Source organism: Pongo abelii, chromosome X (genome assembly GCF_028885655.2).
Source record: "Pongo abelii isolate AG06213 chromosome X, NHGRI_mPonAbe1-v2.0_pri, whole genome shotgun sequence".
In the NCBI taxonomy this organism is placed as follows: Eukaryota; Metazoa; Chordata; class Mammalia; order Primates; family Hominidae; genus Pongo; species Pongo abelii.
In genome coordinates this window covers 77546923-77652289 of record NC_072008.2, presented here as the reverse complement: position 1 = coordinate 77652289, position 105367 = coordinate 77546923, and the positions used below count along the sequence as shown (strand labels likewise).

Genomic DNA, 105367 nt, shown 5'->3' with positions numbered 1-105367 from the left:
TTCTTTAAGCCCTATATCTGGGCCAAACCAAACTTCCATGAAGGACAGTTTTGGCCAATGGAAATGCCGGTTTTATTCTAGACCAATGTGAATTTTACAGTGGGGGAAACTGAGGCCAATCAGGACAGGAAGAATCAAACAGGAGAAATGAGTTAGACTCAGACCCTATTTTTGAAGGACCCGTGAAATATGAGGAAGCATCACTACCTTTTATTTATTCTGTGCTCACCGCACTAAGCACATACAGCCTCACGGCAACTTTGCAAGCTAAGCATTATTATTGCCATTTTGCCTATGAGGAAACACACTCAAAGAATGAAAGTGACTTGCAGAAGTGGTTTGGGGGAAATTTTAAGCCAAAGATCAGCGAACACTCCCTTGTCTTTATCAGGCCCTAAATCAGCGAATAATTCGATTTTTTAATAAAGCATTGAATAAAAGGTTCAAAGCTCAAAGCAACAAACATCAGTCGGAGGGTTTTTCCAGAATAGTCCCTTTATTTCTTACTCAAGGTAACAATATGTAGTAATCGATCAGATCTTTCTTACCTGCACTGGTTTCCCAGTCCTCTGCTGATATTCTAAACAAATGAAGACCTGGAGACCCTCATCAGGCAGAAAGAAAGCTTAATTGGACATGCCTGGATATGGGCCCTTTTCCATGCTATTATCTCCCTTCTTTCTTCCCTCCCAGTACTTTACCCAAGACAATTGATTCGGATGACATCCAATTACAACTTGTCCTTTCTTTTTTGAGACCCCGAGAAGTCAGGATTCTTATATTCTTGATCTGATGGCAGAGAAACAAACGTGCAAAGTCACTCAGACTCGGAGCAAGACTAGACTGAAGTCCATCTCACACCTTCCTTCCTTCCCTGATTTGTTACTCGAACAAATGATCCCAAAGCCCCTCCTTTCCTAGTGATGGATGAACAAGTCCACATATTTCTGGAGGAATGAAGCGGTAGTACCTGGAAGAGGACTAAGATCCTGCTATGAAATCGTGTCCTAGGCACACCACAGTCCCACAGTTGACTTGGGTAAAAGAGGAGGCATATTTTGGTTAAAGGATGTGGCATGAGAAGAGGGAGGAAAAACAGAAATAAAGTGATGGGCATTGGGGGAAGGAGTGAGGCCCTTTTCCCTGTCCCCTTTTATTTTCCTGATGCCCCCCTCCCCCCATACACACACACACTTTTTCTAAAGTCTAATAATGGTGTATTTTTGGCATCTTAGGACATCTTTGTGAATGTTAAATATCAAACCTTTTTCGTGTACTTCCCTTAGCTGTGTACTACCCCTGTTCATAGATTTAAAACATTGCTGTGTAGAGCACTGTGAGTTATGTCTTGACTCGTGTATGTCACATAACAGCATTGGTTAGATCTGACCATACCCATCACATCAGAGCTTCTGTAGAGTGGATCAATTTCAACCATTAGTGTGCAGGTACAGGTTTAGCAACTGGCTCTCAGGGGAAAGGAAGGTTGGGGGAAATGCCCTGGGTTGTTGCATTTGCTGAATGCAAGATGTCAAAGTGATGTCAGTGAACGCAGAGTTGGGAAGAGATGTATTTTTACCATTCGGATACCATAAATGTAAATAACCACAAGAACACAGATAACAGTACAACGTAGAAAAATAATTAGGGATTGATATTTTTTAGCATGTATTATGTTTGTTTTCAATATAATTGATGTGATTGTTAGCTTATATAATGTAGTTTTTAATAATGGCTGTATTTAACAACTGGCTCACAAAATTCTTGAAAATCTTATGGTTGGCTCTTATGTTCTGGTAAGAGCCAGCTCCAGCACTCCGCCACTTTCAACCCTTGCCCAGAAAGACGGCTTTTCCAAAGTAGGTTCCACTAACACTGCAGGGCCATAAAGGGCTGCTACTGCTGGTTTCTGACCAAGGACAGCCTAAAATGTATGGGAAAGTATTATTTTTAAATTAAAAAATGGAAAGACCTGGGACAAATATTGAGCGGAAAAAACAGTCAAAACCATTTATGTGGGAATGTGCATTCTTGCTTGGAGGGGGCCAAAGTCGGGTAGAGGTGAGTGGTAGGGATCTCAGAATTAGCAAAACCCATCCATACAGGGTTATATCCAACAGATTTCTCTTTTCTTTTTTGTCAACAGATTTCTTAAAGGCTAAAGAAATGGGGGCAACCGGTGTTACCTGGCCGTTGGACCTGTATCTCTCTTTAGAGAGACTGACGTTCATTACACTCCCGCCTCCTGCTTAGATAAATGCTGCATAAGCTGTTAATACGTAAACTTCTCCACCTTGCCTTTTTTAAAAACTTAAAAACATATCCTTGAGGCTACCTGATCGCCAAGCTGAGAACAGTGTTATTTCAGTGAATGGATGTACTGACCACACTATTATGCATCTCGTGAAGCATTTAAAGTCACACATATAAGAAAAATTTCTATAAATGCCACTTGTTCCCCACGTTGAGAACTGTGTTATTTCAGTGAGTAGATGTGTTAGCTACAATGTAATGCATGTACTGAACTGGTTAAAGACACATGAATAAACAAAGTCACTAAAAGTGAAAAAAGAGAAATCCTTGAGGCCGGCGTGGTGGCTCACGCCGGTAATCCCAACATTTTGGGAGGCCGAGGCAGGCGGATCACTTGAGGTCAGGAGTTTGAGACCAGTCTGGCCAACATGGTAAAACCCCGTCTCTACTAAAAAATACAAAAATTAGTCAGGCGTGGTAGTGGGCGCCTGTAATCCCAGCTACTCAGGAGGCTGAGGCAGGAGAATTGTCTGAACCCGGGAGGCAGAGGCCGCAGTGAACTAAGATCGTGTCACTGCTCTCCAGCCTGGGCGACAGAGTGAGACTCCACCTCAGAAAAAAAAAAAAAGATATCCTTGAGATCACTCCACAGTCCTCCCTGGAGACATCCCTCACTCCTCACAACAGCTAGAGGGTACTCCATTGTGTGGACCTACCATAGTGTGGTCGACTGGTCTTCTATTGATGGACACTCTGGTTGTTTCTATTCTTGCTTTTATTTTATTTTATTTTTTCTTTTAGTAGAAACGGGGTTTCACCATGTTAGCCAGGCTGGTCTCGAACTCCTGACCTCAGGTGATCCACCTGCCTCGGCCTCCCAAAGTGCTGGGATTACAGGCGTGAGCCACCACACGTGGCTCTCGCTATTCTTTTAAATATGGCTGCAATGGATAGGCTCCTGACATAATCTTTAGCAATTTTTGTATCACTACATCTTTGGGATTGATCCCTAGATGTACCATTGCTGCTTAAAAGGTGAAAACACAAGGTATCTTGCTCATTACTGTCAAATACCTCTTCAAGAAGGATGGACCATTTGCCTTTTCCCCATCAATATCGGAGAGAGAAAGTTTTCCCAGCATCTCACCAGTAGTATTGCCAGATTTTTGAATTTGCCCATCTGATAGGAGATAAATGATATATTAGTGCATATGTTAACTTGCATTTCCCTTCACACATGCAAGGCTGCACATCTTTTCCATACGGTTAAGATAAATTCCTGTTTTCTTTATTCTTATGTACTTTTAGTTTATAGTTTTGGCCCAGTTAGTATAGGGGCCTTGGTATTTTCTCCTTTCCAAGAAAAATTCTTTATGTCTTAGGGATATATTAGGACATTTACCTTTTCTTCTGATATAAGTCGTAAATCATTTTTCCTGTTTGTCATGAATCTTTTTACCTCATTGATAGTGTTTGTTTCATTGTTTGCCATGCAAAAGCACTTTATGTTTCCTTAATAAACTTTATCAATATTTTGCCTTATATCTTTTGGGCTTTTAGTCATAGCTAGGAAAGATTTCCCACTCTAAATATAGAGAAGATTGTCTCCTGTCACACTGTAAACTTTGGTCCACTTGAAATGTAACCTCGTGTATGGTGTGAGGAAGAGATCCAGTTTTTCCAGCACCACTTGTTAAAAAGTTCCCCCATGGGAGTGATATCAGCATGACAGCAGTCAAGAAAGCTACAGGCCCTCCTTCCCTGATAGAGACATTAACTTAACAACATTAGATAAACCTAAATACCTCTGTGAGAATTGTAGAGATCACTGGACAAGCTACAGCACATTGGCCCTTGTAAAACCAAGAAGGGATTCCAGCGACAGGGGTAGGAAAATTCCCAGCACTCAGCATCCCCCTTGTGCCCCTCCCTCTACATGGTGTAGTGTGGAACACTAGGAAAAAAAAAATCACGAATTCTGAGCCCCTCCCTTGGGATAAAAACAAGAGAGTGGACCATGCATACAACGTTCTGGCTTGTTTGGGGGCTGTTTGAGGGACTGGTTTCTGTCTTGCCTGACTTGGAAGGCTGAAGCAACCCGAGATAGAGTCTGGAAGCTCCTGAAAACGAAAGTGCACAGCAGGTAAGAGCTGCAGTTATGTAGGTAGATGCCAGGGGCAACAAGACATTACAAAAGGTTTGAGAGGTCCTAGAACCTCCAGCCAATTGGTGAAGGTCTTCCTATGCACCAAGCTGGTATGCAAAGACTGGGAGAGGTGATTGTTTCTTCAAATGCCCAAATCCCAACAAAAGATTTCAAGACCTACAAATCAACGGGGGAAGATGGCCCAGTCACTGGAGCAAAACAACACTCCAGGAGCCAGCCCTAAAGAAATGTAGACCTAAGAGCTGCCTGACAAAGAATTTAAAGTAATTGTCATAAAGATGTTCAATGAGCTAAAACAGAGCACAGAGAGACAACTAAATGAAATCGGGAAAATGAAGCATGAACGAAATGAGAATATTGACAAAGAAATTAACACTATAACAAAGAACCATGCAGATTCTAGAGATGAAAAAATAATACAATAATTTAACTGCAAAATTCACTGGCGGTGTTCAATAGGCTACTTGATAAGGCAGAAGAATTATCAAGCTTGGAGGCAGGTCATTTAAAATCATCATGTCAGAGGAGCAAAAGAGTAAAAGAATGAAGAAAAGTGAAGATAGACTAGGGGACTTATGGGACACCATCAAGTGAACTAGTATATGCATTATGGTAATCTCAGTAGGAGAAGACAGAAAGAGAGAGAGCTGATTTGAAGAAGTAATGGCTGAAAACTTCCTAAATCTGTGGGAAAAAAAATTGACACAAAGATCCAAGAAGCTCAAAAAATCCCACCAAGGTTAAATCCAAAGAGAACCACACATTGTACTCAAACTGCCTAAAGACAAAGACAAAGAGAGAATCTCAACAGCAGCAAGAGACATTTGGTCACATACAAGGCTACTTTCATAATATTATAAATGGATTTCTGAGAAGAAACTTTGCAGACCAGAAGCAAGTAGGATGATATATTCAAAGTGTTGACATTAAAAAAAATAAGAAGAAAGAAAGAAAGAAGGAAGGAAGGAAAAAAAGGAAGGAAGGAAGAAAGGAAGGAAGGAAGGAAAAAGAACGAAAGAAAGAAAGAAAGAAAGAAAGAAAAGGAAAAAAGAAAACTGCCGACCCAGCTGTGCTGATGCACAACATTGGATTCTCCTTAAGCTCTGTAAGTTGTGGCAGGCTTCATCAGTGCAATGTTCACAGGGTAATTCTTAAACTTTATAGAGGGTGGCAGGTATATCAGTTTATTTCTGATGTAAAAACATTCATGTTTCTGACTTTGAATTGAGAGCTTTTAGAGGAAGCATAATGGCTAGTGTTGTCACTATCAAAAATCTAAAAAGAAAAACTGAGATCTTTTTAATCTTGGTTACAGCACTCATGGAATGAACCTTACTCCTCCACATGGGTGTCTTTGTTTGGTGGTGTTTTTTTTGTTTTTTGTTTTTCTTTCTTTCTTTCTTTCTTTCTTTTTTTTTTTTTTTTTTTTTTGCGCTTCTGAGGCTGGATATATATGTCTAGCTGAAGATTTGATGTGGTTCCTCCTTAAGCTGTGTGTCCTGTTAACAATAGGTACTGTACCGGGCTCCATGTGTCATTGGGGGTAGGACCTATATTTTTAATACTGTTCCTAACATTTCATTTTCTAGTGAGAAATCTTTGATTTCATTTTATTTTTTGTAATTCTAGACACTAGATTGTAGTTTAGCCATAACCGACGTTTTTAAAAAAGGGATATATTTTCTTGCACAGTTGTTCAAAAAAGAGACAAGTTTCAGTCCTCAGTGCTGTCTTTTGTTTTACAGGTACAAGTTTTCTAGCTCAGACAACTACCAAAAACCGTAGACTATTCACAAGGTATTAACTCACAGACCCGCTGGGGGCAGGGGCTGTTTTCTAAGTTGTAGGCAGAGGGGGATTGGGATGGTACAGTATGCACAAACAGGTACTGAGCTGACAGACTGGAATTTTCTGTACTAAAATGTCACTTTGTATCAAAAGTTAAACAGACTTTAGTACAAAAAATAAAGGTCGATTTCTGTAAAGAAAAAAAAAGAAAGAAAACTGTCAATCCGGAACACCGATTCTGGCAAAACAGTTCTTTAAAAGTGAAGGAGAAATTATGACATTCCCAGATAAACCAAAGCTAAGGGAGTCATTACCGCTAGACATGCTCTGTAGGAGATGCTAAAGGGAGTCCTTCAAGTTAAAAGGAAAGGGCCATAGACGGCAACATAAAGCCTTACGAAAATACGAATCTCTCCAGCCGAGGTAAATACATAGAAACATATAGTAACCTATAACATTGAAATTTTGGTGCAAGGAATTTAAATGACAAAAAAAAAACATAAACCATAGCTATAAATCTATCTGAATGGGTATAAAATATACAAAGATGTAATCTGTGACTCAGCAACATAAATGGGGGTAGGGTGGGTATGGAGCTGTAAAGTGGTAGAGTTTTTCTATGCCATTTAAGTTCATTGTTATTAGTTTAAAATGGAATCCTATGAATTTAATGTGTTTCATGTAATTGCTGTGGTAATGGCAAAGAACGTATCTATAGAGTATACACAAAAGAAAATGAGAAGAGATTCAAAGCGTGTCACTAGAAAAGTATCAATGAACCAAAGTAAGGCAGTAGGCGAGGAAAGGAGGGACAAAAATAAGCTACAGAGGGTGGAGCAAGATGGCAGAATAGAATCCTACACTGTTCACCGTCCCCCCAACCCCCAACAATTCCCGCAGGAGCACCAGATTTTAACAACTATCTGCACACAGAAAAGCACAATCACAAGGGCCAAAAATCAGGTGAGCAATCACAATGCCTGCTTTTAACTTTATACAGCTGAAAGAGGCATTGAAGAGAGTTAGAGAGACAGTCATGATTCGCGGATGCCACCCCTCCCAGCAGAGGCCATCTTCTTCTCCTTCACTTTTAAATGACTGTTTTGCCAGAAACGTGTTCTGGGTGGGAGAGCCTGTACACTAGAGGGAAGGAGAGCCAGAGGCTGGGGGACTTCACATTGAACTCAGTGCTACCCTGTCATAGCGGAGAGCAAAGCCTTGCTGGGCTGCGCCAGTGCTGGCGCATGGAGGGAGCATTTGGACCAGCCCTAGCCAGAGGGGAATTGCCCATCCCAGCGGTCAGAACTTGAGTTTCTGGTGGTCATCTCAGCGGTCAGAACTTGAGTTTTGGTGGCAAGCCTTGCCACCGCAGGACAAAGTGCTCTGGGGTCCTAGGTAAACTTGAAAGGCAGTCTAGGACACAAGGACTGCACTTCCTAGGCAACTCCTACTGCTGAGCTGGGCTCAGAGACAGAGGACTAAGGTAGAGACATAAGCCGGGGTGGCTAAGGGAGTGCTTGCCGCACCCCTCCCCAACCCCAGGCAGCACAGCTGGCAGCAATGTGAAAGTGACTTCTTCCTTCTGCTTAAGGAGAGGAAAGCAAAGAGTAAAGAGGAATCTGTCTTGCATCTTGGATACCAGCACAGCCACAGTAGGATAGGGCACTGGGCAGAGTTGTGAGGCCTCCATTCCAGGCCCTAGCTCGCAGACGTTTCTAGACACAGCCTGGGCCAAAAGGGAACACACTGCCTTGAAGGGAAGGAACCAGTCTTGGCAGGATCTATCACCTGCTGACTAAAGAGCCCTTGGAAATTGTCTCTGTTTGCACATGACATGATTGTATATTTAGAAAACCCCATCGTCTCAGCCCCAAATCTCCTTAAGCTGATAAGCAACTTCAGGAAAGTCGCAGGATACAAAATCGAAGTGCAAAAATCACAAGCATTCCTATACATCAACAACAGACAAACAGAGAGCCAAATCATGAGTGAACTCCCATTCACAATTGCTACTAAGAGAATAAAATACCTAGGAATACAACTTACAAGGGATATGAAGGACCTCTTCAAGGAGAACTACAAACCACTGCTCAAGGAAATAAGAGAGGACACAAACACATGGAAGAACATTCCATGCTCATGGATAGGAAGAATCAGTATCGCGGAAACGGCCATACTGCCCAAAGTAATTTATAGATTCAATGCTATCCCCACTGGCTTTCTTCACAGAATTGGAAAAAACTACTTTAAAGTTCATATGGAACCAAAAAAGAGCCTGCATTGCCAAGACAATCCTAAGCCAAAGGAACAAAGCTGGAGGCATCACGCTACCTGACTTCAAACTATACTACAAGGCTACAGTAACCAAAACAGCATGGTACTGGTACCAAAACAGAGATATAGACCAATGGAACAGAACAGAGGCCTCCAAAATAACTCCACACATCTACAACCATCTCATCTTTGACAAACCTGACACAAACAAGCAATGGGGAAAGGATTCCCTATTTAATAAATGGTGTTGGGAAAACTGGCTAGCCATATGCAGAAAACTGAAACTTCCTTACACCTTATACAAAAATTAATTCAAGATGGATTAAAGGCTTAAACGTAACACCTAAAATCATAAAAATCCTAGAAGAAAACCTAGGCAGTACCATTCAGGACATAGGCATGGGCAAAGACTTCATGTCTAAAACACCAAAAGCAATGGCAACAAAAGCCAAAATTGACAATTGGGATCTAATTAAATGAAAGAGCTTCTGCACAGCAAAATAAACTATCATCAGAGTTAACAGGCAACCTACAGAATGGGAGAAAATTTTTGCAATCTATCCATCTGACAAAGGGCTAATATCCAGGATCTACAAAGAACTTAAACAAATTTACAAGAAAAAAACAAACTTGCCCATGAAAAAGTGGGCAAAGGATATGAACAGACACTTCTCAAAAGAAGACATTTATGCAGCCAACAACCTATGAAAACATGCTCATCATCACTGGTCATTAGAGAAATGCAAATCAAAACCACAATGAGATACTATCTCACGCCGGTTAGAATGGCAATCATTAAAAAGTGAGGAAACAACAGATGCTGGAGAGGATGTGGAGAAATAGGAACGCTTTTACACTGTTGGTGGGAATGTAAATTAGTTCAACCATTGTGTGGAGGACAGTGTGGCGATTCCTCAAGGATCTAGAACTAGAAATACCATTTGACCCAGCAATACCATTACTGGGTATATACCCAAAGGGTTATAAATCATGCTGCTATAAAGACACATGCTGACGTATGTTTATTGTGGCACTATTCACAATAGCAAAGACTTGGAACCAACCCAAATGTCCATCAATGAATAGACTGGATAAAGAAAATGTGGCACATATACACCATGGAATACTATGCAGCCATAAGAAAAGGATGAGCTGATGTCCTTTGCAGGGACATGGATGAAGCTGGAAACCATCATTCTCAGCAAACTATCACAGGAACAGAAAACCAAACACCACATGTTCTCACTCAGAAGTGGGAGTTGAACAATGAAAACCTACGGACACAGGGAGGGGAACATCACACACCAGGGCCTGTCGGGGGGTGGGGGGCTACAGGATGGATAGCATTAGGAGAAATACCTAATGTAGGTGACAGGTTGATGGGTGCAGCAAACCACCATGGCACGTGTATACCTATGTAACAAAACTGCACGTTCTGCACATGTACCCCAGAACTTAAAGTATAATTTAAAAAAAAATGAAAAAAGCCCTTGGGCCCTGAATAACCAGCAGCAATGCCGGGTACTATGCCACGGGCCTTGGGCTCTGAGATATGCTGACTTCAGGTGTGACCCAGCACATTCCCGGCTGTGGTGGCTATGGTGAAAGACTCCTTCTGTTTGAGAAAAGCAGAGGGAAAAATAAATGTGACTTGGTCTTGCTGTCTTAGGTACCAGCTCAGCCACAGTGGGGTAGCGCACCACCAAGTTTGGGGAACTTCGGGTCCCCAAGTCCAGGCCTAGGCTCTTGGACAGCATTTCTGGACCTGCCCTGGGCCAGAGGGGAGCCCACTGCCCTAAAGGGTGAGTCCCTGTCCTGGCAGCATTCACCACAAGCTGATTAAAGTGCCCTTGGGCTTTAAGTGAGCATCGATGGTGGCCTGGCAGAACCGAACCCCCTCCACCCCGCACGTCCATGGGCTGGTGATGGTTGTGGCCACAGCGAGAGGCTTCTCTTCCTGCGGAAAGGGGAGGGAAGAGCAGAAAGTATTTTGTCTTGTGGTTTTGGTACCAGCTTAGCCTCAGTAGAATAGGACATTAGGCAAATTACTAAGGTTTTTGCCTCCAATCTCTGGTTCCCAGACAGTGTCTCTGGACCTGCCCAGAGCCTGGGGGAACTCACTGCCCTGAAAGTAAGGACAGAAACCTGGCTTGCTTCAACACTTGCTGATCGTAGAGCCCTAGGTCCTACAGTGGACATAGGTGTTAGCCAGGTAGTGGTTACAGTGGGCCTTGGGTGAGACCCAGTGCTGTGCAGGCTTCATGTCTGACACAGGGCAGTCCCAGCACGTTCTCCAGGTGTTGGAATAAGTGGAAAAGGCAACACATTGTCTGGCGGATTCTCTACCTCTCTGTGATCCTGGCCTGTCAGGGCCCTTAATAAAAGCAGGAAGCAGTGTGTAGATGAAGCTGCACCTGCTGACTCAGTTTCCTGAGTGAGCAAATTTCATCACTAAGCTAACCAAACCTGCGTGCCTCCTCCCAGTAGCAATGATTGGATGATGCCAACTTCTTCCATCACAGGTCTATAATCTGTGGTTGTCACCTTTTTTGTCATATTAGCAGTTTTTGGTGACCATTGACCAGATCTGTGAAACTCATTAGAAGTCATATATTTCTCAGAAGGCACATCTCTAGGGGTTGGTGGAGACTTTCTAAGAAATACGTGGACATGGATGAAAGTGGGGGAGGTTCCAAGATGGCCCAATAGGAACAGCTGCAGTCTACAGCTCCCAGCACGAGCGACGCAGAAGATGGGTGATTTCTGCATTTCCAACTGAGCTACCGGGTTCATCTCACCGGGGCTTTTCGGACAGTGGGTGCAGCCCACGAAGCAGGGCAGGGCATCGCCTCACCCGGGAAGCGCAAGGGGTCAGGGAAGTCCCTTTCCTAGCCAAGGGATGCCGTGACAGATGGTACATGGAAATCGGGACACTCCCACCCTAATATTGTGCTTTTCCAATGATCTTAGCAAATGGAATACCAGGAGATTATATCCTGTGCCTGGCTCAGAGGGTCCCACACCCACAGAGCCTCGCTCACTGCTAGCACAGAAGTTTGAGATCAAACTGCAAGGTAGCAGCGAGGCTGGAGGAGGTGCGTCTGCCATTGCTGAGGCTTGAGTAGGTAAACAAAGTGGCCAGGAAGCTCAAACTGGGTGGAGCCCACCGCAGCTCAAGGAGGCCTGCCTGCTTCTCTAGACTCCACCTCTGGGGGCAGGGCATAGCTGAACAAAAGGCAGCAGGAACTTCTGCAGACTTAAACTTCCCTGTCTGACAGCTTTGAAGAAAGTAGTGGTTCTCCCAGCATGGAGTTTGAGATCTGAGAACAGACAGACTGCCTCCTCAAGTTGGTCCCTGTCCCCTGAGTAGCCTAACTGGGAGACACCTCCCAGTAGGGGCCGACTGACACCTCATACAGCCGGGTGCCCCTCTGAGACGAAGTTTCCAGAGGAAGGATCAGGCAGTAACATTTGCTGTTCTGCAATATTTGCCGTTCTGCAACCTGCGCTGGTGATACCCAGGCAAACAGGGTCTGGAGTGGACCTCCAGCAAACTCGAACAGACCTGCAGCTGAGGGTCCTCACTGTTAGAAGGAAAACTAACAAACAGAAAGGACAACCACACTAAAACCCCATCTGTACGTCACCATCATCAAAGACCAAAGGTAATAAAACCACAAAGATGGGGAGAAACCAGAGCAGAAAAGCTGAAAATTCTAAAAATCAGAGCTTTACCCACTGTCCGAAAAGCCCCGGTGAGATGAACCCGGTAGCTCAGTTGGAAATGCAGAAATCACCCATCTTCTGCGTCGCTCGTGCTGGGAGCTGTAGACTGCAGCTGTTCCTATTGGGCCATCTTGGAACCTCCCCCACTTTCATCCATGTCCACGTATTTCTTAGAAAGTCTCCACCAACCCCTAGAGATGTGCCTTCTGAGAAATATATGACTTCTAATGAGTTTCACAGATCTGGTCAATGGTCACCAAAAACTGCTAATATGACAAAAAAGGTGACAACCACAGATTATAGACCTGTGATGGAAGAAGTTGGCATCATCCAATCATTGCTACTGGGAGGAGGCACGCAGGTTTGGTTAGCTTAGTGATGAAATTTGCTCACTCAGGAAACTGAGTCAGCAGGTGCAGCTTCATCTACACACTGCTTCCTGCTTTTATTAAGGGCCCTGACAGGCCAGGATCACAGAGAGGTAGAGAATCCGCCAGACAATGTGTTGCCTTTTCCACTTATTCCAACACCTGGAGAACGTGCTGGGACTGCCCTGTGTCAGACATGAAGCCTGCACAGCACTGGGTCTCACCCAAGGCCCACTGTAACCACTACCTGGCTAACACCTATGTCCACTGTAGGACCTAGGGCTCTACGATCAGCAAGTGTTGAAGCAAGCCAGGTTTCTGTCCTTACTTTCAGGGCAGTGAGTTCCCCCAGGCTCTGGGCAGGTCCAGAGACACTGTCTGGGAACCAGAGATTGGAGGCAAAAACCTTAGTAATTTGCCTAATGTCCTATTCTACTGAGGCTAAGCTGGTACCAAAACCACAAGACAAAATACTTTCTGCTCTTCCCTCCCCTTTCCGCAGGAAGAGAAGCCTCTCGCTGTGGCCACAACCATCACCAGCCCATGGACGTGCGGGGTGGAGGGGGTTCGGTTCTGCCAGGCCACCATCGATGCTCACTTAAAGCCCAAGGGCACTTTAATCAGCTTGTGGTGAATGCTGCCAGGACAGGGACTCACCCTTTAGGGCAGTGGGCTCCCCTCTGGCCCAGGGCAGGTCCAGAAATGCTGTCCAAGAGCCTAGGCCTGGACTTGGGGACCCGAAGTTCCCCAAACTTGGTGGTGCGCTACCCCACTGTGGCTGAGCTGGTACCTAAGACAGCAAGACCAAGTCACATTTATTTTTCCCTCTGCTTTTCTCAAACAGAAGGAGTCTTTCACCATAGCCACCACAGCCGGGAATGTGCTGGGTCACACCTGAAGTCAGCATATCTCAGAGCCCAAGGCCCGTGGCATAGTACCCGGCATTGCTGCTGGTTATTCAGGGCCCAAGGGCTTTTTTCATTTTTTTTTAAATTATACTTTAAGTTCTGGGGTACATGTGCAGAACGTGCAGTTTTGTTACATAGGTATACACGTGCCATGGTGGTTTGCTGCACCCATCAACCTGTCACCTACATTAGGTATTTCTCCTAATGCTATCCATCCTGTAGCCCCCCACCCCCCGACAGGCCCTGGTGTGTGATGTTCCCCTCCCTGTGTCCGTAGGTTTTCATTGTTCAACTCCCACTTCTGAGTGAGAACATGTGGTGTTTGGTTTTCTGTTCCTGTGATAGTTTGCTGAGAATGATGGTTTCCAGCTTCATCCATGTCCCTGCAAAGGACATCAGCTCATCCTTTTCTTATGGCTGCATAGTATTCCATGGTGTATATGTGCCACATTTTCTTTATCCAGTCTATTCATTGATGGACATTTGGGTTGGTTCCAAGTCTTTGCTATTGTGAATAGTGCCACAATAAACATACGTCAGCATGTGTCTTTATAGCAGCATGATTTATAACCCTTTGGGTATATACCCAGTAATGGTATTGCTGGGTCAAATGGTATTTCTAGTTCTAGATCCTTGAGGAATCGCCACACTGTCCTCCACACAATGGTTGAACTAATTTACATTCCCACCAACAGTGTAAAAGCGTTCCTATTTCTCCACATCCTCTCCAGCATCTGTTGTTTCCTCACTTTTTAATGATTGCCATTCTAACCGGCGTGAGATAGTATCTCATTGTGGTTTTGATTTGCATTTCTCTAATGACCAGTGATGATGAGCATGTTTTCATAGGTTGTTGGCTGCATAAATGTCTTCTTTTGAGAAGTGTCTGTTCATATCCTTTGCCCACTTTTTCATGGGCAAGTTTGTTTTTTTCTTGTAAATTTGTTTAAGTTCTTTGTAGATCCTGGATATTAGCCCTTTGTCAGATGGATAGATTGCAAAAATTTTCTCCCATTCTGTAGGTTGCCTGTTAACTCTGATGATAGTTTATTTTGCTGTGCAGAAGCTCTTTCATTTAATTAGATCCCAATTGTCAATTTTGGCTTTTGTTGCCATTGCTTTTGGTGTTTTAGACATGAAGTCTTTGCCCATGCCTATGTCCTGAATGGTACTGCCTAGGTTTTCTTCTAGGATTTTTATGATTTTAGGTGTTACGTTTAAGCCTTTAATCCATCTTGAATTAATTTTTGTATAAGGTGTAAGGAAGTTTCAGTTTTCTGCATATGGCTAGCCAGTTTTCCCAACACCATTTATTAAATAGGGAATCCTTTCCCCATTGCTTGTTTGTGTCAGGTTTGTCAAAGATGAGATGGTTGTAGATGTGTGGAGTTATTTTGGAGGCCTCTGTTCTGTTCCATTGGTCTATATCTCTGTTTTGGTACCAGTACCATGCTGTTTTGGTTACTGTAGCCTTGTAGTATAGTTTGAAGTCAGGTAGCGTGATGCCTCCAGCTTTGTTCCTTTGGCTTAGGATTGTCTTGGCAATGCAGGCTCTTTTTTGGTTCCATATGAACTTTAAAGTAGTTTTTTCCAATTCTGTGAAGAAAGCCAGTGGGGATAGCATTGAATCTATAAATTACTTTGGGCAGTATGGCCGTTTCCGCGATACTGATTCTTCCTATCCATGAGCATGGAATGTTCTTCCATGTGTTTGTGTCCTCTCTTATTTCCTTGAGCAGTGGTTTGTAGTTCTCCTTGAAGAGGTCCTTCATATCCCTTGTAAGTTGTATTCCTAGGTATTTTATTCTCTTAGTAGCAATTGTGAATGGGAGTTCACTCATGATTTGGCTCTCTGTTTGTCTGTTGTTGATGTATAGGAATGCTTGTGATTTTTGCACTTCGATTTTGTATCCTGCGACTTTCCTGAAGTTGCTTATCAGCTTAAGGAGATTTGGGGCTGAGACGATGGGGTTTTCTAAATATACAATCATGTCATGTGCAAACAGAGACAATTTCCAAGGGCTCTTTAGTCAGCAGGTGATAGATCCTGCCAAGACTGGTTCCTTCCCTTCAAGGCAGTGTGTTCCCTTTTGGCCCAGGCTGTGTCTAGAAACGTCTGCGAGCTAGGGCCTGGAATGGAGGCCTCACAACTCTGCCCAGTGCCCTATCCTACTGTGGCTGTGCTGGTATCCAAGATGCAAGACAGATTCCTCTTTACTCTTTGCTTTCCTCTCCTTAAGCAGAAGGAAGAAGTCACTTTCACATTGCTGCCAGCTGTGCTGCCTGGGGTTGGGGAGGGGTGCGGCAAGCACTCCCTTAGCCACCCCGGCTTATGTCTCTACCTTAGTCCTCTGTCTCTGAGCCCAGCTCAGCAGTAGGAGTTGCCTAGGAAGTGCAGTCCTTGTGTCCTAGACTGCCTTTCAAGTTTACCTAGGACCCCAGAGCACTTTGTCCTGCGGTGGCAAGGCTTGCCACCAAAACTCAAGTTCTGACCGCTGAGATGACCACCAGAAACTCAAGTTCTGACCGCTGGGATGGGCAATTCCCCTCTGGCTAGGGCTGGTCCAAATGCTCCCTCCATGCGCCAGCACTGGCGCAGCCCAGCAAGGCTTTGCTCTCCGCTATGACAGGGTAGCACTGAGTTCAATGTGAAGTCCCCCAGCCTCTGGCTCTCCTTCCCTCTAGTGTACAGGCTCTCCCACCCAGAACACGTTTCTGGCAAAACAGTCATTTAAAAGTGAAGGAGAAGAAGATGGCCTCTGCTGGGAGGGGTGGCATCCGCGAATCATGACTGTCTCTCTAACTCTCTTCAATGCCTCTTTCAGCTGTATAAAGTTAAAAGCAGGCATTGTGATTGCTCACCTGATTTTTGGCCCTTGTGATTGTGCTTTTCTGTGTGCAGATAGTTGTTAAAATCTGGTGCTCCTGCGGGAATTGTTGGGGGTTGGGGGGACGGTGAACAGTGTAGGATTCTATTCTGCCATCTTGCTCCACCCTCTGTAGCTTATTTTTGTCCCTCCTTTCCTCGCCTACTGCCTTACTTTGGTTCATTGATACTTTTCTAGTGACACGCTTTGAATCTCTTCTCATTTTCTTTTGTGTATACTCTATAGATACGTTCTTTGCCATTACCACAGCAATTACATGAAACACATTAAATTCATAGGATTCCATTTTAAACTAATAACAATGAACTTAAATGGCATAGAAAAACTCTACCACTTTACAGCTCCATACCCACCCTACCCCCATTTATGTTGCTGAGTCACAGATTACATCTTTGTATATTTTATACCCATTCAGATAGATTTATAGCTATGGTTTATGTTTTTTTTTTGTCATTTAAATTCCTTGCACCAAAATTTCAATGTTATAGGTTACTATATGTTTCTATGTATTTACCTCGGCTGGAGAGATTCGTATTTTCGTAAGGCTTTATGTTGCCGTCTATGGCCCTTTCCTTTTAACTTGAAGGACTCCCTTTAGCATCTCCTACAGAGCATGTCTAGCGGTAATGACTCCCTTAGCTTTGGTTTATCTGGGAATGTCATAATTTCTCCTTCACTTTTAAAGAACTGTTTTGCCAGAATCGGTGTTCCGGATTGACAGTTTTCTTTCTTTTTTTTTCTTTACAGAAATCGACCTTTATTTTTTGTACTAAAGTCTGTTTAACTTTTGATACAAAGTGACATTTTAGTACAGAAAATTCCAGTCTGTCAGCTCAGTACCTGTTTGTGCATACTGTACCATCCCAATCCCCCTCTGCCTACAACTTAGAAAACAGCCCCTGCCCCCAGCGGGTCTGTGAGTTAATACCTTGCGAATAGTCTACGGTTTTTGGTAGTTGTCTGAGCTAGAAAACTTGTACCTGTAAAACAAAAGACAGCACTGAGGACTGAAACTTGTCTCTTTTTTGAACAACTGTGCAAGAAAATATATCCCTTTTTTAAAAACGTCGGTTATGGCTAAACTACAATCTAGTGTCTAGAATTACAAAAAATAAAATGAAATCAAAGATTTCTCACTAGAAAATGAAATGTTAGGAACAGTATTAAAAATATAGGTCCTACCCCCAATGACACATGGAGCCCGGTACAGTACCTATTGTTAACAGGACACACAGCTTAAGGAGGAACCACATCAAATCTTCAGCTAGACATATATATCCAGCCTCAGAAGCGCAAAAAAAAAAAAAAAAAAAAGAAAGAAAGAAAGAAAGAAAGAAAAACAAAAAACAAAAAAAACACCACCAAACAAAGACACCCATGTGGAGGAGTAAGGTTCATTCCATGAGTGCTGTAACCAAGATTAAAAAGATCTCAGTTTTTCTTTTTAGATTTTTGATAGTGACAACACTAGCCATTATGCTTCCTCTAAAAGCTCTCAATTCAAAGTCAGAAACATGAATGTTTTTACATCAGAAATAAACTGATATACCTGCCACCCTCTATAAAGTTTAAGAATTACCCTGTGAACATTGCACTGATGAAGCCTGCCACAACTTACAGAGCTTAAGGAGAATCCAATGTTGTGCATCAGCACAGCTGGGTCGGCAGTTTTCTTTTTTCCTTTTCTTTCTTTCTTTCTTTCTTTCTTTCGTTCTTTTTCCTTCCTTCCTTCCTTTCTTCCTTCCTTCCTTTTTTTCCTTCCTTCCTTCTTTCTTTCTTTCTTCTTATTTTTTTTAATGTCAACACTTTGAATATATCATCCTACTTGCTTCTGGTCTGCAAAGTTTCTTCTCAGAAATCCATTTATAATATTATGAAAGTAGCCTTGTATGTGACCAAATGTCTCTTGCTGCTGTTGAGATTCTCTCTTTGTCTTTGTCTTTAGGCAGTTTGAGTACAATGTGTGGTTCTCTTTGGATTTAACCTTGGTGGGATTTTTTGAGCTTCTTGGATCTTTGTGTCAATTTTTTTTCCCACAGATTTAGGAAGTTTTCAGCCATTACTTCTTCAAATCAGCTCTCTCTCTTTCTGTCTTCTCCTACTGAGATTACCATAATGCATATACTAGTTCACTTGATGGTGTCCCATAAGTCCCCTAGTCTATCTTCACTTTTCTTCATTCTTTTACTCTTTTGCTCCTCTGACATGATGATTTTAAATGACCTGCCTCCAAGCTTGATAATTCTTCTGCCTTATCAAGTAGCCTATTGAACACCGCCAGTGAATTTTGCAGTTAAATTATTGTATTATTTTTTCATCTCTAGAATCTGCATGGTTCTTTGTTATAGTGTTAATTTCTTTGTCAATATTCTCATTTCGTTCATGCTTCATTTTCCCGATTTCATTTAGTTGTCTCTCTGTGCTCTGTTTTAGCTCATTGAACATCTTTATGACAATTACTTTAAATTCTTTGTCAGGCAGCTCTTAGGTCTACATTTCTTTAGGGCTGGCTCCTGGAGTGTTGTTTTGCTCCAGTGACTGGGCCATCTTCCCCCGTTGATTTGTAGGTCTTGAAATCTTTTGTTGGGATTTGGGCATTTGAAGAAACAATCACCTCTCCCAGTCTTTGCATACCAGCTTGGTGCATAGGAAGACCTTCACCAATTGGCTGGAGGTTCTAGGACCTCTCAAACCTTTTGTAATGTCTTGTTGCCCCTGGCATCTACCTACATAACTGCAGCTCTTACCTGCTGTGCACTTTCGTTTTCAGGAGCTTCCAGACTCTATCTCGGGTTGCTTCAGCCTTCCAAGTCAGGCAAGACAGAAACCAGTCCCTCAAACAGCCCCCAAACAAGCCAGAACGTTGTATGCATGGTCCACTCTCTTGTTTTTATCCCAAGGGAGGGGCTCAGAATTCGTGATTTTTTTTTTCCTAGTGTTCCACACTACACCATGTAGAGGGAGGGGCACAAGGGGGATGCTGAGTGCTGGGAATTTTCCTACCCCTGTCGCTGGAATCCCTTCTTGGTTTTACAAGGGCCAATGTGCTGTAGCTTGTCCAGTGATCTCTACAATTCTCACAGAGGTATTTAGGTTTATCTAATGTTGTTAAGTTAATGTCTCTATCAGGGAAGGAGGGCCTGTAGCTTTCTTGACTGCTGTCATGCTGATATCACTCCCATGGGGGAACTTTTTAACAAGTGGTGCTGGAAAAACTGGATCTCTTCCTCACACCATACACGAGGTTACATTTCAAGTGGACCAAAGTTTACAGTGTGACAGGAGACAATCTTCTCTATATTTAGAGTGGGAAATCTTTCCTAGCTATGACTAAAAGCCCAAAAGATATAAGGCAAAATATTGATAAAGTTTATTAAGGAAACATAAAGTGCTTTTGCATGGCAAACAATGAAACAAACACTATCAATGAGGTAAAAAGATTCATGACAAACAGGAAAAATGATTTACGACTTATATCAGAAGAAAAGGTAAATGTCCTAATATATCCCTAAGACATAAAGAATTTTTCTTGGAAAGGAGAAAATACCAAGGCCCCTATACTAACTGGGCCAAAACTATAAACTAAAAGTACATAAGAATAAAGAAAACAGGAATTTATCTTAACCGTATGGAAAAGATGTGCAGCCTTGCATGTGTGAAGGGAAATGCAAGTTAACATATGCACTAATATATCATTTATCTCCTATCAGATGGGCAAATTCAAAAATCTGGCAATACTACTGGTGAGATGCTGGGAAAACTTTCTCTCTCCGATATTGATGGGGAAAAGGCAAATGGTCCATCCTTCTTGAAGAGGTATTTGACAGTAATGAGCAAGATACCTTGTGTTTTCACCTTTTAAGCAGCAATGGTACATCTAGGGATCAATCCCAAAGATGTAGTGATACAAAAATTGCTAAAGATTATGTCAGGAGCCTATCCATTGCAGCCATATTTAAAAGAATAGCGAGAGCCACGTGTGGTGGCTCACGCCTGTAATCCCAGCACTTTGGGAGGCCGAGGCAGGTGGATCACCTGAGGTCAGGAGTTCGAGACCAGCCTGGCTAACATGGTGAAACCCCGTTTCTACTAAAAGAAAAAATAAAATAAAATAAAAGCAAGAATAGAAACAACCAGAGTGTCCATCAATAGAAGACCAGTCGACCACACTATGGTAGGTCCACACAATGGAGTACCCTCTAGCTGTTGTGAGGAGTGAGGGATGTCTCCAGGGAGGACTGTGGAGTGATCTCAAGGATATCTTTTTTTTTTTTTCTGAGGTGGAGTCTCACTCTGTCGCCCAGGCTGGAGAGCAGTGACACGATCTTAGTTCACTGCGGCCTCTGCCTCCCGGGTTCAGACAATTCTCCTGCCTCAGCCTCCTGAGTAGCTGGGATTACAGGCGCCCACTACCACGCCTGACTAATTTTTGTATTTTTTAGTAGAGACGGGGTTTTACCATGTTGGCCAGACTGGTCTCAAACTCCTGACCTCAAGTGATCCGCCTGCCTCGGCCTCCCAAAATGTTGGGATTACCGGCGTGAGCCACCACGCCGGCCTCAAGGATTTCTCTTTTTTCACTTTTAGTGACTTTGTTTATTCATGTGTCTTTAACCAGTTCAGTACATGCATTACATTGTAGCTAACACATCTACTCACTGAAATAACACAGTTCTCAACGTGGGGAACAAGTGGCATTTATAGAAATTTTTCTTATATGTGTGACTTTAAATGCTTCACGAGATGCATAATAGTGTGGTCAGTACATCCATTCACTGAAATAACACTGTTCTCAGCTTGGCGATCAGGTAGCCTCAAGGATATGTTTTTAAGTTTTTAAAAAAGGCAAGGTGGAGAAGTTTACGTATTAACAGCTTATGCAGCATTTATCTAAGCAGGAGGCGGGAGTGTAATGAACGTCAGTCTCTCTAAAGAGAGATACAGGTCCAACGGCCAGGTAACACCGGTTGCCCCCATTTCTTTAGCCTTTAAGAAATCTGTTGACAAAAAAGAAAAGAGAAATCTGTTGGATATAACCCTGTATGGATGGGTTTTGCTAATTCTGAGATCCCTACCACTCACCTCTACCCGACTTTGGCCCCCTCCAAGCAAGAATGCACATTCCCACATAAATGGTTTTGACTGTTTTTTCCGCTCAATATTTGTCCCAGGTCTTTCCATTTTTTAATTTAAAAATAATACTTTCCCATACATTTTAGGCTGTCCTTGGTCAGAAACCAGCAGTAGCAGCCCTTTATGGCCCTGCAGTGTTAGTGGAACCTACTTTGGAAAAGCCGTCTTTCTGGGCAAGGGTTGAAAGTGGCGGAGTGCTGGAGCTGGCTCTTACCAGAACATAAGAGCCAACCATAAGATTTTCAAGAATTTTGTGAGCCAGTTGTTAAATACAGCCATTATTAAAAACTACATTATATAAGCTAACAATCACATCAATTATATTGAAAACAAACATAATACATGCTAAAAAATATCAATCCCTAATTATTTTTCTACGTTGTACTGTTATCTGTGTTCTTGTGGTTATTTACATTTATGGTATCCGAATGGTAAAAATACATCTCTTCCCAACTCTGCGTTCACTGACATCACTTTGACATCTTGCATTCAGCAAATGCAACAACCCAGGGCATTTCCCCCAACCTTCCTTTCCCCTGAGAGCCAGTTGCTAAACCTGTACCTGCACACTAATGGTTGAAATTGATCCACTCTACAGAAGCTCTGATGTGATGGGTATGGTCAGATCTAACCAATGCTGTTATGTGACATACACGAGTCAAGACATAACTCACAGTGCTCTACACAGCAATGTTTTAAATCTATGAACAGGGGTAGTACACAGCTAAGGGAAGTACACGAAAAAGGTTTGATATTTAACATTCACAAAGATGTCCTAAGATGCCAAAAATACACCATTATTAGACTTTAGAAAAAGTGTGTGTGTGTATGGGGGGAGGGGGGCATCAGGAAAATAAAAGGGGACAGGGAAAAGGGCCTCACTCCTTCCCCCAATGCCCATCACTTTATTTCTGTTTTTCCTCCCTCTTCTCATGCCACATCCTTTAACCAAAATATGCCTCCTCTTTTACCCAAGTCAACTGTGGGACTGTGGTGTGCCTAGGACACGATTTCATAGCAGGATCTTAGTCCTCTTCCAGGTACTACCGCTTCATTCCTCCAGAAATATGTGGACTTGTTCATCCATCACTAGGAAAGGAGGGGCTTTGGGATCATTTGTTCGAGTAACAAATCAGGGAAGGAAGGAAGGTGTGAGATGGACTTCAGTCTAGTCTTGCTCCGAGTCTGAGTGACTTTGCACGTTTGTTTCTCTGCCATCAGATCAAGAATATAAGAATCCTGACTTCTCGGGGTCTCAAAAAAGAAAGGACAAGTTGTAATTGGATGTCATCCGAATCAATTGTCTTGGGTAAAGTACTGGGAGGGAAGAAAGAAGGGAGATAATAGCATGGAAAAGGGCCCATATCCAGGCATGTCCAATTAAGCTTTCTTTCTGCCTGATGAGGGTCTCCAGGTCTTCATTTGTTTAGAATATCAGCAGAGGACTGGGAAACCAGTGCAGGTAAGAAAGATCTGATCGATTACTACATATTGTTACCTTGAGTAAGAAATAAAGGGACTATTCTGGAAAAACCCTCCGACTGATGTTTGTTGCTTTGAGCTTTGAACCTTTTATTCAATGCTTTATTAAAAAATCGAATTATTCGCTGATTTAGGGCCTGATAAAGACAAGGGAGTGTTCGCTGATCTTTGGCTTAAAATTTCCCCCAAACCACTTCTGCAAGTCACTTTCATTCTTTGAGTGTGTTTCCTCATAGGCAAAATGGCAATAATAATGCTTAGCTTGCAAAGTTGCCGTGAGGCTGTATGTGCTTAGTGCGGTGAGCACAGAATAAATAAAAGGTAGTGATGCTTCCTCATATTTCACGGGTCCTTCAAAAATAGGGTCTGAGTCTAACTCATTTCTCCTGTTTGATTCTTCCTGTCCTGATTGGCCTCAGTTTCCCCCACTGTAAAATTCACATTGGTCTAGAATAAAACCGGCATTTCCATTGGCCAAAACTGTCCTTCATGGAAGTTTGGTTTGGCCCAGATATAGGGCTTAAAGAAGAAACCCGAGCCAACGTTTACAAGTTGAGTGATTTTATATAGAAATCTAGAATTCCATCTTCTCTTGAAAAAACAGTCAGTTTGGCCACCATGAGTCGCTATCCCTGCATGGCAACAATTGCCTGGAGCCAAGCAGCCGCTGCCCACTTACGCAGAGCATACACTGTCAGTTTGGCCAGAGCCCATCGGGCCTGCTCTACTCATTTACATGATCTGCTTGATCCTACAGGCATTGCCACTTATGGCCCTCTGGGCAACTGGAAACAGTCTATGCCAGGCAGAGGGTAGGTACTTAATTGCTCAATGAATAAACACCCTACTCTTTTTCCTCTACCATTTTCTTATCTAGCCATGTTAGGAAATCCCAGTTATTGGATAAGGTGATTCTCACTTTGAAACATGAATTGAACAAATCGGTTAGAGTCGCGATAGTCTGGGTTATACTGTGGTAACAAACGACCCGTATATCACAGTGCCTTATAACAACAACGGTTTATTATTTGCTCACGTACATAAACCTAGACACAAAGTGAAAACATCTTCATGTTTCCACATGCATGGGTATACACATGAGTGCACAGGTATGTCAGCAATCACAAGACGAATAAAAACTCTGGCATATGAACTCACACAGAACCCCACTGAGAGACTGATCAACTTAGATTGCACAATCCTGTCTTTATGAGACAGAAAAAGGCCCCAGCATCCAAAAGAGTAAGGGATAGAGGTACAAGAATATCCACCCTCAGCCAAGGAATTGCCCCATATAATAAAAAGCTTATAAAACACCTGAAGGCTTTAAAAAAAGATGTTAAGCGTTTTGGACGTTAACCATTTTGCACATTCAGAAACTGGATACCAAATAGGCAGTGCTCTATTGAGGCCTCCTCCTCTGGGTTCCTAGCTCAAGAGGGAGATGCATCCCAGATGTCCAATAGGCAGCGAGATGGAGCTGGCTGGCCTGGGGCGGAGAGAGGGGCTGGGAGGCTGGAATCCTTTATCTCCAGCAGGAGCTGTGGACAGAAAGGAAGGGGCCAGAGCCAGGTCACATCCACATCCCCTTCCAGATCTACTCTTTTTGTGCGTCCCGCCCAACCAAAGATTTGTCACCTGGACTGTTGCATAGACCTCTTCCTCTCTGATTTCCCCAGCTCCCATCTTGCCTCCCCCAGTCCTTCCATCAAAGCCACCACAACTCTTTTTGTCAAGCTCAGGGTCTCTGAAATTGTTCTCCCTAGCTCAGAAAACGTTCTCTGGCTCCTCACTACCCACAGTTGCAGGTCCAGCCTCCTAAGCCTGACCTGTCAGACCTCTGTGATTGGTATCCTCTCCAGCCTCATCCCTTTCTGTTCCAGCAGTCCCTCCAGGGGTGTTTCTTCACTGACACACCATGCTCCATTCACCATTTGGATCTGGGAATGCCTAGCCTTCCCTCCCAGCCTCCCCAGTTGTTTATCCCCCCTCGGAGCTCCTCCAGCCCCTCCACTCTGGGCACATCGTTAAAATTTGGCCACAGAACACAGCTTGCAAGGGCATCCAGGCTCCACATCTAGATTGGAAGCTCCCGGAAGGCAGAGACCAGACCTCCTTCCAGACCAAGCCCTTTATCACCTCTGTATGTCCTCCCCAGACCACAGTAGGCCACAGGCGGCTGAGCATAGACCCTGGGCTGAAAGTCAAGAGGGCCGGTTCTTCCACTTGATATGCTGCATGCATATCAGAGAGGGCAAGTCCCTGCCACTCTCAGGGCCTCAGCTTCCTTCTTTCTTGACATCAGGGCACTGAACGCTTGCTGTTGCGCACAAAGCTCAATAAACCGAAGATTCACTAAATAGCCCTCAACTACCATCTCGGGAGTCATACTGAGGAGCTTGGGTGCCTGGCCCCAAGGAGATTCAACTTACTGACTCTGATTTTTCAGTTAGAACCTGCTTACCACAAAGACCCCCATTCCCCAGCTATTCCCACCCTGTGTTCTCCTTTCAGGGAGCAGGCTACCTGGTGGGTTGCAAGGCTGGTGCAGGGAGATGGAGTCAGGAGGGGCCTGGGCAGAGTTTCTCAGAGTCAGCAGAGCCTCAGCGGCCTCTAGCTTCCGCTGCCACTCTGAGTGGGCAGAAACCAAAGCCTGGTCAGAGACTTTGGGGACCTGCAAAGGAAAGTGCATGAGAGAATAGGCACTGGGAAACTACACCTCTTCCCAATACGACAAGTGCCCCTTCAGCCCCCTGTTCCCTCAACCTCCTCCCCCACCCCCACCAAGGCCTTCTGCTCTTCCCATCCACTAAACTCCGCCCCTCCCAGGGTTCTGGACCCCACTACTTTCCCAGGACCTGTGGCTGCAGTAGAAGAGGGTCAAGGGTGGCACAGGGCTGGAGGATCAGAGTTGAGCATCTAGAAACAAGGAAAGGAGAGGCCAGGGGATTAAAGCCGCTGGCGGACACATACTACCAGTAGACAGAAAGAGGGGCAGGATTTTGCAATATCTGGATGTGAGAATCCCAATGCCTGCTGGACCATTAGTCATTGTGGCTGGGGCAAATCCCTTCTCCTGCTTGGCCAGGTTTCTTTTCCATACCTCTTTTTCCTGACAGGGACGCTTATTCCTACCAGCTCTTTCCTCCCAGGGCGATGGTGAAAATCATGGGAAATTACAGGTGTCCGTGTTTTAATTTGCAAAACACTTGGAGAGATGTGATTACCGTCCCTGTTCAGGGGCTGGTTCTCACTTCCATATTGCCCAGTCCCCATGGGTCTTGAAGGGTCTCCAGGAAGCTTTCTCTAATGGCCTCTGGGCTTTGCCCTGGGCCTCTGTGGCCCTCGCCAGCACGGACCCCACCTTTCAGCAGGACCTTCTATCCCATCCACCTGTTTCATGTGGCATAACTACCCCCATTTGTTGAAGCCCTACTATGTGGCAGGCCTTGTGCCAGTTCTCTTTTCAATGCTATGGGTATAGAATATTGTCCTCAGTACACCCACAGGGAAATGGAGGTTCAGACACATAAAGTCACTTGTCCAAAGTCTCACAAATAGAAAATAGCAAAGCTAGGAGAGCCCTGTCCTCGCCCGTTAGTATTAGATGCTGCCTTGCCCTCCTCCTCCTTCTCCTCCTCCTCCTCTCCCTCCTCCTCCTCCTCCTCCTCTCCCTCCTCCTCCTCCTCCTCCTCCTCCTGCTCCTCCTCCTCCTGCTCCTCCTCCTCCTCCTGCTCCTCCTCCTCCTCCTGCTCCTCCTCCCCCTCCACCTCCTCCTCCTCCTCCTGCTCCTCCTCCCCCTCCACCTCCTCCTCCTCCTGCTCCTCCTCCCCCTCCCCCTCCTCCTCCTCCTCCCCCTCTTCCTCCTACATCTCCCATGGCATCAAGGACAAGGTTAGGCACACAAGACACAACCTGCTCCATGGTCCTCACGCTACTCACATGCTGGGCAGGGCAGGGGCCCTGTGGGGATCCCCAGAAGGAGAAACCAGTTGCTGCTCCAAGGTCACTGGAGTACAGGGCAGAGACAAAGGTTCTGGGGCCTGGCCAAGCAGCAGAGCCCCTTGGGAGCTCCCCTGCAGGGGCAGAGAGCACAGGTTGCAGTCAGGCACCAGGCCGGCCATGGAGAGAGGAGGTGTGGACATGTTTTAGGATGAGGATAGGAGCCTAGAATGTCAGAGCTCCGAAGACCTTGAAGACCAGCCAGTCTTGCCTTTCATTTTGCAACTGGGGAAACTGAGGCCCAGGGAGGAGAAGTGATATTTCCCAAGGTCACATGGTGAGCTGGTGATAGGATTGGAGATGAAACCCATGTCCTTGGGACACGGTGAAAGATGTCTGGACAGTGGCTGGGTGGGAGCCTGCCCGACTGGTCACCGACTCTCCTTACCTCCTCGGGGGCTGTGAAGATGTGGGTCTCGGGCTGCAGCATGTTGTTCTCCTTCCCAGCTGTGAAAGACCAGAAACAGCTTTGGTGAGTCTTTCCCCCAACCCCACCCCACTTCACCCCCCCTCCAGTCTCAGGTCTCATCTCACCATGGAGCTCTTCGATTGCCCTGTCCCCCAGCTCTCTCCTTCCTACAAACACTTGGTAGATAACATTGGTGACATTTTGCACCTGGGCATACTAAGGTCCAGGGAGCAACTTGCCCCAGGTCGCACTGCAATTCTGTGACAGGACTGGTGACAGAACTACTCATGCTTCCTCCACCCAAACTCTGGCTCCCTCCCTTGCCAGAAACACTCACTGAGGGCTCCTGCTCTGATGGTCAAATTCCTGACACGGATGGGAGCTTTGGGAGGGGCAGCCATACTCCTTATTGGTCCTTGAGCCAGGTGTCTCTTTGATCGTGCCCGCTGCTCCCTCCTCAAGGCACTCACAGCAGGCAAGACCCTGAGGTGTTCTCTGAAGTAAAGGATTGCAGGGCTAAGATTAGTCCCATTTAGAGGAGGTCTGGCCCCTCCGCATCTCAGACACCATACTCATGAGAAGAGGGCACAACTGTGACACTCGCAGGCCTGGAAGCGGCAGAAATGCTTGTGGCCCCTGATTTTGGGCAGTGATACCATGGTTGTGGCAGCGGTCACAGCAACCTATAGCTCTTCTGGGGCCAAGTTCAGTCCCCCATGGGGCTCCAGTCTGACGCCCTGTGGTGCATTCAGAGTCAGAGGGGCAGCAGGGGGCAGCAGGTATTTATTTGTCCTCAGTACATCCATAGGGAAATGGAGGTTCAGACACATGGGATCCATGCTTCTAGGGTCAGGAGCGGAGGTCAGAATGGCCACGTGATTCCCTACCCCCAACGTACTTCCTCTGCCCTTGGAAAACCCTATCTGAGGTGGCTGAATGCTCCTTCTCCATCCTTCTCACCGCTGGAATCAGATTGCCTTCCCTCCCCTTCTTCTCCCATGGTTTTCACCAACCTTCACTGCGACCTCCTTGCTCATGTTGCCTCCTTCCCAGAAGCCCCACTCACACATAGCCCCTTCCCAAGAAACTCTTGGAATGGATCCCATACCCATTCAATGCAGTCTTTATTCTCCTTGCTTACCATCACTTCACCATAGACCCCACTTTCAGGCATGCACATGCACTCCCGTGCCTTCTTCCACCATTACTACACCCACTTCTTGTGTATCATCCTGCACTCTGCCAAACCCAAGTATTATTCCTGGCATCCACTTCACCAATTCTCTTCCGAACCTCCTGCATTCATTCACTCCCCACACAGGATTTTGTGCCACCAGCACTCAATTCCATTGTCAGTCTCTTCTATGCCCTATATTCAATTTTCCCCTCACATTTCACGCTGATTCATGCTGATTTTTTTCTTGTACTCCACCTTACACTTAATTATTCCCTTGCTCCCCCTTTGAGCTGATTTCCCTCTTGTATCCCATGAAATCGTATTGTTCTCCTGGATCCCTGGCCCTCTTTCAGTTACTAATTTCATTCATCCCTTCATGCATCCCCTTGATTCTTTTTTTTTTTTTTTTTTTTTTTTTTGAGACGGAGTTTCACTCTCGTTACCCAGGCTGGAGTGCAATGGTGTGATCTCGGCTCACTGCAACCTCTGCCTCCCGGGTTCAAGTGATTCTCCCGCCTCATCCTCCCGAGTAGCTGGGATTACAGTTGCCTGCCACCACGCCTGGCTAATTTTTTGTATTTTTTTTTTTTTAGACGGAGTCTCGCTCTGTCGCCCAGGCGGGAGTGCAGTGGCACAATCTCGGCTCACTGCAAGCTCCGCCTCCCGGGTTCACGCCATTCTCCTGCCTCAGCCTCCCGCGTAGCTGGGACTACAGGCGCCGGCCATCACGCCCGGCTAATATTTTTGTATTTTTGGTAGAGACGGGATTTCACCGTGTTAGCCAGGATGGTCTCGATCTCCTGACCTCGTGATCCGCCCGCCTCGGCCTCCCAAAGTGCTAGGATTACAGGCGTGAGCCACCGCGCCCGGCCATTTTTTGTATTTTTTAATAGAGACGGGGTTTCACATGTTGGCCAGGCTGATCCACCTGCCTTGGCCTCCCAAGGTGATGGGATTACAGGCGTGAGCCACCGGGCCGGGCCGATTCCCTTGATTCTTCATTCAGCAGGTACCTGTTGAGCCTCCTATGAAGTGTCAGGTTCTGATCTAGCCAATAGGGAACTCCTCAGTGCAGTAGTGTTTCTCTTGGACTGACACACCTTTTCTGCTTTCATGCAAACCCACACATTCCCTCCACAGCCTCCCCAAAATCTTCCATAATCCTCTCCACACTTCAATAATTGTGCTTGAGCACACCATCTCCCCCCACCCCCACCCCACCCCACACACGCAGTCCCACCACCCTGGAGTGCACCACTTCCTCAGGAAGCCCAATCATCCACTCCCTCCCGGACCTCTGAATCAAAAGCAATCCCATGAGCCCTGCCTCATTGGCCAAAGGCCAGGGCTCAGGGAGCTGGAGCAAGGAGTCCTCCCAAAAGGGGTTCCGGGAGAGCTGAGGGCGCGATGGGACATCAGGAGCAGATGGGGGGAACTGCTGAGGTAGCAGAGAGGGGAAGGGGTTGGGAATCTGGCTCAGGAGGGTGGGAGGAAATAAGAGGTGTGGAGAACGAGGACCTAATTCTGATGTCAGCCTGTGGTTGCCTCAGCCTCCAGCAAGTCAGAACCAGTCAGACGGTCTGAGGGAACATCCAGCTTCTGCTTCCCTTCCCGCCCTTGCCACAAAGGCCAATGAGCTCTCGCGCTGCCTTCGACCTCCCGCCGCTGTGGCTGGCGACCAATGAACCTCGAGATCTCTTGACGCTCGCGTTCTGAGGCCACGCCCCCATCACCTCCCGGTAGCTTCTCCTGCTCCCTGTAACTAGGTCAGTCAAGAAATCCTGAAGTGATCGTTGAGCTTTATGCTCCCCAAGGCTTGTTTCCCAGATTAGTCTCCCTCTGGGTGTGAAATATTTTGTGTGCATGCATTTATAACTCATGTACTTGGTATTCTGTAATTTACCTTTTAAAAATTCAGCATGTGATTAAAGATCGATCCATATTTCTATGCCGCGGACTCCCAATCAGTGGTGACTTTGCAACCCCCAGGGAACAATGCTTGGAGACACTTTCGTCCGTATTTGTGTGTCTCTGTTTATGAACTCCCTGTTATGTTCCACAGATAAATGTGTCTATTCCTGTACCACTACTAAATTGTCTTAAATTTTTTCACTTCATAATACATCTTGACATCCGCTAGGGCAAGTCCCTGCATGGTGTTCATCATCTCCAAACACATCTTTGCTATTCTTTGCCATTCTTTGCCTTTTTGTCCTTCCGCATGAATTAGTATGCAATGTCAAGTCTCCCCAGACTCAGTCCTAACAGCTTTGGATTGCATTTTCACTGAATCTATGGATCAGTTAGGGGGAGCATCTACTATCTGTAGAATACTCAGCCTCCCTGTTCACCAACTTGGGATGTCTCCACTTACGTGGGTCTTTAATGTTTTAATCTTTCAGTTCAGTTTTTAGTTTCATCTTTTGTCTATTTAGATCTTGCACATCATTTATTGTATTTATTCCAAGATGCTGTAGATTGTTGCTGTTCTTGTCCTTGATGTCTGTTTAAAAGGACAATTTCTATTTGGATCTAGTTTACAGAAACGCCTTTAACTTTTATAAACGTGACTTGATCTTAAAGTCTGTCAACATGCTAAACTCTATAGTAGGCGTTCTGGGATTATCTGTGAGTTTATGCATAGTAGAAATAGAATTGAAGTTATGGGGTTTTTTTGTTTGTATTTTTTGTTTTTTTGGTTGGTTGGCTGTTTGTTTTTTAACAGTGCTGGCTAGGAAATTTAGTACAAGATCTAATAGCGACAGCAAAATTGGGCTTCTTTGGGTTCTTCCGGATTTTAAAAGGAATGCTGCCAGCATTTCCATATTAATATTGTTTCCTTGTGTTTTCCTTAACTTTTCCTTTCCTTTTCTTTGCTTTCCTTTCCCTTCCCTTCCTTTCCTTTCCGTTCTTTCCTTTCCTCCTTCCTTCCTTCCTTCCTTTCTTCTTCCTCTCTCCCTACACCACACCACCTCCACCCCCGCATGTCTTAGGCCTTTTGTCCTTCTGCATAAATTAGCATGCAATTTCAAGTTTCCCAAAAACTCGGTTGTGACAGATTTGGACTGCATTTTCACTGAATGTATGGATCAGTTATGGGAGAATCCACTATCTCTAGAATACCCAGCCTAGGTAACTTCCAGGTTTTTTCCAAAACCTTCAGCAAAGTTTAACTTACAATCCAAAAGGTTAAAAAATCATAAATGTATATCTTAATCGGTTTTCTATCTCTTTCTTTTTCTTTTCTTTCTTTATTTCTTTCTTACCCTTTCTTTCTCCCTTTCTCTCTCTCTCTTTCTCCTTCCTTCCTCCCTCCCTCCCTCCCTCCCACCCACCCACCCACCCTTCCTTCCTTCCTTCCTTCCTTCCTTCCTTCCTTCCTTCCTTCCTTCCTTCCTTCCTTGGGTTGCTTTCTTTATTTGATTTGTAAACAAAGAAGAAACAAAAAAGCAGCCCCTCACTCTGTCACCCAGGCTGCTGAAGTGCAGTGTCGTGATCTTGGCTCACTGCAACCTCCACCTCCTGGGCTCAAGCAATCCTCCTGCCTCAGCCTCTCAAGTACCTGGGACTACAAGCACACGACCATCCCCAGCTAATTTTCGTACATTTTGTAGAGACAGGGTTTCTCCATGTTGCCCGGGCTATCGTGAACTCCTGGGCCCAAGCAGTCCGCCCGACAAAAGTGCTGGGATTACAGGTGTGAGCCACCAAGCCAGGCCTCTTAATGAGTTTTCAAAAATTAAATATACACATGCAATTAGTGTCTAGAACAGGCAACAAAATATATGAGCAACACACAAACCTCTCTCGGGTCCCCTTCCAGTTACAGCTTTGCTAATGTCAAACCAGCTTTCCTCTCCCGTAGTAAATGTAACTTAGCTATGGTGTATTAATTTTTTTGTATATGGTACATTAGAGCAGTGGTCCTAAAACACTAGCTTGCATCAGAATCACCCAGAGGGCTTGATAAAACAAAGATTTCTGAGCTCCATATCTGTATTCTCAGACGACAAGATCTGGGGTGGGACCCAGAGTTTGCTTTGCTTTGCTTTGCTTTGCTTTTTTTCTTTGCTTTGCTTTGCTTTTTCTCTTTTCTTTTCTTTTTGTTTTTCTTTTCGTTTTTCTTTTCTTTCTTTCTTTTTTTTTTTTTTTTTGATGGAGTTTCGCTCTTGTTGCCCAGGTTTCAGTGCAATGGCGCGATCTCGGCTCACCGCAAACTCCGCCACCTGGGTTCAAGCCATTCTCCTGCCTCAGCCTCCCGAGTAGCTGGGATTACAGGCATTCACCACCATGCCCGGTTAATTTTGTATTTTCAGTAGAGACGGGGTTTCTCCATGTTGGTCAGGCTGGTCTCGAACTCCTGACGTCAGGTGATCCACCCGCCTGGGCCTCCCAAAGTGCTGGGATTACAGGCGTGAGCCACCACGCTCGGCCGAGTTTGCTTATCAAACAAGTTCCCTGGTGATGCTAACACTGCTGGTAGGGGACCACATTTTGAGAACGACAGCACAAGAGAGGACAACATAAGGAACCTCCAAATACCCGTCTCCCAACTGCAACCATTAACGACTCATGGCCAATCACATTTCATACATATCCTCTCCTCTCCCCCTCCTCCAGATTATTTTCAAGCAAATATCAGAAATCAAAAAAGTACAAAAATCATACGTGGATATCTTAATGTATCTTATTTGACTTGTAAACATTTCAGTGCATAACTCTAAATATGAGGAATCTATTTTCCTCAACGTTTTATTTTGAAAATACACAAAGCTGAGGGGGTAACACAGTGAACAATCTTATGCCTAGATTCACATTATCTCATTGCTTTATCTCTCAGTAATTATTTTTTCTTGCCTAACCACGTAACAGTTCCAAACACTTCACCCAGTTACTTCAGCATGCACCTCCTAAACACTAGAATGTACTCCTATGAAACCACAGTGCCATTATCACATTGAAGAAATGTAACAATGAAGGGGTAATATTATCCAAGTTCACATACAGTTCATATTTAAATTTCACCAAATGTCCCAATAATATCCTTTTGAAAGACTTTTTGGGGGATCAACAATCCAGTCAAGCAAGGTACACTGCACACAGTTGTCATGTCTCTTTAGTGTCCTCTAATTGCAAACAGTACCCCAACCAATTTTTTAAACCTTCCATGACGATGACATTTTTTCCAGAGCCGAGGCCTGTTGTCTTGTAAAGTGTCCCACAATACGGGCTGGCCTGATATTTGCCTCTTGTTTATATTTACGTTTGACACTTTGGGTACGAATTTTAAGAAGGTGATGAGCAGTTCACATTATGTCACATCTGGAGGCTCCTAACGCCAGTTTCTCTAGTTACCGGTGATGCTCTTTGTATTCATCAGTTTTATCACTTAACTAAGGTATTTTTCAGACAGAGTACTGCACTGGGAAGGTACTTCTCTCCCTTTGTGATTAATAAGTAGTCTGTCATGATATTTCGATGACATGCGGATATTCTGCTCTCCAACAAAAATTTTACCTCTTGGCCTTAGTATTCATTCAGGGCTCTTGCCTGATTTGATTGTTACTTTGTTGGTTAAAAAACGGTGATTTCTCTAATTCTGTAATTCATTTCTGCTTTTATGGGTGGGCATTTTGATGTAAAAAAGCTCATCTCACCCCCTCCCCCACCTCGTTGTTGTTGATGTTGCATTTGCTGTGGCAGAGAAAGAGCACAAGCTGTTTATTCGTTTTGTTGAAAGAAACGTAAAGAGAATAAACTGGACAATATTAAGAGAAATGTAAGCAAATACATGATGAATTTGATAAGAATTTTCCCTCTAACAGTCTAATCAGATTGACAAAATTCGTTGCCTGAAATTAGAATTAATTGGTCAGCAATAGCAAAAAAGGCAGTTTATGATAATTATTAAGAGGATCTGAGGTTATTAATTTGGTCAACTAAAAAATGGCTTGGATCTTGTAGAATACACACACACAGACACACACACACACATTTTTGGTGGAGACATCGTAAAAAGGTATTGTTATCTCAGTTACATAACGCATAATAGAAAATTATGAGACCATATATAATATTTTACAAAATGCAGAAGGCCTTCACCTAAGTCGCCACTCAAATGTCCATGTAATACAAGACCTTTCTAACAGTATGGAAGAATAATTGATTCAAAGTCTGAAAAATTTCAACTACCTTACTTTTAGCATTACATGAATCATGGGAAATTTTGTCTCCAAGAACTTTCCAATTTGCAAAGACACGCTCATAGCATGAAAAATTGAACTCATAGTGCAGTTATTTGGGTATCATGTCTGCCTCTTAGAAAGGAAATTGAGTTAATTGTGAAAGACATTGCAGAAACTAGTTTCTATGGTGAAAGACAGGGATCTGGCTGTTAGTTCAAAAATCAAATTTTGTTGTGATTTAAATCAAGAGTCCGATGTTTCCTTTATTTCTTCTTTCCATTGTATGATTCATATTGAAAACATAAGGGCTTAGCTTCCTAGAGTCAACTATATGAAAAGTTTCATAACTATAGTTATTAAAGTCATTCAGTAAATATGCACAAAGGCAGTGAATCATCATAGGCTTACTTTGTCAGTCTTTATTGAGTTTTGTATGTTTTATTGGTCTTCTTAAAGACCTCGGTTTTTATTTATTGATTTTCTCTATTATTTTTCGGGTTTCCATTTCATTGATTATTTTACCTATCTTTCACATTTCCTTCCTTCTGCTTCTTTTGCTCCTCTTTTTCTAGTTTAGTGTAGTGACATCATAGATTACTGCTTTGATAATTTTCCATTGGTCTAATGGAAGCACTTAATGGCATAAATTTTCCTTTCAACAATGCTTTAGCTTTGCACCACAGATGTTGACATGTTTTATAATCATTTCCATTCAGTTCAATTCACTTTCTGAAGTCCTGGAAGATTTAGTCTTCAGTATTCTTTTTATTTAAATTGGCCAATAAAAATTGTATATATTTGTGGTGTACAACATGATGTTTTGATAATAAGTATACACTGCGAAATGGCTAAACCAAGGTAATTATCATATGCATTACCTCACATACTTAGCATTTTTTGTGTGTGGTGAGAATACCTAAAAACTACTCTCAGCAAATTTCAAGTATACAGCATATTGTTGTTAAATATAGTCACCATGGTGTAGAATAGATCTTTTGAAATTATTCCTCCTGTCTAGCTGAAATTTTGTACCCTTTGGTCAACATCTCCCCCACTCCCCCAAACTCCAGCCTCTGGTAACCACCATTCCACTCGCTACCTCTCAAAGGTCCACTTTTTCACCTTCCACACATGGAAACGCCATGTGTTGTTGGAAACGCCATGATTTCCTTCTTTTATATGGCAGAACAGTATTCCATTGTGTATATAGACCACATTTTCTTTATTCGTTAATCCGCTGGTGAACACTTAGGTTCATTGTAAATCCTGGCTATTGTGAATAGTGACGCGGTGAAGATGGGAGTGCAGATATCTCTTTGACACGCTGATTTCATAGCTTTTGAATATAGTCCCAGAAGTGGGAAGGCTAGGTCATATGGTAGTTCTATTTTAACTTTATGAGGAACCTTCATACTGTTTTCCATAATGGCTCTCCTAATTTACATCTGGAAGATTTTCTCTTTAGCCCATGGATTGAGTGGCATCCTTAACACTGAGTGGTGGTGAAAATCCTGACATCACCCCAGCAGGGACAAAGAGGGGTGTCTCCTTATGGCCTGGTGGGGGTATATGTTGGAGATCTCCACATAATCCTGCTGAGATGATAGCGCAAAGGGGCCCTCGTCTCTGCCCATGGAAATGAATGTGGCAGTCTACGCTCCCCACTAGATCTTTGCTGGCATGAGTGGGGAAGGGGCCACAGAGTTTTCTGAGGTGTTCAACTGGAGTAGAGCAGTTATTGTGAAAAATATTTTCTGCCTTGTTTGGCTGCCTCTTTTCTGATCCTTAGGCTAGGAAGAACAGGCTTTTGTAGGTTTATTTCTTTGTTTCTTCACTTGTTTTGTTTCGTTTTGTTTCGTTTTGCCTGTGCATTTTGGCATTCCCCAGTGGCTGGTTTCTTCAGCTCCAAGTTTGGGATATATCAGGCAAAAACAAAACCCAAGGAACTCACCACCATGTCGTTCTGAGGTCCCCAGTTGGTCTACTTTCTTCTCTCCACTTCCAGCCTTATGTTTGTTTTATACATAGTGTCTAGAATTTTAAGTTGTACTTAGCGGGAAGAATAGGGAAATGTACAACTACACCATCTTTCCATCTTTCCAGAAGCAGCAGTCTCTATAAATTTATTTTATTTAAAAAAGCAAATAATAATTATATATATTTATGGGGTACAATACGATGTTTTGATATACGTATACAATGCGGAATGATTAAACGAAGCTAATTAGCATATCCACCTCCTCACCTACCTATCAGTCTTTTGTGGCGAGAACATTTACAGTCTACTCTTTTAGCAGTTTCAAAATATGTAATGCATTATTTTTAACTAGAAATGCTGTGCAATAGATCACTAAAGCTTATCTTGCACCTGTCTAACTGGAACTTTGTACTCTCTGACCAACATCTTCCCTTGCCGTATCCCCCCCAAGCCCCGCCACCCCCAGCCTCTGGCAACCATCATTCTACTCTCTGCTTCTATTGGATCAACTTTTTAAGATTCCACATGTGTGAGATCATGTGGTATTTGTCTTCCTTTTTTTCTTTTATTTTTTAGTTGACACATAGTAGTTGTGCATATTTACGAGGTACAGAGTGATATTTTGATACATCTATTCAATGTGTAATGACTATACCAGAGTAATTAGGGTATCCATCACCTCAAACATTTATCATTCCTTTGTGCTGGAAACATTCAAAATCCCCTCTTCCAGCTTTTTCTTAACATATACTATACGATACTGTTAACTATATTCAACCTACAGTGCTATAGAACACTAGAACTTATTCCTCCTATGGATCTGTAATATTGTATCCATTAGCCAACCTCTCTCTATCCTCCCCTCCCCTCTATACTTCCCAGCCTCTAGTAACCACAATTCTACTCTCTACTTCTATGAGCCCAATTTCCTTCAGCTTCCACATATGAGTGAGAACGTGTGGTGTTTGTCTTTCTGTGCCTACCTTGTGTCACTTAACATAAAATCCTCCAGGTTCATTCATGTTGCCTCGAATGACAGGACTTCATTCTTTCTGGTAGCTGAATAATGTTCTGTTGTGCATAGATACCACATTTTCTTTATCCATTCATGTCGACGGACACTTAGGTTGATTCCGTATCTTAGCTATTGTGAATAGTGCTGCAATAAACATGGGGAAGCAAATCTTTCTTTGATATACCGACTTCCTTTCCTTTGGATAAATACTCAGTTGAGGGACTGTTGGATCATACGGTAGCTCTGTTTTTAGTTTTCTGAGAAACCTCCGTACTGTTTTCCATGATGTCTGCACTAATTTACACTCAGACCAACAATGTGTAAGAACACCCCTTTGTTCACATCCTCGCCAAAACTTATCTTTTTGTCTTTTTCATAATGGCCATTCTAACCGGGTTGAGAGGAGATCTCATGGTAGTTTGGACTCGCATTTCCCTGATGATTAGTGAGGTTGAGCAATTTTCCATAAACTTCTTGGCGACTTGTATGTCTTCTTTTGAGAAATGTCTATTCCGATCCTTTGCTCATTTTTAATAGTGTTATTTGGGGGAGTTTTGCTGTTGAGTTCTTTGAACGTCTAGTGTATTCTGGATAGCAGTCTCTTATCGGACGATTAGTTTGTTAAGTATTTTCTCCCATTCTACAGGTTGTCTCCTCACTCTATTGATTGTTTCCTTTGCTATACAGAAGCTTTTTAGTTTTATATGGTCCCATTTGCGTATTTTTGCTTTTGCTGCCTGTGCTTTTGTAGTCTTACCCATAAAATATTTGTCCTACTAGAACAATGCCCTGAAGCTTTTCTCCTTTGTTATTTTTATAGTTTCAAGTCTTCCATTTAAGCCTTTAAGTTTCTATAACAATATCACGGTGTCTTGGTTACTATAGCCTTATAGTATCTTTTGAAGTCAGGCAGAGTGATGCCTCCAGCTTTGTCTGTTTGCTTCCCCCAACCCCTCAGGATTTCTTTGTTTATTTGAGGTCTCCTGGGGTCCCATATGAATTTTAGGATATTTTTTTCTATTTCCGTAAAAAATATCATCGGTATTTGGGTGGGATTGCATTGAATCTGTAGATTGCTTTGGGTAATATGGTCATTTAAGCAATTTTCATTCTTCTAATCCATAAGCATGGAATGCCTTGCCATTATTTTGTGTCCTCTTCAATTTTTTTTTATCAGTGTCTTGAAGTTTTCATTGTGGAGATCTATCACATCCTTGGTCACATTTATTCCTAGATACTTTATTTTTTTTGTAACTATTGTAAACGGGGTTGCCCTTTTTTTTAAAAAAAAAATTTACTTTAAGTTTGGAGATACATGTGCAGAACATGCAGGTTTGTTACATAAGTATACATGTGCCATGGTGGTTTGCTGCACCTATTAACCCGTCATCTAGGTTTTAAGCCCCGCATGCATTAGGTATTTGTCCTAATGCCCTCCTTCCCCTTCCCCCCCCCACCCCCCGACAGGCCCCAGTGTGTGATGTTCCCCTCCCTGCGTCCATGTGTTCTCATTGTTCAGCTCCCACCTATGAGTGAGAATATGCGGTGTTTGGTTTTCTGTCCCTGTGTTAGTTTGCTGAGAATGATGGCTTCCAGCTTCATCCATGTCCCCGCAAAGGACATGAACTCATTCTTTCTTATGGCTGCAGGGGTTACTCTCTTGATTTCCTTTTCTGCTAGTTCATTATTGGTGCATAGAAGCACTACTGATTTTCGTACGTAGATTTTCTATGCTGCAACTCTATTGAATTTGTTTATCAGTTCTAAGAGTTTTCGGGGAGTCTTTAGGTTTTTCTATCTATCCGATCATGTCATCTGTGAAGGGGTGCAATTTGACATCCTTTCTTTCCATTTGGATGTCATTTATTTCCTTCTGGTGCCTAATTGCTCTGGTAGGACGTTCAGTACTATGTTAAATAAGAGTGGTGAGAGTGAGCATCCTTCTCTTGTTCCTGTTCTTAGAGAAAAGGCTTTCAGCTTTTCCCCATTCAGTATGATGTGGGTTAGTTATATATATAGCCTTTTATTATGTTGAGGTATATTCCATTTGTACCTAATTTGTTGAGAGCTTTTATCATGAAGTGACACTGAATTTTGTCCAGCACTTTTTCTGCATCTACTGAGCTGATCATATCATTTTCGATCTTTGTTCTGTCGATGAGACAGATTATATTTATTGATTTGTGTGTGTTGAACCATCCTTGCATTTCTGGGATAGATCCCAATTGATCATGGTGTATTATCTTTTTGATGTGCTGTTGGATTCCGTTTGTTAGTATTTTGTTGAAGATTTTTGCACCTGTGTTCATCAGGGACACTGGCCGGCAGCTTGCTCTTTTTTGTTGTGTCTTTGTCTGGTCTGGGCATCAGGGTAATGCTGGCCTTACAGAATGAATTAGGAAGAATTCCCTGCTTTTCCCCTACCCCCCCTCCCCCTCCCCCTCCCCCTCCCCTCCCCCACCCCTCCTGCCCCCCACCCCCAACCTCCACCGCCACAGAAATAGCCAGGCAGGCAGTCTTGGGAAGGAGGGGCAAACATGGGGGCATGTGGTTCAGATGCACCTCAGTCCCAGGGCAATGGCAGCAGGGCCTGTGTTGGGCACATGAGCACACCTGGACTCTGCTATCTCCCGGCCCAGCAGACAGTAGGAGCTGCGGCCGCTTAGGGCAGGACACAGAGTCTTGGGGGTGGGCACCTAGAGCCATGTTTTGCTGCAGCTGCCCAGCACACTGAAGCCTTTTGGGCTCCACACAGGTTCAAGCAGTGCCTCTGCATCTTCTCCCTGCAGCTCTGCCTGCCAGCCCAAAGGGAACTCCTGTGTCTAGGATCTCAGAGGTCCACAGCAGGAATGTGGTGCCTTAGGGTTCCTTCACTCACCACTTCCTCGGGTCCAGTCTGTGTCCAGGGGCCAGTCGTGGCACCCGGCAATACCAAACAGGCAGTCCCGCTTCCTCCCTCTTCCACCACAGTGTCTTCCATTGCCCCTTTATTGAATTCCCATGTTTTCTCTCAAAAGATGTGCTTGAAGTGTGCAGATTTACTTAATATTTTGCTTCCTCTCTGGGGAAGAGGCACATCCCAGCTGCATTTGGTCAATCATCTTTATTCCCAATCAAAATAAGTAATTCTGTCTGATAAAGCCATTGAAAAAATGCAAGAGAACACTAAGAAAAAAAAAAAGCACGTATGTTGAATAGATTTTTTTAATGGTATTTGAAAGACCCCCACGTATATCAAGAATATTTAAGGAACTCTATCATATGCAAACTGCCAGATTTTGGATTGAAAAAATAATAATTCAGAAAATTTTCAGTCTTTAATTCTGGACTTTTCCCCAATTCCTAAGGTATGTCCACCTCCACTGAGTTAATATTCAGAAAGGTATATTTCATCTTTGATAACCAAAAATGAGTACTCCTGTGGAAGCTGTTAAAATGACAATCAGGAAATTCAGTAGATGTGGCAAATTGGCCATTATGTAAGTGCATTAATTTGAGGAGAATTGATTGCGTTGTCACCTAGCATCACTAAGCATATCAGGGAGAGTCATGAACACAGAGGATCTCTCTCCCTGGCCACTTTACATCCGTGGAAACACAGGGGAAAAGCAGCTCACTGTTGGTCAGGTGAGGCAACTGGATTCCAAATCTCTTAATTTGGGTCACTAAAACAGACTGGGTGTTTATGGCATTAAGAGGTTGCTCACAGGGAGAGCTGGCAAAATGGCCAAATAGGAAGAGCTCCGGTCTGCAGCTCCCCGTGAGATCGACGCAGAAGGTGGGCGATTTCTGCATTTCTAACTGAAGTATCCAGTTCATCTCGTTGGTACTGGGTGGACAGTGGGTGCAGCCCACGGAGGGCAAGCCAGAGCAGGGTAGGGTGTCGCCTCACCCAGGAAGCACAAGGGGTCGGGAGATTTCCCTTTCCTAGCCAAGGGAAGCTGTGATAGACTGTACTGGGAGGAACAGTACATTCCAGCCCAGATACAGCACTTTTCCCATGGTCTTCACAACCGGCAGACCAGGAGATTCCCTCCAGTGCCTGGCTCCGCGGGTCCCACCCCCACGGAGCCCCGCAACCTAAGATCCACTAGCTTGAAATTCTCGCTGCTAGCACAGCAGTCTGAGGTCGACCTGGGACGCTCGAGCTTGGTGGGGGGAGGAGCATCCGCCACTGCTGAGGCTTGAGTAGGCGGTTTTACCCTCACTGTGTAAACAAAGCCTCTGGGAAGTTTGAACTGGGCAGAGTCCACTGCAGTTCAGCAAGGATGACTGCCTCTCTAGATTCCTCCTCTCTAAACAGGGCATCTCTGAAAAAAACGCAGCATCCCCAGGCAGGGACTTTTAGATAAAACCCCCATCTCCCCGGGACAGAGCACCTGGGGGAAGGGACGGCTGTGGGCACGGCTTCAGCAGACTTAAAAATCCCTGCCTGACAGCTTTGAAGAGAGCAGCAGTTCTTCCAGCACAGTGTTCGGGCTGTGATAAGGGAAGGACTGCCTCCTCAAGTGGGTCCCTGACCCCCATGTATCCTGACTGGGAGACACCTCCCAGTAGGGTCCAACATACACCTCATACAGGAGAGCTCTGGCTGGTATGTGGGGGGGTGCCCCTCTGGGACGAAGCTTCCAGAGGAAGGACCAGGCAGCAATCTTTGCTGTTCTGCAGCTTCCGTTGGTGATACCCAGGCAAACAGGGTCTGTAGTGGACCTCCAGCAAACTCCAGCAGACCTGCAGCAGAGGGGCCTGACTGTTAGAAGGAAAACTAACAAGCAGAAAGGAACAGTATCAACATCAACAAAAAGGACGTCCACTCAGAGACCCCATCCGAAGGTCACCAACATCAAAGACCAAAGGTAGCTAAATCCACGAAGATGTGGAGAAACCAGTGCAAAAGGCTGAAAATTCCAAAAACCAGAACACCTCTTCTCCTCCAAAGGATCACAACTCCTCACCATCAAGGGAACAAAACTGGACGGAGAATGAGTTTCACTAATTGACCAAAGTAGGCATCAGAAGGTGGATAATAACAAACTCCTCCAAGCTAAAGGAGCATGTTCTAACCCAACGCAAGGAAGCTAAGAACCTTGAAAAAGGGTTCGACGAATTGCTAACTAGGATAACAAGTTTAGAGAAGAGCATGGATGACCTGATGGAGCTGAAAAAAAAACAGCACGAGAACTTCGTGAAGCATACACAAGTATCAATAGCCAAATCAATCAAGTGGAAGAAAGGATATCAGAGATTGAAGATCAACTCAATGAAATAAAGCGAGAAGACAAGATTAGAGAAAAAAGGGTGAAAAGAAATGAACAAAGCCTCCAAGAAATATGGGACTATGTGAAAAGACCAAACCTACGTTTCAATGGTGTACCTGAAGGTGACGGGGAGAATGGAACCAAGTTGGAAAACACTCTTCAGGATATTACCCAAGAGAACTTCCCCAACCTAGCAAGACAGGCCAACATTCAAATTCGGGAAATACAGAGAACACCACAAAGATATTCCTCAAGAAGAGCAAACCCAAGACACATAATCGTCAGATTCACCAAGGTTGAAATGAAGGAAAAAAATGTTAAGCACAGCCAGAGAGAAAGGTTGGGTTACCCACAAAGGGAATCCCATCAGACTAACAGCGGATCTCGCTGAAGAAACCCTACAAGCCAGAAGAGAGTGGGGCTCAATATTCAACATTCTTACAGAAAAGGATTTTCAACCCAGAATTTCATATCCAGCCAAACTAAGCTTCATAAGTGAAGGAGAAATAAAATCCTTTACAGACAAGCAAATGCTGAGAGATTTGGTCACCACCAGGCCTGCCTTACAGGAGCTCCTGAGGGAAGCACTCAACACGGAAAGGAACAACCGGTATCAGACACTGCAAAAAACATGCCAAATTGTAAAGACCATCGACGCTATGAAGAAACTGCATCAAGTAACAGGCAAAATAACCAGCTAGCATCATATTGACAGGATCAAATTCACATATAACAACATTAACCTTAAATGTAAATGGGCTAAGTGCCCCACTTAAAAGACACAGACTGGCAAATTGGATAAAGAGTCAGGACCCATCGGTGTGCTGTATTCAGGAGACCCATCTCACGGGCAAAGACACACATAGGCTCAAAATAAAGGGACGGAGGAAGATTTACCAAGCAAACGGAAAGCAAAGAAAAGCAGGGGTTGCGATCCTAGTCTCTGATGAAGCAGACTTTAAACCAACGAGGATCAAAAGAGACAAAGAAGGGCATTACATAATGGTAAAGGGATCAATGCAACAAGAAGAGCTAACTATCCTAAATGCATATGCACCCAATACCGGAGCACCCAGCCTCAGAAGGCAAGTTCTTAGAGACCTACAAAGACACTTAGACTCCCACACAATAATAGTGGGTGAAGCAGACCTAACAGACATCTACAGAACTCTCCACCCCAAATCAATGGAATATACATTCCTCTCAGCACCCCATCACACTTATTCTAAAACTGACCACATAATTGGAAGTAAAACACTCCTCAGCAAATGCAAAAAAAAAAAAGATGGAAATAATAACAAACTGTCTCTCAGACCACAGTGCAATCAAATTAGAACTCAGAATTAAGAAACTCACTCAAAACCGCACAACTACATGGAAACTGAACAACCTTTTCCTGAATGACTACTGGGTAAATAACGAAATGAAGGCAGAAATAAAGATGTTCTTTGAAACCAATGAGAACAAAGGCACAATGTACCAGAATCTCTGGGGCACATTTAAAGCAGTGTGTAGAGGGAAATTCATAGCACTAAATGCCCACAAGAGAAAGCAGGAAAGATCTAAAATCGACACTGTAACATCACAATTAAAAGAACTAGAGAAGCAAGGGCAAACAAATTCAAAAGCTAGCAGAAGACAAGAAATAACTAAGATCAAAGCAGAACTGAAGGAGATAGAGACACAAAAAACCCTTCAAAAAATCAATGAATCCAGGAGCTGGTTTTTTGAAAAGATCAACAAAATAGGTAGACCGCTAGCCAGACTAATAAAGAAGAAAAGAGAGAAGAATCAAATAGACACAGTAAAAAATGATAAAGGGAACATCACCACCGATCCCACAGAAATACAAACTACCATCAGAGAATACTATAGACACCTCTATGCAAATAAACTAGAAAATCTCAAAGAAATCGATAAATTCCTGGACACATACACCCTCCCAAGACTAAATCCGGAAGAAGTCAAATCCCTGAATAGACCAATAACAAGTTCTGAAATTGAGGCAGTAATTAATAGCCTACCAACCAAAGCATGTCCAGGACCAGACGGATTCACAGCCGAATTCTACCAGAGGTCCAAAGAGGAGCTGGTACCATTCCTTCTGAAATGAATCCAAACAATAGAAAAAGAGGGAAACCTCCTGAACTCATTTTCTGAGGCCAGCATCATCCTGATACCAAAACCTGGCAGAGACACAACAAAAAAAGGAAATTTCAGGCCAATATCCCTGACGAAAATCGATGCGAAAATCCTCAACAAAATACTGGCTAAACCAAATCCAGCAGCACATCAAAAAGCTTATCCATCACGATCAAGTCGGCTTCATCCCTGGGATGGAAGGCTGCTTCAACATACACAAATCAATAAACGTAATCCGTCACATAAACAGAACCAATGACAAAAACCACATGATTATCTCAACAGATGCAGAAAAGGTCTTCAACAAAATTCAACAGCGCTTCATGCTAAAAACTCTGAATAAACTAGGTATTCATGGAACGTATCTCAAAATAATAAGAGTTATTTATGAGAAACCCAGAGCCAATATCATACTGAATGGGCGAAAACTGGAAGCATTCCCTTTGAAAACCGGAACAAGACAAGGATGCCCTCTCTCGCCACTCCTATTCAACATAGTATTGGAAGATCTGGCCAGGGAAATCAGGCAAGAGAAAGAAATAAAGGGTATTCAATTAGGAAAAGAGGAAGTCAAATTGTCTCTGTTTGCAGATGACATGACTGTATATTTAGAAAACCCCATTGTCTCAGCCCAAAATCTCCTTCAGCTGATAAGCAACTTCAGCAAAATCTCAGGATACGAAATCAATGTCCAAAAATCACAAGCATTCCTACACACCCATAACAGACATACAGAGAGCCAAATCATGAGTGAACTCCCATTCACAATTGCTACTAAGAGAATAAAATACCTAGGAATACAACTTACAAGGGATATGAAGGACCTCTTCAAGGAGAACTACAAACCACTGCTCAAGGAAATAAAAGAGGACACAAACACATGGGAGAACATTCCATGCTCATGGATAGGAAAAATCAATACTGTGAAAATGGCCATACTGCCCAAAGTAATTTATAGATTCAATGCTATCCCCATTGACTTTCTTCACAGAATTGGGAAAAAAACTACTTTAAAGTTCATATGGAACCAAAAAAGAGGCCACATAGCCAAGACAATCCTAAGCCAAAAGAACAAAGCTGGAGGCATCAGGCTACCTGACTTCAAACTATACTACAAGGCTACAGTAACCAAAACAGCATGGTACTGGTAGCAAAACAGATATATAGAACAATGGAACAGAACAGAGGCCTCCAAAATAACACCACACATCTACAACCGTCTGATCTCTGACAAACCTGACAAAAACAAGCAATGGAGAAAAGATTCTCAATTTAATAAATGGTGTTGGGAAAATTGGCTAGCCATATGCAGAAAGCTGAAACTGGATCCCTTCCTTACGCCTTATACAAAAATTAACTCAAGATGGATTAAAAAGTTAAACATAAGACCTAAAACCATAAAAATCCTAGAAGAAAATCTAGGCAGTACCATTCAGGACATAGGCATGGGCAAAGATCTCATGACTAAAACACCAAAAGCAATGGCAACAAAAGCCAAAATTGACAATTGGGATCTAATTAAACAAAAGAGCTTCTGCACAGCAAAAGGAACTATCATCAGAGGGAACAGGCAACCTACAGCATGGGAGAAAATTTTTGCACTCTATCCATCTGACAAAGGGCTAATATCCAGGATCTACAAATAAGTTAAACAAATTTACAAGGAAAAAAACAAACTTCCCCATCAAAAAGTGGGCAAAGGATATGAACAGACACTTCTCAAAAGAAGACATTTGTGCAGCCAACAAACAAATGAAAAAATGCTCATCATCACTGATCGTTAGAGAAATGCAAATCAAAACCACAGTGAGATACCATCTGACGCCAGTTAGAACGGCAGTCATTAAAAAGTCAGGAAACATCAGATGCTGGAGAGGATGTGGAGAAACAGGAATGCTTTTACACTGTTGGTGGGAGTGTGAATTAGTTCAAATGGAAGAAAGTGTGGTGATTCCTCAAGGATTTAGAACTAGAAATACCATTTGGCCCAGCAATGCCATTACTGGGTGTACACCCAAAGGATTATAAATCATTCCACTATAAAGACACATGTACACGTATGTTTATTGCGGCACTGTTCACAATAGCAAAGACTTGGAACCAACCCAAATGCCCATCAGTGATAGACTGGATAAAGAAAATGTGGCACACGTACACCATGGAATACTACGCAGCCATAAAAAAGGGTGAGTTAATGTCCTTTGCAGGGACATGGATGAAGCTGGAAGCCATCATTCTCAGCAAACTAACACAGGAGCAGAGAATCAAACACCGCATGTTCTCACTGGTAAGTGGGAGTCGAACAATGAGAACACATGGACACAGGGAGGGGAACATAACACACCGGGTCCTGTCAGGGGGTGGGGGGCTGGGGGAGGGATAGCATTAGGAGAAATACCTAACGTAGATGACGGGTTGATGGGTGCAGCAAACCACCATGGCACATGTATACCTATGTAACAAACCTGCACGTTCTGTACATGTACCCCAGAACTTAAAGTATAATAAAAATAAAAATAAAAATAAAAAAAGACGTTGCTCAGTAGTAACTAAACCTAATATTTTTTGAAGCATTAGCTAGCTGCCGGATAGTGCACCACATGCTTTACACGTATTGTCATCTTTAATTCCTACAATCCCTTTAGTCTTATCCTCAGTTTTGCCAGTTAGGAATCTGAGGTTGAGGGAAGCTAAGTCATTTATCCATGGTCAGGGGAAAGAAAGTGGCAGAGCCCGGATTCAGAGTAAAATTTGTCTGACTCTTAAACATTATACTGTCGTTTGAAGGCTCTTGGCAACTTTACAGACATATTTATCCAAGGCACCAGAATACTTTGAGAAGTCACGCCCTCAACAAACAGGTTGTGAGTAAGTTATCAGCTTCAGTTCAAAGGGTTTCAGAGACAGGTTATTCTATGTAAACTCAAGTCTTAGGTTACTAACGGGATCCCTGATCAATGACCACGTGATATTTGTTGATATGCAGAGGTTGATTCAAAAGGAGAAGGATGGAGTTATATTTCCACGCTGTGGTGTAAAGAGCAGTCTCTTGGGTCCCTGCTGCTTTCTACCCAAAGGCCTATTAATAACTGCCCAGGTGGTGGGCTGCATCGACATAAATCAAGCCATTTCAGTGGGAAATCCTAGATTGGTGCTAAGGAGTTATTCAAAACCAAGCCCAGTTGTTGAAATAAATTTCAGTTTCTAGCTCTTCATATGGGAGATCTCTGCAGCACCTCATCTGCACTCTTACTCACTGAGGCTCCCAGCCACTTCTGAAGTGGCTAGGAATAAAACTAGTTGTGACAAGAGATACTAGCCAGGCTGCTGCCAAATATGCAGGTAAAAGCCTGGTTATATTTAAGACACGGTGGCCAAAAACAGCCCACGTCCTTGATCCTCCATCCCTGCCCCCATCTTACTGAATTAAGATATAATTTGGTGACCAGATGCAGGCTTGGTGATCATAAGGCTTTAAATGTTTTGGTTAAATGGAATCTACTTGAGAATGACAACTTTGAGATCAAAGGTGGTGAGCCATACATCTTTGCTTCTAGAGCTCCGGTTGTGGTCCCTTTCACATGGTCGGTAACCCATAAAGTGATTATTGAGAGATACGTAAGTTCCAAGCACAGAGGACCACCTAACAACAAACACCCTCATGGATAGGTATAATGAAAACTCGTTCAGAGAGTCAGCAACATCAGCAATGTAAGGACCTCTAAAAATTCTCCCCTTCGTAAATGCAATGAGAAAACTGGCAAAAATTGTCAAAATGAATGTTTTCGGAAACCTGCAAATTCACCTAAAGCTGAGGGGCAACCTTGGGAGTGTTTATTCAAGAAAAACCGCAGAATCTTTTTAGGAACAGTGAACTATGTGACATTTCAACTAGCCCTATCCTCATGGCCCTTTATGCAACTCCGTGGTAGCCTTGAATACCAACAGCCTGCAATCACGGTGAAAACCAGCAGCCTGGCAGCCACCAGAGGGAACAGAACAGGGTTGGAGCTCCTGCAAAGCCGCATTCCCGAGAATTGTCATTATTTGATCTGTCTGGTAGTTCCCGGGAAGGCCCTACTTACATGGCTGTCTTTATTTGGACTGACTCAGAGTGTGCCCAGTTTGAAACGCCTTTTTCCCTGGATGCATTTGTCAAAAATATTTGGAGGCAATTGCTCAACATTGCAGCTGCCTCAGGCAATGGATAACACTTGGGGCCCACAATAGGCTAACCAATACCTTAAAAGGAAATCTAGGTAATGAGGTGTCCATTGGGACTTTTAAAAGCGATTACCTATTCCTGGGAATCTAGAAGGCCAGACACTCGCCTACGACTATGACGTGGTCTGCAAAGACCCAAAAGGTGCCTAAACGGCCAACTCTGGTTTACTTTGAGGCTCTGTGAAAGAGTTGTCAATTGCCTGGCTGCGAGTTGAAGGCATGTCCAACATATCCACAGAGCCCCCATGGCAATGACTGGGAAACTTACCTTTTCCAGGCATATAAAGACATCTCTGTCCAATCACCAGGTCACCACTAAGCCAACCAAGCAGGGCATTTAGTAGCCACACATAACAGAGGATACAGACTTTACAGAAGTAGTTCAGAAAAGTCACTAAACAAACAAATGACAGCAGGATTAATAGCACCAAACAACAACAACAATACCTTGAAAGAAGGGAGAGTCTGAATTTCAGCGTTGCCATGTTCTATTAGTTAAAGTGTCCAGTTTTCAACAAAAAACTTATGAGACGTGCAAAGAAACAGGAAAGTATGGGACACACAGAGAGAAGTTCAGACACTGGACTTACTAGAAAAAGACTTCAAATCAGCTATTGTAAATATGTTCAAACAACTAAGGGAAACCGTGTGAAAAGAATTAAAGAGAAGTATGAGAATGATGTCTCAACAAATAGAGAAATCATCACAGAATATAAATTAGTGTTTTTAAAACACCCAAGCAGAAATTCTGAAGTGGAAATGTACAATAACTACAGCGAAAAACTCACTAGAGGGGCTCAACAGAAATGGGAACTCGAGAAAGAGAGAACATTTGAAACAATAATGGCCCAAACTCCCCAAGTTTGATTCAAATTATTAATGGACACAAATGAGAACCACAGAAACTCCAAAGAGGATGAATTCAAGAAAATCTTCACCGAGGCACATCTTAGCCAAACTGTTGAAAATCAAAGACAATGAGAGAATGTGGAAAGCAGCAAAGAAAAACAGCTCACCACATACGAGGGATCCCCAGTAAGATTAACAACTGAGTTCTTATCAGAAACCAAGGGGACCAAAAGGTAGTGAGAAGTCACAGTCAAAGGGGTTAAGGAAAACAACAAAAACAACAACAAACAGTTAACCAAGAATGTTTCATCCAGAAATACTCTCCCTCAAAAATGATGATGAAGTAAAGCTATCCCCTGATAAAGAAAAGCTGAGACAATGTATCATCAGCAGACTTCCCTTACAAAAAAATATTAAAGAGAAATCTGGAAAAGACAGTAGACAGTAACTCAAATCCTGATGAATAAGTAAGAACACCATTAAAGGTAACTAACTACAACAGCATTGATAAAAGACTGTAGGAATGTATTGTTGTTTGTAACTCTTCCCTTCTTTTACCTGATTTAAAGGACAATTGTTACATAAAGCAATCATTATAGAACTATCTAGATGGGCATCACAGGTATAAAGAAGTAATTTTATGACAATAGTAGCACAAAGGAGAAGAGACTCTTGAGCTTTATAGGGTCACAGTTTTGTATAATATTGAAATTAAGGTGGTATCAATCTGAACTAGATTCTTTTGAGTTAAAATGTGATCCGTAATCTGTGGGGCAACCACTAAGAAAACAACTCAAAAATACAATAAAGAAACAACAGGGAAATGAATAGAGTATATGAGAAAATATCTGTTTAGCAGAAAAGAAGACGTCAGTGCAGGGACAGAGGAACATTAAGACATGAGAAAGAAAATACAAAAAATGGCAGGCATAAATTCTACCCCAACAGTAATTATATTAAGTAATTACATTAAGTTCAGTGTGAATAGACTGAACAATACAAATGTATTTTAAAGCAGATATTGGCAGGATGTAACAAAAACATGATTGAACTAGATGCTGTCTGCAAGACACACACTTCAGATTCAAAGGCACAAATAGAATGTAAGAGGATGAGAAAATAAATACACTGAAAACAGCAACCGCAAGAGAGCTGGAGTAGTTTTGTCAACCCCAGAAAAAATAGAGTTTAAAACACAAAATATGACTAGAGATAAAACATGAACATTCTACAATTATAAAAGTGTGAAGAGGAAGATATATAAATTATAAATATATTTGCACTGCACAACAGAACACCAAAATACCTGAGGTAAATGCTGACAGAAATGAAAAGGGGAAGAGATAATTCAGCAATCATTGTTTGAGACTTCAGTACCTTGCTTTCAATAATGAATAGAGAAGCTAGTCAGAATACCAACAAGGATATACTAGATTTGAAAAAGCAATAAATCAAATGGACCTAACAGACATTTATAGAACACTACACCCAACAACATCAGAATATATGTTTCTCTCAAGTACACGTGAAGTGTTCTCCAGGATAGACCATACGGTGGGCTATAAAACACCTTAATAAACGTAAAAGGATAGAAATAATATAAAGTAGGGCCCCAAACCACAATGGAATGAAGTTATACATCAATAAAACATACATTAGTGGGAAATACATGAGCATAAAGAAATCAATAAACTCCTAAATAATCAAAGGTCAGAGAAGAAATCAAAAGGGAAACTAGAAAATACTTTTTGAGATATATGAAAATGAAGACTCAGCATGTCAAACTTTTGGGATGCAGTTAAGCAGTGCTTAGAAGAAAATGTATAGCTCTAAATGCTGATATTAAAAAAAATAAGAAATATCTCGGGTCAATAACCTTACCCTCCGCATTGAGACCCTGGGAAAAAGAGCAAACTAAACCTAAGCAAATCGAAGAGAAAAGTGGACACTGATTAGAGCGTAAATTAATGAAATGAAGAGTGGAAAAATAACAGAGATAAACCAAGGAAACAAAAATCTGATTCCTTGAAGAAGGCAACAAAATTGACAAACTGTAAGCTAGATTGATCAAGAGAAAAGTGAGGAGGCTCTATTTGCTGAAATCAAGAAAGAAAGAGGAGACACTGCTATCTACATTATGGAAATATAAAGGATTATAAAGAAATAATATGAACAATTGTATGCCAATAGATTTGATGGCTTAGATGAAATGGATGAATTTCTAGGTATACATATACCATGCAAACTGGCTGGAGGAGAAATACACAAGATAAATAGATCTGTGAAAATGAAACAGAATGAAATAGAAATTAAAAAACAAAACAAAACAAAACAAAAAAACTACCCAGAAAAAAAGATCAGGCTCGGATGGCTTCAATGGTTAATTCCACTAAATATGTAAATAAGAATTAATAGCAATTCTTCAATAATTCTTCCAAAAAAATAGAAGAGGAGGGAAAACTTCATAACTCATAAGCCTGGCAAGAAAATCATATATAGACTCAAAAGCAAAACTATGAGTAGGACAGAGAAAATCCCCAACAAAATATTAGCAAACCAAATCCAGCAACATACAAAAATATTTATACTCGGTGACCAAGTGGCATTTATCTCAGGCACATAAGGTTGCTTTAACAGCTACACATCAATAAATGGATTTTATCATATGAACAGATAATCGTTCAAAAAACACGTGTTCATCTCAATTTATGCAGAAGAAGCATTTGAAAAAGTTCAACAGCCTGTCATAAGAAATACACTAAAAACAAAACAACAACAACAAAAAAAACTGGGAATAGAAGAATTTTCCTCAAACTGATAAAGAGCACCTACGATAAAGAACACCCACAGGTAACATCATATTTAATGGCAGAAGACCGAATCTTTTACCCTTAATGTCTGAAACAGCACAAGGATGCCTGATGTAGCCACTACTACTCAACAATGTATTGAGGGTTGTGGCCATGGTACCCGGTTTTCAAAAAGATGGGAAATGAAAACATAAAACTGCCTCTATTAGCATACGGCATCATCTTGTAATTATAGAATCTTAAGGAATCCACTAAAAGACTTTAAAGATAATAACTGAATTTGGCAAGGTGAAGGAATACAATGTCAATAATGTCAATACATGAAAATAATTTCTGTTTCTGTAGAGTAGCAAAAAGGACATTGAATACAAAATTAAGAAAACAATTCCATTTGCAATAGCATCAGAAATAATAAAATACATGGGAATAAACCTAACAAAAAGTGCAGAACTTATACTCTGCAAAACCACGAAGCATCGTGGAAACAAACTAAAAGACTTAAAATGTTGAAAGACAAACAATAGCTGGAGACGTCAACACCCCATTTTGAGTGTTGAACAGATCATCCAGACAGAAACTCAACAAAGAAATATCGGACCTGCTCTGCACGATAGACCAAATGGACCTAATAGATATTTACAGAACATTTCCTCCAACAGCTGTAGAATACACATCATTCTCCTCAGCACGTGGATAAGTTCTCAAGGATATACCGTATGTTAGGCCACAAGACAAATCTTAAAACATTCAAAAAATTGAAATAATATCAAGTATCTTCTGTGACCAAAATGGAATAAAACTTGAAACCAATAACAAGGGAAATTTTGGGAACTATACAAAAATGTGCAATTTAAAGAATGTGTTCCCGAATGAGCAGTGGGTCAATGAAAAAATTAAGAAGGAAACTGAAAAATGTCTTAAAACAAATGATAGTGGAAACACAAACTACCAAAACCTATGGGTTGCAGCAAAAGCGATACTAACAGGGAAGCTTACAGTTATAAGCGCCTATATCAAAAAAGTAGAAAAACTTCACGTAAACAACCTAACAATGCATCTTAAGAAACCAGAAAACAAAGAGCAAACCAATCTCAAAATTAATAGAAGAAAAGAAATAATAAAGATCAGAGCAGAAATACATAAAATCTAAACGAAGAAAACAATGCAAAAGATCAATGAAATGAAAAGTTGGTTTTTTCAAAAGAGAAACCAAATGGACCCACTTTTAGCCAGAATGAATGAGAAATAAAAGAAAAGAACCAAATAAATAAAATCAGGGATGATAAGGGAGACATCACAACTGATAGTGCAGAAATTCAAAGGATCATTAGAGGCTACTGTGAGCAACTATATGCCTGTAGATTTGAAAACCTTGAAGAAATGGATAAATTCATACACACATACAACCTGCAAAGATGGAACCATGAGGAAATTTAAAACCTGAACAGAACAATAACAAGTAACGAGATGGAAGCCGTAATTAAAAAGTCTCCCAGCGAAGTAAAGCCTGGTACCCAATGGCTTCACTGCTGAATTGCGCCAAACATTTAAAGAAGAACAAATACCAATCCTACTCAAAGTACTTCAAAAGGTAGAGGAGGAGGGAATACTTCTGAACTCATTCGATGAGTGTTTTCCTGATACCAAAACCAGACAAAGACACACACACACACACACACACACACACGCGCGCGTGCGCGCGCACGCAGAAAACTATAGGCCAATATCCCTGATGAACATTGATGCAAAAATCCTCAACAAAATACTCAGTCACAAACCGAATTCACCAACACATTAAAAAGATAATTCATCACGACCAAATGGGATTTATCCCAGAGATGGAAGGATGATTCGACATATGCAAATCAGTCAATGTGATATATCAACAGAATGAGGGACAAAAACATATGATAATTTCAATAGATGCTGAGAAAGCATTTGATAAAATTCAACATCCCTTCATTATAAAAACTCTGAAGAAACTGAGTATAGAAGGAACAAACCTCAGCATAATAAAAGTCATATATGACACACCCACAGCTAGTATCATACTGAATGGGCAAAAACTGAAAGCCTTTCCTCTAAGATCTGGAACATGACAAGGATGCCCACTTTCACCACTGTTATTCCACATAGTACAGGAAGTTCTAGCTAGAGCAATCAGACAAGAGAAAGAAATAAAGGGTGTCAAAATTACAGAGGAAAAAGCCAAATTATCCTTGTTTGCATATGACATAATCTTATGTTTGGAAAAACCTAAAGACCCCACCAAAAAACTACTAGCACTGACAAACGAATTCAGTAAAGTCCCAGGATACAAAATCAACATACGAAAATCACTACCAACTGTGAACAATCTGGAAAAGAAATCAATAAAGTAATCCCATTTACAATAGCTATCAATAAAATAAAATACCTAGGAATTAACAAAGGAAGTGAAAATCTCTACAAGGAACGCTGTAAAACACTGATGAAAGAAATAGAAGCGGATTGCAAAAATATGAAAAGCTATTCCATGTTCATTGATTGGAAGAATTATTATTGTTAAAATATTCATACTATCCAAAACAATCTACAGATTGCCAAAAGAAGAGCAAAAGCTATCCTGAGCAAAAAGAACAAAACTGGAGGAATCATATTACCTGGCTTCAAATTATACTACAGAGCTATAGTAACCAAAAAGGCACAGTACTGGCATAGAAACAGACACATACATCAATGGAACAGAATGGAGAACCCAGAAACAAATCCACACACCTACAGTGAACTCATTTTCCACAAAGGTGCCAAAAACATACACTAGAGAAAAGAGTCTCTTCAATAAATGGTGCTGGGAAAACTGGATATTCACATGCAGAAGCATGAAACTGGACCTCTATCTTTCAACTTATACAAAAATCAAATTAAAATGGATTACAGACTTAAATCTAAGACTTCAAACTATGAAACTACTAAAAGAAAACATTAGGAGAAACTCTCCAGTATATTGCACTGGGCAAAGATTTCTTGAGTAATACACCCCCCCCACACACAGGCAACCAAAGCAAGAAAAAAAAAAAAATAGACCAACGGGATCACATCAAGTTGAAAAGCTTCTGCCGCAGCAAAGGAAACCGTCAACATTGAAAACAAAATAGAGAATAGAAAACCATGGGGACAAAATCAATGAAACTAGGAGTCTCAAGTGGAATCCTTTGTTCATCAACAAAGTGAAGAGGCAAACCCACAGAATGGGAGAAAATATTTGCAAACTACCTGTCTGACAAGAGATTGATAACCACAATACATAAGGAGCTCAAACAACTCTATAGGGAAAAAAATGTAATAATCCGATTAAAAAATAGGCAAGGGATCTGAATAGACACGTCTCAAAAGAAGACACACAAATGGCAAACAGATATATGGAAAGGTAGTCAACATCACTGATCATCAGAGAAATGCAAACCGAAACTACAATGGGATAGGATAAACAGGACTTTCATTAAAATTAAAAACTTTTTGCTGCAATTAATAATACCATCAAGAATGTGAAAAAAGAAGCCCCAGAATGGGAGAAAGTATTTGCAAATCATGTAACTTGTAAGTGACTTGTACCCAGATTATAGAAATTAGTTTTAGAAACTAATAATAAAACATATAACCTCATTGAGATGTGTTATCACAAAAGATGTGAACAGCCATTTCTCCCCCCAAAAAATACAGGCAGAAGTAAAACGATACCACATGGAAACTAGGATTGACCAAGAGGAATGAATGAAACCTATGGCTATATATAAAAGATAGCTTTTTTCCTCATTTTAAAAAAATATATAAATGACAACTGACAGTTTATAACTAAATTGAAAGCGGAATGATGTTTATAACATACATATGTTATAGCATATGTAGAAATAAAATGCGTAACAATAGCACTGCAAAAAAAAAAGAGGAGAAAAATAAGGTATACCCCAGTGAGATTCAAACATTGTATGTGAAATGCTATAGTATTACTTGAAGATAGAGTGTGATAAGTTGAGCAACCATTTAAATAAATTGAAATAGATACAGCTAATAAGACAGTAGTGAAGACAAATGGAATCCTAAAACGCCCAACCAAAATGTGATGAGATGAAAAAAAACGGATGAGAGGAGTAAAGAACAAATGGGAAAATAGAAAACAAACATCAAGTACATAGATTTAAACAAAATATATTGATGTCCATTACATTTATTTTTAATTTTAATTTTAATTTTATTTATTTATTTATTATTTTATTTTGAGATGGAGTCTCGCTCTGTTGCCAGGCTGGAGTGCAGTGGCGCAATCTCAGCTTACTGCAACCTCTGCCTCCTGGGTTCAAGCCATTCTCCTGCCTCAGCCTCCCGAGTAGCTGGGACTGCAGGCGCCCACGCCCGGCTAATTTTTTGTATTTTAGTAGAGACGGGGTTTCACCATGCTGGCCAGGATGGTCTCAATCACCTCACCTCATGATCCACCCGCCTCGGCCTCCCAAAGTGCTGGAATTACAGGCCGTGAGCCACGGCGCCTGGCCTAAATTTACTTTTTATCTCCAGGAACTAGGAAAAGAAGAACAAACTAACTCCAAAGTTAGCAGAAAGAATGAAATAATAAAAATTAGAGCAGAAATAAACAAAATAGGGAATAGAAGACCACAGGAAAATAATCAATGAAAATAAGAGTTGGTTTTTTGAAAAGATAAACAAAATTAACAAACCTTTAGCCAGACTAAATAAGAAGAAAAGAGAGAAGAATCAGGGAAATAAAATCAGAAATGAAAGAAGAGACTTTACAATTGATGCCAGAAATATAAAAAGAACCATAAGAGACAACTGTGAACAATTACGCAGCAATAAATGGGTCAGCCCAGAAGTGGATAAATTCACAGATGCATGCAACCAACCAAGCCTGCATCATTAAAAAAACAGAAAATCTGTACAGACCAATAAGGAGTAAGGAGATTGGATCAGTAATCAAAAACCTCCCATTAAAGAAAAGCTAAGGACCAGATGGCTTCCCTGGTGAATTCTACCAAGCATTTAAAGAAAATTAACCCCAAACCTTCTCAAACGCTTTCCAAAGCTTGAAGAAGAGAGAATGCTCTCAAGTTCGTTCTATGAGGCCAGGTCACCCTGATACCAAAGCCTGATGAAAACTCTTCAAGAAAAGGAAGCAGGAGGACAGTATCTCTGATGAACATAGATGCAGAAATTCTCAACAAAATACGAGCAAACCAAACTCAGGAGCACATTAAACGGATCGTTCACCATGACTAAGCAGGATTTATTTCTGGGAAGCAAGCAAGGGTGGTTCAACACGTGCAAATTAATTAATGTGATGCACCACATTAAAAGGAAAATTACAATTGAGGCAGTAACTAATAGCCTACTGACCAACAAAAGCCCAGGACCAGACGGATTCACAGCCAAATTCTACCAGAGGTACAAAGAGGAGCTGGTACCATTCCTTCTGAAAGTATTTCCAACAATAGAAAAAGAGGGACTCCTCCCTAACTCATTTTATGAGGCCAGCATCATCCTGATTTCAAAACTTGGAAGAGACACAACAAATAAAGAAAATTTCAGGCCAATATCCCTGATGAACATCCACACAAAAGCTCTCAATAAAATACTGCCAAACCGAATCCCGCAGCACATCAAAAAGCTCATCCACCACAATCAAGTCGGCTTCATCCCTGGGATGCAAGGCTACTTCAACATATGCAAATCAGTAAACGTAATCCATCACATAGACAGAACCAATGACAAAAACCACATGATTATCTCAATAGTCGCAGAAAAGACCTCCAATAAAATTCAACACCCCTTCATGCTGAAAACTCTCGATAAACTAGGTATTGATGGAACATGTCTCAAAACAATAAGAGCTATTTATGACAAACATGGAAACATTCCCTTTGAAAACCGGCACAAGACAAGGATGCCCTCTCTCACCACTCCTATTCAACATAGAATTGGAAGTTCTGGCCGGGACAATCAGGCAAGAGAAAGAAATAAAGGGTACTCAAATAAGAAGAGACTAACTCAAATTGACAGTATATTTAGAAAACTCCATCGTCTCAGCCCAAAATCTCCTTCAGCTGGTAAGCAACTTCAGCAAAGTCTCAGGATACAAAAATCTATGTGCAAAAATCACAAGCATTCCTATACACCAATAATAGACAAGCAGAGAGCCAAATCATGAGTGAACTCCCGTTCACAATTGCTACAAAGAAAATAAAATACCTAGGAATACAATTCACAAGGGATGTGAAGGACCTCTTCAAGGAGAACTACAAACCACTGCTCAAGGAAATAAGAGAGGACACAAATGGAAGAACATTCCATGCTCATGGATAGGAAGAATCAATATCGTGAAAATGGCCATACTGCCCAAAGTAATTTATAGATCCCATGCTATTCCCATCAAGACCATTGACTTTCTTCACAGAACTAGAAGAAAAACTACTTTAAGTTTCATATGGAATCAAAGAAGACCCCATATAGCGAAGACAATCCTAAGCAAGAAGAACAAAACTGGGGGCATCATGCTACCTGACTTCAAACCATACTACAAGGCTACAGTAACCAAAACAGCATGGTACTGGTACCAAAACAGACATATAGACCAATGGAACAGAATAGAGACCGCAGAAATAACACCACACATCTACAACCATCTGATCTTCGAAAAACCTGACAAAAACAAGGGGAAAGGATCTCCTATTAAATAAATGGTGCTGGGAAAACTGGCTAGCCATACGCAGAAAACAGAAACTGGATCCCTTCCTCAGACCTTATACAAAAATTAACTCAAGACGGATTAAAGACTTAAATGTAAAACCCAAAACCATAAAAACCCTAGAAGAAAACCTAGGCAATACTATTCAGGACATAGGAATGGGCAAAGACTTCATGACGAAAACGCCAAAAGCAATTGCAACAAAAACCAAAATTGACAAATGGAATCTAATTAAACTAAAGAGCTTCTGCACAGCAAAAGAAATGATCATCAGAATGAACAGGCAACCTACAGAACGGGAGAAAATCATTGCAATCTACCCATCCGACAAAGGGCTAATATCCAGAATTTACAGGGCACTTAAACAAATTTACAAGAAAAAAAACAAACAATCCCATCAAAAAGTGGACAAAGGATATGAACAGACACTTCTCAAAAGAAGACATTTACACGGCCAACAAACATATGAAAAAAAGCTCAACATCACTCATCATCAGAGAAATGCAAATCAAAACCACAATGAGATACCAACTTATGCCAGTCAGAATGGCGATTATTAGAAATGTCAAGAAACGATAGATGCTGGCGAGGCTGTGGAGAAATGGGAACGCTTTTACACTGTTGGTGGGAACGTAAATTAGTTCAACCATCGTGGAAGACAGTGTGGTGATTCCTCAAGGATCTAGAACCAGCAATACCATTTGACCGAGCAATCCCATTATTGGATATATACCCAAAGGAATATAAATCATTCTACTATAAAGATACATGCACACGTATGTTTATTGCAGGCACTATTTACAATAGCAAAGACTTGGAACCAACTCAAGTGTCCATCAATGATGAACTGGATAAAGAAAATGTGGTACATATACACCATAGAATACTATGTAGCCATAGAAAGGAGTGGGATCATGTCCTTTGCAGGGACATGGATGAAGCTGGAAACCATCATTCTCAGCAAGCTAACACAGGAACAGAAAACCAAACACCGCACGTTCTCACTCAGAAGTGGAAGTTGAACAATGAGAACACATGGACACAGAGAGGGGAAGGACACACACCAGGACCTGTTGGGGGGTAGGGATGAGGGGAGGCAACTTAGAGGATGGGTCAATAGGTGCAGCAAACCACCATGGCACACGTATACTTATGTAACAAACCCGCACGTTCTGCACATGTATCCCGTTAATTTTTTTAGAAGAAATAAAGAAAAATACAAATTAAAGAAAAGAAGAAAGAAAATAAGACATTTAAACGCTGAGGAAAATTTTTTAAGCACACTCTTCTAATTAATTGGTAATCATCCCTAAAGACCTTGTTAAGGTTAAAAGAATGGTTATGTGGAGACTTTTTTAAACCGAATTTGTAAATCATAAAGAAAACTTCAGTCTTCAATAGATTTACTGGTTAGCAGTATCATACATTTAAAGAAAACATAGTAGCAGTCCCAAAAGAACACTTTTAGAAAATACAGGAGGGAACACTTTCCAGTTCATTTTATGATGGCAGCATTACTTTTATTTAAAAAATAAATAGAAAAAAGATACCAGAAGAAAAAAAAAGTACTACAAACCAGTGTTCCTAATGAGCATAGATACAAAACTCCTTGATAAAATTTTAGCAACTTGAATCCAATAATACATGAAAAAAAATAATCTATTACCAAGCACAGTGTGTCCTGGGAATATAAGGTCATTTTACCATTAAAAATCCGTGAATATATTTCACCATATTAATGGAATAAAAGAAAAAGCATTTATTATCCAGATATATAACAGAAAAGTAATTTGATAACATAAAACACCCATTCATGACCAAAAAACCCAAACCACTTGATAAGTACATAAAGCAACGTCCTCAACCTAATAAAGTACTCCTACAAAAAACCTGCAGCTGGCACCATGTCTAATGGTGAAATACTGAATGCTTCTCCCATAAGATTAAAAATAAGGCAGACTCTTACTATGTGTATACAATTATCCTTGAGGTCCCAGCTAGTGCAATGAGCCAAGGAAAATAAATAAAAGGCATACAGATTGAATAGGAAGGAATAAAAAAAACCTTTCCATTTACAAATAGCATGATAGTCTATATACAAAATACTAAGGAATGCGGGGATAAACATCTCCTAGACCTAACAAGTCACATAACAAAGTTACAAGACAGAAACTCAACATACAAAAACCCACTGTATTTCAACATACTGGGAACAAGTAATTGGAGATGACCCTATTTAAAATGTCATTTATAATTACAGCAAAACAAATGAGGCATCTATTGAGAATTTTAATGTAATATGTGAAAGACCTGTATGCAGACCACTATAAAATACTGGCGAGAGAAAGTGAAGACCTAAATAAACAGAGATATATAATGTTCATTGATCAGAAGACTCAGGTTAAGATGTCAATTCTCAAGTAGTTGATCTATAGGCTCACCATAATCATAATTAAAGTGAAGAACTGTTTCTCAAAAGTTATATATCAATGCAAACGACATAGAAGATCCAAAGCCATTTGGAAAAGAACAAACATGAAGGACTTACATCACCAAAGTCTCTGACTTAATATAAAGACATGGTAATCATGACAGCCTGGTATGACCTTAAGAATTCACATAGGGATCATTGGATGAAGTAGAAGAAGGGCTAGAAATAGACTTACATATATATAGTAAGTTGATTTCTAATAAAGGCTCAAAGATAGTTAAATTAGCTGACAATTAACTAATAGTGCTGGAAAAAGTAGATCTCTTTACGGAAGACCCAAACAACTTCAATATCTCACCATTCATCCCGACATTATTCACACTTCATGCAGGCATTAATTCAAAATAAATCCTAGAGCTAAGTGTAAATTGCAAAATATTAAAACCTACAAACAACAGAAGAGAAAATCTCTGTTGTGAGGCTTGGCAACAATATCTTAGGTAGGACACATGAAGCATGAATCACACTGGAAAAATGATCAATGGACTGCTATCAAAATTCTATTAAAAATATACACTTTGGGTTCTCAAAAACCAGGGTTCAGTGTCTCTGTGAGGCACAGCTTTTCAGGTTCCTGGACTGGAACCTCGTGACTGACTTTGACTTCTATTAAACCCTAGAACAGAAAACCAGGCCTACATATTTTCAGTTGCAAAAACTCACGGTATTGTCTTGGGTTTCTACTTGTGATGCTCTCCCTTTTCTCTATTTCTTGGCCAATTTCTTTTGTCCCTCCTTTCAGGCACGCCTCCTCTGGGAACTCTTCACTGACTCCGTTCCAATTCCCAAGGCTGAGTGACTGCCCGCCTCCTCAGTCCTCCCATAGCCCCATAAACGTCCCTCCACCACTCTCTGTTACATTCATGCCTCTCTCGGTTTCTCCCTCACAGAAGAGCTTGAAGCAGAGCCTCATTCAGGGCACGGCCCATGATAGGCTCACAGAGATCAATTCTGTAGCCTCAGGATTATGTAAGAGATGCCTTCCTAAACAGCACTATTATTTCAAAAGCCAAATAAAGGCTCTGAGGCCACCTACTTCCACTTTCCCTTCAGGGTACTGTTTGCAGGGAGCTCCTGTGAAGTCAGCGGTGCAGACCCCACAGACCTGGTTAGTAAACAGGGGGCATAACTTGGCAGCATTGCTTGTAACCCAAATGTCAGAGCCTGATTTTGACATAGCAAGACTAGGCAACAAGGAGCTTTCACCTCTGCTCTTCTACTTTCTTTTGTTTGTTTGTTTGATTTGTCAGTTTGTTTTTGAGACAGAGTCTCCTTCTGTCTCCCAGGCTGGAGTGCAGTGGAGTGGTGCCATCACAGCTCATTGCAGCCTCCGCCTCCCAGGCTCAAGCAATCCTCCCTGCTCAGCCTCCTGAGTAGGTGGGGCTACAGGTGTGTGCCACCATGCCAGGCTACTTTTGAAATTTTCTGTGGGGGTGGGGTCTCCCTATGCTGCCCAGGCTGGTCGGCTGTTCTACTTTCAACTCACCCCAGCCCAGGCCCTTCACCTCTCCCTCTCTCTCACATTTTCCAAGCCCTCCAGGCCCTAAACCACCTGATACTGACTGTTACACAGACGTGGAGTCTCACATAAACCTCTGGAAAGAAAACTGCTGTTGATTTGGACTCTGGATACCATTACCCAGCTCACTCTCCTTGCTGTGACGATTCATTTGGACTCATACACCTGCCCAGGGCATCCATGTACATAATCCTGTGAATCAAAGGCAGGAGAGCACCCACATGGACACTCGGGTCTGTGGCATCCCCACCAAATGATGACTCACCACCAGCTTGAAGACCTCTGCTTTTTCTGCTCGGCAAGGAGAAACGTGGCTCGAGCCTGCTGAGAGGGCCAGGAAGAAGAAGCAAAGGAAAGAAAGATTGGAAGAGTGGGAGTACGAGATACAGAAACAAACGGAATGTGACATACCAGAAATGTATCCGCTGCTGGAGCACGAGACTGTAGGGGGGAGGGACGATGGGGCAGGGGCAGAGGGGCTGAATGGGGCGTGGAGGCGGCAGGCCCTCGGCCTCTTTGCACCCGGCAGAGTGACGAGCTTCGCCGGTGTCTTCATTGAAGTCCTGTTGGTCCCTACCGGCATATCGCACACTCCTGGAAGCATGATCTTCACTCCCTTCCTTCCACCTGCTGACCTGGTGAGTCTGGCTTCCCTCCATTGTCCTGGAATGTCCCCTAGGAGGCTGGGCTTTGGTCTGTGCAGGTCACTGCTGCATCCCCAACCCACGGAAGAGGGCCGGAGATGCACACAACAGTTGCGTAAGGGAAGCCAGGGATGGGAGGGATCATCAGGATCCAGCTATTGAGTCTGTCTTTCAGAATGTGAAAGGGCCGCAAAAAGACCCTGAGGAATGGGTGGCTGTGTCTGACACCGCGGAGGACCCATCCAGTGGCACAGGCTTGCCCAGGGAACCTGCTCTTCTGCGAGGGTCTCGGAGGAGCCGGTTCCCGAGGGCCCTGGCATGTTTCACCAAGTGCTTCAGGCGAGAGCTCCTTCGGAGCCAGCCTCTGCCTCTCTCACTGCTCACCACCAAGCCCATCCGCCTCCCCTTCCTGTTCCACCAAGAGAACCTCAGTCCAAGTCAGAAATCCCCAGGGCTCCCGAGGGTCCACTTGTCACTCTGCTCTCCTCCCTAGGGGAGGACACCGGGCACTCGGAATCTGAGACCACCGGAGCCACAGACACAGGCGTGAACGGTGACCGAGCCCCCTCTGCTGCTCCATGCCCCTGCTCGCCCCAGTGTCCCGGTCACCGGGCCTGAAATAAATGCTGGCACGCTTGACTGTTTTTGCTTTGTGGCATTTGATGTAACTTTCAACACGTTGGCTGAACTGGGGGTGGTCAGCTTTGGCGGTGGTGGGGTTGTGAAGGGAGAGAGCTAGCATCTTCCTTAGCCCTGTTAGGCTGTCCCCCCTCCTCCTCGAGGCAGCGCTGCTTGTTACTAGGTCCTGGTGGCAATGGGCTGTAGCCAATCAACGGTGAGTCTTCCACGGCTCACAGCTCTGACCCTGGCGGGGCACTTACGTGCAGGAATGAGGACGGAATAACATCTCTTTTACCCCCAGCAATGCACACATTCTTCATATCTGAGGAAAACTGGGCGGTGTTTACATGCAGAGGCGAGAGGGTCATGTGGAGGAAGAATCTGTGGATCTCAGAAAAGGTGTTAACCCCTATACTGACAAAGAGCTCCCAAGCCCCCCTACCCCACCACAAGACAGAGACCCCTTCCAACAGACGGCCTTGTCTCCAACTATGCATTGTTCCTTTCCATAACATGAGGACTTGATTTTTTTTTCTTTTGCCTTCCTAAGGTGACCTTGATATGTGTTGCAACACAGTATCAGCAGGAGAATTCTGAAAGGGGGGCAGTTGGAGCATAATTGTCCCTGTTAACTAACAACCATGGAGGAGGCCCTGTTAGAAACTGCAGCACCAGGAGTCACCAAAGTAAATGGACAAGGATATTGGATGTGCTTTTTAGCATCAAGAAGCCTAACTAGGACACAGGAACACCAAAATTCTCTCTCCCCCTCCCCTGTCTCATGTAGTCCCCTGTGCAAAGCCAGGAGAGAAAAAAAAAAAAATGCTTTCTTAGGGCCTGCTGGGTGAATTACTCACCCTCTGGTTCTTCAGAGGTCCAGGGCCTTTAAGCTCAAATGAAATCCAGATGGGGTAAGGTTCAGGTAGGCGACAGCATTTGGAAGTCCCACAGCCCTTTTCCTGTATTCCTGGGGAACAGCCACGGTGAGACCCATGGGTACTGAACAGACAGAGCTGTTAATTATGGAGTGATGGAGTTCTTTAGATCCCATGTCTCTGCAGCTTTTTCGATGGCACAGGTACCACCTATCTCCCCACAATGCCTCTGTCCTCCTGAGCTGGGCCCTAACTCAGTGGGGGAAGTTCAGCTCCATGTTGCTGCTTCTCCAAAAGGGGCTAGGACTTCACATCATGGGGTTTAGCCCTAAACCCCATGTTTAGTCCAAAAGAGGAGCAGCGTTCCAACTCCCTAGGGCTGGGGGCTTGTTGGGTGTTCGTTCCTTCATAGCTGCTGTCATAACCATGAGCTCAGTCATTGCACTGGTAAGGGAGTGTCAGGGAGAGTCTGTGCATGCATGTGCATGGGCATGCTTGTGCTTGTGTGTGTGTATTTAGGATGCGAATACTTGTTGAAACAAGAAATGATGTGGGGAAATCTGGTGGATAGGGCACAACTCGGCAGTCACACTTGAAACCCAAGTGGCAGAGATGGGATTTAAAGGTAGTCAGACTCAGCAACAAGGAGCCCTGCTCCCCAGCACCAAACTCTCTCCAGGGCTCTCCAATCTGATCCTAACATTGTCCAAGTCTGCTTTGCCCAGAACCATATGCCCACTACCCACCAGATGCTGACTGACTCCCACACACAGCACTACGCATCATCTCCTGAAAGGAACACCTCCACTGCTGATTCAACCTCTAGTTGCCATCGTCCACCTCAGGCCCTCTTGGGTTGGATGGACCATGCGGACTTCCCTGCCTTCCCCATTGTGCAGGCCAGTGGACTCTGCAGCCTCACAGCAGAAGATGCTTTCCTCTGCCAGCCCCGTATACACAGGAGATTCCACTCATGTTGAAATTTGGTCCCCAAGGTGGTGGTGCTGGGAGGTGAGGCTTAGTGCACGGTTGTTTGGGTTATGAGGGCTCCACCTTTGTCCTTGTAGGTGTCTTGGTGCTCTCCTCACAGTAGCGAGTGAGTTCTTGCTCTGGCGAGACTGGATTAGTGCTCGTAGGAATGGACAAAGTGCCCAAGATAGTAGGTTGCTATACAGCCAGGATGCCCCTCAGGTTTTCTCTCATTGCATGTGTCCACTTCCCCCTTGACCTTCCTCACCACATTATGACACAGCACACAAGCCCTCGCCTGAAGCTAGGGCCATGCCCTTCAACTTTCCAGCCTGCAGAACCATGAGCTAAATAAATATTTTTTTGTTTATAAATCACGCAGTCTCATGTATTCTGTTACAGCGACACAAAACAGATGCTCGTGCATCTCGAGAGCAGGCCCATTACCCGTTGCATAATGAACCATTTGAGCATACAGGGCAATCACATGCAGGAATGGGGAAAGACAGGTCAGCAATAGGGGAAGGCACGGGTCGTCAGCTTTACACCTTTGTTTCTGAAATATGACTGTGACCGAGTTATGAGTTCTTCTCCTTTGCTTACACCTCCCCCCAACCCGCGTTTACATCACCTCACAATCCCCGTGCCTGAGAGATGTCTCAGGTAGGTCAGTAAAGTAAAGTGGGCAGTGCCTCAGAAGAAGGTGTGGGGTCAGAAATTCCACTGCTCCAGGATCACCCAGCACTTCTGGTGAACAGAAGACCATTGGACTGTGCGAGTGAGCAAGAGATTAAGCTTGTTTTTCTGCCCCACCCGTCCTCAATCTCTCTGGTGCTATGTTCCCGTGAATCCTGGGCAGCCTTACAGAGGTAGCAACATTTGTACTTAGCTCCATGAAATGTTACACAGCCTGCTGTGTTACAGGAGCGTCACATGCTTTTGTTTTATTATTCCACCATCCGGATCAAGGTGAGTGGTGTGATCACCATTCTGAGGTCCCATCGCCAGCACAAGAGGGAGCCAAGATACAGTCCCTGGTTGATCTGAGGCAAGGACCCTTCCATTACAGCAACGCAGTCTAAGAGCCACTGTCACCAACTACAAATCTAGGGGGTCCTAATGAACTGTGAGTTACAGCCCATGCTCTTGGTGATGGGGACACTGTACTTGCAGTCCCACATGCAACAAAGCTAAAACATTCATGGAGTCAGGGTTCCCAGGTAACAGGGTGCTTGGAGACAGTTCCCACCACACAGTGCCCAATCTCCTCCCACACTTCACCCACTGGGGAATTGTTTTGACTGGTAAAATGATGGTGCGACCTAATGGGGAAAAAACTGCATCTGTCGTGCCCCTCCTCCAGTGCTCCCCATGGTCACCTGAGGTAATTCTACAGACCGCCAGAGTACTCCTGAGAACAGTCGGAAGACTGCTGCTCTCCTACAAAAGATGGAGCCTAACCGTGGGCCTTCCAGACACATACTAATGAGTGATGGGACCTCACATTGGTCATATCAAATCACATTCATCTGTTTTATTTCCTGTAGGGGGAAAGCTGCATCTCGCTGGAACCCCCAGAGTGGTGCCCTCAGCGTCACAGGGTGGGCAGCTCAACCTTTAAGCCATCCCAAGGGGGAGCACACGCTCCAAGGCCACTCTCATAAAAGGCTGACCCATCCTCACTGCACTGATTACAAAGAGAGACTTGGCTTTCCTGGGACTCCAGCATGAGGAAGTGTAATGAGATCATGCCAGTGAGGGTCAACGTGGGCTTTGCTTGTTTCTGTGACCCTGCCAGTCAATTTTATTCATTCACTGGCCATCTTTAGACACCCCTAGTCTCAATCACAGAAAATAGATGGGCATAGGGAGAAATTGTGCCCAAAGAAAATGCACTCACTCACTCGTGGGTTTTAAAGTTTGTGGGGAAAATTAGTGGAAGAGGGTTTGGAGGGAAGTGGCACTATTTGAGAGATGCTTTTCATAGGATAGATAGAATGGTGCTGTGTTAGGTTGGAGGTGGGCCTGGGGCAAGGTCCAGAGAGGGGCCAAGGATGACACCCAGGTTTCTGGCTTGAGTGACTTGTGGCCCTGGGGTACCATTGACCAAGATAGGGATCACAGGCGGAGGAGGAGAATTCAGTGAAAGGCTGAAGAAATCGGGTCTAGTCTTCGGTTCTGCCAAGTTTCATATAGCTGATGGGTTGCTGAGAAGCTACGTTGAACATACTTGGCAATTACACAGGAAATAACCAGAATTCTACCCCATTCAGGAAATTTATACACATCCTGTTCTTGTTTCGGCTTGGTTTGGAGTTTTTTTACATACACGATAACACATGTATGTTTTGGTGTATGGTGTAAAGGTGAGGCTCAAAACTGGTGGTGCTCAACCATGTTGGGTAATATTTGCAGGCTGTCCCAGGCCCTAATTGGCCACTTAAGGGCGGACAAGACCTGTATTGCAGAGACATCATAAACCACTGGCACACACCATGGAGCATGGGTTAGGAGGCTTTGGCCTTGGTTTACTTATTCATCAGTGTCCTCTGGGGATTGTGAGGGGAGGGTGAACAGCCTCCTCCCAGAGGTAGGAGCTAGACTTGTCTTATTTACTTGCTGTGAAAACTAGATGGGATAAAACGTGTGGGGGCGTGCCAGGCAAAACCTGGTCCCCAGTAACAGTGACTATCCATATCTACCGAGAGGACAGGAGCTACGGATTCTTTGGGTGGCATTTGTAACTCCACTGGGAATAGTATCATCAGCGGGCATTTAATGATTAGTAGTAATATTGATGACCATTTGTCTCATAATACACAGCTCTGGTATGTTTTCTGCAATTGCCTGCATGAGTAATCTGTTGGACTTGCATCATGTTCCCCATGTTCTTGTTTTTTGTTGTTGTTGTTGTTGTTGTTGCGGGTACATAGCAGGTGTATCTCACTTTCTAATATCTTCCAGGGCTGTTGGGAGCTTTCTCATTACTCCTCACAGCAGTCCTGGGTGGTTGAGAAGGACCGATGCTATTACTCTTTGTGGGGGCGGGAAGGAAAGCGTCTCACAGAGGGGTTGTGAAGATTACTTGGGATGCCCCCTCCACAGAGCAGCTGGTGTTGTACCAGGCCTAGAGGCAACATCCATCAGGTTCCTTGAGATCAGGCCCTTTGGGATAAGCGTTGGATGCCATTTGTCCCCAGATCATCATCCAGCAGCAGTCATTTACATGCAAATCATGATGATACTAGCAATAGCTGCTAAGCCTGAGAGGTTGCATTGATAAGAGCTATGGGCTGCTGAAATGATTGCTGGAGGTATGTCTCACCCCCTTTCCTTTTATCCCAGCTGGGGTCAAAGAACCCACCTTTCTGACACTTGCAACGGTGGCTCAGAACTGTTATCTGGTTATTAGAGAAGTGGCCAGGAGAGAGCCAGTTGCTTAGACAAAGTCACAGTCAGTGGTGGGTCTTGTCCTGGCCCCCAGATCTCCCAACCCTCACTACAGCGTCCTGTCCAGCAGGCCCATTATTATGCCCCTTCTTCTGCCATTCCTTGTCTTGTGGGCTTTGAAGTAGGCACACGCCTCTGAGGACAAAAGAGGGCTTGTTCTGCTACATGCTGTGTTCCCTCTGTGTCTAGGAGGAGGCCAGTATGAATGGGGCTTGAATGTTGGCCTATAGCCTGCCATGGGCCCGCGTCACTGCATAGCTTTCCAGTTAGGCACACATAGGTTGGGATCTTGGATTAGAATCTAGGGACAAATCCCTGCACTTTTTCTTAGCCTCGCTTTCTGCATTTGAACACTGGGGTAAATAGGAGGAGTGACGTCAGCAAGAAGGCTGAACAGATGATCCCACAGTACCACTCTTCTCACAAAAGTACAACTACAAATTAATCAAAGACGAGAATACCACCCTGATTTCATTAGAACTTGGGGGAGAAGCAAGGAAACTTCCTGGGATGACAAAACTGAGAAAAACCACAACCAGTAAGAGGAACAACAGTCACGTTAGACTGTGCCACCTCCTCCCCCAAACCAGCATAATGCTACCCACAGAGAATTTCTCTAGATCCACAATTTCTGAGGTGGAAGGAGGGAATTGGAAGTGGACATGTGACCTCCCCACCAGTCTGGGAATCTTCATGGGAAGTCCCCTCCAGCCCTATCCCATGGGTACCCTTCAGAGTTCCAGAAGAGAGCTGAAACACCTGGGGTAAATTGGGAACAGAAAGTGGGTGCACTGATCACAGCAACTCTCACGTGGATCTTGGCAGCTGCTCTGTGCCACGATCAGTGGGCATGCCAATGCTGAGGAGACTGGCCAGAACCATAGCACTGCTGGGGGCGCAACACACAGGAAGGCCCAAATCCCTGGCCAGATTTCCCACTAAGCCCGTGTGATCACGTGGAGCCTTCCCTTGACCTGGAAAGAACTAAAAGGTTGGCAATAATGGGCCAGTGTTCGCTTAAGTCTTCCCCAGACCAAGAAACAGTGGCAGGGCAGCAATATAGTTCCAGTGGAGCATTTAAGTTCTGGTGCTCACAGTAAGTCTTTTCCAGACTGAAAGCAACAGCTGGCCAGGGATGAAGTTCCAATATTAAGTAGTAAAGTTTTAACACCACCAAGGAGCAGCTGCAAAACCTGGAAGAGGTGAGCATCTCCTTAAACACACAGACATCAACATAAAGAGACAAGGATTGTGAAAACTCACAAAATATGACACGCCAAAAGAAACCAACCAAACTCCAGTAACAGACCCAGAAAAACTGAAGATCTATGGAATGTCTGACAGACAATTCAGAATAATCCTAAAGAAGTTTGGGGAATTACATGACAATATGGATAACAAACTAAATAAAATTTGAATAACACTCCAGGAACAAAACAAAAAAAATTGACAAAGAAATAAAAACAAACAAACAAACAAAAAAACCCAGAAGTCCTAAAATAGAGAATACAGTGACTGAACTGAAAACCTCATTAGAAAGGTTTAACAGCAGAGTTGACCAGAGGAAAGAATCTGTAAGCTCCAAGACAGCACATATATAGAGGAGGAAAAAGACAAAAGCATTTTAAAAGAGGGAAGAAGGACTTTAAGAATTATAAGACATCATCAAGAAAATTAGGCTCTGCATAACAGAAATTACTGAAGAAGACAAAAAAAAATACAAGGTCTAGAAAGCATATTTAGAAAAATAATGGCTGAAATTTCCCAAATCTGGAGAAAGATCACAGCATTCAGGCACAGGAAGCTCAGAGGTGACAAATAAAATTCAACCCAAAGACAAATTCCCCAAGGCACACCATATTCAAATTATTTAAACAAATCAAAGGCAAAGAAAAATGCTCAAAGCATCAAGAGGAAAACAACAAAAACAACATATCACACTCAATGGATCACCAATACAGCTTTCAGTGGATTTCTCACCAGAGACCCTGCAGGCCAGGAAAGGGGGGAATGATACATTCAACATGATGAAGGGGAAAAAAACTGTCAGTCAAGAATACCATATTCAGCAAAGCTATCCTTCCAACAAAAAAAGAAAGAAAAAGACTTCCTGAAACAAAAAGAAAAGAAAGAAAAGAAAAAAGGTGAGAAAAATCATGAACACAACACCTGTCTTACAAGAAATGCTAACGGGGTTTCTTCAGTCTGAAAGAAAAGAACACTAACATGTAAGAAAAAAATATCCAAAGGTATAAAACTCACAGGTAATAGTAAGAAAGCAGACAAATTTACAATGCTATAATATTGTCATCGTGGGTTGCCAAATATATCTTAAGTGTGAAACCTAAAAGACAAAACTGTTCAAAACAGTAATAGCTACAACAATTGGTTAAGAGATAAGAATACAAAAAGATGTAACTTAAAACATCAAAAAGTCAAAGTGTGGAGGGAGGGGTGAGTTAAAGTGTAGAGTTTGTTTTTGTTCATTTTTCCTGTGATTAAAGTTAAACTGCTATCTGTTTAAAATAACCCGTTGTAATTATAAGACATATTCTGTACATCTCATCATGGTAACCACGAAGCAAAAACCTATAATAGGGACACTAAAATATAAATAGGAAGGAATCAAAATTTACTACTAGAGAAAAATACATAACAGCAAAAGACGACAGTAAGAGCGAAACAAAGGAAGAACCGATCAACCAAAAAAAAAAAAAAAAAAACCAGAAAACAGGTAACAAAGTGGTAGTGTTAAACTTTTACCTGTCAGTGATAAACTTGAATGTAAATGGACTAAGTTCTCCAATTAAAAGACATAGAGTGTCAGAAGCTAAGGCAACTGTCTACTAAAATGGGTTGGCCTTTTATTTTTCCACCCTAGAGACCACTAAATGTTTTTAAACTAACATAAAACAACTGTGATAAAGAGTGAAATGAAGGATTCAGGCAATGCCTCATCATCTTATCTTTCCCAGATAATAAAATAAAACCTCCTAAGTAAACCATCTCCCTGTTTATATTTTTGTGTCTTCCATTAGTCTATACTTCATTTAGCAACCAGAATAAATACTTGTAAAAGAAAAAAAAAAAAAAAAAAAGACATAGAGTGGCTAAAAACACAAGCCCCAACTAAATACTGTCTAAAAGAAACTCACTTCGCCGACAAAGACACACACAGACTGAAAGCAAAGGGTTGGAGACAGACATTCCATGCAAATGGAACCCGAAACAGAGTGGGAGTACCTCTATTTAGATCAGATAAAATAGACTTTATGTCAAGAACCATAAAAAGAAAAAGACAAAGAAGGCCATTATATGATGTTAAACAGGTCAATAAAGCAAAAGGATATAACAATTGTAAATATATGTGTGTGTATATATATACATATGTTTTTGTAACAATTGTATATATAGTAATATATATTACAAAATATATGTATTTTAACAACTGTAATATATATTGTAATATATATTTGTTAAATACATATATTTTAACCATTGTAAATATACATATTTTGTAAATATATATATAGTAAATATATATATATTTATAAGTGTTATATATATATGCACCCAACACCAGGGCATCCAAATATGTAAAGCAAATATTAAAAGACCTGAAAGGAGAGATTGACCATAATACAATAATAGTGAGGGACTTTGATACCCCACTTTCAGCAGTGGACAGATCATCCAAACAGAAAATTAACCAAACAGAAAATTAATGTCGGCGTTAAACTGCACTCTAGACCCCATGGACCTAACAGATATGTACAGATCATTCCATCCAAAAGCCACAGAATACATATTTTTTCTCAACAGCACATGAAACATTCCTCAGAATAGACCATATGTTAGTTCACAAAGCAAGTCTTAACAAACTTTTAAAAATCAAAATCACATTGAGTACTTTCTGACCACAGTGAAATAATCAATAACAGAGGGAATATTGGAAACTGGGCAAAGTCGTGGAAATGAAACAACATGCTCCTGAACAATGGATGGGTCAATGAAGGAATTAAAAAGGAAAAAGGAAATTTAAAGATTCCTTGAGACAAATGAAAATGGAAACACAACATACCAAATCCTATGGGACACAGCAAATGCAGTTCTAAGAGGAAAGTTTATAGCAATAAATGCCTGTGTAACAGAAGTGGAAATATCTCAAATAAACAACCTAATGTTACGCCCCAAGGAACTAGAAAAAGAACAAAAAAACCCAAAGTTAGCAGAAGAAAAGAAATAACAAAGATCAGGGCAGAAATAAACAAAGTAGAGATTTTTTAAAAACAACTTAAAAATCAAAAAACAAAGAGTTAGCTTTTTAAAAGATAAAGAAGTTGACAAATCTTTAGCTAGACTAACTAAGGAAAACAGAGAGAAGACTCAAATAAAAACAGAGATAAAAAAAGGAAACATTACAACTGGCACAACAGCAGTGGAGATGATGATAAGAGACTATCATGAACAACCATCTGCCAAGAAATTCAAAATCTAGAAGAAACAGATAAGTTCCTGAAGACATACAAGCTACCAAGATTGCATCACAAAGAAATAGAAAACCTGAACAGAAACAATAAGGAATAATGACATTGAAGCAGGAGTAAACACTCTCCCATCAAAGAAAAGTCCAGGACCTGATGGATTTGCTGGTGAATTCTACCAAACACGTAAAGAACTGGTACCAATTCTTCTCAAAGGCTTAAAAACAAACAAACAAACAAACAAATAAATGAAGAGGAGGGAATACTTTCAAACACATTTTACGAGGCCAGCATTACCGTAATTCCAAAGCCAGACGAGGACATGACAAAACAAGAAAGCTAAAGACCAATATCCCTAATAAGCATGGATGCGAAAACCCTCAACCAAACACTAGCAACACATTAAAAACATCATCCATCACGATCAAGTGGGATTCATCCCAGGGATGCAAGGTTGGTTCAATATATGTGCAATGTAATAAAAGGGATGCCTCACATCAACAGAACAAAGGACAAAATCCATATGCTCATTTCAATAGATGCTGAGAAGCATTCAAAAAATGTCAACATCCCTCCATGATAGAAACTCCCAGCAAAGTGGGCAAAGAGGTAAAAAACATACCTCAACAAAATAAAGGCCACATATGATAAACCCAAAGCTAATATCATACGGAATAGGAAAAAGTTGGAAGCTTTTTCTCTAAGATTTGTAACAAGAAAAGAATGCTCACTTTCACTGCTTAAATTCAACTTAGTATTGGAAGTTCTAGCCGGAGCAATTAGGCAAGAGAAAGAAATAAAGAGTGCCTGTATTAGTCTGTTCTCACGCTGCTGATAAAGACATACCCGAGAGTGGGTAATTTATTTTTTAAAAAGAGGCTTAATGGACTCACAGTTGCACGTGGCTAGGGAGTCCTCACAATCATGATGGAAGGCAAAAGGCACATCTTACACGTCGGCAGGCAAGAGAGAAAATGAGAGCCAAACGAACGGGGAAACACCTTATAAAACCAACAGATCTCGTGAGACTTATTCACTACCACGAGAACAGTATGGGGGAAACCGCCCCCAAGATTTTATTATCTCCCACCAGGTCCCTCCCACAACACGTGGCAATTATGGGGCCAACAATCCAAGATGAGATTTGGGTGGGGACACAGCCAAGCCATAACAGCATCCAACCTGAAAGGAGGAAGTCAAATTGTCCCTGTTTACAGATGACGTGGTCTTATATAGAGAAAACCCTAAAGACTGCACCAAGTAACTATTAGAACTAATAACTGAATTTGGTAAAGTTGCAGAATATAAAATCAGCATACAGGAATCACTAGCATGTCTGTTTGCCAATATAGCAAGCTATCTGAAAAAGAAATCAAGAAAGTACTTCCACTTACAATAGCCACAAAAAAAATAAAAAATAAAATCCTAGCAATAAACTTAAGCAAGGAGATGAAAGATCTCTACAGTGAAAACTGTAGAACACTGATAAAAGAAATCGAAGAGGACAAAAATAAATGGAAAGAGATCCCACATTCATGGACGAATTAATATTGTTACAATGTCCATATTAACCAAAGTGATCTCCATGTTCGACATTTGACATCCCTGTCAAAATACCAATGACAGTCTGGATAGAAAAAAAAAATCCTATATTTGTATGGAGCCACAAGAGATGCTGATAGCCAAACCAGTCACAAGCAGGAAGAACAAAGCTGGAGACAACACACTACCTGACCTCGAAATATACAAAAGCAACCAATACAACAGGGCACTGACATAAAATCAGATACATAGACCAATAAAACATTGTAGGGAACCCAGATATAAATCCAAGCATTAAGAGCAAACTGATTTTCTACAAAGGAGCCAAGAACATACATGGAGGATAGGACAGTCTCCCCAATAAATGGTGCTGGACAAACTGTTATGTTCACAATCGGAAGAATGAAACCAGACCCCTATCTCTCACCATATACAAAAGTCAAATAAAAATGACTTAAAGACTGCAATGTCAGACCTGAAACTGTGAAACTTCTAGAAGAAAACATAGGGGAAACGTTTCACGAAATTGAACTGGGCAACGATTTTTTTTTTCAGTAAGGCCTCGAAAGCATAGGCAACAAAAGCACAAATAGACCAATAGGATTATATCAGACTATAAAGCATCTGCACAGCAAAAGAAACAATCAGTAGAGTAAAGAGACGGCTTACAGAATGAGAGAAATAGTATTTTCAAACTATGCATCTGACAAGGGGTTAATATCCAGAATATATAAGGAGCCCAAACAATAGCAAAATTCATAATAATTCAATTAAAAGTTGGGAAAAATGCCTGAATAGACTTTTCTCAAAAGAAGATGTGCAAATGGCCAACGGATATATGAAAACAGTCAACATCACCAACCATCAGTGAAATACAAATCTAAACCGCAATGTGGTATCACTTCGCCACAGTTAGAAAGGCTATTATCAAAAAGACAAAAAGTAACAAACGCTGGAGAGGATGTTGAGAAAGAGGAACACCTACGCACTGTTGGTGGGAATGAAAATTACTACAGTCATTATGGAAAACAGTATGAAGATTCCTCAAAAAATTAAAAATAGAACTGCTGTGTGATTCAGCAACCTCATTACTGGGTATATAGCGAAAGAAAAGGAAATCATCACGTTGACGAGACATCTGCACTCCCGTGTTCGTTGCAGCAATATTCACAATAGCCAAGATATGGAATCAACCTAAATGCCCATCTACAGATGAATGGATAAAGAAAAATGTGGCTTGTATATACAATGGAATATTATCCAGCCATAAAACAAAATGAAATCCTGTCATTTGAGGCAACATGGGTGAACCTGGAGGACATTATGTTAAGTGAAATAAGCCAGGCACAGAAAGACAAACACCACATGACCTCACTCAGATGTGGAATCTTAAAAAGTTGATTTCATAGGGCAGAAACTAGAGTAGCGGTTACCAGAAGCTGGGGAGGGAAGGGGGTGTGGGGCAACGGGAGAGGTTGGTAAAAAAGTAAAAAGTTACGGTTAGACATAAAGAACGAGTTCTGGTGTTCTATTACACAGTAGAGCGAGTATAGAAAATACCAATGTAGTGTATACTTCAAGATTGTAAATCCAGAAGATTTTAAATGTTAACACTGCAAAGAGATGATAAATGTTTAAAGTGATGAATATGGTAATTACCCTGACTTGAAGATTACACAATGTGTACAGGAGTTGAAACATCACACGGTACCCCATAAATATGTACAATTATGTGTAAGTAATACATTTTTAAATCATGAATGAAAAAAAAAAGAAGTTTAAGAGTGTGCCTGAAACTCTTACAGATGGAAAGCTCTGTAAGGGTAGAGCTCATTACTGTGCCGCCAGCCCTCAGTGTGACCTTGGCGCGTGGAACTATGGTGATTCTATCCCCAGTGCGCAGAGTATCTCTGACACCTAACTCAATAAGCGTTTATTAAATGTAAATAAAACCAACCAAACAAAAAGAAAACTGAGGTAAATACTAACAACCTCGCATGGTTGTGGTGAGGCCTGAATAAAGCAGTCTGTACAGACACCCCAAATGAAAAGTGTCCATACGAGAAGACACAAGAAAAAAAATGCAAACACAAGTGAGAGACTGGGAGCAAACATCTTCTTCAATTATAACAGACTAAATAATCACATTTGCAATATACAGAGAGCTCTGATGAGACAACTCAAGAAACACATGCGAGAACAAACAACAATAGAAGAGCTAACAAACAATCTGAGCAGGCCATTTATAGAAATACAAACGGCCACTATGAAAGGAATAGGAGCTCCACATCACAAGTCATAATGGAATTAAGATAACAATGAGATTCCACTTTTCAAACTGCAACTTGACAAACATTTAAAATTATAATGATACCAATCGGGTATCATATACTGAGGTTCTGACGCTGGTAGTGTGAATTGGCACAGATTCACGCTATGCACCAAATGCTGTGCACGCCACATTTGGAGTGCCATTTGTCAGGGATTAAACAGTTTTAATATATTTACCCTATGGTGCATCCCCAAATTCTTTCTTCCTCCTGACACCAATCTTAACTAGAAGTAGGGTGGGAAAACTGATGCTTCCTAGACCAGAGCCCTGGGGGCTCAGATGCCACTGTCTCAAGGCCCATCACAGGGTCCTAAAAGGGCTCTGTCAAGCCCTTGACAAACCCTTGGGCATCCTCAAGGCCAGGACCTTGGAAGGCTCCCGTAGGCTGAGCCTGAGCCTTGACTGAGCAGCCTGACTCAAAAATTACAGCTAAAAACCTCAGGGCTCCGTGAGACACAGTTTTCTACACCCATGCTTCCCTCAAGCGCCCTACGTTGGCTTCCACTAATGCACAGAAGAGAAACCTGGAGTTTGATTGTGGATCCCCAGCAATGCTGGGGTTCTGCTCACTGGGAATTTAGGGGTAGTTTCAGGGTTGTCTACTCACTGAGTTTCTTGACATGAAGATGGAGCTGGTGGGGGTAAAAATATAATTGGCAAGTACCCCGGTTTGAATTTCAGTAAACCTTAAAGATAACAATGCAGAAATAGATCTTTCCTTAAGTCTTTAGGCTTATATAAGTAGAGTAGCATGAAAATCAGAAACCATCACTTTCAATTCGTCATTTAATCATCCACGTGAGAGTCGCATTGTGGGGCTGGAAGCTGATCAGAGTGGGTTCAAGGGAGAGTCGGGAGAGAGGAAAGGGAAGCGATGATACTAGTCAATGAGGCATCTCAGCACTTGAGGGAGTTTATGAGAATGTATCAACTGCTTGAAAAGAGCGTACTCACCTACAGGAGGGGAGGGTGAAGATCCAGGCCAGGGACACGGCGATGGGTTTTCAGGAGGGGGACAGGCCCTGAGCCAGAGGCCCAGCGCAATGAAGAGTTCTGCCGGCCTCTGACAATAAGTCCTGTCAGACACCACATGTACATCGCACTTCTCAGAAAACATGACCTTCACTGGCATTCCTGCTGCTGCTGAGTCCTGATCTGACTGTATGGAGAAAGCCGCATCCCCCAGACTGGCGCCCTCAACTTTGCAAGGTGGGCAGCTCCAGTTTTTAGCCTTCCCAAGGAAGAGCAAACTCTTGAGGACCTGGTGAGCCTGATTTCCCTCCAGCGTGGCAGATAGTCAGCCCCAAGAGAGCTGGGATCTAGATCTCTAGAGTTCATTGCTGTATCCCCAGTACCTGCAACTGATCCTGGTGTACACATAACAGGCCCCCAGCGAACACCCGATGAATGAAGGAAGCAATGTTAGTGCTGGCTAGAATGATTTTTCCCTATTTTCCTGAACAGAACTGGCTCAGCTAAAGACACTATGCCCTTGGTTTATTTTGCCAACACCATAGAGGACCAGGCTTGCCCAGGGAACCTGCTCTTCTGAGAGGGTGTTGGAGGAGCTGGTTCCAGGGAGCCCTGGCATGTTTCACCAAGTGCTTCAGGCGAGAGCCTCTGCCTCTCTCACTGCTCACCGCCAAGCCCACCAAGAGAACCTCAGGCCAGGCCAGAATCCCCAGGGCTCCCAAGGGTCCAATTGTCACTCTGTTTTCCTCCCTAGGGGAGGATACCGGACACTCAGAAACTGAGACCACGGGGGCCGCAGACACAGAGCCGTGAACGGTGACCAAGCCCCTTTGGCTGCTCCATGCCCCTGCTCACCCCAGTGGGCGTGAAATACATACTGGCACACTTGACTCTTTTGGTGTTATGATATTTGATGTCCCTCTCCCCATGAATATCCACCTCCTGTGATTTATGGTTTGCCTCTTTCGGTGAAGGTGGCAGGGAAGGGGGTCACTGTGGAGAGAGAGTTAGGCATGGGTACCTAGCCAAATGGGTTGCTGTCCTTGTACCTTGGAGCAGTACTGCATGTCCCCCAGTCACTTTTGCGATAGCACAATGGTCGATGGACAGTAAACACGCTACTGGTTTCAAACACTTCATATAGGGTGGCTGATGGGCACTGACTGAGTGATAGCCCTTGGGCCGGGGAGGAGGGCTGTAGGTTGAGGGACGGGGAGGTGAGGTCAGAAGGAGAGAAGATGTCGCAGAATCCACAGGAAAGGCTTCAGAGGCATTAAGTTATAATCTGACCACAACAACCCCCACCTCAAGCTTGGAGAGAGCCCCTCCAGCACATGGCCTCATACCCATCACCTCAGGTCGTTTGTCTCTTATTATGACACCGTGTCTCTTTGTAAGCTGCCCCTGATATATATTGCAAGAAAATAGCAGCAGTGGGAAGAGCTGAGTCTGGTGGATGCTTCCCAGAACTGGAAAAAGCCCAGGCTTCTCGGGGATGGCTCTGCTCCTGGCTAAGGTTCTGCCATGGGAGTCCAGCCACCTGCAGTCCCAATTCCCACAGCCTAATGGAACCACTGGGTTCCTAGGAAACTCACAAGTTCACAATGCCACCCCCCAGCTTGACGCATTTGGCTCTGAGACACACCTGGGAAACGTGGAGTCCAGGGGTCCTGAGAGCCCCTTCCTTCTCTTCTGTTTCCTACTTTTAGAGTATTGTACTACTGAAATATTTCAAACCTACAGAAAAACAGAGAGAAGAATACAGCAGCCACCATCCCTACTTAAAAATGCTTTGCTACATGTGCTTCACATCTCTCTCTGCTTTTGAGTTAAATACATTTTGGAGACACACAAACCATCCCCAATCTATACTCACTCCTCTCCTCCCTAGAGTAGGTCCCCCATCTTAGGCGTCTGAACACTTCTGGGTCTCCACGCAGCTTCAGAGCAGCTCCTTCTCTGGCATGGGTGCTCCCACGCTGCCTTAGAGATGTTTCTGTGATGTCTGCTGGAGAACATGGGGGGATTCTACCCAGAATCCCAACCCAGAGGGTAAAAGCAAGAACATCTCTGCAGCTTTCACAGATAACTCTGGACCCAGCCTCTCCCACCTATACCCGTGTTCTCCTGAGGTGGGCCCTGTCTCAGTGGGAGAGCTGAGCCCTTCACCTCTGTTTTACCAGGAGGAGCCTGGAGCACCATCCTGGGTCCCAGTCCCACTCGAGTGATGGGTGTGTGCTTCAGTCACAGGGAGCAGGTCCATTTTCAGCTGCTGTGACATCTCACGGGCTCAGTGGCCAGGAGTAGCTGATAGGTTTGGGGAGGAAGGCAAGGCCAGGCAGACTCGAGTCCTGGGCCTGCTGGAAGAGAGGTGGGATCAGATAGATGCAGGCCACATAGCACAGTCCAAGGTGGCCCATCAACCATTTGCTCCGTCAAGGTGGTTGATACCCAAAGGGGCTCACTATACTGAGGTGGGTGCAGGAGCAGGTGCGGTGGGCAGCCTTCCAGAATGGCTTCCAAGGATCCCCCTTCCTGGCACCCATGCTCCTATGGAATTCCCTCCCCTTGAGGGTGGGCTCGACCTAGTGACTTGCTTCTAACCAACGAAATTTGGCAAAGGTGATGGCGTGTCATTTCCATGCTTAGGCTATAACAAGACTGTGACTTCTGACCTGCTGGCATTCATTCTCTCCCTCAGGCTCTTCTTGCATGCGTGTTTGCCCAGATGGAGAAGGCCAGCTGGCGAGGAGCTGATGAAAGTCTCTGGCCAACAGCCATAGAGGAACTGAGGCCCTCAGGCCAGCGACCCACTAGAGCCTGCCAACAATCACATGAGTGAGCTTGGAAGTCTATCTTTCTCCAGTTGAGCCTACAGATGAGGAACTGGATCCTGCCAACAGCCTCATGAGTGAGCTTGGAAGTCGATCCTTCCCCAGTCAGGCCTACAGATGAGAGTGTTGTCCCTGGGCTGGCAGCCTTGTGAGAGACTGGGAAGTAGAGGATCCAGTTAAGCCATACCCAGATCCCTGATCTACAGAACTCTCAGAGAAAAACTGCTTATCATTTTAACTTGATATGCTTGGGGTAGTTTTTTATGCAGCAATCAATAACAATTAAGACAGCAGGAATATCTGGGGGCTAGGGACTGGATGCAAGACACAGAAGGCTCCATTAAGGCTGGGAGGGGTTCTCAGGTGCCAGGGTGGTGCATGGTGCACCCACGTTTTAGTCAGACCTGGAGTCAAGTCCCAGCTTTGTCAATAAATATCTGTGTGACCTTGGACAAGTATCTTGAAGTCTCCGGCCCCAGATTACACCTCTGTAAAATTTGACTGACATTGAACTTGCAGGACCGTTGGAAAGATAAGTGTCAGCTTACGTAATCCACATGACAGAGTGTCTGATGTGTATTAGGCCCTCAGTAAGTGGCAGCCATGAGTAGTAATATAGTTGACCTGGGACCCTGCATCCTCCTCTTGGGAGCTCCCGGGTGACTCCAGGTCATTCCAATGCCAAAAAACCAAAACCAAAACCCAAAAACAGTGCAGGAAAAATATCTTCCTAGCAAGTAGGACAAAGGCGTCTGTTCTCCAGGAAGAGAGGCCCATCACAATGGATACTTTTCCAAAAATTCTGGTGTGAGGGAGGCAGCCCCAGAAGGCTGCAGCTCATAGGCCATATCCCTTATGCAAAGGACCAAATGCTCTCCTGCCTCCCTCCCTAGATTCCTCTCTTCCTCCCTGCCCCCATCCATCCCTTCCTCCCTCCCTCCCTCCGTCACTCCCTTCCTCTCCCTCTCCTCACTTTCTCTCTCTCTCTGCCTTCCCCTCTCACCGAGGCCTGATTCCAATATCTTAACCCCACAATTCTGCCTCTTCGCACTCATCTGACCCCTACTAGAAACCCAGCCCTTCTTTATGTCATCCTGGTTTTATTCTAGATGAACCCATATCAATGTCCTCATTATGCACTGTTTGCCAGCTTCCCCGGCCACACAGGATGGTACCCGATCACTGGCTTCTAGGGAACAGCTTGGGTGGGCATCACTCTGACCTCACCATTGCGCTTTAGAGTTGGTGTGTTTAGAAGGCCCAGTGTATGCACTGTAGAAAACTGCACAGGGACGGGAGCCCAGGACTCATCCTGGGCCAGCAATGGAGACTTCCTTCTATACCATCCAGATCCAAATGAGATGATTCTGTGAGAGTCCCTTTCTATCCAGGACATTGTCTCTCATCCCTCAGACTTTCCATCTGGACGTCTCAACTCTGTTCCTCTCCTACAGCCTCGTCTTTCTCCACAGCATGGCTAAAATTTGCCTTCAGTACCCCCGAAAATAACTGTCAATTCTGCCCTGCCTCAGGGCCTTTGCATTATGGCTCTCCTCTGGAGCCACCATTTCCTTACTCAGCCTGTCACTTGTCCTTTTGATCTCTGATGTTCCTACCCTCAAAAAGAACACGTCCTTCTTCCCTTGGTAGCATGTCTCCCCTCCGCTATGCCGGTACCAATCACAGTCTCCTCACTTGACTGTCTCACCATAGTGATACATTTTCTCTCTGTGTTACCTTGAGGAAGTTGCTATACCTTTCTGGGCTTCCATTTCCCTATCTATATGATGAAATATTTGACTAACACACAAACATACTGTATACTCTTCTCTATCGTAGCATTTCTCATGCTAGACTGCCCCCTCTGGCATGTTAATTTGCATGACTGTCCTCACCCAGGTTCTCCTCTCTGGAGCATGAGCTCTGCCTTGTTAGTCCTGGAACAGCCAGTACCTGGACACAGGGCTTTACCTACAGCATGGCACCAATAAACCTTTATTGAAGAAAACAAATCAATGAGCATGTGTCCGCCAGAGCTTTGCTGTGCCTGGACTCTCTGATCTGGGATAAGGGTGAGAAGTATTCCTTTTATTTCCTCTAGCTTGGAGCCCAGAGCCTCCGGCTCAGCGGGAACCAGATGTTTTCAATGTCTGGACTCAGCGCTGTCTTCCTGGAGGTGCTGAGGCCTTTTCTCCAGTCCAGAAATGAATCTGGGCTGGCTGAATGTAGGTAGGGCAAGGGATATGAGACTGTGTGGGACACAGATATGGATGAAGCTGCCACTGCAGCTTAAGAGGCTCAGGCCCAGGGGACAAGATTTGAGGCCACCTTGTTCCCTCCTTCCTTCCCTTGGGCTCGGAGGGAGGACCCTTGTCTGCAACGATACCACCCTCCAACCAATCCAGTGGGTTACGAGGGGCCGTAACTTGGAAAACAGCAGTCGAAACCCAAGTGGTCATAGGGGATTTAGTAGAGCAGGGCTTGGTGACAAGGGGACCTCACCTCTAGAACACACACACACACACACACACACACACACAGAGACACAGAGAGAGAGAGAGAGAGAGAGAGAGAAAGACAGAGAGAGAGAGGGAGCGAACGCCAGCCCGGAGCCCCACACCAACACAGGCTCACACAATGTATCCTCAGAGGCACAACACTGCTGCTGATTGGGACCTGGCTGCCATGAACCTCAAGCTCAAGCTGTTTGCCATGAACCTCCTCAAGCTGTTTGCTCCTCAAGCCCATTTGCACAGGCTCTTGATTTCTAGAACCTCTCAGGTTCAGGGGAAGACAGGTTTCATCTGTCAGTGTTAGTCACAGTGTCCCACTTCACTGTCTCACCATAGTGATACATTTTCTCTCTGTGTTGAGCAAGTTGCTATACCTTTCTGAGCTTCCATTGCCCTACTGACATACTGAAATCTTTGGCTAAATGATCTCCAAATTCTTGTTCTTCTCACACATTTAGTGACCCCGTGGCTTAGGGGACTGCTACAACATTCACAGCTACCTGCTGTGTCAGCCAGCTGCCTAGTTGCAAGTCCCCTGATGGCACTGCTGCCCTGGGGGCTACTATGCCTCCCATGAGCCCCAATGCAAGTATTTTCAGTATCCTCTAAGGATACCCTCACTACCCACTAAGATACTGCATGACACCATTGGCATCTCACCCTGCCTAAAATTGCTTCTTTTCATATCCCAGAGCTACAGAATGGGTGGGCAGCTGACTACAGTCTCCCAGGCTAGGTCTTTAGGAGACTATATACATATGTATCACTATCTTATGTCCCATGACAGACTTCAGAAACTCTAGGCCAGGGCCTGGATGCAACCCATAAGATCCTCAAGGGCTGGACCTTGGAACTCAGGCCAGCCCCTGATTGAGCACCCTCATTCTAGAGAAATGCAGCAGAGGAACTCAGGGTCTCCACTGGGACACACGTTTCTAATCCAGCACTGTTTCATGGTAGCCAACCTTGACTGCTACAAGTGCACAGAATAGAAACTGGGTCTGCTTATGTGCAGTTTCCAAAATCACCTCAGTGGCCTGGTCTTTGTGCTTCAAGTGCTGTTCCTCCTCTCCCTTTCCCTGTCTAATTTCTTTCCTCACGCATTTCAGGCATCTAATCCTCTGGGAAACCTCCACTGACTCCATTAACATCCCCAAGGCTGAGTGGGTGCCCTGTCTGAGCCTTCTCATGGACCCCAAAACTTCCTCCTGTCACTCTCTGTTGTACTCTGTTGTGCCTTTCTCGGCCTCTCCCCAACCAGCCCACTGGAGGCGACATCTGAGTATGGGCTTGCAGGCATGACCAGCCCTGGACCTTCACAGATTCTGTAAGGAAGGCTCTGTCTCGACACCTTTCATATATCAACCACCAGATTAGCAAATAGTTAAAGGGATGAATAACATCAAGAGCGATGGTGAAGGACAATGAACACTATCCTACACTGCTCCTGAGAGAATAAATTGCTGCCACCTCTTTTCAGATCCATTTATCAATGGTTACTCAGTGTTGAAATATTTGTAGGGTTTTGTGCCAAAGTTCTATTTCTGTGTATCTCTTCTAGAGCGACACATCCTCTGCAAACAAAGATATTGGAAAAACTTTTGAGAACTTTAAAAGTTGAGGAAAAAAATGTGAAGGTCCTTGTGTATGGAAGTAGTTGAAGAATTATGGCATATCACTTAGAACACTATGCAGAAGTTAAAAATGATGAGATAGTTCTCCATGAACTGACAGGAGAAGTTCACCCAGACTTGCTGTAAAATGCAAAAATCAAGTGCCACACAATACGTGCATCCTGAGCCAGTATGTATCTTTTGGCCCCGTAAAAGACAAGCATATGTTTCTATTAGTGCATGTATGTGTATGTAAATGCATCGATTCAGGAATTTTTGAGGAAACACGTTAAACCATTGCTGAGGGGGCTGGTGACGGAGAGGGGTGGACAAGGGAGACTATTGTTTTGTCTGTATTGTTTTCGTACACAAGGATTATTTGCATAAATAAGACAGTACTGTAAACAGGTGATATACCTGTACTTACTAGGTCTTTAATAAAAAGAAACTGTTATTATTTGTAATAATAAGAATCACTTCACCTCTTGCAGGAGCTTCTGCGAAACTTGCGTGCAAGTCAACAAAATTGTATTGAGATCCTCTCATGTACCCAGTGCTTTCACACATATAATTTACCTGTAATTTATCCAGTTCAATCTCAGGGCTGGCAAAATCCAGTTGATCCCTACTCCCTGTAACACCCACTCCAAATTAAAAAACCAACTTTTCCTTGAATCCCTACACACTTGTTTAATCTCAGCTGAGGGAGACATGGTATAAAGCTGGGGGCTGACATCGTAGCCTTTCTCGATATAAATCCCATCCATCCACAGGGTGGTGCGGGGCCGGTCTTATCACCATCACTCACAGCCCCTCCCTGACTCTTTGCAGAACTCTGGGTCCATTCAAGGCAGTTGCACAGAGGCAGCTTATTTTCTCAAAGGAGATTCGGGAAAAAAAAAGGAAATGTTACTGGGTGGGACAACAGGGTTGTCCACCTCACCTGCCATCAGGCTTCGGGGACTGAGCAGCCTGGCTTCCTGGGCCAGCCCGGGACTCGTTTCTTTGAAACATCGCTAGGTTGGTGTATTAGTCCGCTCGGGCTGTCATAACAAAATACCACAGGCTGGGTGACTTAAACAACAGACATTTATTTTCTCACAGTTCTGCCAGCTGGAAAGTCCAAGATCAAGGTGCTGGCCGATTTGGTTTCTGCTGAAGGCTCTCCTCATGGTTTGCCTCCTTCTTGCTAAGACGTCACATGGCCTTTCCTGGGTGCATGCAGTGCAGAGAAGAAGAGACATCCCTGCTGCCCAAATGTCCCTGCAGAAGCACAGTTGTCACTACCTCGAGATACTGACAGATACAATGAGCTCTGTGGCGTCTCTTCTCATAAGGACACTAACCCTGTCGGAGCAGGGCTCCACCCTTATGACCTCATTTAACCTTAATTGCCTCCTAAAGCCTCTAGCTCCAGATACAGTCCCATTAGGGGTCAGGGCTTCAATATATTAATTGCAGGGTGGGGGAACGCAATTCAGTCCACAGTAGTTGGCAAGGTTTTGTGTTGCGGGCCCTCACTTTCTGGCGTTTCTGATTCCCTGCTGTCCAAATGTCCCTGCAGAATCACAGATGTCACTACCCTGACATACTGACAGGTACAACTGGCCCTTCATCCTGCCTAAAGCCACCTCCTACCACATCCCAGGGTTACTAATGAGGAGGTGAACTGGGTCTCCTAGCCCAGAGGCCCTGCTGATCGATGTCACTGCCTTAAGCGTCATCATAGACGTTAGAAACCCTGGACCAGGCCCTGGGTGCACCCTGGAACAGCTTAAGAGAGCAGAACCTTGGGATGGTTCCCCAGGACTGATTCCAGCCCCTGAGAAAACTCACTCAAAAACTGCAGCAGAAGGGGCTCAGGGACTCCGTGGGGCACAGTTTTCTCATCTTGTTCTGCCACCTGGTGGCAGTTGGCTGCGTCTACAAGGAAACAGGTGGAAGCGCCATAAAACCTGGGCCTTTCTTCCTGGGAATTTCCAGCAGTTTGGAACAGCCTTCCTACTCAGAAAATGAGTTTCTTTATATGAGAATGAAAGTTGTGCTGGGAGATGACAGTGTAGTTATTTGGGTCTTCATTTCTATTCATTTTTTAAATTAACAATTTAAACCTAGCTTTTATTAAGCATTTAAACACAACTTGCCGGTTTGGTCATTTTAATCACATAGCTAGTCATATACAACTATAAGAAACATTACTTTCACTTGTTCATTGGTTCATGTTCAATTAACTCCTAAGTTTCAGTGGAGTGGTGTAGGAGAAAACCTAACTGGAGTAGATTCAAGGAGAGAAAAGGGAGATAGGACAGACAATGAGACCTGCTCACTTCTTGGAGGAGTTTCTAAGTATTTCACAACACTTGCCTGGAAATTCACAAGATTTTGGGGAGAATTTTTGTACACATCAGAGGGAATTATGTATTTACATGAAAGCTAAGGGCTCTTTACCTCTGATTTGCACACGAATCCTATGAATCACAGGGCTGTCTGAAACCATTTGAACCCTTCTCTCTGCAGCATACGGTACAAGTGACCGCTCAGGCTGTGTTTCAACACCTCTAATATTGCTAATCTCATTACCTTACAAAGCCAGCGATGGCCTGGCTGGTGGGAAGGACATCTTCGTGTGAATCGCATCTGCAGCATCTGTGGTCTTGTTAACCTCTTTCCCGGCTCCTTCCCCTGACCTTGTCTCTCTGCAATTCTGGGTCCATCTAGAACTCTGGTGTGACACCCCAAGAGCAGATGTGATGGCTGAGGTCCAATCATAGGCTTTTAGTGGATATGTATTCAGGGGCAAACACATAATGCTGCATTTACCTCCACACTATGAAGATATACAGAGCCTTCAATACACATCGATTACTCATAAATGTCTACGTCTTAGGTATCAGGATCACTCTTACAATTTCATCTATAAGGTTCAACTGTTAAATGTGAGAAAAACAGTGCACAGTAATGTGACAATAGTGTCCACATGAATGAAGTAGTTCCAGTTTCCCTGGGACTGAGAGCTTTCCCGGGACAGGGGCCTTTAAGTTTTAAAACCGGAATGGTCCCACTCATGGCAAACTAGGACCATGTGTGACCTTGGCATGCAATGAACCATTCATGGCCAAATAAAATGAGCTACCTGTAGAAGACCTCTACACATCACGTTCTCTCGAGGAGGACCCTCGGGGCTGTTCTGCTCAGCAAGCAGAAACGTGACGCGAGCCTGCTGGGAGGGCCAGGAGGAAGAAACAAAGGAAAGAAACATTGGAGGAGTGGGAGTAAGAAACACAGGAACAGACGGAATGTGACATACCAGAAATGTATCCCCTGCTGGAGCACAAGGCCGTAGGAGGGAGGGACGATGGGGCAGGGGCAGAGGGGCTGAATGGGGCGTGGAGGGGGCAGGCCCTCGGCCTCTTTGCACCCGGCAGAGTGACGAGTTTCGCCGGTGTCTTCATTGAAGTCCTGTTGGTCCCTACTGGCACATCACATACTCCTGGAAGCATGATCTTCACTCCCTTCCTTCCACCTGCTGACCTGGTGAGTCTGGCTTCCCTCCATTGTCCTGGAATGTCCCCTAGGAGGCTGGGCTTTGGTCTGTGCAGGTCACTGCTGCATCCCCAGCCCCTGAAAGAGGGCCAGAAATGCACACAACAGTCGCTGGATGGGGTGAAGGAAGCCAGGGATGGGAGGGACCATTAGGATCTGGCTATTTAGTCTGTCTTTCAGAATGTGAAAGGGCTGCAAAAAGACCCTGAGGAATGGGTGGCTGTGTCTGACACCACGAAAGACCCATCCGGTGGCACAGGCTTGCCCAGGGAACCTGCTCTTCTGCGAGGGTCTTGGAGGAGCCGGTTCCAGAGAGCCCTGGCATGTTTCACCAAGTGTTTCAGGTGAGAGCTCCTTCGGAGCCAGCCTCTGCCTCTCTCACTGCTCACCACCAAGCCCATCTGCCTCCCCTTCCTGTTCCACCAAGAGAACCTCAGGCCAAGCCAGAAATCCCCAGGGCTCCCGAGGGTCCACTTGTCACTCTGCTTTCCTCCCTAGGGGAGGACACCGGGCACTCGGAATCTGAGACCACCGGAGCCACAGACACCGAGCCATGAGCCATGAACGGTGACCAAGCCCCTTCTGCTGCTCCATGCCCTTGCTCGCCACAGTGTCCCAGTCACCAGGCCTGAAATAAATGCTGGCACGCTTGACTGTTTTTGCTTTGTGGCATTTGATGTAACCTTCAACACGTCGGGTGAAGTGGGGGTGGTCAGCTTTGGTGGTGGTGGGGTTGTGGAGGGAGAGAGCTAGCATCTTCCTTAGCCCTGTTGGGCTGTCCGCCCTCCTCCTCGAGGCAGCGCTGCTTGTTCCTGGGTCCTGGTGGCAATGGGCTGTGGCCAATCAACGGTGAGTTTTCCACAGCTGGCAGCTCTGACCCTGGTGAGGCACTTACGTGCAGGAATGACGACGGAATAACATCTCTCTTCCCCCAGCAATGCGTACGGTCTTCATATCGGAGGAAAACTGGGCAGTGTTTACATGCGGAGGCGGGAGGGTCATGTGGAGGAAGAATCTGTGGATCTCAGAAAAGGCGTTAACCCCTATACTGACAAAGAGCTCCCAGGCCCCCCTACCCCACCGCAAGACAGAGAGCCCTTGCAACAGACGACCTCGTCTCCACCTACGCATTGTTCGTTTTCATAAGAGGAGGGCTTCATTTTTTCTTTCTTTTGCCTTCCTGAGGTGACCTTGATATGTGCTGCAACACAGTATCAGCAGGAGAATTCTACAAAGGGGGTTGGAGCATACTTGTTCCTTTAACCTGTTAGAAATTGCAACGCAAGCAATCGCCAAGGTCAATGGAGAGACGGCGGGCCTTTCAGACACACAGTAATGGGTGGGAGGACCTCATAGAGGCCCACGTCAAATTACATTGATCTGTTTACTTTCTGAATGAGGAGCTGAGTCCCACGGGTGATCCCAGAGTGGGGTCCTCAGCTTTGCAGGCTGGGCAGCTCTAGTGTCTCAGCATGCCCAGGGGAGAGCAACACTCTCAAGGACCCACTCCCACAGGAGGCTGACCCATCCTCCCTGCTGGCACATTCTCTTGCTTCTCTCTCATTAAGACTGAAATAAATCTGGAAGTGTTTGGTGGTTTTATGGGTCAATATCTTTTTACACCTCTTGAGAAAGATATTTAGTTGGGATAGGGTTGGCTGTTGGAGATGGAGAGGAGCTTAAGACATACATACGTATCTGGACTCACGTATGTGGTTATAGTCATGGGACAGCATTGCTTCTTCCTAAGTACCTGTTAGGACTGTGACCTATAGACAATGCTTTTTCCACAGGTATCTTGCTATGGCCTCGAGGAGGGCAATTCAGTGTAACAATGCAGAAAAAATATCATCTCTCCCTGCCCAAATGCATATACCCTTCATAACTGACAATGTTTATTGGCTTCAAATGGAGAGCAGGCGGCTCGGGATTTTGGGGAAAGGCCTCAGATTGAGGTACACATAATCAGCTCCAACTATCCCCACCCCAAACTAAGACAGAGCCCTTCCAAAACCCTTTCCCCATTCACCTCAGATTTCATGTTTTCATATTATGATACCCCCACCCCCACTGCACCACCCCACCACCACCACCACCTCCAGCCTTTCCTTGACGCCAGCAGAGGAATGCGAGTGAGGGGTTACAGTGTAATATTCTCTGGATCCTACATATCCTAGGGTAGGCCCTGAGAGAACTGGTGCCAGGATCCCGCGGCGTTTGTGACGAAGGGCACAAAAAGGCTTTGCAAGGCCAATGGGCAGGGATGTAAAACATGCATGTCAATCTCTAAGAACTGAAGATAATTTTAGGCTAGTTATTATGATCACTATACCCACCAGGACCATTCTAAGGCATGGAGAATACTGGTCCTTTGAAAACCACGCTGGTGCTGGCCACTGTAATTTTGGCACGGTTTGGCCTTCGTCAGATCCTTCCCTACTCAGGAAACCTCCATAGCTTTCTGGGCCAGCCAAAATCAGGTTTGAGCCATCAAGGCTCTTCCTGGCTTCGCTCCAGGCTAGTCTAGACTTATCTTTCACCCCTACAAACAGTTTTCCCTCTGTATAAACAGGATAACTTATCCATTCTAACATCTAGGCCTTTGTTTCTTAAAACAACAACTAACTGTAGTCAGATAACCCACTGAGCTCTGTCTCTCCCAGGCTTCAGGGGCGAACATCTGCTCAGCAGCTTCTGGGAATCAGCTCCGGTGAGTGCAACACTTACCCCCTTGCCCATCACTCCTTACGGATGCTGAATGTAAAGCACCTGCTGTATGCACTGTAGAAACTGCACAGGGACAGGAGTCCAGGACAGCTTCTAGGCATGCCACAGGTGGAGTCTTTTCTCTGGCTCATCCAAGAGCCAAGAGCAGCTGCTTTCCAAAGAGTCACTTTCCACTACACGTTTACTTTATTATTATTATTTTTTAATCTCTCAGCTGTGAAATCCACCAACTGAGGATCCTGGCTCCTGTACAGGTCCCCACCTCAAGATCATCTCTCCCCAGTCTCCCCAAATTCTAACCTTCCAGTTCCACTGAAGAACATGGAATGCTCCCGATGCCCACAATACCCTGCCTCGGGGACACACTGCACTTACTACTCCTTCAGTGCTTCAGATCTCAGATGGCATCTCACTGCAAGGAAGCCCTCCTTGTTCCCAGACATCCACCACCCAGGGTTAAGTGTCTCTCCTCCAGGCCCCCATACCACCTGGTCCTTATCCTCATCCCGGCAATTAATACATCAAACTGCCACATCTGGCTGATTTACTTACATGACAGCCCCATCTAGACTCTCAGATGTGGGGCAGAGGCTGAGTCTGGTGCATTCCTGTATCTCCAGCGCCCGGCACAGTGCCTCACATATAGTAGGTAGTCAGTAAATGTATGTTGAATAAATGAGTCGATGAGCAAGGTGTCTAATTCATTGAATTTTTATTTTTCCCTACATTCTGGAGAACTGGGCAAATACAAGCAGAGAGCGGTTGTAATTTTGTGCAACAGACACTGACCGGCTTTTTATTTTATCTTTTTATATTTGGGGGGGAATGATTGTACTGGTAAAGTCTCTCAAACTTCCAAAGAACAGCTTATTCCAATGCTATAATAAGTTACAGGCACAAAATGATATACTCTCCCAATTTCTGTTATGAAACAGCAAATCTCTCCTGCTAAAACCGAAACAGAGAACAATAAAACATTTGACCAACGTCATTCATAGACCTAGATGTTCAACTTAAGTACTCAGTCAAGTGTCTATGGAACAAAGGATTTTGAAAAAAAATGCTTAGGTATGGCGTTTGTTTCAACTCTGATATGATTCTGTCATCATGTAGTTTTAACCAGTTTATTTCCTGTAAATTGATCATCATTATAAAAAAAAGTTAATTAAGGCAAACAAAACTTTGCAGTATGCAAATTGAAAGCTAAATCACTGAGAAAGACAAATAGAACTGGAACACAGATACCATGGGCGGCAGGTTCTCCCTAACCCCACTCTACCCCTCGACTCTTGAAAAGTCAGGACCCCAGCACCCACTGCTGTGGGGCCGTTTTGACTACTCACAGCAAAACAAAGTGAAGACTCAGCCCCAGCCTTCACTGCTGGCAGGAGGAGTCCCTGACACTAGCCTGAGATTGCAACCACACTGGCACTGTCCCAGGTACTGATACTTGCTCCAGCCATGGCTCTAGCCCTGGCACTGGCAACTGGCACTTGCATTGGTGCTGGTGCTGATGCTTGCTTCAGCCATGGCATAGGCCCTGGAACTGGAACTGGCACTAACACTGGCACTTGTCACGTCACCAACGGCAGCTGCCATCTCGGGCACGGGGTATCTCCTCCTCTTCTCTCAATGCCTCATTTACTGCCACGGAAAGGAACTGGGGTGGGTGTCATTCACTTTGGCCACAAACTCCGGGACTTCCATCTGTCTTGTTTCCTTTGAGAGCCCCCACAAGAATACCTAGAGCGTGGGATTGCTGTGGGACACCTATTTGTGCACCAGATACTCCTGCTGCACACTAGCTTTGGTGATGAGCTTCATGGACTCCCCAAAGACGAAATGCTTTTTAGACGAAATGTGCCTCCAACACCCTCAACACCTCCCAGACCACCTCCTCGGGGACACAGCTGGCCTGCATGAAGATCGAGTCCAGAGTAATCATCAGGAGCCGGGTCTTTGGTGTGCCCTGGTCGCCTGTCAGGCCCCAAACCAGGGCAGGATCGATTTTTCTGATCAAGACATAGGAGTGCTCTGCTGGATCAAGTTCCTTCAGATAGAACCCAAAGACTAACCCGGGGAGGTCAGAGGCTTTCTTGAAAATCTCAGGGAGGAAGCTCCTGTACCTTTTGATGACATACTTCAGCATGTCTGCCCTTTTGATCGCCACCGTCTTCCGGTTCTTAACCAGCAGGTACTGCACCAGCTCAGCTACTTTCTAGCTCACAGGGCCCCTGGGCATGCGCATCAGGGATGTCGGGGGCCCGAGGGGTACTGCGGGGGCGGGGGGGCGGCGGGGGCGCGGGGCGGGGCAGACAGTTGCCTAGGGGTTTCTGGGGTCCACAAAGGAACTTTCAGAAGCACCTGAGCAGGGGCTCCATGCCTCAGAAGAAGTGCTCCCAGGGCTCCGGGGAGCACTTGGTGTCCCCGCTGCAGGCGCCCCCGTGGGGGTTTCTTGGGCAAGGAGGAGAGGAGGAGGCCACCGGGCCTCTGAGACCCGCAGGCCCTGGGTGTCACCTCTACCGCGGACGTTCTCACCTGCGGCTTTGGCTGGCCCAGGAAGCAGGAACTCTGGGAAGAGATGCGCGTCCACGGGCATTCGGCGGCCGGAGCGCTGTGTGCCAGGCCGCGAGGACAGTGACGTCGCCGCGGCTGCTGCGGCGGCTGCTGAGAAGACCCGGAGCCCCAGGGTCTTGAGTCGGAGACCGCCGCCCTCAGACCGGGAGGAGGAGGAGGAGGAGGAAGCGGGAGGGGAGGGGGCTAAGCCTCCGCCGCCCGGGTCTTCCCGGAGCTGTGGGAATGGGCGGGCGCCGCCCGGCAGTGCCTCTTCTGGCAGAAAACAGTACCGCAGGCTACAGCCTGAGGGATGCGGGGGCGCTGCTCCCAGAGGTGGGGCTGCTCATGTGAGGCTTGAAAGAGACCATAAGCCTAAAAGCCAGGCCCAGTGTAAGCGCTTAATAACTGTTACCTGTTGTTGTGATGAATCCGATCATTCTGGATTACCTTCGTATCCCTCCTTCTCTCCTGTGGAGAAGACTCCTAAGAGCGTAGGCATTTCTGTCCAGCGGCTGCCTCTGCAGCTTCCTCTTCCGATCATCTACCTGAAGTTGCTTTGCTCAGTGCCTGGCCTAGAGTAAGCACTTAGTGAGTTTTCCTTTGCGTTCGTTTCATTATTATAGTGTACATCGCATCTACATTGCTTGCACCCTGTGTGGTCATCTAGATGTGGAGGAAGGACCCGGGAACCAAGCGACCTCCATGGAGAACTGAAGATGTGTTTCCTTTTCTTTATGATCAGTGGATCTGGGGTGCACAACATCAGTTCTCTTGTGTATTATTTCTCTCCTACACAGTCTGGAAAGTTATTGTTAATTGTAATCTAACTTTGCAAACCACCATTCCCATAATGACATCCTCTTCTTACTTCTCTTACTCTCATGTCACTGCGCCTCATCCTTTCTCTACAGAGCGCTCTCTCCCATTTCACCTCTCATCTGAGATTCGGGGACCTTAAATCGACTCCTGCTTTGAGGTCAGCCCCTAGGAAGCCTGCAAATAAATAATAGCAAGAAGACTCCTCCACCCTAGCAAGTGCATTCTCTTATTGTATCGTGGTACAACTTAGCATTCCTTTCTTTCATCCTAACCTTTCTAGACAGTAACCCGTATAGCCTCCTCACACATAACAAAACGGTCGACGTTGTTGTTGTTGTTGTTATTGCTGTTATTGAGACGGAGTCTCGCTCTTGTCACCCAGGCTGGAGTGCAGTGGTGCGATCTCGGCTCACTGCAAGCTCCGCCTCCTGGGTTCAAGCTTCTCCTGCCTCAGCCTCCTGAGTAGCTGGGATTACAGGCGCCCGCCACCACGCCCGGCTAATATTTGTACTTTTAGTAGAGACGGGGTTTTGCCATGTTGGCCACGCTGGTCTTGAACTCCTGACCTCAGGTCCTCCCTCATCGGCCTCCCAAAGTGCTGGGATTACAGTCGACTTTTATATAGCAATTGTTATACCTCGCAATAACACGTACTAAATTTCCATATAATGTCCACGCTTGCACTTCAAATTTCTTCCATTGATCTAAATTCTGTTGTTGCTAATTCTGCTATAAAGATTTAGAAATTGTTTTTGTGTGATTAGAACTAATTCCCCCCTCACTATTCTTCTTTTACAAAATTTCTTGAAAATATTTTGGAAAATGTTGTCATCTATAAGAACTTCAAAATCAAAGTTTTCAAGTTAAAAAAAATTCCCTGGCTTGAATTTTAACTAGAATTTCTTAGGACGTATAGTTTACTATGAGAATAATTAACATCTCATTAACATGAGAAGATGGAGGGTCCTCAGCCACAAAATATAGCATGTTCTTCATGTTCTTCCATTGATTCTGCTTTTTAATCAGAGTACTTCAGTCACCTTTTAGTTTGCTTTATATAGCTTTTGCATAATTCTTAAGTTTGTCCATGGCAGTCTTTTTAGTTTCATTGCTGCTATGAATTGTGTATTTCCCATTATGTCTTCTAATTACTTATTTCTGACATGCAGGAAGCTTACTGGTTTTGTGTACTTTGGGGCATACGGCCATCTTAATATCCCCTCTCCTTAATTAGAATGCTTTTTCAGTGGATTCTCGTGCGTTTTCTAGGTAGGCAATCACAGTCTCTGCATATTATTAATACAGTATTCGTTTTCCCTTTTCTTATCACATTGACTAGGACCGTGGTACCCTGTTAGCTAATAGCGGTGATGTGAAACTTTTTTGTTGTCCTTGTTCCCACTCTTAACGGGAAGCACTCCGTTCATTTGGGGCTAAATATGTTGTTGGTTTTGGATACCGATTGTGACATTTATCAACGTATCGTCTGTCAGGTCCAAGTTACTCCTTCTTTGCTCTGCTTTGTCACACTAGAGATGATCCTTGTGAGTCTTTCTCCTAAGCCAGCTAACAGAATGTTAGGCTCTGGCCACAGAGAGCACTGGGGGTGACCCTACGAATCCCAGCAGGAAAATTCGTCCCTCCTGCTAGTAGCAGTCTCCCGTTTGATGATATTCACTGAAGGAGGTCAGAGACCAGTGCAGTCAAGCTCCAGCTGCACCTCCAGACCATGATTTCCCCACTATCAGTTGCCTCTGAGCAGCTCCAGCCTTCCCATGCACCACCACCACCCGCCACCTTCCTGCCTTGGTGGTCTCTTCTACAGACCAGCAAAGGCCCACACTCTCTGGTAAGTTTCGACACCACTGGCAGGCTGCAAGTTCTTTTGGCAGCTACATCCTCTTCAAAGAGGTCTGATTCTCAGCTCGGGAGGAACAGTGAACTCTCCTACTCCTTTATTGCCTGCTATTCCTCATCCTAGAGGTAGTAGCTGCTCTTTTGCAACTGCTACTCCTGGACCCCTTAAAGTTCTCTTTTGTGCCTTTTAGAGGGTAACCCCCTTCTACCACTTAGCCATGTTTTATATTCACTGTGCTCTGTCCAAATAACCTGCATGGTTTCTGTCTCCTGATTGGGCCCCGACTCACATACTGCTTATCAACCTGGAGATGTCTCCTTCTAAACCAAACTTTCTAGCAGGCTTTCTTTTCTTCTTCACCTTCGCCGCCGACTCCTCCTCCTCCTTCCTCTTCTTCCGCTTCTTCTTCTTGTTTGCAAATGTACTGTAAATTTCATCAAACGTCTTGTCATTATCGATCAAATTATTCACAAGGTTTTGCTTCCATAAGGGCTTTTTATATTTAAAGAAGCCTGGAAAAATGCAGACAACACAAACAAGAGATATGCATTAGAAACCATTGCAATGAGCAGGGTGCAGTGGCTCTCGCCTGTAATCCCAGCACTTTGGGAGGCTGAGGCACACGGATCACGAGTTCAGGAGATCGAGACCATCCTGGCCAACGTGGTGAAACCCCGTCTCTACTAAAAATACAAAAATTAGCTGGGCGTGGTAGCGTGTGCCTGTAGTCCCAGCTACTCGGGAGGCTGAGGCAGGAGGATCGCTTGAACCTGGGAGGCAGAGGTTGCAGTGAGCTGCGATCGTGCCGCTGCACTCCAGCCTGGTGACAGAGAGAGATTCTGTCTCAAAAAAAAAAAAAAAGAAAGAAAGAAAAGAAAAAAGAAATCATTGCAACGCACAGTAGTGGGAATCATACAGATTTCTTTAAAACTGTCCTTGGTGAGTCTTTGGCTGCAGACTCTCATTAAGATACTGTAAGTACTATAGAATCCTCTCTACTTTGCCCACTGAACCCAACTGCTGGCCATGCGGAGGGTTTTAGCCTGTGAGGTGAAGGAGAGCTCTGTTCCCTGGAACGCTCCCCACTGTAGTATTTGTTCACAACTGTTCTCTGTTCTCCCCACGACAAAGTCACCCAACCTCCTCAAAAAGCTATCCAATCCACTACTCTGTCCACAGACAGACCTGAGAGGGCCTCTGCAGGCCAAGGAAGGGGAAAAGCCAAGGCCAAAATGCTTTACGCTTTTGAAGAGGGGCCACCAGAGGATGACCCAAGCTGAGAGCAGTGTGCTTGCTAGGCATACTCAGGCTGAGTGACGCATTCAAGCTTCCTTCTCCTCATGCTCTCTCTCTGCTTCTCTCTGCAGCAGCATAGGCCTATGCCCTGCCTCCCTTTACCACCCCACAGACTGCTCACACTAGCCTGCTCTAAAAAAGTAAAGAAAAGGTAGAAAACGGGCAAAACTTATGGACCTACTCCCCAGAGTCAGAAATTCAGATGGCCAACAAACCTGCATGTTGTGCACATGTACCCCAGAACTTAAAGTATAATAATAAAAAACAAACAAAATCTTCAGGCCGGGCACAGTGGCTCACACCTGTAATCCCAGCACTTTGGGAGGCGGAGGCGGGCAGATCTCTTGGGGTCAGGAGTTCGAGACCAGCCTGGCCAACAGGGTGAAACCCTGCCTTGACTGAAAATACAAAAATTAGTTGGGCGTGGTGGTGCGCGCCTGTAATCCCAGCCACTCAGGAGGCTGAGGCAGGAGAATCGAAAAAAAAAAATTCTTCGATCCCACCAACAATCAGGGAAATACTCATAAAACAACAAAGAGATACAATTATTTACCCAACATACAGCAAATCCATTTTTAAGTAGATTCATATCAAATATGGCAAAACACAATTGTAAAGACTGTCAATCAGCTGTAAAATTTTAAATGCGTATACACTCAACAACAAAAATTCACTTATAGGTATTCATCCTTCGTATTGGTACCAAATAAAATAATGGACTCCCAGTTAAGCTTGAATTTCAGATCCACAGCAAATACTTTTTTAGTATAAGTGTGTCGTGTATGCAATATTTGAGGCATTCTTACACTAAAACACTTACTAAATGCTAAGAAATTATTCATTGTTTATGGGAAATTCAAATGTAACTGGGTTTCCTGTACTTTTATCTGCTAACTCTGGCAACCCTAATCCTAGAGAACCACCCAATCCTATGCACAAGGAGATGTGTGCAAGAATTGTCATTGCTGTCTTGTATATAATGGTTACCAAAACTGAAAACAACAGAAATATTCATCAATAAGAGAATGCTTTTAAAAACTACACTGTGACTAACTACCGTGTGTAAGTTGAAAGATTAAGGAAGATTTACAGGTATGATGTGAAAAAACATCTATTCTTGAGTTTTAAAATGTTAAGGAACAATATATAGGATTGTCATAATTTAGTCAGACAAAGCAAAACTCAATTATACATTTCTGTGGGTAAAAATACACTAGTGTAAAAGCATAGAACAGGTCTAAAAGGATACTCATCAACCTTTTAAGAGTGGTCACCTTTGTTACGCTTTTTTTTTTTTTGGTCTTTTGTTTTTTGTTTTTTGTTTTCCTTTTTCTGGAGAATGGGGTCTTGCTATATTGCCCAGGCAGGTCTCGAACTCCTGGGCTCAAGCTATCCTCCCGCCTCTTGCCTCCCTGAGAGCTGGGATTACAGGCGTGAGCCACCGCGCCTGGCCTAAGAGTGGTCACCTTTGGAGTGGGGCTTTTTATTTGGGGGGTTGGAAGTATGTACTTTCTATCAAATGTCCATCATTCCAACACTGACTTGGACTTGCAGTGCCAACAAATGTTAAACTTATCAAATTCCCTACATGCAAAGGTCTGTCTCTGGGCTTTGTGTTCTTTTCTGTTGACCTATTTATCTCAAGAGCCAGCGCAACACTGTTCTAATTAGGATATCTTTATCATACACATAATTTACATTATGGCAAGTTCCCCTCTGAGTTCTTACTATTCAAAAATGCGTAAGAGTAGCTGCATGTCCTATTCTGTTCCGTCCATAAGAAAATTCTCAACTGGCAAGTTCAGTTTGACCCTGGTCAGGAAACAAGGATCACCCATATAGTTCCATCCCAGCTGTGTTCATTGAAGCTTCCAAATATATCTCAGGCTGTTGAGCTATGGGTTGTTCATATATGGCCAAATAATACAGCGTGAGTAAGTCTTAATGTAAAATAATTACAGTAAATGTAATTGTGAATCTGCTAAATTCACCAATTAAAAGAGACCCTCAGGTTGGATTTTTAAAATGAGAACCAAGAAACACGTTTACATCAAAAATAAATAAATAAATAAATAAAAACAAAAAACAGAAAGATTGAGAACAAAAGTGTGGAAAACAATATAAAACAAAAAGAAAGTTGGGGTAGCAATTTTTTTTGTTTTATTCCTTTTCTTATACTGGCAGCACTTTAAATTGGGAGTATAAATTACATGCACAAAAATGCACAAATCCAAATGGTTAAGTATAGAGATGGCTGATTTTTGTCCAATGCATTCACTTTGGTAACTGTCACAGAGATCAGAATAGAGACGACTTCAATCACCCCAGAAAGTTCCCTTGTGTTCCTTCGCAGTCAGTCAGTATCCAGCCCTCCCTCCAGCGGCAACCCCTTTTCTGATTTCTATCACCGCAGATTAATTTTGCCTCTTCGGCAACTTTATAGAAACTGAACCACGGTGCTCATTTTTTTCAGGCTTCTTTTGCTCAACTTAACGTTTTTTGAGATTCATCCTTGTTGTTGTGTATATTGACAGTTTGTTCGTTTTTATTGCTGAGTAGTATTCCATTGTATGAGTACATCACAGTGTGTTTATGCTCCTATTGACGGTGGTACAGCCCGATGACCTGGCTAGCTGCCAGGTCTGCTGCTCCCCTCCTTTTAAAGGTATCAGTGTCAACACACTCCACACCAGAGCCAGCAATTATCTCAAGTATTTCAAAGGTGTATTAGTCATTCAGGGGTAGTTAAAGTGAGGGGCGTCCCCGAGGAAGGGAGAGGGAGGCATGGGGGAGGGAGTGGAGCACCTGGAAATGTATACAGGACAAGGAGCCCCCCTGTAGGAGTTTTTAATAGTGTCGGGGGAATGAACCAATTTCTGACAGCCCACAGAGTGCAGGGGAGGCTGAGGAGTGAGTGGAGTGAGGAAGAGCAGTGTTAGCAATGTGCAGGTGAGATTTCTAAGAGTGAGCTTAGCAGGCGGGAGTTATCTAGGAGACTGGCACATGCCACTCTCAGGTTTACCTGGAGGTTCCTTTATTATGTGGGGTATTATGTCTGCTTACGCTGTGTGGGCATAGGCAAACAAATAGGAGCACATGCATTTGGATAGGTGCCTGACCTGCAATCATGGGCCCGGGACCAGACCTGATACATCAGCATCCCCTTGATCTGGACCTGGACAGCCTAGAGGAAAACCCAAGGCCTTAAAACGATAACGCTTGTTATGGATGGCTTTATGGGCTTGTTTCATGAGCTTTGGGTCAGAAAATAAGAGGGGGGTCTGTTCCTGGGGGCAGGAAGCAGGCCTGGCATTGTGTGAGGTCCGGCCTTTGGGATGTAACTTCAGCTATGTATACACACAGATTAGCACAGGGGGTAGGTAGCCTCAAGCAGTAGCCTTGCCTCAGGAGGCACACGGGGACAAAGTTTTAGCCTTAGTGGAAATGGGCTTTGTTCCCCTAGGGTGGGTATGGAAACTCTAGTGAGGCTGGTCTTAAAAGTGTGGTTTTATGCACACAATGAGGAGGATGGGGAAGGAGAGGGTTATAACCCAGGAGTCTAGACGGTGGTGGTTGTTTGGACTGTGGTCATCCTTTGAGATACTTTGGTTGGCTGGGCTGTAGTCATCATCCAGGATGTGGTGATGGCCTCCCAGGGCCAGTATGACTCTCGAGCCAAATCCAGGACTTGGAGGCACAGGTCAAGGTCAGAAAGTCTATCATCATAACTACGCTAAAGGTAGCTCTGGGGAGCACAACCAGTGTAGGACCACATTATTTTTTATTCATCCTGATGGCTGGTCAGGCTACTGTTCATATGCCTAGTCAATGGTTTTGTAGACGACTAGTTGTACACTACGGATAGAGATGACACTGTGGGTGCAATACTGCCTTGGTAGCCTGGCATTGAGTAGGGGAAACTGTGTCCCAGATCCAAGCCATCAGCCATATCAGGCATAGCTAGGCCAGTGATAGCCATCTTTCTCTCCTTTCTGCAAGATCTACATGGTGGTAGCCATGGGTCTATAGGCCAACACTTTTATTTCCTGCTGGGAAGGGCCTGTAATTAGCTAACCTTTAAATCCATCATAACCATGGAAAGCCTTAGAAAGTGGTAGTGCCTGCTTTCCAGAAAAAATAGAAAAGTCATGTTGGATATTTCACTGTTCCATCTATGGCCAGTGGATCCCAGTGTATTATCCTGCCTTGGGTCCAGGTGCCAACTCTTTGTGGATTGCATTTGGGTAAAAAAAAAAAAAAAAAAAGGACACAGAAATGGAGTATGGAGGTTGTGCTCAGGAAATGGGAATCAGAGTTGGGAATCCATGACTTGGAGTCCAAATATATTCATATATTTGTGGGGATTGACAAATTTCACCCATATGGAAAGTATTACTGGGGTCCATTTGGCTCCAATAATTAACACAACCATGTTTAGTTTGACCCATCCCGTTGTCCTTTGAGTCAGGGCATCAGTGAAAATCATCAGGCTGGCGAATTTGATGGGTGCTATGACCATGGTAAAAATCACACAGAATAATGGTCTCAATGGTGAGGGTTGGCAGAGGGTGGCATACGCTTGCCTCTATAGCCTATAATCCACCTTGGTGAAAAAGAATCCTCTGCTTGAATTTGGAAGGATCCCCAGGAATCCAAGTGACCAGAGAACCTGTGCTGAGTAAGGCCAGAAAGTGTTGAGTATTATGAGGGAACCAATGGACCACCAGGGCTGTATATGGCCATATGACCCTGCAGGGTGGCACCAAAGATGGCCAAGTCTCTATTATATGGAGCTATCGGTTCCATTGACAAAGGTTGGGGAAACTAGAGAGGCCATTTAGTGGGAGAGCCATAGAATATCAATGGCCCAGCATTTGCCCCAGAAAAGGATACTTGTGGGCCATTTAAATGGCCCATTATTAGACGTCCTATAGTTCATTTTCATTTTATTTCCATATGGTTTTCAGGAAAAGGTGGTGTTTGGTTACCTAAGTTCTTTAGTGGTGACTTGTGAGATTTTGGTGCACCCATCACCCAAGCAGTATACACTATACCCAATTTGTGGTCTTTTATCCCTCACCCCTTCCCAACCTTTTCCCCCAAGTCCCCGAAGTCCACCGTATCATTCTTATGCCTTTGCATCCTCATAGCTTAGCAACCATTTATGAGCGACAACATACAATGTTTGGTTTGCCATTCCTGAGTTACTTCACTTAGAGTAATGGTCTCCGATTCCATCCAGATTGCTGCAAATGCCACTATGTCATTCCCTTTTACGGCTGAGTGGTATTCCATGGTATATATACACACCACAATTTTTTTATCCACTCACTGATTGATGGGCATTTGGGCTGGTTCTATATTTTTGCAATTGCAAAATTTGCTGCTATAAACATGCAAGTGCAAGTGTCTTTTTCATATAATGACTTCTTTTCCTCTGGGTAGATACCTAGTAGTGGGATTGCTGGATCAAATGGTAGTTCTACTTTTAGTTCTTTAAGGAATCTCCACACTTCTCTTTTCCACGGTTTGTACTAGTTGCGCACTAGTGCTTTGTACTCGCATACATTCCCACCAGCAGTGTAAGAGTGTTTCCTTTTCACCGCATCCCCACCAACATCTATTATTTTTTGATTTTTTGATTATGGTCATTCTTGCAGGAGTGAGGTGGTATCACATTGTGGTTTTGATTTGCATTTCCCTGATCATTAGTGATGTTGAGCATTTTTCATATGTTTGCTGGCCATTTGTATATCTTCTTTGAGAATTGTCTGTTCATGTCCTTTGCCCATTTTTTCATGGGATTGTTTGTCTTTTTCTTGCTAATTTGTTTCAGTTCCTTGTAGATTCTGGATATTAGTCCTCTTTCTGATGTATAGATTGTGAAGACTTTTTCCCACTCTGTGACTTGCCTGTTTACGCTGCTGTCCATTC

At 43.7% G+C, this 105367-nt stretch overlaps 3 protein-coding genes and 1 long non-coding RNA gene across 7 annotated transcripts; 2 read left to right on the top strand and 2 right to left on the bottom strand.

Annotated features, from left to right (window-relative positions):
* Positions 1-23971: 23971 nt before the first annotated feature.
* DMRTC1B (DMRT like family C1B) lies at positions 23972-95732 on the bottom strand. 3 transcript variants are annotated; one of them, XM_054544718.1, is made up of 7 exons: positions 95443-95614; positions 27736-27893; positions 27378-27436; positions 26930-27063; positions 25846-25906; positions 25514-25661; positions 23972-24528 (listed from the first exon to the last, which is right to left on the bottom strand). In XM_054544718.1, the coding sequence occupies exons 2-7, from the start codon at positions 27797-27799 to the stop codon at positions 24416-24418; spliced, it is 579 nt and encodes a 192-aa protein (XP_054400693.1). In that variant the 5' UTR covers positions 27800-27893; positions 95443-95614; the 3' UTR covers positions 23972-24415. The 3 variants fall into 3 exon arrangements, with proteins under 3 accessions (XP_054400693.1, XP_054400690.1, XP_054400692.1); XM_054544715.1 differs by lacking the exon at positions 95443-95614 and adding an exon at positions 30094-30196; XM_054544717.2 differs by lacking the exon at positions 27736-27893 and having other exon boundaries at positions 23973-24528; positions 95443-95732.
* Positions 63915-64922, top strand: LOC112131009 (uncharacterized). The gene is made up of 2 exons (XM_054544768.1): positions 63915-64423; positions 64605-64922. The coding sequence occupies exons 1-2, from the start codon at positions 64202-64204 to the stop codon at positions 64920-64922; spliced, it is 540 nt and encodes a 179-aa protein (XP_054400743.1). The 5' UTR covers positions 63915-64201.
* LOC112131056 (protein FAM236A) lies at positions 89911-90835 on the top strand. 2 transcript variants are annotated; one of them, XM_054544720.1, is made up of 3 exons: positions 89911-90168; positions 90358-90521; positions 90676-90835. In XM_054544720.1, exons 1-3 carry the CDS (start codon positions 89947-89949, stop codon positions 90701-90703), a joined length of 414 nt encoding a protein of 137 aa, XP_054400695.1. In that variant the 5' UTR covers positions 89911-89946; the 3' UTR covers positions 90704-90835. The 2 variants fall into 2 exon arrangements, with proteins under 2 accessions (XP_054400695.1, XP_054400694.1); XM_054544719.1 differs by having other exon boundaries at positions 89992-90168; positions 90346-90521.
* Positions 93600-95199, bottom strand: LOC100462467 (uncharacterized). Its single transcript, XR_008518100.1, has 2 exons — positions 95031-95199; positions 93600-94916 (listed from the first exon to the last, which is right to left on the bottom strand). It is a non-coding gene; the product is annotated as an uncharacterized LOC100462467 (long non-coding RNA).
* Positions 95733-105367: the final 9635 nt, after the last annotated feature.

Bases quoted from the DNA above. Each gene is read 5' to 3' on its own strand.
- LOC112131056 (XM_054544720.1), top strand. From the start codon at position 89,947: ATGTATCCCCTGCTGGAGCACAAGGCCGTAGGAGGGAGGGACGATGGG. The intron at 90,169-90,357 runs GTGAGTCTGGCT...TCTGTCTTTCAG, and splicing joins TCCTTCCACCTGCTGACCTG to AATGTGAAAGGGCTGCAAAA. The intron at 90,522-90,675 runs GTGAGAGCTCCT...TTTCCTCCCTAG, and splicing joins TGTTTCACCAAGTGTTTCAG to GGGAGGACACCGGGCACTCG.
- DMRTC1B (XM_054544718.1), bottom strand. From the start codon at position 27,799: ATGGCTGCCCCTCCCAAAGCTCCCATCCGTGTCAGGAATTTGACCATC. The intron at 27,437-27,735 runs GTGAGTGTTTCT...GGTCTTTCACAG, and splicing joins CATCAGAGCAGGAGCCCTCA to CTGGGAAGGAGAACAACATG. The intron at 27,064-27,377 runs GTAAGGAGAGTC...CTGCCCCTGCAG, and splicing joins TCTTCACAGCCCCCGAGGAG to GGGAGCTCCCAAGGGGCTCT.
- LOC112131009 (XM_054544768.1), top strand. From the start codon at position 64,202: ATGTATCCGCTGCTGGAGCACGAGACTGTAGGGGGGAGGGACGATGGG. The intron at 64,424-64,604 runs GTGAGTCTGGCT...TCTGTCTTTCAG, and splicing joins TCCTTCCACCTGCTGACCTG to AATGTGAAAGGGCCGCAAAA.